Source organism: Prosopis cineraria, unplaced genomic scaffold (assembly GCF_029017545.1).
Source record: "Prosopis cineraria cultivar Desert tree isolate PC_DT_omini unplaced genomic scaffold, ASM2901754v1 PC3, whole genome shotgun sequence".
Classification (NCBI taxonomy): Eukaryota; Viridiplantae; Streptophyta; class Magnoliopsida; order Fabales; family Fabaceae; genus Prosopis; species Prosopis cineraria.
The window spans coordinates 11,102,845-11,239,435 of NW_026555334.1; the positions used below are offsets into that span (position 1 = coordinate 11,102,845).

A 136,591-nucleotide genomic window follows, 5' to 3' on the forward strand; every position below is an offset into this window, starting at 1 on the left:
ATAATTTGGGTTTATAAATTAATTTGTAAATTATAAACATAAAAATAGTAAATTCAGAAGTGAATTTGTGAGTTTAGTCAAATTTATATCTAATCTAAATTTATAAATGAATTAATACGATTTTATAAATTAAAAATATAAAAATATTAAACTTAAAAAATTAATTTAAAAGTTTAACAATTATAACTGAGAGCGTGAAATATTATGGTGAAATTCTTGTTGTTGTTATTTGTAACCGCCTGTGTTTGACTATCAAATATAAATATCACTTCCAACATATTTTTTTCCCCACCAATTAAGATTAGCAAAACTCAAAAACTCGTGCACTGAAAAATGTGGTCAAATCAACAGATATTATTTCTTTATATAAATATTTAATTACAAATGGGTTTTTTATTAGGAAAAATTAATTACATTTTATAATTAAATTAAATTTATTAACAACATAATATATTATAATTTTTAATTTAATTATTAATTAATCTCACAATAATTAATTCTTTTATACAAAATCTTATCATGATTCTCCTTTTTTATTATAGGAGAAATCGTAAGTTGATTGATGAGAAACTACTTTTTCTCATCCTACTTACATAAAAGTGAGGTAGAAAAATTTTTAGTTATATTTATAAAAGGTATTATTAAATTTTTATTATAAATTTTTTTATTTTTATTAAAAATATATATTATTAAAGTATGTATATTTAATAAAAATAAAATTAAAAAATAATTATAATTTAAAAAAAAGTTTATACCAAATGAGTTTAAACAAACATTTTAAGAACAAAAAGGAAAAAAAACGTAAGCAAACATTTGGATCTTTGGGTTTAGTGATTAATTAAGGCAAGGATATAATACAAGTATACCACGTTAATCAAAGCCAGGACAAACAAACGCCACAGAAACTTCACAATATCCCAAAATCTCCATTCTCCCTCTTCACTCCCCCCAAGAACCATAATATGTACTCATCTATCACCGTCTCACGTCCAGAAGATCTTTAGCTAAGGCCAAAAAAAAAAAAAAGCTTTTATTAATCTCACACTAATTACCACTAATCTATCCGGCAATGGCCTCGTTGATGCCGGAAAACTTATCGTGTCTCGACGGAGAAATATCAATTTCAATTAGATTATCTTCCTCAAACTGGAACTCCATAGCTATCTTCTTCCCACCGTCTAAAGCTATCTCAATCAACCCTTCCCTGTCTTCTTCGTCCCACCCAAAGCTAGTGTTCGCCGGTATCGGGGGAAACCCACTGTCCGACGAGCTATCCGACTCCGATTCGGATTCGGATTCCGGATAATACCGTGACAAAGAAGCGTATTTTCCGGTGTCTTCTTTCTCATTCGGATCCTCTGCTTCCTCGCCTTCACACTCCTCGTATATGACTTCCAACGGCGCTTTCACGTCCCATGATTCCACGAAACACTCCGAAGCGAAACCCATCTGGGATTTGAGTTCTGTTTCGGAATGAGTGGTGATCCATTGCTGAACTTTCTCGAGGCAATTCGTATCCTCTGTTTCAATGCCAAGATTCTCATTCTCCTCTTTCTCCTCTGCAACTGCTCTGTTTTCTTGGTTCAAACCAGGTTCGGGTGTGCCGGGGATTCCTGGTTGTTCGTTTTGAGATCTCTGATTTGCTCCGAATCGAAGTATGGTGAGCAGTAGAATTACAGTGAGAATCAGAACAGGGGAAAGAACAAGCTTCCAGAAAAGGTGAGGAAGATAAAGGAGAATGAGCGTGCATAAGGTGACAGTAAATGAAAACAGAGGATGCGAAGAAATTCCAAAGGGAGAGAAAAGTGTCTCCGTGCATATGAAATTGATGAACTTCAATTCCAAGGAAAACTCGCTTTCCTCCATGGAGGACAATTTTTGCTTACCCTGATAACTACGATTACAACACAACCAGCTGTAAGAGAATCACACCCATGAACAGGGAAAGCAGGGTTCTGGATGAGGAAAACAAATAAAGGTAAAGATTTTGATAGGGATTGATAGAAAAAAAAGAGAGAAGAATACAGTGCACGAGGGCTTTAGGACGAGTTCAATATGGGGTTTATAATATAGGCTTTTGGCGTCAGAAGAAGGCATAGAATAAGGTAAAGTTAAGGTGGTCCTGTAATATGCAATAACCAAGACGATCTTGGAAGCGTAGATTTCCAGATTTAATCCCAAATCAAGCACTGATGTACGTTTTTGTTCAGAGAATGGGCTTTTAATTTTGTGTTGATGGAGAAATCCAAGGCATTGACTCCAAAAGACGTTAGGCTTCTTTGCAAAATGGGTAAATGTGAGTCAGTCGATTTGATGAACAGGGACAGTGAGTTCAGGGTTATTTTGCTGCTAAGTTTGCCAGTTTCAATATTTACTGGTTTTGTCATTTCCGCCACGTGTAACAGATGTTGGTGATTGTGCTATTTTGTTTAATTAATTAGAATTAGAAGGTGGGCACCGTACTTTTCTTAGAGTTAAGATGCGACTTACCTAATTATTATTTTTTTATCCGGTAGACGATTTACTTTGTGTACTTTCACCCTCTCTAAATATAAATTATAATTTTCGTCTTCTTGTCTTTAAATACTCTCTCTCTCTCAACCTATGTATAATTTATTTTTAATATATTTTGTTAAAATTAAAAAAATTTAAACTTTATTAAATTTTAAGATAAATTTAATAAATTTTTAACTTTACTCTTAATAAATATTCTTAAATCTCATTATTAATATTTTTACTTAAAGCATTTAATAAGAGTAAAAATATAAAGAGTAGCTTTGAAAGTTGACAAATATTTTATAAATAAAATTAAATTTTTTCTTCTCTATCTACCTTATAAATAGGATTAGAAGAGTACAAATTATAATATAAGTGAAAATATGGAGTTCTTAGTATAACTAATAAGTACTTGCTTCTAAAGATACCCCTAATTAAAATGGTGAATGCATAGTTGAGACTTAAAATATTGAGCTCATTTGTCTTAATTTATAGGCTATTTTCTATTATAACAAGTTGTTGAATTCTTCTTTTGATTTAAAAGTTAATAACTTAAAAAATATTACATCAATTAAAGGTTTAGGATACAAATTACTCATTCAATCAAACTTATATGATAAAATTATCTTTCAACACTCAAAATAATGATTGTTGGTCAAACATTATTATAAGGTGACATTGTGCCATTTTTAAAAAAGAGAATCACACCTAGGACTCTCAAAGGAGAAAAAATTGCACTTAAAGCTCAATACAATATGAAATTTCTCTACAAGTTTGATAACCTTAAATGAAAATATATTTTAATGGGAAAAAACTCGCTTGCCCCCTCCTAAAACCAACTAATATTTGACGATTTGATCTTTTCTTCCTCCTCTCCTCTTCCTCTTCATCTTCCCTTCCCTTCTCTCCCTTCTCTCATCACCTTTCTTCTCTCCCTCCTCTTCCTTAGATCTCATTCTAGAGGCAAGCAATGAGATTAGTGACAAGGTAACAAGAAGCGGGCTAAAACCATAAAAGAGGGACAATATTCATCAATTAGGTGGCAGCATGGTTCATGACTCTTTGATCTATTAGTTGCCTTTATTTTTTTTAACATCCTTGATCTTGATATGTTTCCAAGAGCAGAGAAAGCCATATACTCAACTTAGATTTATAAAGAAGGCCTTGAAAGGGATTTATTTATCTTTCATTTGGATACATATTTTTGGAATTTCTAGGAACTATAATGAGATTTTTAGAAACTACTACAGATGTTGTAAAAATTAGAACTTTGCTATCATTAGGTTATGAATATTTGAAGTTAAAAGTTTTAAATTTTAAATTGTGAATATCTAAACTTAGATTTGTAAATATCCGAACATATAATTGTAAATCTGTGAACTTTGACAACACGTCAACTTCGAACCTATGCTTCTCAAGATATATACCTTTCCTTGTAAATATTTAAATATGTATTTGTAAATATTAAGACTTTTATTTGTAAATTTTTGGACTTTACTTATTTGTGTAGGAGTATAAAATGGTTCACATATGGCATTTTGTACTAACTAGTGAAGCATCTCAATAATGTCAAAGCTTAAAGTGCCCTTGTATTCACAGGAAAAATCAAAATAATAGAATTGAGTATCAAAATGAAATAAGTATTCATCTAGGATTATGTTTGTGTTATCTTAAGTTAGTTTTTTTATAAATGAATGTACGGCATATACTATGGTGTATATTTGAGGAACACTTGCTTTAATATAAATGAAATTATTTACAATGATCACTTGTACAATTTTCCTAAAATTATGAACAATAAAAAGTCCATATATAATATGTAAAGATTCATTTATTAATAATACAATGTCAATCTATTTCATATGATCCATGTAGTTAAACATTTATAATGTATCTGTAACCTGAAGAACATAAAATCCATAGATATAATATGATAAGGTCTATTTATTAATAATACAATGTCTATATATTTTACATGGTCTATATAGTTAAGTTAAACATTAATAAAAGTTTGTCAAGTTTGTGAACAATAGAAATCATGTATATAACATAAAAATGTTCATTTATTAACAATAGAAAGTTTGATTATTAAATATTATATTATTTTATTTTTAAAGTATGTATATTTAATATGAATAAAGTTAAAAATTTATTAAATTTTTAGGTAGAGTTAATAAATTTTAATACTTTCATTGATTTTAATGAATGCTACAAATGACTTATAAATATAACTAGGGGGTAAATATTACTACATGATTAAATCAGATCAAGTGAACGATTAAATGAACAGAAAATTATATATATATATATATATATTAAATATGGAAATATATTAAGAGCATCCATTTTCGCGATTAGATTAGAGTGTCAAATTTGTTAAAGTGATGGATGTCCCACATTATGTTTGTCAGATTTAATTTTCCAGCAAAGCCTTTATCGTACCCATCATTTCAAAGTCTAAGTGGGTTCAGTTACTTCCTTTCAAGCAGGCACAAGGACATTGTCGAATTCATAAAGCCTTGTTAGGTTCTCAATATTATTAATTCATTCATTTCAATTGAAATTATCAAAGAACTTCGCAAAGAGTACAATAGGTTTAATTTGGTACGTAAGCAGTAGGCCTTTTGAGGTGGCCACTAATTAATCAATTACATTGTGAGGTGTGAGAAAGAAGCTTTCAGTAATAGTACTGGTTCCTTTTCAATTCCAAGTCTCCATTATTAATAGGGTCTGGTCCACAACAAACTAAATCCTTCATTACAGTAGCAAACCATGCATGCATGGGCTGATTAGCAATAATTTGGTAGTGATGAATTAATGATCCTGCTTTAACACATTTTAGAGTAGTTAACTGTTAAAAGTTAGCTATACATCACAATCAACTCGAGTCTTTTTTCATCCGCCATGTTCAATCCAATGAAAAAAAATATCTACAAAGTTATAATTAATAGAATGATGATTGCTATTTTTTTTTATTATGAATTTTTGAAGTCTAGCTAGCTGTATATATATTGTTGGGCAAATTAACCTCAAGTTTCTTTTTTCTTTTTCTTTTTTCTTTTTTTGTGTGTGGCTAGAATTAACCTAAGTAGAGGCTAGAACCATATAATCCTAGAAAAATTGGACTTGGTTGATAATTAATTTTATAATCCTCATATGTAAAATAATTTAAACAGAACTGGGGAAAGTTTTCGCCCCTCCCAATCACTATATATAAAATAATTAACATCATAAATATTTTATCCTCATTATTCCCAGGAGAGTATACAGCAGCAATAACTCTTCATGGATTGTAAGATGTTATTGTATCTTGTTAACAACAAACCCTTCAAATATATACTCCTTCGGTCTCTTTTTTAAATCATTTCTATCAACCTTATTAATATCAATACAAAAAAAAACAAGAAATAAAAGTATACAAAATTTTATATATGCCTTTATATAACAAATTGAAAAAGTGATACTATGTTACTTTTTCTCTCTCATAAAAAATAATTTAAAAATATATTTCAAATATTATTTAAAAAGTCGCATCATAATTTATAAATAAGATCAAATAGACATTTTAAAATATAACTTATAAATGAACTAGATGGAGTATCATTTATGGAAAGATCTTATTTAATAATTTCCATGAGTATATGATATATCTTCAATTTTGTATACACAATATCTTATATCTGGCACTCTTAAGTTATATTTAAGTATTATTGAGCTTAAATAAAATAACTCCTTTAAAGATTTTTTTTTTTTGTATTTACATAAACTCAAACTCAAAATTTTATGCTTAAAAAGATCCGATATATCTTATTCCATTGGGACCAATGACTATTTGTTATGACATTCAATGCAAAACCAAAGAGAAGAAAAAGTCCACATGGTGGTTCCATTTCTTGAAAGGATGAGATGATGATATCTGAAAATTTCCCTCTCACTCTTCAATCGTAAAGCCGATCGAACGCAAGTAGTTGTAGGCACAAGCATATGTTCCACATCAGCTTCTTAACTTGGAAGAAAATAGGGCATGATTGGACGTTAAATTCAAGCCAGAGACTTCCCACCAATGGGTTCTAATAATTATAATAATTGGACCATGATCTGGAGAACTGAATTATTAGGGAAAAAAAAAGGTAACAAAAATGAGAATGTACGCACGTAATACAGAGTTCAATGTCATGGCTTTAATTAATCATCTTTAATTTGTTTCTTTATTTGTCTGCATAATAGGGGAAAGAGCAGGGAATGGATTAAGAAGAGATGTGGGTGGCAGACAAATAACCTAATTATGGATAGCTTGGTTCCATCAAATATGAATGAATCGAAAGCTTTGGAACTTCACTTTTTTTGAAGCTTTTCACATGCTTTGGGCCCTTTTGCGTGCCAGGTTCAGTTCATCACATCCTTCTCTTATTCCTTTTAACACCAATTGAGCTAGCTTTTCCCCATATATATATATACACACACACACACATATGTATGCATGAACATTAAGTATCTATTTACATGTATAGGTCGGTGTCTTGCGTAGATTTTCATATTCATCATTCTAAAGTTCTCAGGAAGCTGATCTGATGATGGCTCCATGCAAACAAAGAGTTTATGTATTCTTAGGTTGATGATCAGCCTGATTGATCCCAAGGGATATAATAATTGAATTGGAGGAGAGCAAACCATTTTGCCTTAGAAATTGGCAACATTAATTATATCGAGAGGAAAAAAGATGATGTATATTATCGCAAGTGGAGTACTGGAACTGTGGAAGTGAATCGATTAATAAATAATCTTGATCCGCAGAATTGTAGATGTGGCATTTAACTTTTCACAATTACTTGCAGGCCTCATCAGAATTAGAACAATATCGGGGCATATATAAAAGATGCCTTTTTGATTATAACCTTTATACTTTACACTTATATTCCAAGGGAGAATAACAAAAAATATGATGCTCTATCTGTATTTTAAAAAAAACTTTTCTTTAAATTTCCATTTAAATCAATATCAAGATACATCAATATAGCATGTAAAGTGATTTATATGAATATATTTCAGCTCCATCTTAGATTCCATGTAATTTTCAATCTTTCATTCATTCATTTTGATTTTAAGCTATTATCCACTTCATCCAGAGGTGTATTTTGTTTCCTACAGTATTCGGAACATGTCCCTTTAATGTAGTCTGAAAGGGTCAATTTACACGCACATGCCCCCACCCCCCCCCCCCCCCAAAGAAAAAAGAAAAAGAAAATAAAAAACGTCTAAGCACATGTTCGGCTCGTTACTTTTTGATTTTTCAATTGCTTGTGTACTCGGTATTGCTTCATATTGAGTTGGGAGGACTTAAATGGGCTTGGATTAATTTGAGTCGAGCGTTGACATAATTGTAACATTGTGAAATTTACAGGGATCAAACTCAAAATTATTGGTTAAATTGGAACAGCGTGTTACCAATTGATTTAGGAGCTTGTCAGTCACAAATCCAAAAATTTTAAACCATAGGGGCATCATATATTTACACATATAAAGATACACTTGTAATGCAAAAAAATGCATCATAATATTACAAAAAATTGAATATACATCTTAAGTTTTTCCTCTGAAATTTTTTTGTAATAATCTTTCCTATGATGTTTCATATTTTGGTAATGTTCAATAATTTTTTCATTTTCAATACTATAAAAGATTTCTTTCTTCATCTAAGTAACTAAATAATCCTTCAACAATTTATCTTTTATGTGGTTTCACTTTTCATTCTTGATGATATTTAGGGATTTAGTTTTTTTAAACTAAAGCAAGAAGGAACAGAAAAAAATAGAAGAGGTAAACTCTGTTTCAATGACAAAAATTAAATGGCCACAAATAAAATAATGAATATAAAGTGTGTGATATTTTTTTATGCAGGCCATGAACATTATGAATATCAAAGGTAATCAAAAAATTAAATGGCATAAAAATATATTATTAATAATTAGGAGTAATTAATATATATGAAATTTAGGCATAAAATACCCATATTACATACATGTAGTAAATAAATTGTAAAAAGTTTGAGAGGCAATTACCCCCTCTATGTCACAACTAGGGTGTTCATGGAATGGGATGGGATCGGGACACCCTTGTCCCATGTCCTGTCTCGTATCGAAAGTCATTTTATCCTGCTAGAAATTGAGATGGGATTGGGACAAAATCAGAATGTCCTGTTGTCCTAATAAATTGAACAATGTTGAAGAAAAATTTAAATAATAACATTTATTATAATTTTAATTCACATAATTTATTAAGTTTAGAATCAAAATAACACAAGTACATAAATCACAATAATTTAAAATTAATTATTGAATTACATTGATTACAACTACACATTATAATAACAATTATAAGTGATCTTTGGATTGTAATTAGAGTTGGAAATATGGGTGGACTTGGCCTTAAGGGCTTGAGCCCTAGAGCCCGATTCTTTATTTTTAATCTCATTTCTCAAGCCCAACCCTTATGTGAAGGACTTAAGGTCGGGCCCACAAGTCCTTTTATAAAAATAAAAAAATTAAAATAAAATTAAATATTATAAATTAATTAAAATATATTGAAATTAAAAAAAATTAAAATTTTCATAATTTTTTAAAAATTAAACAACAAACATTTAGAAGTTTAGTAATAAAATTTAAATCTTGGTTAAAAATAGTTCATTTTTTTATAAATACAAAAATATAATAATTATAGAAAAATAAAAAATATCAAAAATTTTATACTATACACTGATATTTATTAAATTATATTACATCAATTTTAAAATAAATTAAAATTAATAATAATATACTACATGTAGGATCAGGTGAGCAGGTCATTGGCTTCAAACATGTATTCTATCAAAGAAAATAATAATAATATAACAGGGCTTGAAGGGCCGCCCAGGCCCCGGCCCTTTTTTACAGGGCCTATTAGGACCAAACCCTTAAGCTCGATTACTTTAAAAAAAATTCATTTTCAAAGCTCAAATTCTTATTTAAATATAGCCTTTAAGCTCGGCCCTTCAAGTCTAGCTCTTATTCTTGGTTTAGCTATAATAGCAGCAATAATAGGTTAGTTAACTATAATATCAAATCATTGTTCTTCTACTTTAGTTGAGATGTGCTAAGCTAATTACTTTTTTAAAAATAAAATAAGAAATATGATATAAATAAAAGATTAAATAGATATATATAAGAATAAATAACATTAATATAATTAATATATCATAAAGAAAGATATCACCCTATTTGCTTTATATCATCATAATTATCAATATAAAAAATTTTAATTTTAAATAAATATTACACGTATTGAAATTATAATTGATATAATTAATATAAGTATAAATTATATTAATATATTTAATGTATATTTCTAAAATAAAAAATTATATATATATATATAATATTCGGGATGGAATGAGACATTCCGATGGTAATCTCGTGTCCTGTCCTGTCTCAAATCTCTTTCCTATCTCATCTTATAAAGTCTTATCTTGATTGTTTTTGAATCGAGATAAGACCCGTTCCAATATAATAAGGACAATATCAAGCCAATCGAGATGAATAAAAATTGAACACCCCTAGCCACAACACAAGCAAGCTCCTCAAAGTGCAAGGTGATCCTTGTGTGTGTGTGTGTGTGTTTTTTTTTTTTTTTGGGATAAAGGTGGTCCTTGTCCTTGGCATGCCACCTTAATTGTGAAATATTAAAATGGGCTATTATTATTATTAGTAGTAGTAGAAAAAATGATAATAAAATCTCTTTAAACTATATAAATGACATTTTAGTATTTTAAAATGCCATAATTTTCTTGAAATTCCTAAAACTTTTCTATTATTAAGAAATTAATATAAATAATTAAATTATTTTAATTTAAATATCAATTATCATTCATAAGTTTTGTTTGAAGATTCAAATTTTTTTTAAAATCACAAAAATTCAATAGTAATTCATAAATTCACATTTAAAATTTTAATACTTTTTAAGTGTTGCAAATATCAATTGTCATTTATAAATTTTATTTTAAATTCAAAACTTTCTTTTTAAAGTCGTAAGAATTCAACAGTAATTTACAAGTTTGAATTAAGAGCAATTTGATCTTTTTATTAATTTTTTAATGATAAAAAAGTCTTTAGAGACTTTAAAAAAATTATTACATTTTGAGGGATGAAAATATTATTTATATAATTTAAAGAGATTTTATTCTCATTTTTATTTCTTCACATTAAACTTCAAATACTTTGGATGAAGTTGGGCTTGGCTCAAGATAGACAGTTACACTTTCAAAAAATTGTGTTCCAAAAATTTATATGGACTTGAACTTGAATTATCTTGCCTAAGTATAGGGTATGTCCTTTTGCTAGGACCAATAAGTCTGGTTTATATTCCGACTTTAAATAGGAGTAAACCTTATTGGTTAAATGTTAATCTAAGTTTTTTTTAAATGCATTTTAAGTAAAGTGTGTGTGTGTGTGTATATATATATAGAGAGAGAGAGAGAGAGAGATGAGGCCCACTTCTAATTATTTAATTCAAAAAAAAAATTGCGGTCCATCGTTCATTCTACACGTCCACATACCTGACATTGTTGCTTGTCCAAACGAAGCTGCCTTTCTGACCCTTGTGAGTTGAGATCAATAGCCTGCGAGTTCAAGTTGACTTCGTTCATGGGCTCACTTTCCTGTTCGTTTAAATTGCCTCTTTTTTGCCACAGTTATTATTTGGGCCTAAGACAAGTTAGATTCTCTTTTATTGGACCTGAACTTCATTTAAGCTTTTCAAATAGCTTTGAAAATTTCAGATTCTTTCTAATTAACCCCAAAAAACAGTTTTCTTTGTTAGAAATTGGGTTCACCTATACAATATAAATGAAAAAAAAAAATCTGTTCACAGTTGAATCAAATCAATTTCAAATTTATTCCATATATCAATAATCACATAAAAATAACAAAAAATAATTATAACATAAGAAATATTTATTCTAATATTATGATGAATGTTTTTAGCAGCCAAGATGGCAAAAGGTTTTGCCATTGTGTACAATTATTTATTGAATCTCAAAATTTTAGAGGGAACAACATGTGTGGGAAGTGTTTTGGTGGTGAGAATTGTTTTGAATTTTTGAAGGAACATATATCTTTATAAGTTTCAAGTATTAATAAAATTCAATATGGTAATTGAAATATTCATTGAGTAAGCACACTTAGACTGTGTTTGGTTGGGGGGGAGGGCAAGGGAAGGGATTGAGACTGGTTTGGATTTCAAGCAAGAAAATCGCAAAGGGATAAATTTGAAGTCGCCTATAAATCTAACACACAGCAATAATAGGGTGAGAAGGTACGAAACATATATTTGCTTATACACTTATGATTGTACCAAATATATGACAATATTGTACAAATAAACTATTGAGAGCTGCAATATTTATAAAATATTAAGCTATTTGGTGCTTCTGATTACATGGGATCTGGTAAGATCTTGTTAACACATTTAAATTGAGGATAGGCTAAAAAAACAAACTGGTTGAGAATTCAGTCGGCCCTTTTAATGCTTCATAAAATTAAAACCATACAATATCTATATGCATACATATCTGTAACTCTTAATGATCGATCCAAATAAATGGATGGACATACACATTTATTATTTATTCATAAAATAAGAAAAAAAAATGCCGTCATTTATTATTGCAACTATAAGCGCTGAGGTGGTATGCTCTGTTCATGATTGAAGAAATTGGCTGGATCAACCTTGGTTTTCACTTGAACCAATCTTTTAAAATTGTCCTTGAAATATTTTCTCCCATAAATGTTAGCAACTTCTATACTTGTCGCGTTACTAGGATTAGCCCCAATATCAAGGTCTCTATATTTAAGGAAAGTCTCCCTCGGAGATTTCGAGACATATGGAGCCATAAATTCGTAAACCAACCTTGAAAAGTTCACATAACGATTAATTTCCTCAGATCCTTCTTTCTCCCAGTGCGTATAATATTGAATCAGAAACAAGTTTCCAACTCTCTGAGGAAATGAAGTTTCTGATGGTGAAATCTCCCACATCTTTCCCCCATATGGATTCCATTCCATCCTCATGTTCTCACCTTTAATCATCAACCTCCATATGGATTTTATTGCAGTCTTTGGAATAGGCTTCTTCACATAATCTGATTTGCTTTTGAAGAACTGTATTGGATTTGTGTGCTTTACTAGTAACTCATCAATTGGGGTTATTCCAATAGGGTAATCAGCCCAGAAAAGAGTTAATTCACCCAAGGCATTTCCATGCAATCACTTTTAGACCTACTTCTGGGAAGCTCTTTTTCATCAAAGCTATTAACCTATCAATTTTCCCCAAGAATTGGCCAATAAAAGAAACTTGTATTGTCTTCTTACCATGTTGATGAGTTCCATTGATGACTAAAGACTTGGCCCTTATGAACAAGTCCTTGTGTAATTTACTCGCAACTAGTTGCCACTTGTAAACAAGATCTGTCGCACCTTCTTCTTGAGTCTTCTTCACTGAGAACACAGTCACTCGTGGAGGCACAGAAACCAACTTGATCTTCCATGAAATTAAAGAACAACTCCAAAACTAGCTGCCCCACCTCCTCGGATGGCCCAAAACAGATCTTCTCCCATGGTCTTCCTGTTCAAGATTCTTCCATTGACGTCAACTAGCTCAGCGTCGATGATATTATCAATGGAAAGACCATATTTTCTCATCAAGTTTCCATATCCTCCACCAGAAATGTATCCACCTGCTCCTAAAGTGAAGCCAACACCAGCTGGGAAGGCATGGACGTCACTTTCTTTGGCGATGTTGTAGTAAAGTTCACCCATTGTTGCACCTGCTTGAACCAGTGCAGTCTCGTTTCTGATGTCAACCTGAACAGAACTAAGATTGAACATGTTAAGTACAACGAAGGGAACTCGTGAGACGTAAGAAAGGCCTTCATAGTCGTGGCCTCCATTTCGAATCCGAATCTGCATGCCATGAGACTTGGCACATATTACTGTGGCCTGAACATGTGATGAGTTTTGAGCAGCTACGATGGCAAGAGGTTTTGATGTTGTGGGTGTTGCGTATCTACAGTGAGATGTACGATTGAGCAAAAGAGACGAGAACAAGGAATTGCTGGATGTGAAAATCGCTATAGAGATTGGAGTAGAGGATTTGGAAACATCGTTTGGTAGACAACTAAGAAAATTGTCAAAGGACGAGGAGTCTGAAGTTGAGTGAACAGCATGTACGAGTATTAGCAAAAGTGCAAGAATCGCTATAGGAAAAGGAAGATGGTTTCATTGAGAAGGACAAGGGAAATTCCTCAATTAGCTCTGAGTTTGAATGGATTCGAATTGTGGAAATGGAGCTATTTATTACTGAATATTGAAGGGCGCGTTTGGTCAATTGCTTGGATCAACGAGTTTTTTGGTCAATTGATAACGATCTATTTAGTCTCTTATGGGAGAGGCTTAAACGTTTAGGATTCCGTACGAGTCATAATTAATTAATTACAGAATAAATCCAATTGATGGCTTGGAAACAATGAATCTTATTATTATTTTTTGTCATTTGACTTTATTTCTATTTTATCAATGGTCCATTAATTTCTATGGGCTCTATGTTGTTTATTTGAAATTATCTTTCCTGATTAAGGTAAGTTTGAATTATAAATCAAGATTTTCTATAAAAATTGATTGATTGATGATGCATTGACTTTTGAGATGAAAAAGTAAGCCCTCTAAACTAAGTTGAATTATAAATGAAGATTTTCAATTTTTTTTTTGAATTAAGAATCAATCGATAATTTGTATCAAAGAAAGAATCAATCGATAATAATTAACACAAATTTAAAGAATTAAATTGACGATAAAAATTAAACGGCAAGATTTTATATACTTAATATACTTTCATTAAATCAAATCAAGACATGTGAATTTTAATATGTTAATAATATTAATAACATTTATTATAGAATAAATAATCTATACTTCTTTCGTTTAAAAATGTAGACATTTTTTGAGGAGTTGAGTATTAAAAAATGCAAGACATTTTTAGTCTTTTAGGGTATAATCATTGCTTTTTTTTTTAAAAGTGCCCCTATTGATAGTGACTTTATATTTATTATAGAGTGTTTAATAAGAGTAAATATGAAGAGATATGATTAGTTTGAAAGTAGGTAACTACTTTATTGGGGGTGAAATTCGGTTAAAAATATCTTACATTTTTAAATAGAGGGAGTAATAGTGTAACATCCTAAAACTTCAAATCTAAAAAAGTTAATTAATTAAGGAATAAATTAGTTAAAAATATGATTAATTTATTTAATTATATTTTTGGATGGCTAATTGAATTTTTAGGTCATATTTGGCTCTAAATTGAGTTAGAAATGTAAGTCGAGAGGCATCGGGGAGAGCAAAATCTACTTGTTGCTTACTACATCATGAGCCGCGGCTTGCGTGGCTTGCGCTGTGGCGCACGGCACATCATGCAACTTAAAATTTCAGAAATCATTAGAAATTGACAGATTTTAGGGTGAAAAATCTAGAACACGAAGGGGACAACTTTGGGCACTGCTAGGGCATCAATTTGAGAGGATTTTGAAGATAGCCTTCAAACTCTTGAGTAAGTTTTCTACCCTTCTCTCTATCTTTTCATCTCATTTTTCATGGGATTTGGAAGAGTGATAATTTGGTCTGATTGGATTAAGCCATGAGTTAATATTTTAAAGGTTTCTATTGACTCTAAAGATTTAATTTATGTTTATTAATCTTAGATATATAGTAATAGGAAGCTACTTTCTTGTTTGGTGAATTTTAGATCAAGCCCTAACTTGATCATAGGGTGTTGAAGTGTGATAAGTTGAGATATTAAATTTTATGTGGTGATAGAGTAGAAGGAGGCTTAAAGGGATTGTGTGAACAAATTGTAATCTTGACAAGCCTATTTGTTAAGAATTTGAGTGAGAAGTGGGAGAATTGGGAGGTTATTGATAGTTAATAGTGTTTGTGTTAATTGAAAATTAACATATAGTACTTGTTGATGTAGATTGCAGTGTGAAAAGACTTACCTTGACACAAGAAGAAATTTAATACCATGAGTAACCCTTTTTAGTAATAAAAAGGTTAAGATAACTAGATAATTTGTATTGTTTATTATCTTATATAAGTTATTTTCAAGTTGCTTTTCTATAATTTATTGAGTATATATGTATAAATTCTTTAAAAGTTAGCTATTTTAGATAATGAGTGAAGTATTAATTTGTGAAATTCTATATTTTTGAAGTAAATGGTAAGATTTGTTATATTTGTTTGGCAAGTTGTTTATGCATAGTCAAGTGGAGATATATAGTAAAATGTGACATATTAGAGGGCGGGAGGTCACCTAGTGGAGATAGTGAAGATTAAATTCATATGACATTGCTGGTACCTTGGGACGCTAAGTGCAGCACTTACTCTGTTTAATACCCAAAAGTGTGTGGAGTTGGAAATTATGCTCCTTAGCATCTATAGGATGTGGTGTTGGAGTAACGACATCCCAATTACTTGTAATAGGGGGAATCAGTAGTCCAGAAGTGGTTTAGGATACCTTGGCCAGGTAGTCCTACCATGGATAGTGAGCTTGGGAACCATACATGTGGTTTGGTTTTGTGAAATAGCCTATTAGTTTAGTCGGGAGTATTGGAAGACTGGATGGTTAGGGATCATGCATGCAATTTGTGGTGATCTTATATGATGTGATTATGTTACTTATTTTAATGCTTGTCTATAACTTGACATTTTAATCAATAATCTAGATTATTTTGGGTACTGAGATTTTTATATCACCCCATGATTATCATTTTACATGTTTTACCAGTGAGACTGAGCCAAGGAGGGAATCGGGCAAGGGCTAGTATACTTGTGCATTCTCATTGTAAAGCCTGATTTTGATTTGAGTCATGTACATAAACTTATTAGCTGATATTATATGTTGCCAACTAGAAATGCATATTATTTTGATTGGTTGCACTTGTTTTGATTGGTTTCATACTATATTATTTTGTATTTTAGCCCAATATTGTATATGATGTGAATATGTGGGAATTTTTGTGGTGATAGACTAAAATACTAATACAAGTACAAGGAATGTTTTATTTATGTGGTGATAATGTATTTGTAGTGTATTATATGGCAATAGAGGCCAAATAGTGCTTGTAGTGTTAGTTGTGTAGTTTGATCATTTTGGGCAAAAGGGCCATTGAGTGATTAAGTTTTATGTTTGTATATTTTTGTGTGTTTGATTGGTTACTCAAGTGTATTCTAGTCCATTAAACTTGGTTCAAGCCTTACTATATGTTAATAATATAAGTTATGAGTTTTGAGTATTTGAATGCTTGAAAATCTCTTTAAAAACTGACTTTTACATTTTAGTATTTAAAATTTTTATATGGTGTTGAATTGTAATGAAACTTATACCATTAGTTAGTTATTGAATAAGCTTCGCGTGGGCGCTTGAATCACTCCAATCGGACATTGGATGTGAAAATGGCGCGCGTTCGAAGTTCATCCAAAAAAGCTATTATGACAGCATTGCTGTCATGGACACGTGCGTTGTGGCGCACGTTACAGTGAGCAAACTTGACTTTCTATGTCACATGCCGCAGCGCATGCCCCACGAGCCACGACGCATAGACCAAAACACTCAAAAATGACATTTTTGACCTTGTTTTGAAGTGTTTTGCTTCCCAAAACTTTTCCATGCTTCCAATAACTTTATAAATCATTAAGTTTGAGCTCAAACTATCAATTAAAAAGGATTTTTATGGGATTCTAATTATTCCACAGTTATTTTTTTAAAAGATTATTAATTTTAACCCTTATATGAATAATGTGAGCTTAGGAGCAATCCTTACTCCTAATTATGATTATTTGTTGTGATTGTGTAGTAAATTTTGATAATATTAAAGTAGACATTACAAATAGATACACACATCTTGATTTAATTAAAAATAAACATTTAAGTATATAAGACTAAGTATATAATTTTTAAATTAAATTTCAAGAACCAGATCCATAATTGAGATAAATTTAAGAGATTACAAGTTTCATTATCTTTTTTAAAAATTTCAGAATTATTTAATCTTTAATTACATTTATATAATAAAAAATACACAGAAATATTGGCATTCAATATAATTAATCTAAAAATAATAATTGTAAGTCGTAACATTTTCAGGAATATATCCATTTGAAATATAAAATATTAAATTACTACAATAGATTTTTTTTAAAGATGTTAGAAATTCAAACCGTTTTTAAATAGTGCGTGATCTATCCAAGATTGAATTTTTTCATCCATATTTATTGAGGAATTAATTTTTTAACAACCATTCATTGTAATTAATATTATTAATGTATGTTGAGACTTGAGAGGTGCTAAACAGATAAAGAAAATAATAAGGTATACATTTTTCCACTGAATAAGATACATGTACTTTTTTTAAATTAAAATAAATATAAACATTCAAACCTTTTTTAAAAAATAAAAAGATCTATCCATACAGTTCTTTTATTTTAATCGGCATTGTAAATTGTTTGATGTAAATAAACAATCAATAACTAATAAATTACACTGAAAATAATAAGAAGCTAAGGGCGTATATCTTAAACCAACAGTAAAATCAAATCGAATCGAATCAATTTATAATAATATATTGATATTGATATATTGATTTATCCTCATCTTTCTTAACAGATAAATTTTTAACAATTTTTTTTTTTTAAAATCATACTGACCTTCCCTAATCCAAGTAAGAGTATGACCACCAATATATATATATATATATATGTATCTGTGCTAGTTAACCTCTCAATCCTTAATACAAAGCCCTTGTGAATTGACTCTCCGATTCGAATACATTTAAGATGGGAGGCGCAGGTGTACTTGCTACTGAGAAGAAAGCTTATCCCGGTAAGCTCACCTTTTCTGTTTTGAAAGCTTGCATTGTTGCCGCCATGGGTGGCCTCATCTTTGGCTACGACATCGGAATTTCCGGTAATCATCTTCGTCTTTCACTTTCTTCTTTCTCTTCTTCTTCTATAATATTATTGTTTTACGACTGACTAAATATTTGGGGTTAACTTTTGTAAACAGGTGGAGTCACCTCTATGGACTCTTTTCTACTTCGATTCTTTCCTTCCGTCTATCACCAGAAAAATTTGGACCAGTCCAACAATGAATATTGTCAATATGACAGTCAGATATTGACTACATTCACATCCTCTCTCTATATCGCCGCGCTCTTGTCCTCATTGGTGGCCTCCACCATGACACGTAAATTCGGACGCAGAAACTCCATGCTCTTCGGCGGCGCTCTCTTCTTCATCGGAGCTCTGTTGAATGGCTTCGCTCAAGCTATTTGGATGTTGATCTTGGGTCGCATGTTACTCGGTTTTGGCGTCGGATTCTGCAATCAGGTATAAATAATTCTTCTGTCAGTAGTTACTATCGTTATGGTTTATTTTCGTCAACTAATGAGTTTATTGTTACAGTCTGTGCCACTGTATCTCTCCGAGATGGCTCCGTATAAACACAGAGGAAGTCTCAACGTCATGTTTCAAATGTCCATCACGATCGGTATTTTGATCGCCAATGTGTTGAACTATTTCTTCGCTAAGCTGAGCGGTTTAGGGTGGCGTTTGAGCTTGGGTGGGGCCATGGTTCCGGCACTCATCATCACCGTCGGCAGCTTCTTCCTTCCCGACACTCCGAACTCCATGATCGACCGGGGAGATCACGAAGGAGCAAGGGCGAGTCTCGAGAAGATTCGGGGAATCCAAGATGTGGACGAGGAGTTCGATGATCTCGTCACGGCCAGCCTGGAGTCGAAGCTAGTAGAACACCCGTGGAAGAATCTGTTGCAGAGAAAGTACAGACCCCAGCTCATCATGTCCATCATGATCCCTTTCTTCCAGCAACTTACAGGCATCAACGTCATCATGTTCTACGCTCCGGTTCTCTTCAACTCCATTGGGTTCGAGAGCGACGCTTCTCTCATGTCCGCCGTCATCACCGGCTTGGTCAACGTGCTCGCCACCGTCGTCTCCATTTATGGCGTTGACAGGTGGGGAAGACGGGCCCTCTTCCTCGAGGGAGGATTCCAGATGCTCATTTGCCAGGTACATTATGCGCAACTCTGTCTATACACACACATAATTGCTTCTTTCTTTCAAATTCAAATTCAAATTTTCTGAGCTGACGGTGGTGTTGGTGCTTGTGGACGACGCAGATTGTAGTTGCAATCGCCATTGGAGCCAAGTTCGGGACCGACGGGAACCCGGGGGTGTTGCCGTTGTGGTATGCGGTCGTGGTGGTGGCTTTCATATGCATCTACGTGGCTGGTTTTGCTTGGTCGTGGGGTCCTCTGGGATGGTTGGTGCCAAGCGAGATTTTCCCGTTGGAGGTTCGGTCGGCGGCTCAGAGCGTAACGGTCGCCGTGAACATGTTGTTCACTTTCGTGGTCGCGCAGATATTCCTCACCATGCTATGCCACTTGAAGTTCGGGCTGTTCATCTTCTTCGCCGTCTTCGTGGTGGCCATGACCGTATTCGTCAAGTTCCTGCTCCCCGAGACGAAGGGCATTCCCATCGAGGAGATGACTAGGGTTTGGAGGGCACACTGGTTCTGGTCCCGATTCGTCGATCAAGATGAGAACGGTCCCATGCAGATCCCCGAATCCCCATACTTTGTAGATACTATCATTTAGTTTTGATCAGTTCAGTTTATTAGAAAATTTTAGGAGCCTATGACTCACTGTCATTTTTTGAGTTTCTTGTTTGACAATGGGATTTCTGATGCTTTTTTTTTTAATAAAATATTTTATATTGTATTTCTTCTAATTCTGATTGGCTATGCATATTGAATTGCTGATACACAAGTTTTTGAGCTGATTGGCTGAAAATGGAGTGAAGGAACCAGAACAAAACCATGCTACTCAAAGAGGGGGGAAAATAGAAGGGAAAAAAAATAAAATAAAATTGCAGACTCGATCAAAGAGAATTCATGGAAGCTATGCTAAACAGGATGAAAATAATTGAAGAAGCTTAGTCAATGGAGATGAAAGCCTGAATTAGAAGAGGAACACAATGAATATCTACATTAAAACACCCACAATCCACACTTACGACATTGCTCCCACCAATTAATTTTCAATAAAAGCTGCAGAGTGCAGAACATGCATCACCATGATGAGTTCTCATAATTTCTTACTGCCCATACCATGCAAAATATAATATTCGAAGTCAGTGTCTTGGATTTTGTTTTCCTTTCCCCATATTCCATTTGAATAAATACATTATTCTTGGTGTATAATGAATAACCCAGTCTGCAGAACCTAGCTTAATCACAATCTCTCCTTAATTAACCCATAATTATTTGACATTGAAGATGCTAATTACTGCAACTTTGGAACAAACAGATTTCTAACAAAAACAAAAACGTTATAAAACTGAGTGAAATAATATGATCTGAGATGAGCCTCAGATATATGACTTCTATTTATATAGATTCAGAACTATTTACACTCTAACGTATACATGCATGCCAGCTCATTGCTATAAACAACAATATGATACACAATAAATGATTCGGTTCTAACTAATTAACAATATCGCTAACAGACTTAACACCAGAACTCTTGAGTTTCTGTCTGGGTGGTTTGGGCTTAGCTTTGGACTTATCTTTGGGCTTAGTATCATCCTCAACATTCCCCCTCAAACGAGAGGGTGGTACTACCAGCCCGAGTTTGTCCCGAAGTGACAGAAACCGAGCTGAACACAATGGCTTAGTCAAACAGTTAGCTAGCTAATCAGAAGAAGGAACGTAACGCACAGCAATACGTCCACCAAGAACATGATCCCTGATAAAATGAGCATCAATTTCAACGTGCTTAGTTCGAGCATGAAATACAGGATTGGCAGCAAGGGAAGCAGCATTGGTGTTGTCGCACCAGATTACAGAAGGAAGCCAAGTTGGAAAACGTAGCTCATGAAGCAAGGAATGAAGCCAAAGAAGCTCAGCAGATGTGTTGGAGAGAGACCGATATTCAAGCTCGGTGCTAGAACGTGCAACAGCATGCTGCTTTTTGGACGACCAAGAAACAAGAGCATCTCCAAAATAGACAAGATAGGCTCCTGTAGAATGATGATCATCAGGGCAAGAAGCCCAATTTGCATCAGAATACGCCATGAGAGACAAGGGAGAAGAACGCTTGAGATGAATCCCCAGAGAAGGAGTGCCCTTGAGATATCTTAACAGGCGCTTAAGAGCTTGCCAATGAGCAGTTGTCGGGGCTTGCATAAACTGACTAAGCTTGTTAACAGAAAAGCTTAAGTCAGGATGAGTGTAGCACAAATATTGAAGGGCACCGATAGCTTGACGATAAGCAGAAGGAGTAGCAAGAGGAGTCCCACAAAAGGTTGAAAGACTCAAACTAGTACTCATGGGTATAGCTGCAGGATTAGAATATACCATATCAAACTTGTGCAATAGATCAGTGGCATATTTACTTTGAGTAAGATAAAACCTAGAAGAATCACGAAAAACCTTAAACCCAAGAAAATAATGAATGGGACCTATATGGCTATATCCTTAAGAGCATACAAGGAATGGAGACGAGCAATGAATTGAGTAACACTGCCAACATTATTGCCAGTCACAAGAATGTCATCAACATAAACTAAAACTAGAAGAATCTGATTTTTGTTGATAAAAATGAATAAAGAAGAATCATTTCGACTGCGTTGAAAACCCCATTCTAGTAATGTGTTTTTGAGACGATCATACCATGCGTGAGGTGCTTGTTTAAGACTGCAAAGAGCCTTAATGAGCTTGCAGACATGAGTGGGTCGACTGGGATCAACAAAACCCTCAGGCTGAGTCATATAGACAGTCTCATCAAGAACACCATTAAGAAAAGCATTATTAACATCAACTTGACATACTAGCCAGTCAAACGAAGCTGCCAAAGTGAGAACAATATGGATGGTTGACGGCTTAATAATTGGACTAAACGTCTCACCAAAGTCAACACCAAGTTCTTGATGAAAGCCTTTGGCTACCAGACAGACTTTATGAGTCTGAAGCGAACCATCTGGCTTATATTTTGTACGCCAAACCCACTTGCATCTAACCAAGTTATAATGAGACTTATAGGGCACTAAATCCCATATGTGATTATTTAATAAAGCTTCAAATTCACGTTGCATGGTAGCTTTCCAAGAAGGATGACTTAAGGCTTTTGAAACAGACCGAGGCTCCACATTATCAGAAGCTATAGCAACCCCCACAAAAGAATGTTTGGGTTTAATGATACCATTCTTAGCTCTTGTGATCATTAGATGAGAAGGTTGAATAGGAGGTCATGATAGAGCATGAGGTAGAGAAGATTTGACAAACATAGTGGATGACAAATCAGGTAATTCATCAGAAGGAGATACTGCATTATTGATTACAACCAAACTGGAACTATCAGAAGATGAGATAGAATCATTAGAAATAAAACAAGTAGGATCAAGATTATCAAATTCAGAGACTTCAAACCACTCAGAAGGATGACCACTGATCTGTACAACAAGAGAAGCCGGGGTCTCGTTATCAACAGGAGACAAGAATGGAAAAGAATTCTCATTGAAGATAACATGTCGTGAAATGTAAATACGACCCTAAGAATTCATGCACTTGAAACCCTTATGATTGTCGCTGTACCTAATAAACGTACATCGTTCACTTCAAAACTGAAATTTATTTTGATTACAAGGCCTAAGACATAGATAACAGAGACATCCAAAAACCTTTAGATTGCCATAGTCTGGAACTTTATGCCATAGCACCTCAAATAGAGATTTATTCTGAAGCACAGAAGTAGGTAACCGATTAATAATATGTACACTAGATGCAAAGGCATCCGACTAAAAACAAAGAGGCATATAAGCTTGAGCAAGTAACGACAAACCAACTTCAATAATATGGTGATGCTTGCGTTCTGCTCTACCATTCTGAGCATAGGTATAAGGACATGAAGCCTGAGCAATAATTCCTGCTTCATTAAACAATGACACAAAAGATTTATATTCACCTCCATTATCACTATGAAACTTCTTTATTTTCCTATCAAATTGATTCTCAACCATGTTTTTAAAATGTTTGAAGGCAGACAAGGCATCACTCTTAGCCTTAAGTGGATATAACCACGTGTAGCGACTAAAGTCATCAACAAAACAAATGTAATAACAAAAACCAGAAGAGGACAAAATCGGTGCAAGTCCCCACAAATCTAAGTGAATCAACTCTAATGGTACTGATGCTCGAGAATCAGATAAGGAAAAGGGAAGGGCATGAGATTTGCCAAGTTGACAGGCATGACAAAAATATAACTTCTCATTAATCTTGGACATAATATTACAAGCTTTCAATACATTTGTAAGTGTTTTAGTGGAGCAATGCCCAAGTCGCTTGTGCCAAGTTTGTAAAGTAGAAATAAAAGCTTGTGCATCAGTAAGGAACGATGCAGCAGGAGTAATAAATTGAGGTGTTTGATTAGCACGATAAAGTCCACCTTGACTAGGCTTCCCTGTGAGAACCACTTTGTCTGTTGCCTTGTCCTTAACATAACAACCAACAGCATCAAACATGATTAAAGCATTATTATCAACAGCTATTTTGTGAACACTCATGAGATTCTTCTGAATTTTAGGAACAACTAGAACATTATTCACCATCAATGGTCGAGAGCCAGAGTTAGAAAACTGAGCAGAAGCAACTGTATAAATAGGTAACTTGTGTTTACCTCCCACTTCAAGAGTATTTGACCCAGCTATAGCAGTATTGGAAGAACTAAGAACATCATGAGTAACATGATGAGTTGCACCGCTATCAAAGTACCATGTTGGATCATTGACTACTTCAAGTGTGTCAAAATATGCTGCCGGTTCAGTAGACCATGAATAATTTGGTTTTATGAACTGCTTATCATATCTGTAAAAACAGTCAAACACTGTGTGTTTTGGCTTGATGCAGACTTAACAGGTAGGTTTATTGCTTTGGCCATAACGACCTCGTCCTCGTCCATGATTATTTCTATTAAAACCACCATGAGGAGAACCCCTATTCTGAACACATAAAACAGAGTCAGACTAAATAGAGAGATTAGCAAAAGCATTGCTCAGATTTGCTGTAGAAGACCGATGCACATGATCTAGTCTAGACTCATATGATAGTAGTTTGGAATGTAGTCCAAGCCAAGTTAAATTCTCTTTATCAATAAGTTGTATAGCAATTGAAGTATAGTCAGAATCCAAACCAACAAGAGTTACGATGATCAGCTCTGACGTCAACAATGGACTACCAGCTAGTGCTAGATTGTCAGAGAGAACTTTCATTTTGTCTATATATTTTTCCATACTTAATCCACCTTTTTACGCTCGATGTAGCTCAGCTTTCAATAATAACACTCGAGCTTTTGATTGTGCTCCGATGAGTTATTGTGTAGCACTCCACAATTGGGCAAAAGTGACACAGTGAAGCATGTGTTAACTAATATCTGGACTAATCGATCCAAGTAACCATCCAAACAACAACTGGTCAGTGGCAATCCAGTCTTCATATTCAGAATTAATTTGTACCTCATCATTGATAACAATGTATTCAAGCGGACATGGCTTCATTTCGAGTAGATATCCATCCAGTCGATGTCCTCTTACAATCGACAGGACTTGAGAACTCCATAAAATGTAATTTGCACGTTCCAACTTGATCGTGCTAGCTTGATTCAAGCTACTGAGTAACGAAGTGACTTTTGTCGTCTCTGTTGGCACTTGAGGTTGAACAACAACCATCGGAGGATGTCCGCTGGAGGTTCCGATCAACGGTATGTGACTAGTGCCAGAAAGTTGAGCCTTAGACCCATCCATGATCGTCTGTGCTCTGATACCAAAATAGATTTCTAACAAAAACAAAGATGTTATAAAACTGAGTGAAATAATATGATCTGAGATGAGCCTCAGATATATGACTTCTATTTATATAGATTCAAAACTATTTACACTCTAACGTATACATGCATGCCAGCTCATTGCTATAAACAACAATATGATACATAATAAATGATTCGGTTCTAACTAATTAACAATATCGCTAACAGACTTAACACCAGAACTCTTGAGTTTCTGTCTGGGTGGTTTAGGCTTAGCTTTGGACTTATCTTTGGGCTTAGTATCATCCTCAACATGAACCACTGCAGCTTATAAGCTAATAACATAATTATTCATTTCCATTAATTCTCTGGCAGAAGAAAATGATATGAATATTTCGTTCTAATAATTTCATTATAATTAAACTTGAAACACAGTCCTGCAGTATGAACACGTATCATGAGTATGTGTCTTGGAAAGTCATTGGGTTTATCTAACGTTCAAACGGTTTAAATTTCTCAGTTTGCTAGGGTCTTTTGATCCTTCATGATTATCTTACCTTAAACATAATGTGTTAAACTTAACTAAAAAATTTCAAACTATAATATTATATGCACGTGATTATCTTACGTTCAAACGGTTTAACTTTCAATCGCACGTGACCTGGTAAGATCTTGTTGGCAAACTTGTTAAGCATGTAAAATATTATATGCAAACACAAGTTTAAATTCTTAATGATTGGTCCAAATTATACAAGGACAGCATAATACATATTATTTTGAGTTGGAAGCAGGGATAAATCGCCCCTTACATAAAGGGACTACTTTTCCTTTAAAGGCAATGCACCAAGTTGAGCGTAATACATATTATTTATTTATTCATGAAATAAGAAAAGATATACCATCAGTTTTGCAACTAAGAGAGATGAGGTGGTATGCTTTGTTCATGATTGAAGAAATTGTCTGGATCAACCTTGGATTTCATATGAACTAATCTTTCAAAGTTGTCCTTAAAATATTCTCTCCCATAACTGTAATTAGCAATGTTTATGCTTGTTGCATGACTAGGATTCGCCCCATTATCAAGATCTCTATAGTCAAGGAAAGCCTCCCTCGGAGATTTCGAAACATATGGGGCCATAAATTCGTGAAACGACCTCGACAAGTTCATATAATGATTAGTTTCCTCAGATCCTTCTTTCTCCCAATGAGCATAGTAATGAATCATAAACAAGTTTTCAGCTCTGTGAGGAAATGGAGTTTCTGATGCTGAAATCTCACGCATCTTTCCCCCATAAGGATTCCATTGCATCCACATGTTCTCACCTTCGATCATCAACTTCCACAAGGATTCTATAGCAGTCTTTGGAATAGGCTCCTTCACATAATCTGACTTAGCTTCATAGAATTCTGTTAGTTGTTCAAGCTTTTCTGGTAATTCATCGATTGAGGTTCCAATCGGATACTTAACCCAAGAAAAGAGTTGCATTCACCCAAGGCGTTTCAATGCAATCACTCTGTTTTAGATCCTTATTCTGGGAAGCTCTTGTTCATCAAAGCTATTAAAATATCAGTTTTCCCTAAGAACTGACGGATAAAAGAAACTTGTACTGTCTTCTTACCTAGTGGAATTCCATTGAAGACTACAAGATTCACCCCTAGGAACAGGTCTTTATCTAAGTCACTCGCAACTAGTTGCCATTTGTAAACAAGATCAGTCGCACCTTCTTCCAGGGTCTTCTTCACTTTGTACGTACAGTCACTTGTGGAGGCACAGAAACCAACTTGATCTTCCATGAAAGAACATCCCCCAAACTCTCAGCTCCATCTACTTGGATGGCCCAAAACATATCTTCTCCCATGGTCTTCCCGTTGAGGATTCTTCCATTGACATCAACTAGTTCAGCATCAATGATATTATCAATGAAAAGACCATATTTTCTTATCAAGTTTCCATACCTCCACCAGAAATTTGTCCACCACCTCTTAAAGTGAGACAAACACCACCTGGAAAGGCATGAACGTCACTTTCTTTGGCGACCTTGTAGTAAACTTCACTCATTGTTGCTCCAGCTTGAACCAGCGCCGTCTCGGTTCTTATGTCAACCTGAATAGAATGAAGATTGAACATGTCATGTACAACGAAGGGTACTTGTGAGACATACGAAAGGCCTTCGTAGTCGTGGCCTCCACTTCGAATCCGAATCTGGAGGCCATGAGACTTGGCACATATTACGGTGGCCTGAACATGTGATGGTTTTTCAGCAGCAATGATGGCTGGAGGTTTTGGCGTTATGCTTGTTGTGAAGTTACGGTTAGATGTACGGTTGAGCAAGAGAGAAGTGAACGAGGAATTGCTTTGTGCGTAAATCACAGTAGAGGATTGGGGAATGTGGTTTGTAAAAAATTGAAGAAAATTGTCAAGAGAAGATAAGGTAGGTTCATTGTTTTCGTACGTGGAGAGTCATTAGTTGACCATGAGTCTTTTAGTGTTCGAATTGTGGAAACCGAGTAATAATTTATTTTTGGATGTAATGTTGAAGTTTATGTTTGGATTAATTCAAAATGAGCATTCTTCTTCTATCAGCAGGAAGAGACGATTATTGAACATGTCTCCAATTTCACAAAAGCCATAATTAGGATATCAAGAATCTTATCTTATCTTAATTTGTATATATCGTATGTTTACTTTATATCAATCAATGGTCCATTAATGTCTATGGGCGCTCTTTTTTTTTTTTTAAATTATAAAACAAGGGAAATACATAAGGAGAAGCTCATTAAGGGTAAGGTCAACTAACCTAGGAGAACCAGTACCCACAAAAGCACTATTCCAAACCCCTAAGGACGATCTAAGGTAAAAGTTCAATAAGCACATTGCAAAAACAATACAAAAGCCTATTAACATCATAAAACATAACTTGAAAGGCAACATCCTTTGTGGCCATTTGCGTGAAGAACCTGCTTGCTTTTGGCGAGTGAACACCACTGTGATATCGGAGAAACTAAGGGCACCAAATTCCTACAAGTCAGTGATCCATTTGATGTAGCTTATGATAATCTCCATGAGACTTAACATTTGTCGGTACACTAAATTACAATCTCTTCGTTTGATAATCAACTTAAAGTCATGATATAGATGATAAGCTAAGCAAATTTTTGTCCATTTCTACTCTTTGTTACCCGAATATCAACAAACAGAAAGCATCATTTCCTGGCATGAGCATTTGGGATATCCCATTTCTTGGCCGCTTCATGTTCTGTATTGGAAGGAGAAATCTGCATTGACAAAGCCAAGTCACAAGTTGAAAGCGTCTAGCGAAATTTATGAAGCATTTGCATTGGAGAGCAACCTTTTTTTTATGTTTTAAAAGATTCCTACTGTTCCAGATAGCCTGCAGAGTAGCAAAAATTATCTTGATATCATATATCCAATCTTTGCATGAAATAGCCTTGTGACATTATGATAAAATAAAATCACTGCAATCCTGAATTCCATCAACTCTTAATGAAAGATCTAGGCCAAAGCAAATTGCCCTAGAAAAATGACAGTGAAGAAACGTGTGATTAATAAATTCCACCTCATCATTGCGGGGTGGACAAATGCCTGAGCTATTAATATGATGCTCATTTAAAACATCTGAAATAGGCAATGCACGATTCAGAACTTTCCACCCAAAGAGGATGACACGTTGAGGAAGCTAGAGTCTCCAAATGAAATCCCAAACTAGATGATTTTGATTAACACTCCCTGCAACATTGTTGAGCAATTGAAAACCTTTTTTAATCGAATACTCTCCAGAAGCACTGCTAGTCCAGATTAACTGATCATCCTTATCAAAGATAGAGAAGGGTGTAGAAAGAATCTCCTGAGCATGCTAAGGGTTGTAACAAGAATTAATAAGTGCACATCCACTTGCAATTGTCATGCAGCCTAAGATCAGAAACATCTAGACTTAAGTTTTTTTGATCATGCCAAACCAGGAACCATTTAACATGGTTAAAGGGAATTAGACTTCCCAGAAACAAACTCCCATTTCAGGTAGTTTGACATGACTAGAGAAGTTTTCACTACATCCTTCATCATCCAAGAGAAACTAGGCTTCAGTTTCTGGTCACCTTTCAACAGAGTTACAAAGTATTTTCTTTTTAAAGTTCTACCAACAAGAGAGTGATCATTTATTGATATGATTCTCCACGTTTGTTTTGCAACAAGCACCAGATTGAAGTTATAAAAGGATCTGAAACCCAGGCCATCCTCTTTTTTCAGGCTCGCAGATGCAATCTTTTTATCATTATCAGCAGCACCCAAAAAAATTAGCACATTTAGAATCAAGCTTGCTCGCAATTTCTCCCGTAAAAAGGAAACATGACATTTGATAAATACAGGGTGAAGACACAACTGATTTAATGAGAGTCATCCTTCCTGCTTGGGGTAATAACGTGCTTTTCCACAGACTAAACTTTCAGCAAATGAACTAAGCAAATGGTAATATATGAAAATTTTCGTAGCGGCAGAATCAACAAATATTCCCAAATAATTCCCAATTTTATCTGAGCACCTCACTCCTAGTATATCAATGAGTTCTTCTTTTTACATTGGAGGAGTGTATGGGCTTAATACAAGTTCATATTCAGACAAATTGATCTCTTGACCAGAAAAGTGATAGAAGACTTTCAGAACTTCTTTGACAGCCTAAGAGTTACTTTTACAGCCCTGGAAGAAAAGAATTGTATCATTTGCATATGACAAGTGTGATACTAGATCCGCTTTTCTAGAGATCTTGATGCCTTTCCATGAACCATTTTTTTTTTTTTTTTGGTTCTGAAATCATGCAAGTCAGAACATTAGAACTTAAGATAAATAAGAAGGGAGATAGTGGATCTCCTTTCCTAACTCCTCTCAATGGCTTGAAACTGGAAGACAACTTTCCATTAATCAAGATCTGATGAGACTGTAGACAAACATTGAAAGAATATCAAGATGCAATCTTGTGGAAAATTCATAATAGAGAGTGCTTGTTGCAGAAAATTCCAGTTCACTCTGTCAAATGCTTGGAGAAATCAATTTTTTGCCCGGCCCAACAAGTTTGAGTTCTCTTTGTGGTCTTCAAATAATGAATGATTTCAGCCGCCAAGATAATGTTATCCAAAATGAGCCTTCCTTTGACAAGGGCACTTTGATATGGGAGAATCAAATCCAGGAGGATGAATTTAATTCTGTTTGCAAGAAGTTTGAAAATAATTTTGTATGCCATCAGCAAAGGCTAATTGGTCGAAAGTCTTTGAAGGATTGATGGCATTCAGTTTCGGCAAGTAAATAAATAAGAGATTTATTCAAACTGTGAAGGATGTGCCCACTAATACGAAAAGAGAGAGTCATGTTAAACAGGTCTTCATGAACAAAAGTCTGGTACCTTTGGAAAAACCTTGCATGAAAGACATCTACACTAGGAGCACTGTCTGCAGGCAAGCTGAAAACTGCTTTTAACCCCTCCAAAGTAAAGTCATGAAGCAAAATTAGCATGTTGTCACAGGAGAGCTTGAGCAAATTCAAAGATGATAGAAAAGACAAAATTTCTGATGAGGAAGGCGTTGTTGTGTTGCAAAAAATGGAGGTGAAGTAGGAGATAGCTAACTCCTCAAAGTCACGCGGACCATCTTTCCATTGACCAGCTTCATCTTTTATTGCATGAAAGTATTTTGTATTTCTATCACCATTTCTATGCCATACTTGTTTTGCTCTTTGTGCCCAAAAAGTTTCTTCGCAATCATAGAGAAACTCCAAAAGGTGCCTGGTTTGCTTAGCATCATCAAAGGCTCGATTAGTTTGTTGCTCAGCTAATAATTTCTCAAGGGAATGAACGCGACCCTGCAAGTTACCAATCCTATTCTTGTTCCAGATCAACAGACCATGCATGGTTGAAGAGAGCTTGGAAAATTCTTGAAAACTAGGAGAGGATGACCAAGACCTCATGACAATATTATCATATTCATCAAAATTCGTCCAGAAAAATTCAAATCTACATAATGGCTTATTCTTGATTAACAGGGGCTTTAGTGTTAAAGCATATTGGTGCATGATCAGATGTTGCGACAGGAAAGGCAAAAAAGTAGATTTGGGAAATGCTTTCAACCAGCTATGGGCGCCATGTTGTTTCTAGGAATTATCTTTTAATATATAATCAGGAAATAAATCTTCATATTCCCTTTTAATTTGCTAATAATTAATTAAGTTGATATATAAATCAAGAATTTTGCCGTGACTTTTGATTAAGATTAAAAGAAAAGTATACAACAATGATGATATAAACTACTCTGCCATCATCCACATGCTTAAATTACACTCTGATGTAATACTTCCTCCGGCCCATTTGATGGAAAAAATTTTGAAATTATTTGGTATCTTAAAATATAAGATATTTTGACAAAAAATAGATTTCATTAATAATGATCATTTCAATATTGCCATTATTTCATGTTAAATAAATTCCTTTACCTAGCTCTCTCTCTTTCTCTCTCTAATCAATGAAGAGTATTATTAAGTTCATAGAAAAATTAAGATTTTAAATTATATTCAATAAACTTCATCGTTATGTCTAATTTTGTCAAAAAAAAAAAACATTATAAATTGGGATTGAGGAAGCATAATTTAGCAGATACATTGCTTATGCTTTATTTTGACCATTTAATTGGCTACACTTTAATAATTAAGACAATATCTCTTTGATATATTTAATCTCTATTTTATCAAAGGTGGTCTGACAGTATAGTCAATAAAATGTTGATTTAGTTAGTAAGAATTTAATTCATAATCTATAAGGTTATAAATTCAAGTCTCACTATTAATATAAAAACTTTATTTTTAGACAATCTGTGAGTGGTCTTTGAACCGAAAAACATACTTCAACTTTAATGATAAGTTCCCTAAAATCTAATTCACATAAATTTTTTGTTATAAAATATAGAAATAGTACACAATGAAAAACTACTATATATGTCATGTAATTCAGGAGATAATTTGGTCATTCTTGAGTCTTCATCATGGCTCGTCCGCTAAGCTTTAAGGCAGAGCTTGCTTTCAGTGTAATAAAATAATGACCTCTTTGAGATATTTAATTTCTGTTTTATCAATGGCCCGTTAATTTCTATGGGTGCTATGTTTCTTATAAATTATTTTTGATAATTAGGAAAGAAATCTTCGTATAGCAATTTGCTGATAAGTTGAAATATAAATCAAGAATTTATATAAAAATTGATTAATTGACTTTAGATTAAGATTAAAAGACTATATACAAAAATGAAAATTATTATGTCATCCTTCCTCCGTGAGCTTGATACATTAAACTTTTATTTATTATCTGAATTGTAATTTAGGGGATACAATACGTTGCTCAAGCTTCTGTTCTCTTTTCTCTGATTTTTTTTTTTTCTTTGGGGATAACTTGCTTAAGCTTTTTCTTGACCATGCGTCATTGGTTAGTGGACACACTTTAAGGCTTAAGTCAAGGCTTGCTTTTTTGTTGAAGCAAAAGTGGAAACAGCAAAAACAAAGCAGACAAAACAAGTAAATTAAATAAACATTGTATTGTATAATTCCTTGAACAGTGTTATGCTATATATAAATGATTACAACCAATGCATGAATGACATGTGTACAGTTGAGAAGCATCTAGAATAAAACTAAGTTTTGTGCCATTAAATCTATTATCACCATAGTTATGTTTATAATTGTCGTGAAAATTATGTCATTGAAATTTTGTACTAGTGTGACTTTTGAGGATGAGTTTTTCTCTAATTTATATGTTTCAACATTTCCCCACGAGTCAAGCTATGATGAAAGAACAATGAGACTTGACCTGAGAGTAGGAAAGTGTGATGGAGGAAGAGGCTTGAGTTGAAATAAGTAGCGACTGAGCGACGAAACTAGTGAAAGACAGAATGAACTTGATTTTGGTATCAATAGGATAAAGCCGCATAAATTTAGAATAATCATCAACAAAACAGACATAATAGTGAGATCCATTAATTGAAACAATTGGGAAAGGTCCTCATACATCACAAAATACTAATTCAAATGGAAAACTAAAATGATGAGAGTGACAGTGGAGAGGGTGATGACTTGGATGGTCATATTGAGAGTAGCTCAAAGGCTCTGATATCATGTTGAAGCAAAAGTAGAAGGAGCAAAAATAGGGCAAACAAAACAAAAAGTATAGGCACTGTGTTATCAATGGTCCATTAATTATATGTGAAAAAAATATAGGCAATGTATTATATATACGCTGCTTTTGGGAATTTTCTTTTGATAATTGGGAAAAGAAATATACATATTTCTTTTTAATTATTTTCTAATAAGTTGAAATACATAAATCTATATCTATAATTTCTATAAGACTTGATACTATTGTTTTAAAAATTGGACTGGATGTCGAACAAAAAAAGTTAGCGGGTTACAGTTTGCATGATTCAACTATTAACATAATAATTAAATAAAAATAATACCCATATATTTATATATAAACATATAAATTATAAATTAATATTTTTATATTTCACCTGTTACTAAACAATAAGAATAAAAAGAAAAACATAAAGAATAAATCTTAAATATTAATAACAAGTTTAAAAAATTAAAGAGATATAATATATTAGGGATCATATAGATTTTTAAATCTCTTTATTATTAAATCTTAACAAATATTATCATAATCACAATTTTAGCATTTATGATTCACATAAACTGGAGCAATTTTCTTTTTTTTTTAAATCTTTCCCTGCTTTTTATTTTTTCCAATTTTCAATGGTTAGCTTTGAAAGATGGGAAATTTTTTCTCTTTTCTCTCACCGTCAATTTCAAAAGTCCCCGAGGCTCAAACTATTTATCTTCTTCTCAAGATGAAATTTTAAGTTCAATGTGCATTCTTTTCTCAACATGTTACACCGACTCTATGTGCTTGTGGCCTATACCTCGTCTCCATCATTCTATTTTGTGCGTACTTTGTGGCTTGTGCATCATCTCCATCAAAGCACCTTTTCATTTTCTTACTGTGATCGAAATTTCAAGGAAAAAAGTTGTTTTCAAAAGTGAAAAAAAATCTAGATCTAAAGCATGTTAATGTTTTAGGTTTGATTATCTTCTTCTTTCTTCTTCATTTATAGGAGCATTGAATTGTATAATTTTTTTGGCATCAGACTTGTTTGACACGCTAACAAACCGTTCTAGGTTCCAGTCTAATTCCAATTCACTAAAACTTGCTCGATGCAAAGTGGTTCAATCTGGTCCAATTGCCTGAACGGTCCAAGGAGCTTAAACGAGCCGCTTTAATGGCTGGGTGATAATCAAACTGGTCTAACCATCTGGGTTGGCCTGAGTTTAAAAACACTGCTTGATACGTTGACTTTAAAAGGAACTTAAGCTTCCTCAAATAATTAATAATGTTTTTTCATGTAAGATATGACATGTTTAGTTAGTATACTATAATCATCTTGGTCCTATTATAATATGTTTATACAATTTAACAAGGTTTTCTTGGGCCGTTATAATAAAAAGGCATTTTTATGAGCCAACCACCATTAAACAATATCAGACTTGGGTGTCAGATATTTTTTTTCTTTTCCTTTTTTTAGATGAAAGGCATAAGTAATCTTTTTTGGTCAGATGATAGATGTGAAAATAATAGCTTTAGCTTTAATTTATTCAATTTTAAATTCAATCTATGACATTTAAAATCTTCAATTAAGTCCTTAAAATTTAAATACTTTTAATTTTGAAAAAAATATGTATAGGTCCCATGAAATAGACTTATTTATAAAGAAGTCCCACAAAATTTAAAAACCACAGCTAAATCCCTTGAAATTTGAATGTAATTTAAAATTAAAGTACAGAGATAATAATACTTTTATTAAAAATACATTACATCAATCAAATAATTTACAACTGTTTCATCAATAATTTACAATTATCATTTCAACTTTTTACAACTATAACTTCAACTTTTTACATCAAATATTCAAACTTTTTAACTACTAGACATGAAGTGTCAAACTTTTTAATAATGCATGTGCTATTAGATATGTGAAGTTATAGTTATAAAAAAATTAAAGTAAGAGTTGTAAATTACTGATAAGATAGTTATAAATTATTTAATTGATATAATGTATTTCTAACAAGGGTATTATTGTCTTTTGACCTCAATTTTGAAGTACACTTAAGTCCCAAAAGACTTGGCTATAATTTTGAATTTTATAGGATTTATTTATAAATAAGTCTGCTCCATGAGACTTATATGTAACTTTTCCTTTAATTTATTTTCTATTATTATATTTTTGTCAATATCTTATCTTAAATTTGAATTAATTTTATTTCATTATTTAAGGATCTTGTAATTGAAAAATTGTAAATTATAAGAATCAAATTAAAGTTTAATTCAAAATATATTATTAATACTTAATAGTAAAGTTTTTTTTTTTACCAAAATTAATAACTTGCCTCTATATTTTGCACTCAAAAGATTCGTCCATATTATAATTTCCAAAATATGTCTTCTCCCATTATCAACTAGAAAGTTGTGCCTTTTTTTTTTTTAAATACAAGCTGAGTATAAACCACACATAGATATGGGAACGGACCCTACATGCCCAATCATATATAATCACCCTCACTTTTTTTTAATTAATAAATGCTCATATTTGTACAAAACAATAAAATTGAAGGTTGCACCATAAATTATATAATTATTGTACCAAATATGATCATATTTCAAACGGAATATCAAACAATATAAATAAACAATTGAAGGTTGCACTAAAAATTATAAACAGTGTTGCTTCCATTTGCTCGGGACCTAATCATAATTTTCACACGTATTTAAGTTGAGGACTTGCTTTTACAAGAAAAAATATTAGAGAATTCAATCGACCCAATAACTATTGTTTGATTAAACATATGTAAAACGCTGCATACATGCATAACTCTGATGAACTCTTAATGATCGATTTAAATAAATAGAAGGACAACAAAATATATATTATTAATCAATTAGTAAAATAAGATAAAATACCACCATTGTAACTACAAGAGATTAGTTGGTATGCTTTGTTCATGTTTAAAGAAATTGTCTGGATCAACTACGGTCTTCACATGAACTAATCTTTCCAAGTTGTCCTTAAAATATTTTCTTCCATAACTGCTATCAGCAATGTCTATGCTTGTGCCATTACCAGGATTGACCCCAATATCAAAATCTCTATAGTTAAGGAAGGCCTCCCTCGGATATTTCGAAACGTACGGGGCCATGAATTCATGAAACGACCTTGAAAAGTTCATATAATGATTAGTTTCCTCATATCCTTGTTTCTCCCAATGCGTATAGTATTGAATCAGAAACAAGATTCCAGCTCTGTGAGGAAATGGAGTTTCTGATGATGAAATCTCACGCATCTTTCCTCCATAAGGATTCCATTGCATCCACATGTTCTCACCGTCGATCATCCACTTCCATATGGATTCTATTGCAGTCTTTGGAATAGGCTGTTTCACATAATCTGACTTGCTTTTGAAGAACTGTGTTGGTTGTTTGTGATTTACTAGCAACTCATCAATTGAGGTTCCAATCGGGTAATCAGCCCAGAAAAGAGTTGAATTCACCCAAGGCATTCCAATGCAATCACTCTCTTTTAGACCTAATTCTGGGAAGCTCTTGTTCATCAAAGAGATTAACCTATCAATGTTCCCTAAGAATTGACCGATGAAAGAAACTCGTATTGTCTTCTTACCCTCTTGAGTTCCATTGATGACTAAAGGCATCACCCTTATGAACAGGTCGTTATCTAAATCACTCGCAACCAGCTGCCATTTGTAAACAAGATCAGTCACTCCTTCTTCCAGAGTCTTCTTCACTCTGAACACAGTGACTTGTGAAGGCACAGAAACCAACTTGATCTTCCATGAAAGAACCACCCCAAAACTAGCGGCCCCACCTCCTCTGATAGCCCAAAATAGATCTTCTCCCATGGTCTTCCTGTTCAGGATTCTTCCATTGACGTCAACAAGTTCAGCGTCAATGATATTATCAATGGAAAGACCATATTTTCTCATCAAGTTTCCATACCCTCCACCAGAAATGTGTCCACCAGCTCCTAAAGTTACACAAACACCGGCTGGGAAGGCATGAACGTTACTTTCTTTGGCGATGTTGTAGTAAAGTTCACCCATTGTTGCACCTGCTTGAACCAGTGCAGTCTCTTTTCTTTTGTCAACCTGAACAGAATGAAGATTGAACATGTCAAGTACAATGAAGGGAACTTGTGATACATAAGAAAGGCCTTCATAGTCGTGGCCTCCACTTCGAATCCGAATCTGCAGGTCGTGAGACTTGGCACAGATTACTGTGACCTGAACATGCGATGGATTTTGAGCAGCTACGATGGCAAGAGGTTTCGGTGTCGTGGGTGTTGTGTATCTACGGTTAGATGTACGATTAAGCAAGAGAGATGCGAATGAAGAATTGCTGGGTGTAAAAATCACTGTAGAGAGTGGGGTAGAGGATTGGGAAATATGGTTTGCAAAACATTGAAGAAAATTTTCAAGGGACAACGAATCTGAAGATGAATGAACAACAAATAGCAAAATTGCTAGAATGGCTATGGGAAGAGAAGGGAGTTTCATTGTTTTTATGTAGGAAAAATCTGAGTGCATTCGAATTGTGGAAACTGAGCTATTTATTAGTGAATGAAGAAAGTCATGTTTGGGTCTTTTGATAACGACCGAATGGACTGTTATGGGAGAGGATTTAATGTTTCAGATTCTGCAGAAAGCCGTTACTAATTCTGGAATAAATCCCATTGATGATTATGATATCACAGATCTTATTTAGTTTTATTTTATATATGGCATATGAATTTCTATGAGTGCTTTATGTTTTTTATGGGAATTGTCTTCCTCTTTGATAGGGAAAAAAATCTTCATATTCCCTTTTTGCTAATTACTTGAATTATAAATCAAGATTTTCTATTAAAAAAAAATGAGACACATTTCCTTTTGAGATCAACACTTGGTTGTGGGAATAAGCATCCTCACATACTCAAAATAGGCCTTTCGAAATTGGGGCACGCCTATAATCTGTCTTGAGACTTTCAATATTCGCTTTTGCCCCCCCCCCTTGGGACCACAAGTATCCTTTGTTAAGAGGAGAGACTAATCTTTCTTAAAACGTGAATGATGAAAAAAAAATTAAAAATAAATAAGTGAAGATATTATAAAAATATTATAAATTTGAATATTGAAGATATTTTACTCTCATATTAATTATGTATATTTTTTTTAATTTGTATTATTATTATTATCTTTCAACATTTATTATTATCTTTTTATTTAATTTTAAAATTTTTAGAATTTTCATGCATTTATTTTTAGGGTTGAGTTGAAGCCTATAAATTACACCTCAACTCATTTGATTTGTACGCATATTTGACTGAATAAAAATTATTGTTATCTTACCTCTCCTTTGAGTTTTCTTTTCTCTCTATTATTTCTAATAATCCCTTTATCTCTTTTCTATATTTGCTCCCCCCTTCTTCCCTGTTCTACATCAATGGAAGATAAAAAAGTAGACCCTCTTAGCCATGTTTTCTTCACAAGGAAGAGTTAAAAATTAAATTTTCAACCATTTGCTTAAGTAACAAGAATTCTTATTATTTTCATCAACTTGAGTTGGTGAAAATTTTGATTTTTTTATTATGTGTAGATTTTTTTGTTGTTGAAGAATATCCTATTTAAGGCATGGTCATGTGCTAAATATTGGCATTTGTTAAAAGGATTCGAACATTTATTCATCACATTATGAGATACTAATATTTTTCCACTATAGCCAATCCTTATTGATAAATATTGTGTGTGTGTGTGTGTGTGTGTGTGTGTGTGTGTGTGTGTGTGTGTGTGCATGTGCTAAATATTGGCATTTGTTAAAAGGATTGTGTGTGTGTGTGCATGTGCTAAATATTGGCATTTGTTAAAAGGATTCGAACATTTATTCATCACATTATGAGATACTAATATTTTTCCACTATAGCCAATCCTTATTGATAAATAGTGTGTGTGTGTGTGTGTGTGTGTGTGTGTGTGTGTGTGTGTGTGTGTGTGTGTGTGTGTGTGTGTGTGTGTGTGTGTGTGTGTGTGTGTGTGTGTGTGTGTGTGTTACATTACACATTCTTGTAAGTCTTAGAATAAAAATTCATTCCATTTTAAAAATAATAATCAAATTATGTGAAAATTCTAACACTTTGATACTAATTGTCATAACAAAATTTTAACATTTTTGTAGAAATTTTAACAAAACCTTTCCTATAAATAAGATCTCAAAAATTTTATAATATAAACACAAAATTGTATCAATCAGGAGCTCTGCTCCTTGAGCTAATAAACAACATATTAGTCAAAATAAGCTTTAACTATAGCCTATGTGGAGCAACTAATCATACTTTTAAATTGAAATATGTGAGTCATAAATATTTACATCAATAGGGAACAATATTACACAAAATCTTCACCTAATATAGCTATATGCCTTTTAGAGGTCAGTGGTAGGATTAGTGTCAATTAATGAATATGAGATCAAAATGAATTTTCAATGAATAGCATTTTCAAAATAGAATTTAAAAGAATTAAAATAATAAACTCAAATAATCATGTAAAATAATTGAAAGGATGATAATTTAACATAATAACTTTAAAAAAATCTGTAAATCATAATAATAACCATAAAATGAGAGTGAATTGGAAGCACTTTATTCTATAATGCTTAAAGAAAATAAGTTACTCACACATAAATCAAAATAGTACACTTGTTAACTGAAACCATTGGAATTTCAAATGAGCAAGTTAATTAAAATTTAAAAATTTTGAGGACTTAATATAAGAGGTAACAAACGTGGACACATAGCTCATGTGGACACAATCTACAAAGACAATACTAACCAAACGTGACTTATGCCATGAAAATAAACGTGAACATATAATTCATGAGGGCAATACTAACCAAATGCAGTTTAAAACCATAAAATCAAATGCAGGTATGAGACCTAAGAATAACAAATGTGAGGACAATGCCCACAAGACAAACTAGCTTGTTAGTAACCACAACGCTACGGACTAACGGAACTGCCATTAGCAGTAATATTCTGTTTAGATTCTTCTTAAAAATTATGTTTCAAACATGTGAGAAAAATAATCATTTCTGAAATAAACTTTTCAATCTCCATACCAAACTCGCATTAATTATTTCAAATCTCAAAACTTGTCAAAATAATACTTCATAGCTAATGCACAAACTTGTATTAATTGAGAAAATTAGAAATTCCAGGAGTTCAATAAACAAGGATGTCTTCATCAATCTTGGAAGTATATTTTTAAAAATACATGCACATATCATAATTTAATGATCCTTCATCATTATTCCATAATTTTTAGAAATAAAATAATTTAATTAACAAAGTACACAATAGTGGGGTGCTATTTACTTACTCGTCGAAGTTCTAAATTCCTAAAGATATTCTTCTTTTAATTTTTGTCAGGGTTTTGTTCTTCCACACATTGATTTGTACCATAATATAGTAGTTCACAACAAGCATAGAACAGGGGAGAATGATGGGATCTTGGTGATGTCACAGTAGCAGCAAGTGAAGCTCCTACTCTCATTGACAGCATATTGAATGGCAGAAGTTTGAAGTGGCTAGATTGAGTATTTAGAATCTCTAAGCAACAAAAAATTTTTTCTTGCTCCTCCTAGCCTATACACGAGCCAAGATGAGGGAAGAAGAAGGAAGTCTTGGTCTACCAGAGCAGCGACGAACAAAGCAGTGACAACATCCACATCGGTGACGCTAGAAAATGAAAATAAAGAGTGTAAATCAGAGGAGTTTTGGATGCTGAGTCCAGAAGTTTTTGGTCCTCTCACTTTAATGAAAGAGAATTAAGGAAGAGAGGAAAAAAAATATCTAATGAAAGAGGGGCACAATGGTAATTTCTAAAAGGAAAAAGAAGTAAAATAGAATCCCACTTTTGCATCTAGGATTCGAACCGAAGACCTTGGAATTAAGGGCCATAACAATTACCACTAAGGTAACAATTCATCCTTGATAATTTCACTCTAGAAATATATAAAAAAATATCAATAAATTACTTTGTCATCAGTTTTAAATTTAACCTAAATTCTAGGTTATCACAAAATAAGTCCTATTTTATATGGTTGATGTCATAAACTAACATTTAATTAACAATAAAGTATTTAATAAACTCATTTCAACTAAAGATATGATTCTTGTGATAAGTAAGGCAATATCAAACCTATAATTTGAAGAAAGGGTTAAAGTTTATTTTTTTTCCCTTGAACTATACCTCAAGGAGCAACTGGTGTTCTATGTTCTTTTTGGATCCAATTGACTCCTTGCTGTTAAGTTAATGTATACTTAGCAGCCCATGTGTATTGAAAATTGCTGTTAAGTTAATGTATACTTAGCAGCCCATGTGTACCGAAATATTCTACCTCAACCCACATGTACACTTGTCACCTCATCTCCCCTTCACCATCCACTTCTCTTTCCCCTTTTTATCTTGCTCTCTCATGTTTTGGTTTGTATTTCGATCAAACACACACAAGGCATCTTGTATTCCTTCTTCGTCTTCTTCTTTAAATCATCTACCTTAACAGCCACCTTCACTGTAGCTCGTCCAAATTTGGATGATGTTGAAGATGATGCAACCCCAACAACCATCTTCAAGGAAGATTTTGATTTGGCAACTGAACTAAATGAGAGAGGTCTGGGACAAAGAGTAAACCCAGTTGTAGACCTAATCTCAACCTAATAGAAAATTAGCTTCCTCCTGTGTATGAATAATCAAAGTGTACATGCAAGTCTTTGATCTCCATCTTTCTACTGTTTACCAAGGTCGTAGTGCTAGAAGTGATAGTGGAATGATAGGTTTCTCCTGAGGTGTACATGCAAGTATTTGATCCTTTGCTTCATTTTTAAAAGTCTTATTTTCATGAGGGCTTCAAATGAAGCATCATCTCTTTCTTAGTCTACTTTCTCACATTAGATATCATTGCATTAAGCTCCTCTCTAGTCACTACACCACTTAATGAGCTGAGGTGTGTAAGTGCTTTAAAGTAATCTTTGATGACCACACCCTGTCAAACATCCCTCACACGACTTGCATACTTTGATTTTCCTATAGCAACTGCCAATATATCATTCCTACCCTTTAAAGTTAAGTTTTTTTAGGCTTATTGCTCCTTAAGAGCATCTTGTAACATAAAAAAATAATCATAATTAATACATATAGTTGTCTAGAAATTTAAAGGGATAATAAATAATAATATTTCTTTCAATCTTCTTAACAATCTCATAAGCCATCTCTCTTGTATAGCCTCCTTTCTTATATTGGTATCTATATCTCCATTTGTCCTCTCAAGAGATATGGGATGGTGGAGAGAGGAGTATATAAAAGGAGTATACAAGGATCGAACTTAGGTTCTTCTTCTCTCTTTTTCTATTTTTCTTCCATCAAGATATCATCAGCCCTAACATAACCCTCACGAGACAAGGTGTAAGGGCATTGATTCCTTCGAGCAATTTCTTAGACTTTAGCTCATTTTTCTTATTAATAAATTGAATTTTATATTTTATATTTGAAGTAAATCAAAACAAAACTTAAATTAATTAGAAATCAACTAACTAAAACAATTTTAGAAGTTTGAATCCTCACAAATTCTTTCCAAGTATCTTCATCTAAGAATTGCTATGTCTCGAGAGGATTAGTGTCACGTCCCAAACTTAGATATGACCGGCACAAGATATATACACAAGCATATATCCCTTAAGCCTTAATCAAGAAAATTTTAATTTAAAATCTTAATTCATTTAAAATAAGGTTGGGAATTGTAATAGCGTTTCCCATATAAACAAAAGGTTCCTAAAATTTTTGTAAAAATTTTAGCAAAACTTCCTCTATAATGAGACCTCCTGAAATTTCTACAACAACCATTTACATGCAAATCAATAGTATGGAGCACTACCCCTCCACAACAGACAATCGATATAAATTTACAGATCAGCATCCTACCTATGATTAATGTGGAGCACTTAAAATATAATCTCAAAATAGAACATATAATTGAATATTTACATCAAAAGAAAAGGCACCTTTTTTTTTTTTAAAAAAAAGTATTCACCCAGCATAGTGGTAAGCCTCTCAATGATTGGCAGGAGGTTCAGCATCAACTAATGAATCTGAGACCAAAACATTTTTTCAGTGAATAACGTCCCAACAATAAATAATTGAACATGAATAAAAAAATAAATTTAAAATAATTATGCAATTTAAAGAGGCAATGATCTTCATAACAATTTAGTAGACTTTTAAAATAAAAGAATTCTATAAAATTTTAAATAAAAATCTGGAACCATTAAAATATCGTATCAAATAATATTATCACTTGATTGCAAGAAAACAATAAAATAAATAAATAATTATAAATCATTTATTATCTAAAACCAATGGGATGTAAAATTTCAAACAATCAAATTCATATAATAGGGACTTATTAGAACAATAAACAAACGTGGACACACAGTCCACGAGAGTAAATAACCAAACGCGGCTTATGCCACGAAAACAAACGTGGACACACAATCCACGAGGGTAAGTAACCAAACGCGACTGAAGTCACGAAACAAACGTGGACACACAATCCACGAGGGTAATGATAACCAAACGCGGCTCAAAGCCACGAAATCAAACATGAGTACGATGCTCACGAGTAACCATCCCTCCGTTCCACGTGCGTTGGCCATCGCACGGGGCTAACACCTCCTATAAACACCCTACTAGCTAGGTGTACCATGACGTGCCAAGGGTTAACGGAACTACCGTTAGCAACCAGTGTTCTGTATAAAGTCCCTTTTTACAACCATTTTCAAACATGCGAGAAAATCATCACTTTCAAATACAGTTCTCATTCTCAAAATCAAACTCACATGAATACTTTTAAGCATTAAAACTTGCCAGAATAAAATTTCATATCCAATGCTCATGCTTGCATTTATTGAATAATAATAAAAAAAATTTTAAAGTCAAACTCGCATGAATCATTTTTCATAGCAATTCAATAATTTTTAGAATGAAAATTTCATAATTAGAATCCAAACTTGTATTTACTGATAAATTAAAATTATCAAATCTAGTAGAGATAATTTCACAAAAATAAAGTACTTTAATCAACAAAATATCCAATAATTACATTGTTGCTGTAAAAAGGATTTATAAAAAAATAATATTTCAGTAAAAGAAATATTATTGGAATATTAGTTGGGACGCTATCCACTTACCTGTAAAGTTTCCGAATGTATAACTTACTACTAACTAGTCCCTTTTGCCACAATGATTACTCTTTAATCCTAATACCAAGTCAATACCATAGTTAGTTTCTTCCATAGATTTTATTTTATTTATTATTTATTATTTATTATTTTTTTAACACTACCAATTCAAAATGATTAACGATGATGATGTAGACATTCTTAAATTCAACCTTTATCAACACTTATAGATATTTCAAAGACTAATATTTAAATAGCAAATTGGTCCTTGGATTACCAAGTAAAGAAACACTCTTTCAAAACATCTCTATCTCTAATTCTAACTTTCTTTATGGAGAATAGCTGCCTCCTATAATAATTTTAATTATCAATAATAAAATCATCATATATCTTCCACCATCCAATAAGATTCTTCCTTTCAAGCATTTTATCAAATATCTTATTATTATTAATTAATTTTTTTTTTGGTCATTACAATTAGGAGGAGCTTGATCCTCTTTAACAGTGACATGTATATATTTCCTACTAAGATTAGTCTTGAAATTTCTCTAACACTATCCACAATATTGAATCAACTTGTGTTGACATGCTAGATCAGAAGGAACTTCATAGGTGAGCTATAATTAAAACAATATAATAATTAGTAATTTAATGATAATATACAACTAAAGAAATTTATTAATTTACAGTGATCTTAACTGGATACTTTCCTAAATCTAGTCTTTCACATGGTCTAACACATCAAGCCAGACATCAAACAAGTTAGTGGCCTTGGTACATGGTAAGAGGCCAAGATAACTATGAAACTTGGCCTTGTGTTCTTCAATTGGATTCCATCTTTAGTTGAATTGGATCGATAATCTGCGTCTAGTACTCCTACTCAAAGTCAAACCTCTTAGTCGTGTGTCACGTCTACCCCTCTTCACAGACTAGCTCTAACTTGGCTAGTTCTAACTCGACTCCTCACTAGGGGCACTTTGAGTATCATTACCATATCTACTCTAGTTCTTCATGTTCTTATTAATTCACATAAATGAAATTAATTAAGAATAATCAAAGATAACAATGTTAGAAAAGAAATTAATTTAAACAATCAATTCATCAAATAAATTGAACTTTAAAAGCATACTTTAATTCAAAAACAAATTAAATTCATATAGGAGTATTCTCCTATATGCCTTCATTCAAAATGAGTTGCCAAATGAAAAGGTAGAGGTTTTGAAAAGATCAAAGTTTGATTCATTCTTATCATCATTGTCAATCACTTTTTTTCCTTAGAGAACTATTAACTAAGTTTTATTTTTTGGATCTATGATATAGAAAACTTGTTCACCTTAGTTTGCCATAATAAATGGCTCATATCCTCATAAGTTAGTTTTTTAAGATTAACCAATATAAATCCTAACTTATCCTTTTAAATACCATTAGTGCTAAACCACTTGCATTTAAAAATAGGAACTCTAAATTTTGTATAGTCAACTTTTCAGATCTCTTCAATAATTTCAAAATAAGTCCTGGCTACTAATTTAGGTTTCTTATCTTTTAAGTTAGAGAAGTGTATGGCTTTACCCACTATTATAACCATACTATTTTGCACAATACTCTTCTCATCCAAGGACTTTGTATAAAAGGAATAGCCATTAATATCATATGCACTCTAACATATCACATCAAAGGTCGAACTTTTAGCCAACCATTTAACCATATCAAAAATATTACCTTCGTTCAAAACTTTCTATTTGAACCAATCTACAAAAATTCTATTGTGCTTTTTCAACAACCTTTTTTCTATCATTCTCATTTGATAGTTTTTTGCCTTTAGAAGTTCTTTGTGATAAAAATATATAATCTTGAACTTCATTAATATTATTCAAGATACATAAATGTACTTTTTGCAATTTATCATGACTTATGCTCTTTATTGAAACCTCATGTATGCCTTGACCTAATTGCCTCTTTGTACGACGAGATTTAGGAAGCTCAATTGGTTCTATCCTTGACAAGTAATCAAAACAAACTCTATAATTTCTTTAGTAACATATTTTTCAATGATCGATGCTTTAGCTCAGTATGAATTATTGACATACCCTTTTAGTATTTTTATGTATCTCTTGGACACTCCATAGTAAATAAATAAAGCCACACAATTTTACCTCCCTTACTAGATGCACTATTAAGTGAACCATTATGTTAAAAAATGAAGGAAGAAAGTGCATCTCAAATTAACACAATATAGTACAAGCTTCTTATTCTAACTCTTCAAATTTACAAGGATTAATAACTTTACTACATATAGTATTAAAAAGAAGCAAAGTCTAGTTACTGCAAATCTTAAATCTTCTTTCAATATGCCTCGAATAGTCAAAAATAATAGTTGTTGCATCAAGACATGACAAGCATGAGACTTTAAGTCTACTAGTTTCAACTCTTTCATAAATACCAACCCCTAATATTTGAAGAATACCTTAAGGAAACTTTGATTTCAAGTACACACTTATAAAAATTTGTTTTCTTATACTTGGACAATGTATGACAGGCTGGGGAACAATAAGTCCACTTACCTTCTAGTCCGAGGTGTAAGTCCTCTCATATTTCTATTTCTTTCAAATCTAATCTTACTTTGCACCATCTTTAGTCTTACCTGGTATGTTTAGAAGTGTTCTAATAATACTATCACACACATTTTTTTACGTGCATGACATCAATACAATACCTCACTTTAAGATTACACCAATATGAAAGGTAAAAAAAGATAGATTTTTTTCCATATGTTTTTTGCACCAATATTGTTCTGAGTCTTACCCATTCTTATACTTGATCACCAGTCAAAGCATCTAAAGCATGATTGTACTTTTGATAGCTATGAAAAGCTTTCTTTAATTTATGATGAGGGTGATCTCATCTAAGAAATCTCCAATGGCCAAGGTAAACTATATTCCTTCCATGTGTTTGCTTAAATGCCTCTTCCCTAACATCACGGATCATGTCTTCCAATCGATCTTCATCCATATCTAGTTCATTATCAATATTATCAAATGCCACATATTGAGAAGTATTACTAGGATTTAATCATTCATCATGCCAAATTCATACCATATAATTCTTACAAATCCCATCACAAATCAATTGCTCTCTTATTTCAGCAACACCTAGTCTTCTCTTATTTAAGAAATTAACATAAGGACAATAAAGCCTTCCACTATTGTTAATATCATTTTTCGTAGCAAATTTCAAAAAGTCCTTAACCCCATTATTATACTCAACACTCATTCGTCTAGCATTCACCCAACTACAATCCACACGTCACTACCTAAAGAAGAATAGAACTAATGTGTATGTTACCACCTTCAAAATATTTCAAGTTAAATATATAAAATCCTAATTCACCTAAGATTTTAAGTAATTTAGGAAAAAGAATAAAGTTAAAAAAATTTCAACAAAGTCTCCCCTGAAAATTGAACCTCTTAAGACTCTTAAAAAAATTTATAAGAGAAAATTCATGACTTTATATCAAATAAATAATCACATGCAACAACCTAATTATATAAGGCCTAACAGCACTCCTAGCAACAATCAATATTGTTAACAAGTAAATTTTAAACAATTTAGAAGAAAGAATAAAAATGAAAATTTTTCAATAGAATCTCATTATAGTAAAAAAATTTCTAGGGTTTTGACCCTAAGATAGGGTTTTACCTTCATACCTATTCCCACTCTGATTTGAACTTGTTAGAATCATATTATAGTGTTTTAAAAATGTAAAAATTGGGGTCCTAAATCTCAAAAGAACTTGTAACTGGATTTTAAGATATGCCCATATTGTTTCAATCATGTCAACCATGATTGGATAATTCATTTAGGTTAGTCCCATGATTACCATGGATTGGTTAGTTAAGTGTGGATCACTAAGGATGACCTATTTTTAGTCATCGAAATTGATTTAACTGCTAAACTTAACTAAAATTAACAGCAAGAAACAGGATGATTCATTTTTAAAAGTTTAATGGCTGATTGGACAAAAAAAAAAGTATAGGACACTGAGGGCTTCTTATGGTGTACAGTTCAGAGGCAAAAAATGGATTTTAACCCTTAAAAGAATAGACCCCCCCTTTTCCCTTGTAAGCTTAGGCTTGGGCTCTATATTTTGCATGCAAAAGCTTGGCCTATATTACAATATTGAAAAATGACCTTGAAAGCTGAATTGGCCCATATTATATTTTAACTAGTTTCCTCTATCCTTTCTTTCTCCCTTGTGTTTAATAGATGATCAATTGAATTTCAATTGGGTGGTTAGCCTAAAACAGAATTGATTTGCCCCAACACATTTCTGTGCAATCACATTCTTTTTAGACTAATTCTCCGAAACCCTATGTCATCACTACAATCAGCTTATTAATTTTCTTTTTCCCTCACAATTGAAACTGAAGAGGAGTTAGCAACTAAACCATCCAATATGGTACTCCCTCCTGTCTTTAATTTTTCTTGAAAGTATAATAAATTTCCAATCTTACCTATATCTAAATGAAAAAATTTTAAATTTGTATTACATTCTCTCTTATAATTTAAATAGGGGTAATATTGAAAAAATGTAATTAATTCCTCACCCAATGCCTTATATTAAGGACCAAACTTCTTTTTTTTTTCTAGAAGGCACCCTATAATAGGGATTGGAGTAGTATTTGCTTTTTAATTGTTACCTATTATTTTAATTTTAGATGGGTTTAAATTTGTTTGATTTAAAGTATCGCTATAAGAGCTCTTTGAGTCTAGAGGTATACCATGACCTTAGTGAGCCCTAAGACCTAACTCACTTAAACTTCTAGTTATATATATATATATATAAAAGGGCATCATTGCTCAGTTTATAGTATTTGTCTTTACATTTCTTAATAGATTCAAAGACACAGTTAGTAGTAGCCAAGCATTATTATTTCTTAAACAATGGGAGAGATTTTATTTTTTGGCATGAGCACCTGGTATTTTGGGCCTACCCCACTTAAGCTGTAAGGACTTAACGATACTCAGAATAATTAGAATTGAGGTATGAAAAGCACCATAAGGGTGAGTGCTCCTGGCCATTAACACTAATACATTTCCAAGACTCGAACTCAAGACCTCTAGTAAAGATGAGCTTTTATTTACTTTAATTCATCTATGTGTTTAAGGCTTTGAGACATGGGCTTCTATTTATAGCCTTACAATTATTGAATATTAATGCATGAATACATGAATTAAGTACATTGTACCTGCAGTAACATTTATGATGTACATTTTTCAAAACAAAGAATCATGAATGTATTTGATACATATGAATGTTTCCATACTTAATAACTTGGAATCATGCATGCATAGGAGCTTAAGATATATAGATGATTCATAAGAGTTATAATCACTGTTTTTTAATCGGGGAAGTCATGAACATTCATAGATATATACGGTAGTTATTATACAACAACACTATTTTTTAATAAATTAATTATTACCTATTCTTTTAAGAAATGGTGGTAGACCATTTCCCTCAGCTTTGGCTCGAATGGGAAATGTTCCTGAAGCCATAAACAACAAATTAAATGATCGTTTAGATTTTATTTTAATTTTAAGATTGTTTTTTAAAGTTTAGTAGGAATGACACTTTGGGACCAATATTTTTATTTAATTTTAGTTTGAGACGAAAATATTTCAAAATTTCAAAAGAGAACCTTTGATCCTTAATTATCAAACAAAATTACATAATTACCTTTTCTTCTAAAATCTAACATAAATTTTTAAAAATCAGTTTAAAATTCACACACACACACACACACACATTTAGTAGTAAATTGTTAAAGATAAATGTCAAATCTTTACAAATCTTTTCAACACTTCCATGTTAAAAATTGAAACTTCAATAATAATTGCAAATATTTCATATATCAATGCCAAATTTTCAAAACTTTGTGAAAATTTCCGACACATATATTTGTTAGTTAAAGTTTTTTTGTTCCAGTTTTTCATTAAATGTTAAAAGGTGGAATATCAATTGCAATGTCATTTTCCCAAACGTTTATTTCTAAAAGAGTTTTGTTTATTAAAATATTAAAATAAAATTTGGGCAACTCAAATATGTCGGTTTTCATCAACAAAAAGAGACCGATTGTAGAACATGAATTTTACACTTCCTCGAAAAGTTGTAGATATACATTTCCTACTTAGAATGTGCTACCATGATTCAAGCTAGCATTATCAAAAAAAAAAAAAGTGAATATATGATGGGCTTCGCCAGCATGAAAGGAAATAAATAAAGGGAGAATTTAGCTTCAGCGCACTATTTCGATTTTCAAAACCACATATAAATAAAGAAACGATTGAAACTAAAGAATTGGCAACCGAATTTAAAAAACAAGTCGAATTATGCAACAAAATAAAAGATCTAGTACAGAAAATTGCGAACAAACAGAAAAAATATACATGTCTGCAATACAAGTTTCAGTCTGCAAGAACTCCAATAGAAAGCAAAGAATGTACTTTTTATCAGAAAAGAACCATAATGAGTCTCAATCCTCAGGACCAAGCCAAGTTTATTTGATTGCCCCCATCATTTTTACACTGGCTTGCTATCTAGCTCCTGCAATTATATAAAATGAGAGAAACTTCAACACACAACAAGGAGAAGAGACTATGTGTGAAAATTTCATAACCAACATACATAGTATTTTTTTTTGGGGGGGGGGGGGAGAAGGTTGTTACTTAATTAGCGAGTTTTACTGGATTTGGCTTCTTGGTGATGATCAGGAGTGATATATATGTATATATAGGGGGTTTCTCTCTCCCTCTCTCCCAAAGTTTCTAAACTTCAAATACTTCCTTTCCTTAATTTCTATAAGCAGCAAAACAATTTGTGCAGCAGAGAATAGCAGACGAGTTATGCAGTACATAGAAAAGGAAGAGTCAGTGTTATCTGTTTGTAAGAGCAAATAATGCAATTGTGTATTTTCTTATTGTTGAGATTCCCAAAATTCCAATTTTAATTCTCACACTTTGTAATTCTTGCTTGGAGGGTAAAAGTACTCTACAGAGAGCTAGCTGGAAGTGAGCTAGATGAATTGTAATCATCATTGAACATGAAGACTAGTGAAAACCTAAGATGGTGGTGAGCATGGAAAAGCCATGCTTCTTTCTTGTACATGTTCAATTCAACAATGGTTCGACATAAATTTTTTTGTTAGCAAAGTGAGAAAAATGCATGTAGAACACATCAAATCATGATAAATTCTTCGTGTTGTTAATTAATTTCCTCTTCCTCATGTACTACTTCATATTATAAACTATCATATTAGCATCTTTAATAGATGTAGTTGGCATATAAGTTTCAAGATAATATATATATATATAGTTACAATGCTGTAACTTATCTATAAAGAACTTTCAATAGCACACGAGTCAACTCTATATCTTACTCTTCCCCTTGATGTCTATAGTTTCCAGATATCTGATCTCTTTCTCTTTATAATTTCTCTATCCCTTCTACCATTACTACATAAAATATCTTACTAATAATTCAGGAATAAAACAACCATAAAAACCTGGAACACTGATAAAATAATTTGGGTTAGGGGAAAAACTAAAAATTTGGCAATAATAGATCACTGCGAGCCAAAATACTTACACCCTACTCTGTTATGCAGCTCGGGCCTCATTGATGATCACCTGCAGGCATTTGAAAACGACAGAGAGGGCAAGTGTTGCGATTCTTTAACCAATTAATGATGCAGATTTTGTGAAACAAGTGTAAGCATGGCATGCGAAGAGCTTCTGAATCAATTGAAAAATCTTCAAAGCAAATTGCGCAGTTACAAAGTTTTCTTCCCACCACAGTACTCTCTTCCTTTTGTTCAACTTTCAGCCCTACCAATCCCTCAACGGCTGACTTGCTTGCCGGCATCGATCTCAGATGATCTTCATGTTCATTCACTTCATTCACAGCCCTACGAAGAAGATATTCATAATGATAAAGCTGAGTGGTATTCGATATAGCAACACGCATACCCAGAATCTTGTGGTTCTTGTGCGTCACATTCGCCATGTGTTCTGCGCAGGCCAAGATTTTTGCTGCCATGAGAGGTTGAGCATTCCCAGGAACATTAAAATGAGGCAACATCGTATGGATGAACAGTTCTATGTCTTGCTTTGGGATATTAGAGAAGCCACACTCATTCGTAGTAGTAAAATGGTCTAAAACGACGCCGTCCATGAGATAGTAGCTTTTGGATTCGACCTCGATCTTGAAGTACTGTTCGCTTGAAGAAGATGAGATGAAATGATCGGCAGAAATAGGGGTGTTGGTGTCTGCTGGGAATACATCACACAAATGTTCAGAATCCATGGAATTATGGAGCGAGCGAGAGATTTGGAGCAGTAAAGCAAAGGAGAGATCTCAGTGAAAGAACAATTTAAAAGAAAATGGGTTGGCTTAGTTGTGTGTTGATATAAAATTATAAAAGTATGAAAGAAAGGCATGAGTCTAATTTCTGTATATATATGGGCCCCACATGGCGGTGCATATGCACAGAATGCATGTTGTGAGCCCCAACATCATGCAAGACATCATTAGGTAATGAAGAGAATTATACAAGTCTTAAGAATATTAATTAATTTAAAATAAATTTTCAAATATTAAATTTAAAAAAATTATAAATTTAACTTTTAATTTTATCATAATATAACTTATTTTTTAAATTTTAAAAGAAAAAATAAATTTGTTCATGCTTTAACTATGTTAAAATTTAAAAAATAAATTGTAATTTCATCACAATAAAATTATAAAATTAAGAGTTAAATTTATAAATTCTTAAAATTTAATCTTTTGAGACTTACTTTAAATTAATTAATCCCTTAGAACCTATTTGTTATTCTCCATGAGTGAATTAAATTTTTGTCCCTCAATATAAGTCAGACACTTTCTTTATTTTTTAAATATAAGCAAATTTTAACTAGTTTCATAAAGTTGTTTAATTCTAATAATGTGCAAGTCTTAAATATTTAGTCTTACATATTTAATGTATTTTCATGTAGTTAAATAAAAACAAGTGAATTTTAATGTATTAATGATAAGAATTTGATATAGAATAAATAATATATAAAAGATCGACATGTCTTTTAATTTAATTAAAATAAGCACTTTAAATAGATAAAGGTAAATATATAATAATTTTTTCCATTTAATGATACTATTTTTGAGACTTTTTGCATAATGTGATTTAATTTGGAAAAATAGTTGATATTATTTTTTTAAAAAAAATGAAACAAGTAAAAAATAAGAGATGCAAAGGTGAATATGAGAATAAAATATAAAATTTATAATAAAATTAAAATCTATAATTTTAAATAATGCAACTCGTTCATCAATTTGTGTACATTAATTATACAAGCCTATGTATATAGTCATGCCATATAATAATATAGAGGTTAAATATCCAAATAAATGTATTTTATAAAAAAGGCAAAGCATTAGTGTGAATTTTCTTTTTACTTCATTTTTATATTTCTTACAATTAATTTTATTTTTATTCATTAAAACCTTTAAGATAACTTAATGTAATCCATTTTTTACTTTTGTTTCTTTATATTATGGCCCATTCTGATAATCACTCTTCCTATTCAGTACATGATACCATGATCTCCCCCTCCCCTTAATTTCTTTAAGGAAAAAAATGAGTTTTTGTAAAAAAAAATTATAAAAAATTTGCATTATATATATATATATATATATTTTAATCCACTCCCTCTTATTACTAAATCCTGACTCAACCCCTAATTAAGTATATGATCAATCATCATTCTAAATGTGCGCTTGAGTGATAAATTGACATAATGACAAACCAACCCCCGAGGGCGCGCACAAGTAGAATCTTGTGCTTGTTGTGAGTAATTAACAAACTAGCAATACAAGATCACCACACACACGTTTTTCTATTTGAGAAAACATGCTCATCGTAGTCGTAAAAGCATCGAAAGCGCACCATTCAAACTGAAAACAATGGTGTTGGTGTTTGTTGAAAAGCCCATTAGAGTCTTCAGGATCCATGGTAATTGATCACATGAAACAAGAGGAGCTAGAGATGTCAAACGTAATACTAAAGAAATTAAAAGACAAAGCTACAAGGAAAGATCTTGAAGGAGAGGAATCTTCCAGACAAAAATGAGTTGTCGTGTACACATGCATAGAATGTATGTTGTTGTGAACTTATAGAAAGTAATGAAGATATATATTCACATGAATCACATTCATGGGTTAAACAAATTAAGGAGCACAAATGTATATGAATTCCACCGTTTAATGTAATGTATTTGTATTTCTTCACGTAGTCACATATAACATCTATTGTGGGCCCCAACTACCCTATGTTCTTCGTGGATCCATGTACCATCCTTGATCCTACGACTACCAAAAAAAACATTTTTCAATGAAAATAAAAAGTCGCCACTAAAGATTTTTAACGGTGATTTTTCACTGTCAAAAAGTTACACCAAAAGTCTCGTTGTTAATGATTCTTGGTGACAACGAACATAATCACCGTCAAAAGTATATCTTTAGTAGTGACAATTATTGTCGCCAATAGTATTTCACCTCTAAAAGTTTACCTTTGATGATGATAAGACAATTGTCACCACTAAATGTGTACTTTTAGTAGCGACTATATTTATCACTGTCAAAAATCATTAGTAACTAAACTTTTGGTGATGACTCTTTGACGATGAAAAGTCACTATTAAAAAATTTTAGCAATGACTTTTGTCATCATCAAAAGTTATTTTTTTAATAAAAAAAAGTAAATAAACAAGACATCTCATGTCACGTCAATACTTCCTCATACCACATCACTCACCACATGTGCACCTCCTCATGCCACAACATGTGCCAAGTGACCTAGCAATGTGTGCGCTACATCATGCCACATCATCTAACAACTTGTGTCATGTAGATATATATTATTTAACTATATACACATATATCAATTAATATATTATTAAAAATATATACATAAATATTATATTTTATTTTCATTTATTAATGTGATAAAATAATTTATATGAGTTGTGTATTATATTTTTAATAAAATATTATTTTTGTTAGAAAAATGAACTTAAATAAAATAATTTTTAAATATTAAATAATTTTCTTATAAACATTTTAATCAATTTTTAAATTTTTTTTTATTTTTAAAGGAAAATAATTAAGTATATAATTTATTTATAACTATGTATTATATTAGTTTACGTTAAATATATATCTTTTACTTTTTTTCATATATTTCTCAAAAATTAATAAATAAATGATTAAAATTTTATCTTTCCCAAGTTAAATGCTTCTCCTTCTTTTATTAAAAATAAATTTTATCTTTAATTTTTCAATTATCTTAAAAAATATTTGAATAAAAAATTATTTTAATCATATAAATTTTGTTAATAGTCACTTTGAACAAATATTCTTTATTATCTTTGAGATAGAAAGTGAGTGAATATGTGATAAATTAAAAGTAAATGCTAAATAAAAAATCTAAATTAAAAATCTAAGTGGATATTTTATAATCAAAATAGAAAGAATCTTGTCTTGACTTAAACTAGATTAGTTTGAACTTTCATTAAAGTCTCTTTAACAAAGTCAATCTTAAGATAATAGAATATACTTTCTAATAAATTTACAATTTAAAATAAATAAACTCTAATAAATTTATACATAATTTCATCCATAATTCAAATATTAACATAAATTAAACAATGAAGTTTACAATTCTCATCTAATAATAATCCCAACAAATTTAACATTAACAAATTAAACAATTTGAGTAATTTGAAGAACAAGAACCAAATGAGGAAACACTACCACAGAATACCCCCATACTTGATGCTTATTTTTGTTAATACTTGACGGTTTTTAACGATCAAATAACAATGTGATGTCTATTATAACCAACTTTACTTGACGATTAAAAACTATCAAGTATTCTTCACCTATTTTATTTGTTTCTTATTTTAAATAATCATCAAATATGGAGCATCTTATTTAAATAATTCTGTGGCAGTGAAAAATGGAGCTCAGCAGACAAAGTAGACACCATGCATACACAATATCGTCGCCAACGGTCACTGCCAAAAGTAGGCTTTTAGTGGTGACTATTTTTATCATCGCTTAAAGTCTCTATCAAAAGTATTTTTTTGTTGTAACGTGCTGAGCTTTGAATTTCCTTTTAGCGTGAAATTGAAAAACTTCTACTATTCACAGAGTTTATTCAAAGTATACAATGTTAAGTGATAAATTTTTTTCACGAGAAATAAAGAGATTGTCCATTTTTCACCTAATCTATCTTTTTCTTTGCACAATAATTTATCTATTTGTGTCACCAATATAACTCAAATAATTGGTGGGGTTAGCCGTGACGGTAGATACAGAACTTAACTCATAGGAGGCCAAATCTGAAAAAATTCTTTTTTTCTTTTGTGGAGGGGGGGGTGTTGGGGGTTCATTTGTTTCAAGTGAAACGAAAAAAATCATCAAAAAGTTTGCAACATATTATGAGGGCAGGCAAGGGTGCTTGCCCCCATCCACCCCACATCCGTAGTAGGGGTAAGATTAAATATTTTGTATCAAATTGTTAACAAATAGCAATTGGAATTGAGATGTGGATCTTTTGCATAATTTATACTTAGTTTGGAAAAATATCTATATATGAAAATTTTAAAATGAAACAAGTAAAAAAGTAGTGGGAGAGTATGACAAAAATTTTAAAATTTATAGTAAGCCACACTAATTTATTAGGAAAAACTACCTACAATGAGGTTCTAAATAAAAAAGAACTATTTTTTTAGCTTATTTACATGTCAAATTACAGTATTTATAAGTGATTGGGATCTACAAGTAATTAATTTTTATATGGGACTTGTATGTATAATTCTTATTAGGTACGAATACTGTGGCTCATTTTTTTTATTGTATCTAATTTGAACAATGCATTAATAGATATATTTTATCTGATGTATTCTTTTACTTTCTATTTCATATTTTCTTCATTGTATATAATTTTTATAGAATTAAAATATTTAAGATACTTTAATTCCATCTATTTTTAACTTTTTGTTTATTTTTGGGGATTTTAATTCAGATCATGATATCGATTCTTATGCAATTGCCAATGTATCTTCCCGAACTCCTTTTCAATAGTTTCATGCAGCGTATTAAATTATTGAAAATTAATGATAACTTTCCTTTTGAATTTAAATATCATAAGAGCTATTTTTATTTTCTATTTAATGTTATATATATTATTCTATTTCTGTCTCTTATTCCTTTTCTATTGTATTCTTTTATGCTTGACCTTGTTTGCAGTAATTGTAGCATTATGATTAAGTTTTTATAGAATTAGTAATTTTCTCATAGAAAAATTCAAAATCTAATTTAATCATAATTTAAAATTACATCATATAATGTATATAAAAAATTTAACTAAAATACTGGCAAACCAATTGTATCACAATGATTACATGAATAGCGAATGAATTTTTAAAGAATTGATAAGAAAGGCTAATGCCTTCTAATTTAAAATAAAAATTTATGAGATGGGGTGATTTATATAAAAGTATAAGTACTTTTACTTTATGGTTATTTTTTATTTATTAATATGACTGTTTATTTAATCGTTTATATACTTATTTCTTTCAATTTTTTAACAAATATTTTTACGAAAATAAAATGTCATTGCTACAATGATGTACTACCATGTTTATTGTATGTATGTATGTTTGTTTATCCGTTAGTATTACATTGAAGACTAAACTATAAATATAACCAACCATGATTGTGGTGATATAAGGATTAAGATTTAAATTCTCAATCACATGATTAAGTGATAACTGACAAGAGTTCCTACTATTGGCACCAATTTTAATTAGTTTTGTTTTTATTGATAACTCCTAACATGGAACTAAACACTCATATTGCACTCTCCAAGGCTAGTATACGAAAGAACTTCATTTTTACAAATTAAATTTTTACCAATTCATTTTAGCAATTCATATGTTTCTCTAAACCCAGCTCACACAATTGATATAAGATGTGATTAAGTTTGTATTAGAGTTTAATCCCAATGTCTCATTCGCATCAGCCCAATGTGATACATCCATTAATTCTCGACCACAGTATTAATCAATATATCTTAATTGCCTTCAATTTCTATTATCAGTCTAAGAAATTTTCTTTGCTCTTAGTCAACTTTATCGGTTGATTTCGTCCCTCCGCACAACATTCAAGCTAGTTGCAAAAGATCTTTAAATTTAAAAGCACGCGCTAGTCACAAAGTGTGTTCCAAACGTTTGAAGTTTTATCTCTCTCTCTCTCTATTCTAACCATTGCATAGCACTGCGCATAATATCTGTCCAATACAATTTGGCTATGGCTATTTGATCTAATCGATGTGTACCGAAGTAATTCCTTACTTACCGAGGTTAATTTGTTCTGCTTAAGATATACCAACTACATTTGTCATTGTAAAATGTCAGTCTTCATTGCTTTAATTAATTCTGCTCCGTTTTCTTTTCCACGTAAATATGCTTATCTTGCTCTTATTATTATTCTTGTACTTAGCACAATGATTTCATAACGAAAATGAATTCTCTAATAATATATAAATGGTGACAAAATTAAGAAAGGAAACTGATAAAAAGAGATAAAATATGGTAATTGAAAAGATCAAATTCAATTATCTTCAAATGATATCCTCAAAAAAGAAGTAACAAAATATTTTAGAATCTAGAACTCTAAACATATATAGAATTTGGATTATTAAGAAAATCTTAAAAATAAAGACAAAGGATTCATTAACCCAGCTTACCACCTCTCAGAGTTCACAACAGCCAGCTTTGTCTTCATTCATTCATCATCATCACCATCATGATCATCATCATTTTCTGTAGGCATTTGAAATCGACAGAGAGGACAAGTATTGCGATGATGCAGCCGTCTAGTGATGCATGTTCTGTGAAATAAATGAAAGCAAGGCATACGAACAGCTTCAGAATCAATTGAAAAATCTTCAAAACAAATTGCACAATCACACCTTCCTTTTGCACTTCCTTCTTTCTGCTCATCCACATTCACCTTCTCCAATCCCTCGATGGATGACTTGCTTGCGGGTACAAGTCTCATATCTTCACTATCAGTTATGGATTCATCCACAAGCCCAATATCATTATAGTTTTGAATTTGGCTAATATGAGCTAGAACAATATACAAATCCAGAATCTTCTTATTCTTTGGCGACTCATTCACAATTTCTTCTGTACATGCCAAGATTTTTGCAGCCATGCGAGGTTGAGCATTCTCTGGAACATCAAAATAAGAAAAAAGCATGTATATAAATCGTTCTATATCCTCTTTTGGGACAATAGTGATACCACACTGAATGGTATCGGTGAGACCATCTACAAGGACACCATTCAAAGCAGAAAAGATTTTGCATTCAACATCAATGCTAAAGAATTGATGATCACTTGAAGGTGATGAGTTCAAATCATCGGTAGAAACAGCGGCATTGGTGTTTGTTGAATAAGCTTCATTGGGGTCTACAGGATCCATGGCAATATGGAACGGGAGGAGAGGTTTGAACACTTAATCGAGAGAAAAAGAGAGTTATAACGAGAGATCGGTAGAGGAGTAGTCCTTCAAGAAAATGAGTCGGCATACATTCACAAATCAATGTATGTTATAAACTAATAGAAAGTAATAAAGATAGGCATTAGTGTTATTTCTTTATACATGGGTCCCACCGAGACACTGGGATGTTCATAAATCCCACCGTTTGAGGTATTCGTCTTACTTGACATGGCCGTATAAAACATGTGTTGTAGGCCCCTCCTGCTGTCTATATTTTACTCCTTCCAAACCACAAATATGAAACGTCTTCTGAAAACTTTGTTTGGCTCAAAATATGAGTGTGGGTAACTTTTAGAATTATTTTGTTAATTATATCCCTATTTCATTTTTCATTCTTTTTAAAAAATAATATATTAAAATTTTAATTATTATTATCATTAAGTACTCTATTTCACTTATATAGTGAACTTAATAAGGGTAAAATAGAAAGATGTGATATTTTTAAGAAATTAAGATTTCAACTAATATTTTTCATAAATCATGAATTAATTACTAATATGTACTCTATATTTTAATTCAGAGCAAGTAAGAGAGAGGAGTGTCACCACCCACCCTCTATCTCTTTCTTACAGAACATGTTGCAGTAATTGTGTGAGTGTCAAAAGAAGAATTCACATATTGCCTAATTGAAGAGAGTTCTTAATGTATAAATATTAAGGTGTGAAATGAGTTAGTAAAATAAATTTGGATGAGAGGTAAGCTAGCATGCATAAAACAGGGCAATCACAATTGTAAACAACCCATTTGCCTCCCTGTGCGTGAGTTAAATAGGTATTGGTTCTTTTTACCAAATTATTTTTGCAAAAAAAATAATTAATTAATTAAATGAGCTTACCAAAAAAAACCTTGTTTTTGGACTGATTCAAATTTAAATTTGAACCTCAATCATTTTTAGCCTTTAAGCAAATTTTTAAACAGATTTTTTAATTAAGCTTCATCACTATATTGTCCCCCCAACGGCTTAATGCTTAATGGAAATAAAATGCTTGTAATTGAGGTTTAATAGTGCTTAATCCAATGTATGAGTCCAATGTTCATGTTTAGGATTTCGACATATATATAGGAATGCATGTTGTGAATACTCCATTTTTCCTGGGCCCCCACAAAAAAATAAATGAATTAATAAAAAATTGGAAAGCCATTTTTTAAATAAAATAATAAAAAATGAATTAATAAATAAAAAATCAAATGAAAAAAACTCAAAATTTGTGCCTTAATATGAGTCTTCAATTAGGGAAATGAAATAAAGATCCAATCTCCAAAAATGTGCCTTAATTTAAAATAGTAAAAGTCAAATAAAATTAATCACAAATTGTAATTTAATGGGATTTAACCATTAAAAATGGAAGTCCTAATTCTCATCTATAAAAGGGTGGAGATCAAGGTGAAGAAGGGGAGGGGGCAAAAGGAAGAGGCAACAAATAAAGGAGCTTAAGAGAGTTTATCAAAAAGGTAGAGAATGATCATTTGTTCTATTACATCATTTTCACTTATCATAATATGGGGTTAGGAACGGGGTAGATGTGCCTTGGATAGGATAATATTAATTGCTCATTATTCTATAATATTCTAAGAAAAGCCAACCCTCTCATTTTGGGATTACATGTATCATCTTTAAAAATTTGAAGACTAAAGGGTATAGGATGAATAATGATTTAGATGATCCTTTTAATTTTCATTTTGTCCCCTTCAAAAGTTCCCGTGTGCGTGTGTGTTGATATACATTCCTTGGGTGTCTTGGGTCAGATTTCATTTCTCCTCTTATTCAATTTTTTTTATTTTCTTTTTCTTTCCTTCCCCACCTCATTTTGAATTTGATTTCATAAAATATATATTTTTTCCTTTCATTCTGTGGGTCCTGGACGTGCATGCCTCCCTTTCCATATGTACATATTTGTGGGTGCTTTCCATTCCTCTCTCTTTTTGATTTTAATTCAATATTACGTTCTTAAATTTTATTTTCTTTATTTATTTATTTATTTCCCCTCTTGTTTCCTTTTCTTTGTTTTCTTTCTTCTTTTGCCTCTCAATCACTTTAACCACAATATCAGTTTTTTTTTATCTTCTTTTTCCATCCCAAGTATGGCTTTTCACTCGTGTAGGTAAGAGAAAATATGTGTGTGTGATTTTGTTCTAATGAGCATATACGAACATATACACTCAAGCACATATGTTGATTGGTTATTTCTTTTGCTTATGAGATGGAGATGATTGGAATAATCATCCAAGTTGTAACAAGTGATAAAGCTTTAAAGGTTTGATTTTTTTTTTCTTATATTATTAAACTCTTTTCTAGCATACTACACCATATAATTTGAGACTTTTGTTTGTGTACTTTTTCTCATTTTTTTAGCCATACCGTGTGAGATTTTTAGAGTCTTTACAAGAAACTAGTCAATTGATATGCTGTGTGTGGCAATGGGCCTCTGCAAGCACACCAATCATGATGTTTAATTAATTTGTTTTATCCTTTTTTTCAAAAAAAAAGAGAGCCTTTTTTTCTATAAATATAAATAGGTTGGGAACTAATTTTTATTCAATGTGAAATTTTAGAATCTCCACAAGCATAAAATAAATTAATTACCGTGTGAGATCTTGTGAATCTCCACAGGAATTTCAATCTAATTTAAAAAAAAACAAATCCTTTATCAAATAAGAAAATAAGTCCTTTTTTTTAATTAAAAGAGACCAATCCAATTCAAACTATTTTTTTAAATGAAAATTTTTTTTCTAAAAAATACTAACAAACCGACAAGCATTGTTACCCTCGAAATTACATGGGCTTTGATCCCTCTAAAGGATACGTATGTCTTAAGGTTTTATCCTAAGTCAAGTCTAACGTGTAAATAAATAATATTTCTCTTGATTTAATATTAATTTCTTCTTATTTCCTTTTTTATTTTATTAATTAAGGGTAATTAAATTTCATTTAAGGCCATATTAATTTTGTTTAGTCAATTTAGGGTAATTGTTCTCACGGATGAGTGATATGAGGTGTCTAACATTTTCTCCACGCACAATTGACTCCCAAGCCCTATTATAGTTATTATAGACCATTTTTTGAAAGATTTCCAAAATTATTCTATTAAAATTCTGGTGGCAACTCCTATATTTATTGATTTTATTTTCTTGGAAGATCACAATATGGGTGCGACACACGAACAGAACAAAGTGCCTGGCTCTTGAGTTTTCAAGTCACTTCTTTCCTCCTCTGACTTGATTGTGCTGTGTTTGTCTATCTAAGTTTCTTCCTATTAGTACTGCTGTTCTGTTGCCTTACTTGTGCAGGATGTACTTGTTTAATCCTGGAGAACTGCTAGTTTATCGTGGTCTGTCGGAATAATTCTTGAAAACAATATCTTTTGGCACGACTCAAGCAGCTTCTGCTCTCCTGTCTATCGCCAACACAACAAACAATGCATTTGTTGAAGAGAGTACAAGGACTGTTCGTGTCACCAAGATAATTCAAATAGTTAATGGGGCAACATTATTTTGTTTTGGATTCAACAATTAACAAATAGCCATTGATAGTGAAATGAAAGTCGTCTTGCAAAAAGTCAAAAGGTATTGGGCAACAAACATATGATATTTATTTCGACAAAAATAATTAAAAAAACAAGTAAAAACGAGGAGATACAATGGAGAGAGTATATAAATTAAAGGTAAGACTTATGAATTCATGTTAGGAGAGGTGCCTAAATTTAATGCTTGACTGTGTTTCGAACATAATTGCTTCCAATAAAATGATACATATTATAAAAAAATATAAGGCCAGTTAATTATAGGTCTAGAGGCAATTTAAATTCTAAATTTTTAAAAGGTACATTCTAAACTCTAAATAATTGAAGTTGGGGTAATTTCAATTATAAATTAACTTTCCCATATCTTACTTCCCTTTCCTGCAACATGTACCATTTCATCTTCTCCAATCCCTCAATGCATGGATGACACAGTTGCAGAAACAAAAAATCTTCATTATTGTCGTTCATCATCAATAGCATGGTCATCATATATAGCTAGTGATGAAGTTGACTAGCTAGTTGGCGCCAAAATAACATACATATCCAGAATCTTGTGGTTCTTAGGTGTCATCCACGATGTTTTCTGCATATTTCAAGATTATTTGCCGCCATGCAAGCGAGCTTGACCATTCTCAGAAACATTAAAAAAAAAAACATGTGTATATATATATGTATATATAAATCGTTCTCTCTCTCTATAAATATATATATATCCTCCTTTGAGCAATTGAGACACCACACTCAATGGTGCCTGTAAGAGCATTTAAACTGACACCATTTGAAGCACAAAGGATTTTGCATTCAACCTCAATTCTGAAGTATTGGTCACTTGACGATGATGAGATGAAATGATCAGCAGAAATTAAACAACAGCATGTGTTGTTTGAATAAGCTTCGTTGTAGAATTCAGGATCCCTAGCAATATGGAACAGGAGGAGATTTGGAACACTTAAGAAAAGACAGCTTACAAAGAGTGTTCTTGGCAAAGGAGTCTAGGCCTCCAAAGGAAAACTGTTTTAGTGTACATGCACAAAGTAAGTTTACATTGCTATCAACTTATAAAAAGTAACGAAGATAGGCATTAGTGTCATTTCTATACATGTGTTCCAGACATATAGAGGCACTGATATAATGGCGCCTCCTGCCCATTATTTTTCTTGGATGCACCATCCCATGAGACAGAGGAGGTGTCTAGCCACCCTCTATGATATCTTTTTAACACAATGTTCCATTTGTTGTGACTACTTTTTAAGATAAGAGGGAGAGATTTGGAACTTAAAAAGAGTGGGTCATGGTAAAGCAGTCCTCCAGAAGAAAATGAGTTGGTGTACATGCACAAAATTAACATATATATGTTGCTATATATAAACTTGAAGAAAACAACGAAGATAGGTACAAGTGCTATTTTTGTTCATGTGGGCCCCACACAAGCATCGAGATGTGTATAAATCACACTGTTCTATATATTTGGCATTCTGGGCATAACAGTGTATAAAACGTGTGTTGTGGGCTCTTCACACCCTTTATTCTTCATTGATGCACCATCCTACAAGAGAGAGGAGCTGTCTAGCCACCCTCTATTTCTTTTTTTACAAAATAATGCATTTTTTGTAACTGCTTTTCAATATGAAATAGGATGAGAAATTTAGAATTTACAAAGAGAGATCTTGGCAAAGGAATCTTCCTAAAGAAAATGAGTTGGTGTACACGCACAAAATGAACCTATATTGCTCTAAACTTATAGAAAGTAACGAAGATAGGTATGAGTGCCATTTCTGTGTACATGGGTCCCATAGAGATACTAAGATTCATATGAATCCCACTGTTCTCTGTATTTGTTATTCTTGGCATAGGAGTGCATAAAATGTGCGTTGTGGGTCCATCCCGCCCTCTGTTTTTCATGAATTTACCATCTTACAAAGAGAGAGGAGGTATTCACTCACCCTCTACCTTTCTTACAATATGGTGCATTAGCTGCAGCTACTTTTCATGTATATATACAACGTATTGAATTCTTAAAAATTAAGGGACAACTTTCCTTTTAAATTTGAACTTTGTAAATGCCATATATAGATCATTCCATTTCTGCCTCTCTTTTAACATTCTTTTGTATTCTTTTATGCCCGTTCCTGTTTAATGCAGTATTATATGATTATGATTTAATAGGGAAAAAATTAGAATATGAGGAGCATAACATGGCCCTTCTTCTTCATCACCAGCAGGTATCGAAAATGAGAACAAAGAACAAGTGTTGTGATTCTGCAACCTATTAGTAATACAAGTTTTATGAAAGAATTGTAGGCAGAACAAATGGCGTGGTTGTACTTCTGTCATATGCCCTTCTTTTATTTCGTTCAACATATATATATATATATATGTTTAACCTCTCCAATTTATTGATTGATGATTTATTTGCAAGAACCAGTTCATAACATTCGTGTTAGTTTAATAATTTGTTCATGGCCAGCCCCATCTTCATCATATATATAGTTATTAGCACAGTGATATTGACCATGTTTCCTACTCAAGCCAAGATTTTCAACTAACTGAGATGTCTTATTAATAATGCAGTAACAAGACACAACATTTAGAACCTAGAACTCTTAAACCTGAAATTTGCATTAAGAAAATCTTACAATTCTGACAATAGATTCATTTTCATTTTTCATTTTTTAATTAATCTGTAGGCATTTGAAAGCGACAGAGAGGACAAGCATTGCGAGTACGCAGCCAATCAGTGATGCATTTTTTGTGAAACAAATGAGAGCAAGGCATACGAGCAGCTTCTGGGTCGTTCAAAAAATCTTCAAAACAAATAGAACAGTCATACTTATTTCCCTCTGTGCTTCCTTCAGCTTCATTTTGTTCAACAGTCACCTTCTCCAATCCCTCAATGGATTCTTCAGTTGCTGGAACCAGTCTGACAGCTTCACTATTTCCGATGATGTTCCTCATCATTTCGTCATGCTCGTTCCTCATCATCTCGTCCGCAAACACACTAACATCTTCCTCATCTTCAATCACAAGATCTTCACGATCATGGCCGCCTATGATCATCAGTTCCTCTATTAACCCATCAAGAGCGCGATTAACATGTCCATCAGGGCGATCATCATGCTGAGTGATGGTGTTTGATAACGAAGCAAACATATCCACAAGGCTTTCCAAGTCGTTACCTAAAGATGGCTCTGAGGTGAAATTATTAGCAGTGTTATTGTTGTTTGTTGAATTACCTTCATTGGAGTCACCAGCAGGATTATCCATGGCAATATGGAGCAAGAAGGAGAGATTTGGAACACCAATGACAATACAGAGTTATACATATATATAGATCTATCAGCATTAAAGGAGCCTTCCAGCGATAAATGAGTTGGCATACATGCATTGAATAATGTATGTTATTATAATGAAAAAGGATGTGGAAGTATCATTTCTGTATTATGTGGGTCCCACAAAAACAGTAAGACGCATATGAATCTCACGATTCTGTATGTATTTGGCCAAAATATTTATGAAAATTAATAAATGAAAAGTCAACGAAATAAGAGATACAAAGGAGAAAGCATGAAAATAAAACGTAAACAATTTTATTTTTACCAGAAAATTAAAAATTTATAGCTAGTTATAATATTAATGATATCAATAATATAGTTCATTCATCAAACTTTGTGTCCTACATAGCACTAGGTAAACGGATTACAAGTTAGCTCATGCTGGTTGGCATTTTTGTGAGTTGGGTTGGGCCAACTCGTCAGATAAAATAAATTAAAAAATCTAACCCAACTTATTTTCTAGATGGTTAGCCAACCCGCAGGTTGGCCTGCAAAAATTTATCAAATTTTTTTTAACAATTTAAAATTTATATAATATATATATATATATATATATATTTTACATTTTAAAGTAAATTAGCAATTAAAGAACTTGTACATAAATAAAATAAACATAAAATTCAAAAAAAAATTATTTTGCTAGATTTTTTACTATCAATCATCTTCTCGTTTAGATGTGTTATCTTTCTCAATAAAAAAAATTAAATATAAATCTATATTATTTTTTAATGAATTTATATTTATGATTTCAATTAATAGATCTTATAAGATTAATAAATAATATATATTTAAAATATTTCTATAAAAACTAATAAATTATTAATTTACAAACTATAATAAAAATTTTATTTGCAAATTGTAAAAAAAATTTACACTATATTTTAAATGTAAAGAATATATTTGAGAGTCATAAATTATATATTTGAGAAATATTATCATTATTATAGATTTATAAAAAGATATAATGTGATTAAAAATAAAAATATTTTAAAAAAATATGTTAGTCTGTGGGCCAATTCGTTTAGCCAGAGGCTAGCCTGTTTTAACCTGCTAGTTTTGCGAGTTAGGTATTTATTCAACCCAACCCGTCAAATTTTGCAAGTTAAACGAGCTAGCCTGCGGGTTCAACCTGTTTTTTCGGCTCTAGTCCTATGACCCCATGTTGTTAAAGAACTATAAAGGTTATCTTAATAAATTTATTTTATCTGGAAAAAAGGAGTTAAAGCATTCATGTCTTCTTTTAACTCTATGTTTAATATTCTTTTAATTTACTCTACTTATCTTATTTATAGGGCTAAAGACGTTATTAAATGATGGGGTATTTTATTTTAAAGTATATATACTTAATAAAGATAAAATTGATAACATATTCAATTTTTAGACAAATTTAATTAGGGTTTTCTTGATTCCCATTAAATGACTTATAAAAAAGATTGGAGTATTTCATTTTTATTATTAAAACATTTAAGAAAATTTAATACCATCTATTTTAAACTCACCTTGATTGTTTTTGGACTTTTAATTCAAGACATGACATCAATGTTTATGTAATTGCCAATGTCTCTACCGCTGCTCTTTCTTAGTGTGTGTAATGACATCAATTTGTATTTAATAAAAGTTTATTTGTTAAAAGTTTATTTGACAAAAATTAATTTAGTAAAAGTAGATTGTTATAATAAAATTTATATTTAAATATATTTTTTTTAAAATTCAGTTTAGTAAACTGAAAGTTATTTAGATTAATGATAACTTGTGCTTTTAAAATATACTTTTGAATATGCAATGATAAAAAAGAATATTAATTTATGATAATTGGTAATTTTTGTTATACAAATATAATATATTAAAAAATTTTTAAAAAATGTGAAAAAAATTAAAATAACATAAAATGTAAGATGTTAAATAATAAGAATAATATATATATATATATATATATTATAATATTGGAAAAAATTATGTAATAAATAGTTTAACATTCATTAATATTAAATAGTTATATGATTAATGATTCAATCTATAATGTACAATCAAATTTCTAATACAATCACAAACTTTATGCATCTCTCTATCAAAAACAACGCTTAAAATTATACTTGAAATTGATGATAAAAATGCATGCTTGTTATTATCATCATAAATGTTAATCATATTTTCATGCTCGTTATTAATATTCACATGCTGTGGATTGACTTATATTCTTGAAAATTAATTAATGACAACCTTCCCTTCGAATTTAAATTTTTCATAAGTGATGTTTGCCAAAAATATATAAGTGTTGTTTTATATTTTATTTAGTGTTATCGATATTATTCAAACAATATTATCCCTATCAAGATTTATCAGACAGCATTACACCGTACCATTTTTTACCCAATACCTTATCACGATCCACATATACGTGCGATGATTAGTTTGGTCATATAATTTTATTCAGGATTTGTGATTTATTAGACATGGAGGTCATCTTCAAGGTCTCCAAGATTATTTGTTTCGCGTATTTGGGCACTAAAGTCCCTACTTTCACAATTAATTAGGGCCAATCTCCTTTGGACTCAAACATTGAGTATACACAAGTTCTTACTACTACTATGATAACTGATTACTCAAAAACGAAAGAGATAACATATGAATGACAAACAGAGAATGAGATCATATCTTAATTCAAAAGATGATTTTAGCCAAGTTTCATTATGTTACTGAGACTTCAAGTTTGCAAGCATTTTAACTAAAATTGCCACTTGAAATTCTAAAACCGTAAAAATTCTACTATTTGAAATGCGAGTTTGATAAAAAAAAAAATGCATATGTAAAAGTAAGGAACATGCAACTTCTTTGATTTATAACTAAAATTAAACTTTCCAACCATGTAACATTTTGTTTCATATAAGTATTCATCAAGGGGTCCAATCATCTTCATAATGTATATAAAAGATTTGATCTTTTTGCGTAAATTTTGGTTTTGAATTCAAGTGCTTAGATCTATAAACAGCTCATTGAAAAGGAAAAAATATTACCTCCACCCAATTTATAAAACATTTTTTAAAAATTTAATGTTTTAAAATATAAGTCACTTTAATAAAATTTTTATTAATAATATTTTTTTAGTAGTATCATTTTTATTATATTTTTTCTTTAATATTATTTCAAAAATCAAATATTAAATCACTCGTTTTGTCATTTTATTATTTTGTTTCTTCTTATTAGTGTGGTGTGGTGAGCGCAAACAAAGGCGGCATCCCAAGGAATGGGGTTAGAACGTTAATTCCAAATTACGGAGTTGTTGGGTTAAAATGACTCCTTGAAAATGACATTTACTTTATTATTTTTTTTTCCTTTATGAATGATGGACTCAATGAAGGATACATGCATATAATGATTCATGAAGCTTTAAATTACATATATTATAAACTTCTATGGCTTAAAATGACAAGTTGAAAAAGACATTTATTTGCTTTTTTAACGGGTGAACCATGGACTCAATTTTTAGATGGGAAAAAAGAAGATGAGTTTGAAGGTGGTGGATTGAGTCAATTGAGCGTTGAACTTGAGCTTGGTCTCTTTGTCTTCGGAGACATGACACACATGAATCCCTTGATAAGAAAGACATCTCAAATGAAACTGAAGGGGAAAAACAGTGAAACCTCCCAGAATGGGCCCCCACCCATATCTCATTTGAGCGGGTCCACATATTCTTCCCTGGGCCCTGGGGATGCACTTGCTCTCATTGTTAAAGAAACCAAATGTATTGGATTTCCACTAATGTATCATAAATTCATAAACCAAGTTGAGAGAATTAATGGGTATCAAAAGGGTTATGCTTGTGGGTTCGATTACTCACTCATATGAATGAAAAGCATTCTATGATCAACCATTTACCTCTTTGTAAAAAACCTCACAGTGAAGGGATTAGTCACTTCTACCAGCGGTGGATACATTAAGCAACAAAAAAAAAAAGGTTATGATTGATAAAATACCATATATAGAATTTGATTCTCTATCAATGGGGAGAAGACTTTTGGAAGAGCCTCTTCCAATGGAGCTTTATAATACTCATCCATAGTCATATCAAGAAAAATAGAAAGAAATTTTAGTGGGCTGTAAGATATTTCCATTCCTTTTTTATCTAGACTCCCCATTGACATAACAAAAACCTTATTTAGTGTGCAAATTAACCATTTAGTGCCTTTATAGTTTTGAGTTGATTATAATTTAATCTTAAAAACTACAAAAACTAAATTATTATTTTTCCATTCCTTTCTTTTATTTCTTGTTTTTGGAAAAAAAAAATTTACATGACCAAAGCCCACATCTGTTACTCTTAAAGAAATTAAGAAAATACAAACTACCTACAATTGGACCAATTGGACCAATCATTGAAACGCTAAATAAGGGAAAAATACTCAAAATTGTAGTTAACCTGTAGTGACCCAGAATTTAATTGATATTAAAGTTTAAGGTAATTCAAATGTATTTTTATTAATCTTGTAGCAAACATGATAAGGAAGGTGGTGCTAGCTTAGTGGAAACTTGCTTGGTGGCTACCTCTTTAGTTTTGGGTTTGAATCCTGGAGAAAGAGTTGGCTTTTATTTTTGTCTTAACTTATATGAAATTACAGAAGTGCCCTCTACTTAACCATCAGATATTTTTCTTCTCTCTTCTTTTCCAACTAGTCTTGCATTTTATCCAAGGGAGAGGCAGAGCATGTATTCGAGAAGCTTCAAGTCTGGTTCACCATCTTCCTCTGTCTGCTGTCATCAATATCGAAGTGGGTGTGCCGGTGGTTGCTGTTTGTTCCCTCTGTCCAACATCGATCCTCATCTTCCCTCTATCCACCGTGTCTCCTCAGCTGTTGTTCGTCTGCTATGATAGTTGCTGTAAGATCTCCTTCGAGCAGCAACGTTGCCTGTTCCTGGGTGGTCTGGTGACATCGCCGTTTTGGTGGCCATGGGATGCTCTACCCTTTCCTTTTCTTCTCATGCTTCGCGTGATTTCTTCTCCTTCTTGCTCACTCTCCATCTCTGTCTGTCTTCCTCGGTAGCTGCTCTATCTTCAGCGTTCATGTTCGGGTTACGGATGGGTGAGAAACACAGTTGTCGGAGCCATTGGCAGTGCTGTCGCGAGCTTCAACCGGTGCTATTGATCCGGTTTCTTTCCTTTATTGTGAGCTGCATTCAGTTTTGCTTCTCCCCTGCTCAACCATCTAAATCATCTCCTTCTCATTGCTCTGTGCTATGGAGATCTAAGGGTATTTGGAAAATGAGTTTGATTGAAGTTGCGGTGAAATTTAATCTCTCGAGAATTTGAAGTAAGTGTACAGCGTTTCAACTGATTTTTTTTTCAATCAACAATTTTTTTACTAAAATACTATTTTTTTTATTAAAATACTATGTTTTTTTTTAAAATTATTTTAATAGTATTAATACTGAAGATTTGTTGATTAATATTTTTTTATTTTAAAAAATTAACTTTATCAAATTTAAAATATTATTTGATCAATTAAGTCAAGTTTGATCTTTAATTATAAAATTTTTATTTTATCAAATATTGAATTGATACAGAGAATGATTCATGCAAGTTTGACGTTGAAATTTTTTTTATTTAAAAAAATACAAGCATGAGCACCGAATATAAAATTTGATTCTGGCAAATTTTAATGCTTAAAAGTATTCATGCGAGTTTGATTTTGAGAATAAGAACTGTCTCTTAAAAGTGATGATTTTCTCATATGTTTAAAAATGGTTAAAAAGGGACTTTATATAGAACACTGATTGCTAACGGCAATTCCGTTAGCCCTTGACGCGTCATGGTATGCCTAGCTAACAGGGTGTTTATAAGAGGTGCTAACTCCATGCGATGGCCAACGCACGTGGAACGAAGGGATGATTATTCGTGAGCATCGTACTTATGTTTGTTTCGTGGTTTCAAGCTGCATTTGATTAGCATTCCCTCGTGGGCTATATGTCCATGTTTGTTTCGTGACTTCAACCGCGTTTGTTTACTTACCCTCATGGACTGAGTATTCACGTTTGTTTTCGTGACATAAACCACGTTTGGTTAGTTACCATCATGGATTGTGTGTCCACGTTTGTTAATTATTCTGATAAGTCCCTATAATTATGAATCTAATTATTTGGTGATTTTATATCCCATTAATTTTTGTTTAGTAATTTATTTACAAGTATTTAATTCATTTATATGACTTCTTAAAAATTAAGTGATATTATCATTTACTATAGTAGTTTAATGGTTCAAGATTTTATTCAAAATTTTATAGAGCCATTTTATTCTAAAGTTTATACATTTTCTTTTGATAGAAATTGTTGTCTCTTTAAATTACATGGTTATTTCAAACTTTTTTTATTCATGTTAAATTATTTATTGTTGAAACGTTATTTACTGAAAAATTATTTTTGTCTCAGATGCCTTAGTTGACGTTGATCCTACTACCGACCTTAAGTACTTATAGACAGGTGGAGGATTGATTAAAATTTTTCTTTTGATGTAATTATTAATATTTATGTACCTTATTTTTATTTTATTTTTAAAAAGTATAGTTAGGTGCTCCACATAAGTTATAATTAAGATTTTTATTTTTCTATATATGCTATCTATCAACTGAAAGGAGCTAAGCTCTTGATTTATTTGACATTTTAACTGCGTTAATGTATTGTAAAAATTTTGAGAGATCACATTTATAAGGAAAGGTTCCGTCAAAATTTCTACGAACATGTTGAAAATTTGTTATAATTATTAGTGTCAAAAGTGTTATAATTTTAAAATAAATTTGATTTCATTTTCAAATAGAGTGAACTTATAATTTAAGGATTATGGAGAGGTGTGAAACAGTTCACCTCTTATGCCGGTCACTCTCTAAATTTTGGAGCGTGACATAAACTATGATTAAACTAATAAAAAAGATTTAACCAAACCAGTTCAAAGATTAATACGGTTAAACCAGTCAAAGTCAACCCTAATTTTCATACTAAACACCATTTGGCTCACTTGCTAGTTGCTACAATGCTGCACTAATTTTTCAAGGAGGAACATGAAAATTTTTTAAATTTAATATCCATGTATGCACAAGTATTAGCCATGGAATCAGGACAAAAATGGCCGGTCCTATGTACGTACAAAGAATTATATAAAAAAAAATCAAAAAGCTATTTTTTTATGTCACGCAGAAAAAAACAAAAAACGATCACTTTGCCTTGGATTCTCTGAACCAAGGAGCCCATTTGTAATTTTTGTTTTGGCGTCAGAAAATAAAATTATAAACTGTAAGAATTAAATAAATAATGGTTTGAAGAATTCTGATTTCAAAAAAGATAAATTAGCCATTAACATAAACATCGGAAGTCAACTCAAATGTGTATCATACAAAGAAGCGATTCAAAATCCCCAAACAGTATACCCTAAAACTAGGGGCATTTGTACCGGTAATTGACCGTCATATCTTTTCCCGAGTTTTTCGCATAGAATTTGCATAATTATACATGAGATATGTCCGTACTGTCTCAAGAAAATAACAGCAATTTTCTTTTTGCAAGACTAAAAAAGAATGACACCACTTCCATAGGAAAATCCCGAGCATTCCAGAACAATGACGATATATATTTTAAATTTTTTTGTGACTATAGACTTACACAATTGACAAGGCACCACATTTATCTTTTCCATTGTAAATAAATAAATGAACTTTAACAGGAATTTAAGTGCTGGAAAGTCACTTGACAGATAGGCAATAGTTGGGTCAAATAAATAACAGCTATTTTTCTCAACCTATAATTTTTTTTTCTCAAACTAAAAAAAAAATTACAACTTATATTCAGTTTTTTATAGTATTAGGCAGATAGATATTACGAACTGTTAGCACAATAATAGCGATTTCTCTTATGAAACTCCATCGAAATACTATCTTCGGCTCTCAATGACATATCCAGAAAAAATGCTTCCAAAAAAAAAAAAATGTATCCAGGAACAAGTTCAACCATAAAAGTCGGAAACTAGAATTGTTTATTAGGTACAAAGAGCATGCAGAATCAACCGTACACTCCCCAATTTATCAGACAAGAAGGGCCTTCGTATTGGATTGCCCTCCAACAAAATCCCCACAATCTTTCTTTCTCTCTGCCTGTACACTGAAACATTAAGACAAGCCAAAGTAACTCAATCTTCAAATGAAGGGTTTGAAGATATGGCTGGCTTGTGAAAGATTTCTTTTAAGTGTAAAATCAGCTAAGATCTGATCCAGGAGATCTTATCCTCTCTAATATATGACTATTTAATCTACAACCAACATATTCAACCTACCTATTTACATACACAAAATCTGAACTCCCTGACCTGATACCTCAGTGCTCTAAGCAAATAAGGCAACTGAGATGTCAGACAACTTCCTCCCACTTAGCCTTGACTTAGATTTCCTCATTGGAGCATTTGGAGCTTCAATTTCAGGGATCTCATTTTCATCATCCACCGCAATCGAAGTTCGAAGAACGAATGTTTTCTTCTTCGGAGTGCTATATTCAAAATGCCATTGCTTTGCAATAAGAGCCTAAAGTAGCGAGAAACATAAGTTACAAATTAGAACCATTAATTAACAATTAAATCAATCACATTGACAGTACAGTGTTATTGATACTCACTGCTTCTTTTATTGTCTTAGATACTTGGAAAAGCTGCTTCAAATCCTCATGATCTACCCCGCACAAAACCCTTATCTGAGATTTAACGAGGAAACAGAGAAATGTCAGACGACCCGTGATATAAATTAGATATATACAATCAAACACGAGCTTGAGTTGTTCATTGTACTCACCAGAATGTCCTGAGGCAGGGCTTCGAAACGAGACCTTTCAGAGTTGAGAATGAATGTCCCGCTACGCATTCTCTTCAATGGGGTCACTGAACTCGAATCGAGTGGAGAAGCTTCTACATCGGTTGAAACCACAATCCTCTTCCTGCTAAGTGATCGAGTATAACTCCCAAACCCTAGAGCCATTTTACCAAATGCCAATTTCACTCAAATAGAATCAGAAGCAGAACACTCAAATTTCACCGAGTGAAAGTTAGTCGTTCCAATCTGCAATACGAAATCAACAAGAGTATTAATTATCAGAGACTTAATGCACAAACCTAGAGCATAAATTCAAACTCAGTAAGGAGACCGTGAAATCCAATTTGGGGAAACAATTAACTAATTTCCTCAAACGATTTTATTCTTCCGGAGAAAAAATGGAAAGAAAATCGCGCAATAAATAAGACAGGATACGAACCTGTTTTGGATTAGAGGTGCTAGATACAAGAGAGATAGCTTCGACTTCTTCGGCTTGCTTCGAGAGGGGAAACTGGAACCGCCTTCTTTAACTGCGCAAGTTGCGTCAAAAAGGAAGAAGAAGAACCTTTTATATTTCAATTCCAGCCAACAAGGGACAGCATTTTGTTTATTTCTTTTTAATTTTAATCAATTGTAAAAACGCGTGAGGAAACTGCGGGAACTTTCCAAGAAAAAATCTAGGCCGTGTTTGTTTTACTGTTAAGCGTTTATGTTAATCCTAATGGGCAATGGCTTTGGCGGTTAAAAAATTGGACAGAGGGAAAAAAAACTAGCCGTTGTAATGGGACACGTGGCGAGGAATGAGGGGGCGTAGTGGGCAAGTGGAGCTGACGTGGTCTTTTGGTCGGTCCGAGTCGGCTTTGTCGGTAGCTTCTGGATCACGTCCCGTGTACGTGGATGTGTTCTGGGAGAAGATATCGTGACGGTGAAAGCACGCCTGACAGCAGGGAGATGCAATTTAGTTCCGACACGTGTAAAGTCAATGGCGAATGGCTAAAGTGGGTGAACGAAGATTTGAAGGGCCGAGCCGCCCGGTGGTAGTTTTAATGGGCAGGGTGGATCCAACCCAACCATGCTTTGACGGAGAATTCTAAATAGACGGCTGGCGGCTATTATGGAGTACTCTTGTACAGCTTTTACACGGTCCATAGTTCGAATCCTAGGCCTATTTTTGTCTTTTTATTCACCTTTTCTTTTCCTTCGTGTAAAGCAAAATGGGTCAATTTTTTTTTTTGGGCTGCCAAGCAGTAAAATGGGTCAACTTACGTCAAAAGTAGCAAGTACAGAAGAATATTTCTGTGATGGAACCGCACGAACGGCATATATTTTTCATACTTAGGAAAAGTGGGTCTATGGTCAAAGTGAGGGAGCATTAAGATATCTCTGTTATGGTAGGGATCAAACAGAGAAACTTGAAGAAAAAATGTAGATTATAATTTAAGTAGTTTATTTTTCCTTCATTATTCGGGATTTAGATTATGCAGGTTAGATTGATATTGATATGCTCCAAAAATTTATTTGTTAACATATTATATTTAAATTTGATTTTAATTAGGTTTCACTAATTAGACAGCTGTTTTATGGACCACGGAAATAACAGCTTCTGCTCAATCAAACCAACTCCAAAAGAATATGATATATGGCGGAAAATGATATTGAAAAAAGCTATAACATAGACAAATTAAATTCAATCATAGAAAATAGGAAAGTTGAATCAGCTATTAGGTACAAAGAGCACACAGAATGAAACTGCATATACTTTCAAATTTATCAGGCTAGAAGGGTCTCTTAATAGATTGCCCTCCAAACAAAATCTCCATGATCTCTCTCTCTCTCTCTCTCTACATATACAAGCAGAGGCAAAAGCAGCGCGATCTTCAAATGAAGGATTTGAAGATATGGCTGGCTAAAATAACAGAGAAGATTTGCGAAAGATCTCAAATCCTCGCCAATATATTCCTACGTAATCTAAAAACAAGAGATTCAATCTATCCATTTATCTGCACATAGATCCACAACCCTAAACTTTCTGATCAATGGACTGCTGTTTTCTGGGCCACTTCTCTTCGGCCGGGGAAGCAAATAAGGCAACGGTTATGTGAGCTAGGTTCCTCCCACTAAGTCTTGACTCACATTTCCTCAATGGTGCTAAGAAATATTCATCTTCCATCTCAAACGGAGTTGAAAAAATAGCAAAAGTGTTCTTCTTTGGGGTGACAAACTCAAAATGAGATTGCTTCGCAATAAGGGCCTGAAATTGCAGTAACCAAAAGTTACCAATCAGACGCTTTAAATAATTCAATCGCAATTAACATGAACCGAACAGCGTTGTTGATACTCACTGCTTCTTTTATTGTTTTGGATACGTGATAAAGCTTCTCCAAGTCTTCATGATCGACCCCACACAAAATCTTTACCTGCGATTTCAGAATCAAAGCAAAAAGAAATTTAAAACTATCCATGGCAGGCTCGCAACAATGCAAAACACAATCAAACCTGAACTTGATTTGTTCATTACTATTACCAGAATGTGATGAGGCAGAGCTTCGAGACGAGACATTTCGCAGTTGAGAGAGGGTGTGTCGTTAGGCATTCTCTTCAACGGAGTCATTGAACTCGAATCGGGCGGAGAAGCTTCTACATTGTCTGGAATCGCAATCCTCTTCCTGCTAAGCCTCAAACCCTTGAGTCACATAATCAAAGGCCAATTCACTCACAAGAATCAAAACCAGAACACTCATTTTTCTGTAAATTCTAGTTGTTCCAAGCTAAGATACAACATAATACAGTACTATTAATTATCAGAGATGTATTCAGAGCAAAAACTCAAACCGCATAACGAGACTGGAATAAAGTTTTTCCCGAGAAAGAATGAAAAGGAAATTGCAATCAATGAGACAGGATCCGAACTCGTTTTGGAATAGAGCTCATCGTCTCCTGGGTTCAATAGAGACTGGAGAGATTCAATTTCTGCTTGCTGCGAGAAGGGAAACCAGAATTGCCTTATAAGCTACGCGACTCGATTTGAAGGCGCAATTTGCTTTGCGCGCTATTTTTAAATCTGAAAATAGCATTTAGAATGAAGAATGAAATTTTAATTTTAAAATGAAAAGGAAAATAAGTTTTTAGTGAAATATAATAATTATATTTTGTAATTTATGAAATTTCATTTTGAATCTTGACTCTGATTATTTTATGAGCCAACCTGAATTAATTAGTTGGAAATAAAATATTTATATTTACTTTATATTATCGACGCATGTAATATTATATTATAACTGTAATTTTCTTTAAAACTTGAAGGTACGCGGCCTCCCCAATTTTTTATTTGCCTCCAAAATTTCAAAGTCTTTTTAATTCTAGTACTTTTGAAATTATGTTTCTTTGTATATAAAAATAAACGTTGTTTCCCTGTGCGTTACTTATAAAGCAGAAATTTTTTTTCCCAAAATATAAAGAAATTAATCCACAAATCTTTATAATTTTTTTAATTTTGAATTAAATTCTATAATTTATTTATTTTTTGATCAAATTATTATAGTTATATATATATATATATAGGCACTCCAGGAACACTTTCTCCTTGAAGCAATTTTTCATATAAGCATTTTGATAAGGATGTTCTTGTAGTTCTCTTCATAGTAGTAAAACTGAGAGAGGCCGAGGATGATATAACTCCAATTATTATATTATCTTCAACCTTTTTGAGTAGCAAAATCACCGCTTGATGTTTTTAATAAAAGAAATTTGGAAAACATGACTGATTATTCATATAGGTTTGATGTATTTTAATATGAGTTTCTATATATTTTATTATTATTTTAGGCTCTATAACTTTTTCATTTGCAATGTTTCTGCATTTTACATGGTGAAAGGAATAGTAAGGAAAAACATATCTTTAAATTCATATACTTTACTTGCATTTTATTATTGATCCTTATATTTTTATTTTGATGTTTTTTGTTCCTATATTTTTATTTTTTATTGTTTTATATCCTTTTATAAACAAAATATAGAGATCCTAAAGAGACTTAAAATAATAAAAAATAAAAATATGGGGATCAAAAACACCAAAATAGTAGAAAGACCAATAGCAAAATGTGAGCAAAGTATAAAAAACTAAAGTTATATTTTTACAAATAATAATGCGGTGTTAATAGTGTTAAGTACATTGATACTCCTGTATTAAAAAATATAAGATATTTTTTGAGAAGTTACATATTTAAAAATATAAGGGATTTTTAGTCTTTCGAAATGTAATCATTATTTTTTTCAAAAATACCTCTATTGATGAATAACTTTATATTTATTGTAGGGTGTTTAATGAGAATAAATATAGAAAGATAGGGTTAATTTGAAAGTAAATAATTACTTTATTAGGTGATGAAATTTAGTTTAAAATGTTTTATATTTTTGAATGAAGGGTGTATATTACTAATGGAGTCAAGGAGGATATTGAAATGTTAAAACCTTGATGAGGTGGCATGCTGATTCGGCATATTGAAATAGAAAAACAAGAAGGATTAATTAAACGTTATAAGTAACTTGCAGATGAGAACCATTTGACATGAACTAAGAACTCGTCAAAATGATCTTCGTCTGAAATTGATCGTCAACCACAGGTTTCAATGTGCCTTTCATTTTGTCATTTCAGTGCTTGTCGAATAGATGTTATGTTTTTGTCATAATGACCAATACCAAAACTTATTACAACTATAGGGTCCGATATGTGTGTTTTTCTTAAAAAAAAAAAATATAACATTTACACTTTCAACTGATAATATGTCTGTTTCATCCAATATATTTTGTAATATAGTTGACTCACACTTGTACAAAGTTTTAATGATTTTTTTTTCAAATAAAAAATCAAGAATAGTTTTCATACTCTAAAAACTGTTTAAATTGAATATCAATAATATTAAAATATAGATTAATCTAATATGTATTAAAAAAATTCAACGCAAAACAGAAGCCTACTTGAACACATCTTTTGTTACAAACCTGCTACATATTGATTAATGAATAATGATGATGCTGTGAACCTTGCATACTGATGATATTTATACATACTTGGCGTCTTGCACAAAATGGGACCTAAGCAGCTGCCTATTAGGCCGTAAAGGCCAGGCGGCCTGCGCGTTATGAACGTGAATATTCAAATAAAAAATTATTTTTTAAAAAATATATAACATATAATAAATATTAATTAATTTTTATGTTTTATATCATTTTATATTAAAATATTACATATTTGGACGTATTAGTATAGGTATTTCATAAAACTTAAAATATTTATATTATAATATTTTTATTATTTTTAATCTATGAAATATTTCAAAATACTTAATATTTAAAGTATATTTTGACATTAATTTTTACATTTTAAGACCTCATATTTATTATTAAATCCAGACTGTCCAAAATATGACTGAATAGTTAATTTATAAAATTATAAAAAATTAATATTAAATTAAATTATATAGATTAAATTTGTATTATTCAGATTGATAATAAGATAGATTTATTAAAATTCTATAATTTTTCATTATAAATATAAAATAAAAATAAAATCTTAAAATTTGGACTGTTCAGGTTTTTCATATGCTCATCAAATGATGAGCATTATGGTGCTGAAACCACACTCAAACCAAATACTTTAGATAATTCAATCATCAAGATCGACACACAGAGCATCACCCCGCTGCAAGAACTATGTGATTTTGTTAGCTTATAATAATATTATTTTGTCAGCAACACACTGGAAGATCTGCTTCTTTGGCATGCCGATGCACTTGAAGTGACTCAGCTATTTCACGCCAACACTTTACTTATATTAGAAAAGAATTGCTTTTATTTTATATTTATAATTTAATATAAAATTTGTACGAACAATAATCACAAAATTTAAAGCCCATTAACTAAATAAATGAACTTGAGCCAATTGGAAAAATATGGAAACCAATTAAAATGTATCATAGATTTTCCTTGCATATAATTTTTCTATTATTAAATTATAATATATATATATATATATATATCTATATAAGGTAAGTGTGTTAAATTAAATTTATCCTCCACATCGTTTGAATACATTTAATCAAAATTGACCCAAAAAAAGGCTGAAAAAATCAACTAATTAAAGCACGTGTTTTAAAATGGATTGAGTGTGGAATGAGCAAAATTGTGAAGTCCTGTTCTTATGAACTAGAAAGGATGGGAATCAAATGGATTAAAAAATTAAAATAAAAATAAACGAAATTATTTCTCTCCTTTAATGATGATATGCATTAAATCGGAAAAGTCGAATGTATACGATCCATTGGAAAAGGAAGTAACTAATCCAATTCGACATCCAGACGATTTGATTTAAAAAAATGAATATATCCAAATAACTAATTAAATCCTTTACCTTTTTTTTTTTTTTTTTAGGGGCGCATTGCCTTTATCCCTCGAGGCAGTCTAGATTGGTCGGGCCAGAATTTTGTGCATCTATCGCTCACTCACTCTCACACACACACGCACACACAAACACTTGTGTCTGCTTGAGAGAGAGAGAGAGAGAGAGAGAGAGAGAGAGAGAGGCATTAATTTTCAAGAAGACAAGATAGACCTGTGTGAATGTGTGAGATACAGAGAAAGAGCCATCAATACTCGTCGAGAAGACAAGAATGACTTGTGTGTGTGTGTGTGAGAGAGAGAGAGAGAGAGAGAGAGAGAGAGAGAGAGAGAGATGAGGGGGGAAAAACGTGGGGTTATTACTTATTACTGAAGAAGACAAGATAGACTTTTTTGTGTGTGTATGTGTTCGTGTTAGTGCTGATTTGGGATTTGTTTCAAATAGAACAAACGCCAACAATTATTATAATTTACAAAACGCCTTGAATTGTTAGACCTTTTCTTTTTTTTTTTCCCCGATACAAACGAGTAGATTCTCTAACAACAGAGGTTTTTTTTTTTTCCCCAAGGATATTAAGGACATCTTCAAACTAAATTGCTATATATATATATATATATATAAAGACTAAAATTTGATCCCAATTACTTGCCAAAGTTATGAGAGTAATACTCATTTCAATTTAAATTGGTACTTTGAATTGTACTCCCTTCCTTTTCAAATATAAATTGGTTATATAATAAGGGAAAATTTTACTGCAAATTCTTGGACCAGAGATAATTAAAAAAAAAAAAACCTTTGAATCTATGAAACTGCACTGCAAGTTCAAGGTACTGAATTGAAATTGAAATTATCTAAAGAATGGCTAGATTGTTCTTATTAAAATTCTCTAGCATGATTTGTTTGTGTTCCTACTATATGTTATTCATTTTCTCTTAAACTATTATTTATTATCATACTTTATTTATTCATTATAATATTTTCACTTGAATTAATTTCAAGTATTGCTTTCATGTTAGTGCAATTTATTTGTGTCCCTACTGTATGTGGTTTAATATCCTTCAAACTATTATTCATTGTTCTACTTTACTTATTCATTTCAATACTTTCACTTGAATTAATTTCAAGTACTGTTGCTTTGATATTAGCATGACTTGCTCATGTCTCTATTATATGTTGTTAATTAATTACCCTTTAAATTATTTTTTATTGCCTTATTTTACTTGTTTATAATCCTACATGTTTATAGTTCTTTTTTTCCTGTTAAATTTTTTTCTCTTACAATAGAATTTTGTCACTTCCTACAGAATTTTTATTTTAATTTAGGACTATACACTTGCAATGAAGTTTCAGAAATTTGGATATTCTCTTTTGTATTATCTTTTGTCTAGTGGTTTTCAATGAAATTTTCCTTCGTAATAATTATGTCTGAAATTAAAAAAATTGAACTAAATTATCCTTGTAATTAATAAAACAAATATTGACTTTATGAAAGATTATTTAAAAAATATGATAAATATTTTTTAAAATTTATAGTTTTGCTTATAAATAAAAATAGAGAAACACAGGGTGACAAGGTATTCTCTTGTATATTTATATTCAAAAGCGGATGGAGTAAGTTTTTAAAAGCATTAATGTGATCAAAATTTGAAGAAGTAAATCACTCGTCTCTCTCATATCATATCCTTCTCCATGATCCAAATATCCACAACACATAAACAAGAAATTACAAGCACTTTAGATGACACTCGGATTTAAAATTGTGATCTTGAAGCTAAATTTTAGTTTTTCTGTTGATAGCTCCAGAAAATTAAAGGCCAAGTCATGTTCACAACAGAGATGACACACACACACACACATTTAGAACAGTACCATCAACGCTCAACACACGACACAGTTGATCATAACAACATCAGTACAAAACCAGAACAAGAACACAGTCGAAGCCTTTCATTAATATAATTAATGTATTTATTATATTATATTATCATTCCTTATTGAGGCATAAAGATGGAATGAAGAAATCCCCACAAGAAGCAGCCCAGTTGAATGCATTTCTTCATCAGCAATCAGTACTAAAACTTTGAATGGGATGGAGACATGCTTCGATCATTATGAGATTCGTACAGAAACATTTTGGCTTTCTTTGACACAGTCCAGGATCGAAATTGCTTGTTATAAGATTTTGCATCTGTGGCACGACCCAACCTCGTACGGTGGTTCCTGGGCAGCACGAACACCATAGCCTCCAGATTCTGAGACTTCTGAAGCAGCACCTTCACCAATTCTATTTCATACTGTGCAAACGTAAATCCTATCAACTTTACGAACCTCAGCCGATTGAACCCATATTTGAACTTGTCCAGCAAAGGTTTTTCATTCAGTTTCCAGTACAATCCACATTCAAAATTGTAACCATTCAGCTACAACCACAGTGATTATCATGACATGAATAATTATTAACACAGTTACATACCCACTAACAATAATAAAAATAAAATAAAATATTATATGGATTGATGGCGATATATAATAAGACTCACATCGATGAACAACGTCTCCAAACATGGACAGCTTTTCAGAAACACAGCAATATCATATGGATTGCAAAACAGTCCTCCCTCCATGATTATCTGAAGCTCCTTCAGCAATGCTAAGCAAAAATACGCTTCTCTATATTCTCCATCTCTAACTCTCGGGGCCAATGGCTGTTTACAAACAATCAAAATTTAAAATACCCAACCAAATTGAAAAATGTGAAAGTAAAATAGATGGATCATATATATATATATATACCTCAATGAAATTACTGGAGGTTGTGAGGACAGTGACGTAAAAGAGGTCGTGGACCAGACGATCGACCTTGTGAGACAGCAAGTATCCCCTGGAAGGATAAAATTTGAAGAATGCGTCCTTCAATGGTAAAGCCCTTTCAAATTGAATTCTAATCACAGCCCCACGATAAAATATGGACTTCAGGCTTGGGACATTGATGTTGATCTCTTCCAGGCTAGGGCAATAAGCGATTTTTAAGGTTTTTAAGTTGCTATTGTCCCTCGCACAGATATCCATAACACTTATTCCCAGGCATTCTGATATATCTAAGGTGTTGAGAAGCTTACAGTTAGATAACAAAGTTTTGAGATGGTTTTCAGTGAGTTGGATTCTTGCCAGAACAATAATGTTTAAGAATTTCAGGCCAGGTAAGGATTGTGGCAGTTGGATTTCACAGTTGTTGAGTTTCAGGGTTTCAAGTGTTCGGATGTCGAGAAAATTAGAGTTTAGAAGAAAAGGCTGGGAAAATTCGAGTTCCAGTTCTTTGATTCGTTTAAGAATACATATCCCAAGCCATTTCTCTATCAAAGCTTCTATTCCCTGTGGATCAATGTGCAAGACGAAAGCTTGGATCTCTGGAGCCTTGTGGAATTCGAAGACTCGTTCAACCAAATCCACGAGCTCTTGTTGATTAAATCTTGCTGCAAAGTCTGAGCCAAACAGCAACTTTCGATTCATTTGCCAGGCCTCCTTGAATCTGGTCGACACAGTACCAACCTGTACTGCATCTTTGATCGGTAGGAATGAAAATAAGTACTCAAGAAGATCCCCATGAAGCTGAGAATCAACAGATGATTGCGGTGGTGGTGGTGGTGGTGGTGGAGGACCATACACAATTTCATCACTCTCACTTGTGATTTTCTTTTGAGGTTGACGACTCATTTTCGATTTTTCTCACTTCACAATGAAAGGGACGGAAAGAATAGTGATGAGGAAGAAGAGATGAGATGAGAAGTTATATATACACCCTGTGAGGAAAGGTGGTGGCGTTGGATTATTTTCTCTTTTGAGAAAAATAAAACCTGGATTTGTTTGTGTGTATAGAAACAATATTAATTACGGGCTTTTGCAGATTCATTGATCCTCCCTAGGGGTTGGTGAGATAAAAAAAGCCAGTAGTAACGTACCTTAATTATCTGTCATTTCTGTGGACCAACGATAAATTACTGAATACCTGGTGTTCATATCAAACACGTTTTTGCGTGCATTGTACACAATCAGAGAAATGAATTATTTCATATTGTACATAATTCGTGAATAATGTATCTTATTATAGATTTTATTATGTATATTGATATTAATATATATTGTTTAGTATAGAAGGAATATAAAAAAGTTTTGTATTTTTGAAGCTGACTTGGAGTTTTTGCATGCGCCAAAATTGAATTTGCTACAGAGCGGATAATATATTGTTTGTTTGTTTGTTTGTGGCAAGCTTTTTCTGGTGGGGTGATTTTGAAATTTCATCGGTGGCTTCCTTTTACTATTGTATTAAATGCTTTAGAACTGATGCAGAATCTGAAAAATTTATTGTCAATGAATTTTTTATTTTTGGTCAAAAATATTTACTCAATGAGTGAAGCTGGTGAGATGCAAACATAGTAGCATAATTACTTGACGATGTTTTTTTTTTCTTTTTTGGTAACCTTGTTTTCTTGTACGAGACATTGAATTATTGTCTCTTGGGGGACGAAAAGCTGAATCATGTAAATGTATATCCAAATTCTAGATTTAGCCCCTTTACTTGGATTTTATTTATATTCCTATTCTAGAAATACCCACTTTACTTATATTTCTTCACCCCCCCCCCCCCGGGCAATTCCGTAGTTTGATAACTTGGCATGAGATATTATCACTTCCTACATGCCCAAATTAATCTAAAACCTCAATATGTGAAACCATTATTATCAATTATGTTTTCATAATTATTTCAAAAGATGACTTTTACATATTTATTTAAGACAAATGCATATATCAAGATTCGAACTCAAAATTCAAGGATAAGCTAATTGATTCCAACTCTTTCAACTAGTTAACTAAGCGTCCCTTGGTATTTTTTTTACCACTGTTCAAACTTTCAAATCAAAATTTTAACAATATAAATAATTTAATACTTTTAAAAAAACTAATAAACTTATAAAGCTGTCTTATAATTTGATAATCCAAGAAAGGTTAGTGTCTGTTTCTCTACTTATTTCAAATGTAGAATATTGCTTTTAGCACCCTTTTTAAAACAATTTAAATTTAAATAATTTAAATTTGGATTTGTTGTTTTTTCCTTAAAATTGTTTAACTTTAAATTTAAAAGACATAATACATATTCTTTTTGTTAAAAAATATAAGATATTTTTAACCGAATCTTATTACCTAATAAAGTAGTTACTTGTCTTAAGACTAACTAATTTTTTTTTTATATTTACCATTCTTTAACAGGGTGTTTCACCCAAAAATAAATATAAAATAATTTATTTAACAGAGATATTTTTTTAAAAAAGATAACAATTATACATTAAAAGATTAAAAATGCTTTATATTTTTTAATGTATAACTCCTCAAAAAAATTTTTATATTTTTTAATGGAGGAAGTAACAAAATACTCTCTCCATCAAAAAATATAATGCATTTCCTGCAATATGTTAGTTAATTATTTTTAAATTGACACAATCCTTTTGTATTTGCCAAGTAAGAAAATCAAATGGGCCTAATTTTTAAACCCAAAAATCCTTTCATAAACCTAAACAAGCCCTCCTAAATTGGAAACGTAGATTTAGTGCCATGACAAAATATAGTGCCCAAAACAAAATATAGAGCCAAGCTTTGTACCCAAAAATTAGTCAGAACATTCTCTCCAAGGCATTTTTTTTTGGTAGAACCCAACAACATACTTGCAAAAGGCTATCCAATTGCAAAACTACTTTTGAAAATTGGAGTCAAACATCTCAAAAGCAAATTTTCTTGAAACTACTTTTATCGGAAAAGAGGTGGTGACAATGGGCTACATCGTCTTTTATCAAAGCAATGATATTTTATCAATCAATAAAAATTCATTAAAATAAGTTTAACAATAGACAAAATCTAATTCAACCTTTAATTATTGATTTTAAAGAATAAACTTTTTCCTCTAGCTGGCATTCTAGGGAATTTGCACAGCATACCGATAGAATAGCTGAAATAGCTTGTAAATGATTTTTTTTTTTAGTCTTATGACTTTGGTCAACCTCCATATTATCTCATGGGGGTGGAAGTTCTCTTTTATTCTTCTTTTTTTTTTAAAAAAAAAATAGTCCTTCACATTATTTCTTACACTCAATTTTGCCAAGAGCTGATTTAAAATATCCCAACAGGTAAAACCAGCACCCATAAGAAAGTCAAATCATGGAAGCCAAATCAAGTGATTTTTTATTTATTTCTGGGCATATATGCATGTTTCACACATCATATTGCAATTTAATGAGCATGACATACCAACAGTTTGATATGATTTAGTTTAGAGAGCAGAAGAAACAAATTTTAAAACTAAGAATAAATCAACATTATATCCCAAATAAGAATAAATATTGTATCCCAAATATCAGGCTTTCTGGGGCAATAAAATCTGAGAGCTCAAAGGATTCTGGCCCAGAGATTTAACAGAATTAATCTCGTGAATCCCGTGAAGGCATGAATGATCCCCACCATATCAGCTATGTACTTCTCAAATACGGATCATTCTTGTGACTTGAATACAAGGGAAGATCAAGGGCTCTTTCAGCAATTCTACCATCTTCATGAATCTTAGCTACCAGGCTCTCAAGGGATGGAAAATTGGCCTATCATTCATCATACCTGAAGTTCAGTGAAACCATGAAAGAATGACTAGGACAAGCATGACAAGAACACTTAAAGTACCTCAGGACGTATATAACCAACAATAACAAGCCGCAGTTCTTCCCCGTAGAAATCCTCATTGAAGTCATGAAGTAACCAGGGTTCCTACATCACAAACGCATCATAAGAAAAATCTTAGGAAAAAAGGTAAAGATACAGGTGGTGGTGTGTCGGTCACAAGGCACTTACTATAGTTTTTTCCTTGTTGTTGAAATATGGATTCCAGCCTATGCTCATGACCATTTTATAAACACCTCTAGCAGATAATCCAGCCCAACCAAAATAAACACCCGCAGGATGTTCCATAAGGAGATCTGAATAGCCCTCAGTTGACAAATTAGCTGGAAAAGCAGTGTGCCAAATACTATAGTACGTTAATAAACAAAATCAAGATAGTATAGTCCAAATACTTCACAGGGCAAATGGGGGAAAAAAAATTCATGGTCTCTCCAAGCACCCACAGAACAGAATGGCCACAAGCATAAAACCTATCAGTAGGTTAGATTTGGTCTCAACAAGCACCCACAAAACAGAATGGCCACAAGCATAAAACTTCTCAGTATGTTAGATTTAATCGATTTGTGATTTGCCACTTTTAAGTTTTATGTCATAATATCATTTACAATAGTAAAGATGTATAGCTCAATTTCAATCCAGAAACACCAAGAAGACACAGACACTTCTAGAACAAAAATTTTTCAAGTGTTTTACAAACCTGTAGGGATCCCCAGTACCTTTGAGCCACGACCAAATCCCTTGATAACAGGACCACCAATACACCAAGGATCTATTGGCAAAGTACCTTCCACCCCTGCAAAAATTCAGAATACTAGCTCAAATGTGAATGACATACCCAATTTTTTTTTTTTTTTGGGGAGGGGGGGGGTGTGAGGGATCTTTCTCGTCCCCAATGTTTAGTGTCAACTGGCACCAAAACTCTTCAGTGTCTTCCAGAATGCTAATAACATCCAATGTTGTAGGCAAGTACGGTAGGAAGGGCGCCAGAGAAGAGGATGATGACTCTTTTCTAGATACAGGTTGTATGTAGACTTTGTAAGGAGCTGAGGAGGTCAAACCTCTGGATAAGAAAGGTACTTTTGCCAAAAAAAGGACAGGGCAAAAATAAAAATAATGCATATAAAAAGGACAATGTAAGGTCTTTGGTGCTTACAGTCTTCGAATGGAGGCAGACCCCACTTTTCAAGGTGTAAATCAAGTAGGGAATTGATCACCTCATCTGCAGCAGTGTAGAGATGGGACTGTTTAGGAAGTGACGGTACAGCAATTACTTCCATTCCAGCAGCTTTACCTGCAGCGACACCAGGTCTGAAGTAGCCAAATATACACGTGCTTAGAAAGAGATATGAAGAATAACAACAGTCTCCACAGAAACAACTTTAGCATGAAAATTCCTTTATGAAAACCTTGCAAAAAATAATCAAGCTCTCTTCAATAATCCCAGAGTGAAAGCCTTAAATATGCAAAACACAACCATAATAGATCACAGTAGAAAGGCTTCACCCAAACATAATCAGAATTTAACAGTTAAAATACTCGTATGTCATGTTAACAGCAAAGATATGCCACAGACAAGTGCTGGAATAATTCTTTGTGACAGACTAAGTTTTGGAGACAAATATTAGTCCAATTATCATATGAAGCGTTTTATCATATTGATTTGGCGACAGACAACACATACATGTATCTATAGAGGTGGAGCCACAGAAAACAGCCACTCAAGACAAACCGGCAAGAAAATCAGGAAAATAGATGAGCACTAAGGATGAATGAAACAGGAAATAAAATGCCGACAATTGTACAGAAAAAGCATATAGAGAAAATATTGGGGCATAAATCATGGGACTCTTTGGATGAAATTTGTGCACTTGCTGTTACAAGAAGCCATGATCATAATTGATTGATAAACAAGGAGTTATCAGGGGAAAGAGCAAATCATAATATAAATAATAGAACATGGTAATTCAGGTTTGACCATTTTTCCCTGGTTGAGATTATGAAAAAATTTTGTAATGCAAAAAGAATATAATGTTTCTCAAAATTCAATCACAAGCCCAAAATTTTGTTGCACCCAGGTTACCATTTTTCCCTCCTACCCCCAACTTTTTCATGCACAAGATGCAAGTACGGAATCAGAAACCTAAAAAAAAAAAAAAAAACATTATTTGACAGTCATGTCATTTTGGCTGGCCAAGCCATGAACACAAAAGTATCCCTCAGCCAATAGGAGTTTATTTGACAGCCAAACATCTCACCTAAGCAGATCATCAACTTGAAGTTGTGATGACTAGGCTACAAAATCCCAACCAGAACTACTAGGGGGCGAGTGATTCATAAACTCTTTTTTTTTTTTTTTTAACCAGGGACCGGGAGGGAGAGGAGAGGTCACCTTTATATTATCAACATCTTTCTTAAATTTTGTGTTATTATTATTTTGGTATAGACAACTGTCTTTAAAGTTTAAACTATTAGGAAGTGCAAGTAACAAAAGAGAGAAAAGAAAAGAAGGGGGGTGACCTCTATTCCAATCAATAGGGTACCTTGAAGAAAAGGAGAGGAAGCAAGAACAGGAAATCATCTGTGGAAATTCGTACTAGGAAAAAACCAAGAATAAAGCAACTTACAGAGAGTCCTCAATGACAAGACAGCTGGAATGGTCAACATTTAACCTCTTAGCAGCTTCAAGGAATCTGACACAATTAAGCAAAATATTTGAAAGTTTATAAGGAAAATAATCAGAGACAAATAACCCTAAATCAAATGCACAAGTATGAAAAAGACTTCATTGTATCTCACATTTCAGGAAAAGGTTTCCCAGTTCTGACTTCATCGCCACCAAGTATAACAGAGAAAGAATTTTTCCATCCTACATATAAAGAAAGGAAAAAAAGACTATGAACACCCACTGAAAAAACAGAGCATAATAAGATAAAGGTTTCTAAATACAAATCAACCATCATGGTAAGATATTTTGGCTTCTATGCTTTCCCTTGGAGAGTTTGATGCCAAGGCCATTGGAACACCATGATTCCTCAAATGTTTAATCAGCCGATTGGCACCAGGCAGTGCTTTGATATTGCACCACCTAAAATAAGAATAGAAGAAACTTAAGAAAAGTACCCAATAGTCGAGAAACAAGTTTATGAACCATGTAAATGGATCTACCAGTTGAACTGCAATATCTTACATCTAGAAGTTAATGACAGATATAGCATAGTCCTTGAGAGCCCCTTTAATAGAAAGCTACAAATTATTTTCTAAAAAAATACTAACATGATTGAAGGAAAAGGTCATAAACCAGGCATATTCAAGACTAAGAACATCAGAGCAAAAAAGCAAGTATATTTTTTGAGTGGTATCTTTTCATTTTAGCTCAAGGTCCATCTCCAGTTTTAAGAAACAGTAACATTTTCACAGCAAGAACATCTGAAGCTAACAACAACAACAAAAAATTTTATCCCACTAGATGAGTTCTGCTACATCTGAAGGTAAAGAAGTGCAAATTACAACCAAAGAGAAGAAAGGAATTTTAATGAAAACAAAGGTAGAATTGACCATTCACAGGTTATCAACATGCAGAGCAGGACAAAACTTAGGTTGCCTATCAAGGAAATTATGCTTTATTTGAATCATGCATAATGAAGTTTAGGAAGATATTCTAGCTTGTTCCCGAACATTTACTTCGCTTGTCTTCTATGCTAGCAAGTACAAAAGTAAATCAACCCTGGATAATGGGGGCCAATTACACTCATATCTCAAACTATTCCTAGTGCAGAGAGTTAATAAAGAGAGAAAAATATGGGCAACAATAATCTGATACACACACATGGCAGCAAAGTTTCCAGCCCAACAAAGATTTAGAAAATTGTTTAGAGACTTTGATACCATAGGTATTACGAAGTTTTCTAAGGTGATGAGATATGGTGAACTTAAAGTGAATTTCAGAAATTTATGGAGTAGTAGGGCATCCTCACTTACATCAAATATTCACATAAATGAACTGCCCATGGGAGGCATCAGAAAGGTAAGGATTAAAATCTGGCAGAGTGAAGTCCTTTTATTTTGAAGTCAGTAATCAAGATGAAAGCTGATAAAGAAAACACTATACATTTTAATCTTACAAGCCTGTCTTAACATACGCAACAACAGAATTTTAACTTCAATCCCTTACATTGTTCTTAAAGGATAAGTAAAACTTTTTAACACAATGTTAACTGGCAGCATCAAGCACCACAAATTTAAATTACAAATTGTATGGTATCATATATTTGGTCGATGAAATGTATATAAACAGTGGAAAAATAGCTACATACTGATCAGAAAAAAATGGTGAAATTCCAGAAAGAAATTCACTTGTTGAGGAAGACCGTAATCTTCCACTATTGCAGAAGCAGCTTCAAATGGTGTCTTTCCTACTATTTTAGGACCTTCCCTTCCATCCCATTGCTTTCCATACTTACCTAGGAAAACTTTTAAGACTTCACCTATGACGCCATCTGTCATCAAATCACAATAATGAATCATTTGTGTTCTTTAACAAATAACAGAACACCAACAAGAAAAAAAAAAGCACCAATTTACTTGATTCTATGTCAACGTCAATGGTGCAAAGAAAAATGTAATCAACAGAAGTCCTTATGAATTGTATGCTAATGTTAAGCCTCAGTGTAGAGAATAGAAGGACTTGTGAGACTTTCTGCGAAATAAATTGTTTTAAGAACTTCAAATCAATAATTGCTTCTGAAGACAGGAACCAGTAAACTGAAAGGATACCTCTTCAACACCCCTCCCCAAATGAAAAATAGGAAGAGGACGAAGCTACCAAATCCAAGCACTGATCATACAATGTAAGAATAATATAACGACTTGTTTACAGTTATAATTAAAATTAGCAAGCAGCAACTGACCTGTGTTAAGCAAGGTGCCATCCAAATCAAGGATAACACATCTTACTAATTTCTTTAAAGACTCGGTTATAGACATTTTCTCAGCCATAGGACTATCTAATGCTGAGAGACAATGCTCCTATTGGAGGATCCTGAAACAGAAAAGAATTTAGATTAACCAATGGCAGTGGTATAATGACACTTATAAATTCCAAACACAGTCCAATAATTCATATACAGGAAATTGGCTCCCTTTACTGCCAACATTAGCTGTTACGAATTTCCTTGCTGATCAGTGTCACCAAAATAGCATTATCAAGAGCTACCCATTAATATTGATAATGGTTCCTGCAGTCACATGATCGTCTTTCACAATTACATCACAAGATTTTCACCCACTGAACCCTATAGATGTAAAAGAAAAAAAAAATTAAACAATTTATTTCTAAAAAAATCCACGCTATTCCACCATGAAAGATAATCTTGCAGCTAAGTTTACACAGGTTAATTGGGTTGCAATACAATCAGGGAAAGAAAACGTAGCCAAATTATCAAATAGGACTTCTAACCCAAGTAAAAAAGCTACATTATGATTACAGAACTGAATTCCAATACACTGCACAACCAAATTGCGAATATCCTACATCCTAAAAACCATTCAGAGATACGCAAAATTTTTACAAATAAAACCGCCCGTAGACAGAAACATCGACTACACTTGAACCTTAAAATTGGATGCGGAACACGGAAGTATCGTCCAGAAACAACAAACAATATCGAAAGTGAAAGCACTCACTGTAGGAACATCAGGAAGTGCTGGAGGCCAGATTTCTATCAATCACGAGATTCCAATGCTGCGAACTTTGTTCAGAATTATGACTGAGACAGAATATCATCTACTACCAACTTTCTGGTTGAGACCTGAGAGAACCCGAGTGCAACAAATCCCATGGACGCGTCCGGAAGCCCTCTCCAAATCTGAAGCACGCCATCAGGCAAAGAGAATGTCCTATTCTCATTTTAAAAAAAGAATTAAAAAAAAAAAAAAAAAAAAACCCCCCACATTACCCCCTCCAACATTTTTTTAACCAGTTGCATACAATTCCTAACCTTTAAAAGTTAGGAAAAATTGTTCAACGACAAAAAGAAGAAAAATGATAGCGAAAAACCAGGAAGCAATTACCACTAGAACATGGTTTGGAAAAGCGTTTACAGTTTGAATATCCGTGGGAGACAATTGATTATAAAAAAATTAATTAATATAACTGATTTTAAATATAATTAATTATATTATATTATAACATGATTATATTTAGATGTTATTTTCTAAACTTATATATGTGAAAATTGAAGATGTTTGAATAATTTTAATTAAAATTAATTTCAAATCTGTAAATTATAAAAAAACAAAAGTTTTATAATTTAAATATTTTTAAAAAAGAAAGGAAAACAATAATTATTTAAATATTGATATTGATGAAGTTACTCATCATATTATTAATTTTGTTTTGATCTATTTAATAAACAAAATATATATAGCATCGATCCATTTAATATTTATATAATTATTTAACACACACATATACACAAATTAAAATGTAATATTTGTAATATAAATAAAATATATATAATAGTAATCCATTTAATATGCTTGATAGAGATGGGAGGCGGGAGGTGAATTTTACGGCCCTCCAATGTTGTTCCGTTAAGGAATAGTGAAATTTGAACCATCAAAGTTCAACATCTTTTTTCATTTTTTATGTATTAAACAAAAATTATTAAAAATAATAAATATGTTTGATCACTAACCTAAACAGTCTAAATTTAATTTAAATGGTGATCAAGAAAATTTATTAAAATTTTTTATAGTTATTTATAATTCTTATTTTTTAACAACTATAATGATAGACTATGGCGATAATATCTTTTAAAAGTATTGAGAATAATGAATAAATTTTTCTTAATTAAATTGTTACATATACCAAGATTTAAATTCAAAGTTTGAACCTCTAATTTATAACTTTTATTAATAAATACAAATAAAAAATAAAAATTTTTAAATTAAATTTGAATGATCCAAAATTCATTATCGCTCAGCAGAATGACCATGGAGGGAATCCGACTCTGAATTTAACATACACAAACACAATACATGAGAGAGATGAGAGACGTGCACACTAGCTGGAGATCGAAGGATTTGATTCACGAGACACATAATACAGGGATACGTTTGGCAGGTGAAAATTTTGACACATAGTAAATAGAATATAGTAAAAAATGAAATTAATAAGCTAGCTCAAGTAGCATAAAGTATATAACGGAGTTTGGGTACACATAATTGATAATGAGAAAATGGGGGTGTTTAGAGATTTTTATCAAAACCATGGTTTGGTTCACATTATGAGAAAAGTCGGATTATACAACTCCAAATCCCGGATAAAATTTGGATCAGTTAAACAGACTCACCAACTAGGCTAGACAACTTTCCAAACCTTCTCAAAGTTTGTCAACTAGCCTATCTGAGATCGTGAAGAAAAGAGAGCAGAGTAAGAGACGAGACGCTAAGAGCAAAGGCATGAGGAAGTCGAGTATGAAAAGATAGGTTTGAGAAACTGAAGAAAAGAAAACATAACATGAGATAAGAGGTTGAGAGCAACGCTTCTGCCAAGAACACCAAAGACCTCTTGGATCTAGTGGCACAAAACACTTCGCCTTCATGAGGTCACTGGTTTGAACATGTGCTGGGGTGTGTGTTTGCCTGTTCGGACATACGTAGGGGTTTAAATTGTTGAGTTAAAAAAAAAAAAAAACAGAGAGAATACAAGAAAAAATTTGAAATGAATATTCTATTAACTGTTCATGTGCAGATTGATTTATTTATTTTCCCTGCCTTCTCATTTTCTTTATAACTAATTTTTAAAGGCAGTATCCATTACATCTCACTAGGGGTGAAAATAAATAGTTAATTTAGATTTTGACCAAATAAACCTTAAGCTGTGTGATTGTGTGATAAGTTAAAAGTCCTAAGTTAAGCCTTAAACCTATATAAAGACATTTTTTATGACTTAAGCTTGAGTCTATCTAAAATCTAACATAACCTAATCTAACCTAAAAATCTATTTCAAAATTTATTTAAATATAAACCTTTTAAATAAACTTACATATTAGTTTTAAACATTTTAAATATGTTTTAGAACGATTAAATTCTATATTTACACAACATGATTTATCAATTTCAATATATGAAAATTAAGATAACTTGTTAACTACAAAACAACAATGAAATAACAATACTAAAATTAATATTATCATGCCCACAATACCAAGTGTGACCAGTAATACAAGGGTAACCTTACTTCATAAGTCTAATCATTATGTGTGTGTACTCCTTATTGCAATTTGGGGGGGGGGGGTTTATACCTTCATGGTATAACATCAAATGACATTATAATTCTCATTGATTTTTGAAAGATTTTCATTAAATCTCCTTCAGGAGTTAGATAAAACTATTTAAAACAATTAAACAATAAAAATAAAAAGGTGTATATCTTGCCCGGTATTTGGAGCAACTATTAGAAACAACAAAACAATAATTTAAGTTTATCATAACAAGAAATACAAATTTCCAACAAGTAGAGGGTCCCTTCTGTAATGCGAACAAAGGAGATCAACGTTCCTACTTTCTGGCATACGAATAATTAAATGATGTTCCATAGTAAGGCTCTTACTGAAATGATTACAATACAAATATATTCATGTTTACTTTCTCAAGATGAGAGGATAATACCTTAATAATATAGATTATCTAAAGCACTTCAAATACATAAACACAAACATGGATAAATGTTTACCGACACAATACCACAACATAAATTGCAGAAATAATATAATCAACAAGTGTGTGGAACATTTTTGAGCTCATTATAGTAATAAAATAGACTTTGTAATAGAAATCCTAGGATCAACTCATCCAAGATTTAGAATAAGAATTTCTCTTCAAAAATGAGAATTTTGAGAAGAAAAAACACATTTCTTATAAAAAAAGTGCCTTTAGGGGAATCCATACAACACAAGTTATTTATCATGGACACACAATCCATATGGGTAAATCACCAATTCGGTGTAGCTCGGAGACCATAAGGAACAAGCATAGACGCATGGTCAATAAGGTAAAGTAATAGATCCGGTGTAACTTAAAGCCACGAATATCAGGCACAGCTCAAAACCATGAATAACAGACGCAGCTCGAAGGCTATAAATGATAGGCACAACTCGAAGGCTATAGACAATGTAAGTAAATCAACATACTTGAAACTATAATACAATAACGTAACACAACTTATAATCGCATTTCCACTCGAGGCATATCCTCGTCTATGCATAAATATTTCACTAACACATTTCAACACTCACTTCGTTAAGTTCGAGTCAAGACAGATGTAAGCAGGCTGTACTAATAAAATTAATTGCTCCAAATTTTAGAATCTGAGAGCATCATGGTGTATTATCTCTAGGCATAAAGTTCTATATCAAACTATTGTCGCAAATTTCCATGAAATCAGCAATATGATTGATTTGCTTGTTTCATACTGCAAAGTAAAACAGATAAGCCACCATTTCACCAACCAAAAAGTACAACTCTAATTGTGAGAAATGCGCATTATTTTGTCTATCCAGCCTTCTCAAACTAAGAAATCTAAAAGCTTGCCAAGGGAAGAAACATCTAATAAACTACTAACTTTCTATAAAAATAGAGGTAAATCGTCGCAATGCACACAACAATGATTCATGAAGAAAGCAAGGTATTTGGTTTCAACGCCATCAACAAACAGAGCTTTCAATATTAATGATTTCATTGCTTATTTATTTTTCATCTCAAAGAGAGATTAGTGATAATTTTTATCAGCCAACAGAAATGTCAAGAACACATAACAGGATGAATTGTATCTCAAAACAATACAAAACTAGATCATAATTGTTCTTTGTTCCCCACTCATCCGTAAGACCAAGAACAACAACAACAATAAGCCTTTATTCCACTAGGTGGGGTCGGCTACATGGATTGCAAGATGCCATTGTGCTCTATCATTTATCAAGCTTTTAGGAATATTATTAATTAAGAGATCGCGTTCAATAACTTTTAAGAGTGTTCTCTTAGGCCTTCCTCTACCTCTCTTAATCGAACTCAAAGTTATATGTTCCACTCTTCTCACTGGTGCCTCTCTTAGTCTTCTTTGTACATGCCCAAACCATCTCAACCGATTTTCTACCATTTTTTCCTCAATAGGTGCCACCCTCACTTTTTCACGTACGTGCTCATTTCGAATTTTATCTTTACGTGTATGTCCACACATCCATCGTAACATTCTCATCTCTGCTACTCTAACTTTATGCTCTTGCTGTCCCGTTAGAGCCCAGCATTCACTACTATATAACATTGCCGATCTGATAGCAGTGCGATAAAACTTTCCTTTAAGTTTATTAGGCACCTTACGGTCGTAAATAATTCCTTTAGCTTTTCTCCAATTAAACCACCCAGCTTGAATTCTATGTAAAATATCTCCACTGATTTCGCCATCATTTTGAATAATGGCTCCCAAATATCTAAACTTTTCCACTTGAGGTATAATTTAATCTCCCAATTTCACTTCCAAATTATTATCGAATAGTCCTTTACCAAATTTACAATATAAATATTCCGTCTTACTTCTACTCAGACGAAAACCTTTTGACTCCAATGTCCTTCTCCATTACTCAAGTTTGCAATTAACCTCTTCTATTATCTCTGCTATAAGAACTATATCATCCGCGAAAAGCATACATTTCAAAATTTCCCCTTGAATATGTTCCGTCAAAACATTTAAGATTAAGTTGAACAAATAAGGACTCAGAGATGATCCCTGATGATGGTGATGATCCCCAAGTCCTTTCTCCACTGCTTTAGTCGAGTATTCTAGCTTGAAGAGTGTTGACTCTTAATTTATATATGTCATGTGTAATATCAACATCTAGTAGCAAGATATTGTGTATGTGTGTCTGTGTGTGTGTGTGATGATTTCAGTCTTCAGGAAAATAAAAGGAGTTTAGTCTCAGAATGCCATGCAAGTAAAGAAACATATATGAGATGGTATGTATAATTCACATTAGATAAAATAGCCTATAAAGTATAGCTCTAACTTCTTAAACTTACAAATTTGCATTCGCTCAAGTAAATTCCTTACCAACAAGCATAATTCCCCTGAAATGAAACAGGATACAGCTCAAAGTGATGATAACAATTATGATGACAATCCACTCGACCAAGAAAAGGACCTTGGCTGTTGGTATAGCTTTGATTGATTTAAAATCCACTTTTTCTTTCACATTTAAAAGAATCATAACCAATATGTAGAACTTTAGAAAACGATGGTTTCCTATGCAACAAATGCCTGCAAATTAAAAAGCTATCATGATTGACAATACTATACTCAACTAGTTATTCAAAATAAATATCAAGCATTTAGAGATTGCATTGTATTTCTAATTAACATCCGTACACATTTCATCAAACATGTGTGCACAAAAAAATTAAAACATAAAACAAGCATTTTAATTCATAAACTACATACCATATACTTCCAAGCAGCACCTTTGTCGCTCAAATTTCCTTCAATTTATCTTCTTCAACAAATTCATCTTAAAATCACAAATAAACAGCATCCAAACTTCCTTATACTTCTTGTAGCATTCAAGAGAAAGAACTATAAGAATACCTATTTAAGTTTCTCCTCTCCAATGCATTAATAAGAGAAATTCCCCAATTTTTCTTTCCATCTAAACACCCAGTTATAGAAAGGAGGGGAAATTTTTGATTCATCACTTCCAAACATCACAGTGAACAGAAAAGAAAAGAAGGAAATAAAACCCCTTAACCATATGCACAGGAAAGCCATAAAAGAGGGAGAAATTCTAGCTTTCTCGCAATATAACAGAGTAGAATGATAACATGATCCCTTCTTATGAAGAAATGCCTCCCTAAGAGGTAGTGGCACTATTTTTATACTGCAAGAACTAATGCTAGGAGTTGACGATCATAAGTTAACTTGTACCAGTTAGAGACAGAAAAACCTTTACTATAATAAGCAATAGGATGGTTGTTTTACAAAAAGATAACTCCAATCCCTTTCATCGATGCATCACATTCAATTGTAAATTCCTCTTCAAAGTTGGGTAGTTGTAAGACTAGGGGCATCATCAATGCGAGCTTAAGGCAATTAAAGGCCTTTTGAGCTTGCTCAAACTATAAGAAGACATCCTTCTTAGTCAATTCAGTGAGTAGTCATCTAATGATCCTGAAATTCTTCACAAAACGCTGGTAATACCTTGCAAGGCCCAAGAAACCACACAATTCCTTCACATTTTTAGGAACATGCCATTCACGTACTGCCTTCACCTTTTCAGCCTTAACTTCAACACCTTGTGCAGAGATTTTGTGCCCTAAAAAGGGAACTCATGGCCTCCCAATAAAGCAATTTCTTAAGTTGGCACAGAACACATTTTCCTACAAGCCCCTCAAAACTATGCGTAAGTTATGCTAGAGCTGTTGAAAAGAGGAGCTATACACCAGGATGTCATCAAAAATTCTAAGAAAAATTTCCTTAAATAAGGACGAAACATATTGTTCATAGTAGCTTGAAAAGTAGCTAGAGCGTTAATTAAGCCAAAAGACATAACTGTAAATTCATAGTGCCTGGAATGAGTACAAAACACGCTTTTATGAATAGCCTCGAGCCATCAAGTAACATTTGGATTTGGTGGTATCCAGAACGAAGATCAAGTTTGGAAAAATAGATAGCTTCATGTAATTCATCTAATAACTCATTAATGTTAGGAATTGAATACTTGTATGGGATTGTAATGCAATTAACCTTTTGGTAGTCAACACAGAAATAAAAACAAGGTAAACTTTTTAAACAGTGGTTCCAAATTGAAATATTGGAATGGGTCAAAGTCAGTAGAAGCATCTATTCGATTACAACGCATAATACTACTATCATCGATTTGAACTCCAAAGGTAGAAATAGACTGGGTAGGGAGATGAAGTTCCTAGACTAACACAATAGAAATTAAATTATGTGTGGATACACTATCCACTAACAATAACAATTGTTGAGAGCCTAACTTGCTATTGAGTTTCATCGTTAAACCTAAATTACTACCTAAAATGGCATTAAGTAAAATTTTGGCCCCTTTGGTTGTGTTTCTTTGAGTTCAACATCTTCCAAAGGAGGGATAATCTCCTCACCATCCTTTGTGACTTCCATTATGAGAAAGAGCCCTTACATCAATGCCCATGCCTAAAATTTTCTCCACAGTGTAAGCAAGGCCCTTCTCCCTCCTTCTCTGGTGCTCAGCGTCTATAAAAGATGGTCCGGCCGAGATCGACGTTATTGGTTTGGGTGAAGAAGACAACACTGTTGGAGGTCTGTTCGCGTTGGAAGACACGTTTGGGAATCTCTAGGTCTGATCACGTGCCAAGGTAGAGGATGAATTAGTAAACCAGGTCTGGGTTTGAACTGTGTTAGGCTTAGGTCCATGAGAACTTATTTTTCCTTCAAATTCTAAGGCTAGGCTAAGTGCATGGTACACGTTCCTTGGCTTGTGAATTTGAACATTAGCACGCAACTCTTCCTTTATTCAACTAAGGAAAACATCGAGAAAACAGTGTTCAGGCCAATTTTGCGGAATCTTGTCGATATTCTTACACGGTGCCTATTTGTCTAATGCTGCAAAGATGTTCATCTGAATTTTGGTATTCAGGTGGCCCATACTTCTCTTGCAAAGCCTTCGCCAACTCTTCCCAATACATCAAGGAACGCTTTGAATTTAGCCATAAGAATAAGTCCAAAGCATCTACCTCTAAAGACATTGAAGCTATATTTACCTTTGATTCTTCCTGTGTATTGTAGTACCGAAAGTATTTTTAGCCTTAAGAATTCATCAACGAGGGTCCCCTCATTGAATTTGGGAAATTCAATTTTGCTTTAAGGCGGATGAGGACCCCTTTTGTAGTAATAATCTAACTCTTCTTTGCTTTCTTCATCCAAGTAACAGCGTCTATGTAGGCCTTCTAGAGTTCTTCTATTTTTATGTATTGCAGAGGCTTCTAGGGCCTCGATATTTTCTTGCAATAAATTGAGCTTCTCAAGTTTTGAAGCTATGAAGGCCGGGCAAGCGGATTATTATTTTCTTGGGGGATCGTTAGATGAACTGTCAGGGTGTTGGTTTCTTGACCTGTACATGTGAAAACCATGCTCTGATGTCAAATTGATATGTGCTCAAGTTTAACAAAAATAAGACAAATAAATTTACGAAGGTAATATAAAATAAAAATTTCATTCTATATTTCTTAATAACTAAACTTAAAAAAACTTTTAAAGAATTTAAGAAAATATTTTATTGACGAGGATAAATTAACTTTTGAATTATCAGTCATATTTATAATACAATCTAAAATACTAATTAAAATCTAGATAAATAGATAAGTAAATAAATATTGAATAAAATCTCTTCAAATTTATATGTGAATAACATACTAAATAGAATATAAATAACTAAATCTATCCTAAAATATTTCAAATCAATCAAATAATAATAATGAAATCAAACTTAATTTATCTTTTAATGCTTGCATTTTGAATAAGTTTGAGAATTGTATCTAGAATCTCACTGGTACTAGAACAACAACCACACGAGCAAGGGAGGAGAACAAAGATATGATGATGCCAAAAATGGAGAAGGAAGGCACAATTGCGAACTTTGATGGAACTTATGCAACAGTGAACGCACAGCAACCCTTACGTGTACACACCGGTGAATGGAAAGAGAGAAGAAAAGGAAGGATGAAGGAAGAGGGTTTTCAGTTCTCTCTCCGGTACAGACGTCTCTCCTGAAAGAAAATGGAAGAGGAAGCGTGTAGAAAAATGCGATATGTGTATTTTTTTTAATACAAGAACACGGAAAGACCGTGTGAAAGAGTACAGAAATTAGGTCATGCTAAATTCTATAAGAGATTTGCAATCTGAAAGCGGATGATCAAAGATAACAATATCAAAATTTTCTCGAGAGGCTTGGCAAGCAAGTATGTCAGTGCATTTGTACGCTTCTCTAAACATGTGATTAAAAGTAACTATTCAATCTTTCATGACAAACTGTCTAACTCTCTTGATAGTATCAGATAAAGGATGATTGCCAGGAGTATTATGCTGAATAAGTGAAAGGGCGTCAATAGATCAGAATGGATATTGATTTTAGTAAAACCTGCGTTCCAACAAAACTGAAGACCTTCTAAGATTCCCAAGACCTTCATGTCAGTAAAACCCTTTATATGTGAATTTTCAACCAAACTTAAAATTCAAAAATTTTACTGCATACTTGTGGGCATTGATATGAAATTAAAGAGTTAATTAAATAATCTTATTATTTTTGATAAGCTAGGTGTAAAGGGTGTCCTAAATTAGGACTTAATCATCAGACTAACTATAGTAAATCAAGGACTAACCCAAAAGGATTATCTTATAAGAGATTAACCTAAATAAATTTTTAATATGTATTTTCACAAACGATTTAATATAAAAGGATCCCAAATCTTTAAATATTTCAAGAACTCATATCATTCAATTAAACATATGCAGAAGCATGATAAAGGAAACACATCGACATGGGAGAAAAACTTCCTCCTTTTATTTTCTTTTTATGCCTTACTCCATGATACATATATACATATTTACAACATAACACTTGGCCACTCAAACCCTTTCATAACTGGCAGCGAGGGGCCAAGGTCTCAATCACATTTATCACAATGACTATTACCTAATCATCATAATCTATATATCATTTATTTATCAATAGCCCATCATATGCATGAATTTTCCTTTTCATTCACATATAATTAATATTAACTGCTCACCCTTAGACATAAAACACAAGGGAAGATTATAACAACATTCAAGTTCTCAAATTAAGTAAATATTAACTATTTCTACTTGATCAAATATTTTAGCCCATTAATATAGCACAAACATCAAACCACATTTCCCAAGGCCCAAAATACATTCCCACCAAACACAAAATCCATAATGCAAGTGGATCAAGAATATATTATCCTAGTTGGTAATATCATAAACTAAATACACATATCAAAATAAAAAAAGAAAGGCCTACAGAAGTGATTACTATCACTTGGCCTAATACTCCTTTCCTCTGCTCTTCTAAGATGAGCTAACTCCTGTAATATGTTAAAAGAGAGGGGCGAGTACAACCACTCAGTAACCAAAGTACATTTAAGTTATACAAATGCATGAGAATTAATTACGAATGCAAGTGGCTAATAAATTTATCAAGGTGACCATGTAAACAATCACATTAATAACATGTTAATCACATTACCATTTAACTCATATGAATAATCTCAAGAATAAAGTCAAGTACAAAGTTTACACAAATGCCACATATACATTATTCGCATAATTACTACATGTTCTCATTTCTACATTATAATCATATCCTTAACATAGCCATCAATCACTCAAATGGCATGATAATAATAATATGCATGATCAATCTCTTCCTTATATCCCCCTTTATTTTCTCTAACATGAAATTCGTGAGCCAACAACCGGAAGGGATCGTCCATGTGGTGAGACTACCCAAGGCCTTAATCATATCATGAGGGGCTACCGGGTCAGGGTTACCTCACTCACTTATAAACATAGTTTTCCCCAAATCACACACTATGGGGTGTCATATCAAAAACTAGCTCTACCCAAAACTCCAGGTAGGCTAGTAGGGTCAAGTCCCTTAATAGAAACAATGCTACAATACCTTACAAGGTAAGTAATGGCTATAACCCCTAGGATTATTGGTTAATAGCCAAGTACCATATGGATTTTGCATAACCGCTAACTCTTTCACTAAAGCAAACTCCCCTATATGATCATGCTCATGAGAAAATGCATTTCAAAAACTCATATATATAATTCACAATTATCCCATATGCTCGTCAACTTTCTTGCTTAACAAACATAAAAAATCATCATATTTCAATCATGCCTATTGCATCAATTTTTATATTATCATATAAAATCACATTAGCATCATATAACACTCAACATACTCATATACAATTCATCACTATACATAATCCGCAATTTATAATCAAAAATGTATACATCCTCATCAACCATCAATCTCATTACTCACACCAAGTAACAATTAACTTGGTCATAAATCATAAAGTCTTAACCAAGCCACATGCATTACAAATAACTATTTCAAAATTTAGATATATATATTCTTTTGTTTCACCAACATAATTAATTAATTAATATACAAATGCATAAAATAGATTTTTCCGATTACCTCAACTTTTGAGAGGTCAAAGTTACTCCTCAAGTTACAACACTTCAAAACTTTCCAAAGTTTGAATGGTGTCAAAAGAAATTAATCTATAATTGATTATATCTCAATATGTCAATAATATTATTAACATAATTTTTACTCATACTCTAACACCTAAGTATTTATTTTATTTTATTTCATTTTTTAAAATCTTAGTCTTAGCCTCTTGAGTTATAAAATTTAATTTCATGTATTTGAATCTATCTATTTGGTTCAATAGTCTCCTTCACAATAATTTTATTCAAATAATTTTTTAATATCAAAATTTTCCTTTTTATTCCAAAAATTCGCCATAAAAATACCCAAAAATTATAAAACTTGATTTTAAGCCTAGAATCATTATTCTGTAGCCATAATAATTTATTTCTCATCTCAAATAATCATCTAAATATCAACAAATCAATTTATATTTTTAAATTTAACCAAAAATCTACCCATAGGAATCTAGGGATAAACTCAAATGTCTCAAATTATAATTCTATCAACAAAATAATACTCTAAAATATTTATTACACTACCAACAACCTCAATAACCAGATTTACTCATCAAAAATTTATCCCTCTTTCAAATTCTAGATTTTCTAAAATCTCAGAATCTGCAACTCAAAGGGAAAAACGACTAAGAAAAAAATATTTAAAACACTTATCTAGTCTTAAAATACTTAAAATCTTATCTGAAGTATTCTATTGTGGAGCTTCACTTTCTAAATCAGCTCTTACAGCCACAGTGTCGCTCGCTCTTTCGCTTGCTCTCTATTCGCACCCGAGGCAAATGAAGAAAGAAGGAAGAGAAATAAAGATGAAATACGGGAATAAGTTGTTTTAAAAACAAGTGTAGGTCCTGCATGCTAATCCACGCCTCTCTCTCTTTCTTTTGTCTTTTTATTAATTTACACAGTACAAAGCCGAATTGTTTGCCCCATCTCTTCATTTCACATTTCTTTTTTTTTTGCATTATTTACACCTCAATACCCACACAAAAGCAAAAATTACTTTCTCTCCCCTTCAATTTTTTTAATGTTCCTTTTCCTTCTTCTTTCTTTCTTTTTTTTAATAATATTATCATTACTATTTTTATTTACTATAAAATCATAACTTAAGATTTTAACCTAAATTAAATTCAATAATAATTTTCTAATTAAAATTATTTATATCTAAATATTCCCCCAAAATTACTCATTTGCTCTAAATTAACTTAATTAACCTTAGGTTAATTTTGAGATGTTACACTAAGCATATGAACAATTTATATAGGAAACATAAATCATTGATATATAAAAAATGAACAATTAATGTAAATAAAATTTACAACTTTCATTGTGCCTACATTAGTTGTTCATTTTTCATATATCAGTTATCTATTTTCTCTACATGAATTATTTATGCACCTAACTTCACTGGTTTATGTTTATAATGGTGTTATGATATTACCTATTTTTCAATTTTTCTATTTTATATTATTTATTATTAACAATTTAAATAACTTTTAATTAAAATAAAATATGCATCTTTAAAAATAAGACATTCTTTAAATTTATTTTTATTTTGTTAAATAAATCAAAGAAAAAAATATTATAATATCATATGTATCGTCATTAGTGTTACCTTTTAAAAGTCATGTTCTTTCTAGTAATTTACACATTTTAAGTGCTTTTAATTTAAATTATCTAAGCATCTCCATTTGATTAAAATTAGTTTTGAAAAACAATATCCAAACATAAATCAATGGCATAACAAAATCAATTTTGCGCAAATACCATTTTAATAATTTAGAAGAACCAAATATCAAAATGAAAATTCAAAAATATCAAGAAAAAATTACTCACAAGGACCCAATTTAAAAACTATTTATTCCTGAAAACCTCAAGTATTAAATACTTTAAGAGACACTAAAGTTTCATAATTTGAGTGTTAAATACTTGAACTTATCATCTGAAATAAATAATTTCTAAATTTTATGAATAATTTCCCCAACTATTAAATTACCCTTGGTCAGATCAGATTCCAGCATTGTCCTCCAGATGTCACGTTTGTATAGAAAGTAACAGGCGAATGGGTACGGAACTGGATACGTATGGAACTTGCGTCTTGCATGGTGAAGACTGGAGAGTAGATAAGGAAGAAGAATAATAAGAGAGCTAGACGTAAATAAATCAACATAACATTACTAAATATTTTGTTTGTTTTTTAACGTGTAATTATAGTGCAAGACAAAAATAAATCAACATAACATTGCTAAATATTTTTTGTTTTTTTAACGTGTAATTATAGTACAAGACGAAAAAAATCATGAGAATGGATGAAAAATTGCACAAACCTCACATCCCACTTTTGAACTTTGGTGTTGCAGAGTAGGAATTTGGAGATCTGCTGTATGTCTTGAAGCATTCTCTCATAATTTAGTCATAATCAACTGTTCCTTTTTAACTTTGGTTTTATAAAATTATTGTAAAATGTTTCATGAGAGAATGCAGGAAAAATGTACCAAAATTTTATTCTTTAAAATTTCCCTGATATATTGCCAGGTAAGTCCATGAAGAGTAGGAAACAGGGCGCTATCACAAGAAACAAAACATTAAAGGATATTAAACATGAGTATAAGCAGCCTGAGATCTGCAAAATGAGAACTATTTGATCAGCTTCTAGTTAAAATAAAGATTCTTCAGTTAAAAAAAGGGCAAAAAAAGGACCAATTGAGCAATCAACTATCTCCATCGTTAATAACAGATGTATTGAAATTACATTCGCCGGATCGAAGCAAGATGAATGCAGAGAAAATTTATCACATTTCCATATTCAGGCTTGACTATTGCTGAAACCGCCATCATCCATCGCACCATTATCCATCATTGAACCACAAGTGAACCTCCACACAGAAGCACAGTTTTCACTCCCTACATTAAACAAGCAGATTGATTGGTAGGTGCCGATAAGACTTGTGAAACAGCTTTGACAACCATAAAGTGAATCATGGTTAGCTTAGAACTGTCGTCATATCTAACGTCACAACATCGAACCAGGAAAACGAAGGAAAGAATAATGATGGATGAAAGAACCCGACAGTGAAAACAGTCTCGAATTGTATCCAAAAAGAAAAAGGGGGAAACTCATAAACATCGGTCAATAGAGGTACCACTCAAACACAAATCCTCGTTGTCCTCATCATCAGGGATTACAAATCTTCGGTGACCGGAGGAGGATACTGCAAGTGGCAGAAATGGATGGAAAGAGAAGCCATTTACAGTGTCTGCAAAAGAAACAAAATCAAAAAAGCTCATTAATTTGGAAAACTTCCAAACGGCTGATAAAGTAGATATTTAACGCACATTAGCAAAGCTGTAAATATGATTATATTTTGCACAGTTCATTTAAAATACCATAGTTCGCTGTATGCCCACTATTTTACTAGACTATAAAAATAAGAAATTCAAAAAATGAGAGTAACAAGAGAACAACATGATGAATCAGAGTTAAAAATGGGGTTATCATCAGAACTGAGCTAAGCTGAAAGATTAGACGGACAGGCAATCGAGATGGTTTTAGAGATAGGAAAGCATCACTATAAGAGAGAAATGTTGTGCAATTAGTTAATGGAGATTGTTAGTAACTTATTTGGCTGTCAATTCTGTTAGGAAATCTTAATTGTATCCCTGTCAGTATAAATAAGAGATATATGGATGTAAATCTTGAGAGTGATTTAAATAAGAGGTAGATGAATGTAACTAATAGAGTGCGTTTGTGCATTTTTTATTTGGGTGAAGTCAGTGTGTGCATTTTACTATGCAACAATAAGTATCAGAGCCCAATTCACACACCCATCATAAAAATGCACGACCATGTCATGAAGATATGAACAGACATCACTGAATGCTGAAACTCAAACATCAAAAGAATTGCCATACTGGAGTAAAATTTGAGAATTAGACAGACTATCCTCTATCAAAGCCCTGCACCCAAAAAAGTTCAAGAGAAAGTCCTTTGATCATGGCAGTCGAAGAAAATGCAAAAAACGTCCAGAAGATAATGAATCCAAAGATTGACAAGACGACATAGAAGTCCAGTAATCAAGCCAACGAAGTAGAAGACTGAGGACAATGAAGATGACTGCAGCCAAGAATGTTGCCTCTGAGAAATTTCAACTACCACTGGACTCTGATTGATCAATTGACACAAGAAGATGCCAATCTTAATAATAATCCAACATCAAAGAACCATAAAGGAGAAGAAGATGAAAGAGATGATGAAGACAACATCAAACAGAAAGATTCTGCAATTTTGGAGAATAATATTTTTTTGGATAAAACTTCTTGTGAATTGAGCATTGAAATTTTTACCATCCTTCAAGACAAGGACCATTTTCCCAGCCCAGCTTCTTATGTGGCTAGTAAGTCAGTAATCTGATAGGCTGTTAGTGCTATTAAAACATATATATATATATAGGGATAGAAGCATGTAAAGTGCGTGAAAGATTTGAATACTACTGCGTTTACATTGTAAATGTATCATTTGGAGTGAGATAAAAGCGCATGAAGAGAGACGAATTGATTAGGGATCCAAACCAAATTTTGCACTCCTCTTTACTCCTCGGTCTCTAGATCATCTAGATCAAATTTGTAAAGTTAATAGTCTATTTTGATATGAACCATCCCGAGAAGGAGTGAAGAGGTGAGTAGAGAAACAAATTTAATACGGGATCATTGAACAAGCCACAAATTTGAGATCAAGACCAAGTTTAGGAAGACATAAAAGCATATAAAGAGTATAGCCACTAGCATTATTTAAGTATAGTACCTGATGCAGCTTGGAAGCATGAAACCCATTGCCCAGTTCGAAGATCATATATATGAACTAAGCCATCCTGACACCAAAACATGCAAAAATTATTAAGAACACCTAAATGGATTTTAAGGCAACATTGTTTCTAGATAATAGGAACAAATAACATGCATAAGATACCTGACCACCAGTACCAAGATGCTGTCCGGAAGGCTCAATATCAAACAGTATCCGCTGATTGGTGTTTTCTGATGATCTGTATAACCTAACAAAGAGGTCCACACGTGCAGCCATCTCAGATTTCAACAACCATAATAACAAAATAAATGACAAATTTTTCTAATACAAAAATACTACAATGTCAAAGGAAAACCAATGCACATTGACATAAGAAACCAAATAAGGGATATTAAATTTTATTGTGTGTGTGTAAGTCCTCACATCCTAAAATTTTAAAACTTGTCATATCTTACGTATCATATCCAATACAAATACCTGTATCGGTGTTACATAGCAAATAGCAAACAGAAACTTGAAAATGAGCCCCAAAAAATGCCATCTGGAGTTGACTTTAGTATGATAACGCCTCTGCTTTTTACAAAACCAGGCTTAAAAGAACACATCATTGCTAGAAGGTAATTGATAGAAAATATGGCAGATATTATTCTAGAAAGAAATAATTGTTTTTGCATTATTTAGTATTTTGTAGGTTTCCTTCTAAGGAAGGAAATCTGACTTGCTCTTGCTTTTTGCTCTTTATATATTTTAATCTACAAGTTGAGCTTTCTTAAGGGGAAGGAAAGCTTAGTCTATAAATAGACTAAGTTACCATTTGTACTGGACGTCTTGGATGATGAATGAATATTAGAAATGATATTTTGATTGTTCTCTCTCTCCCTACGTTCTGATTCATTCTCTCTTTCTCCCCCTCTCTGTTCTCGATTTCCATCTCTGTTTCTGCTGTATCTCCCTCTTCCAGCTCTGTTCAAATCAATACGAGCTTGTGCGTGTGTTTTGCATCATAATGTGAAACTTCAGCTTTCAGTTTCACATATCTAAATGGACAACAACAGTATTTGAATCTAATTAACAAGCATATCATATGTTCCCAGTTTAAAAAAGACGGTAAGTCTAGATTGTGGTTCAATTTTATCAAGAAGTTTGACATAAGTTTTATACATTCCCAATTATCCTGCATGTGATCATGTAAACCCGATAATCCTATATATACACCTCAATTTTCTAGCATTCATGAAAAACATACATAGATAAACCACATTAGATGAGTTAGAGAATAGTACTTGTAGACACAATCAACGGTTTTGCGCACATCCCAGCAGAGTATGTAAGGGTCCTTCAAGAAATGTGAATGTTAAAATATGTTGACAGGATACAAGAAGCAAAATAATGCTAACATACAAAAGCTATATTTGTCAGAGAAGTATGGCCAAAGGGCCAATTATCTGTAACAAGAATACGATCCAACATAGCTGCATAACAATTTAGGTTGTGAGAGTTTACAAATGGAAGTAAAAGCAAACAGCAATCAGATAAAACTGGCAATCAAAATTCAAACTGTTTGTGAACCAGGATTACATACATTTGAAATCCACGCAACTAATAATAAGAAAATATGTATTCATTTTCCACCTTTGTAAGCAATGTCTTTAGCACCATGGTCACAGACCGCAATCATCATATTTACTTAAGGAAATGCTAGCTTATGAGAGGATACTTCCTCATTTGTCCAAAATGGAGGTGTGAATTCAGGCAACAATCTGCTAAAAACTAAAGCAGATGTATTCGATTCTCACACCCTAAATTATATAGTCAACTGAAGCAGGCACCAACTCGAAAATTTCTGGTGATGATGGGAATTTACTTTTTTAAGGTTTAGTTATAAGCCTGAGTAACAGGATTGTTCTCAGGGCAAATGCCTGTTAGAAACACGTTAACAAACACTCTAAGCAGTATTTCTCTGTAGCATTCAATTATCCTTAGTCTAGATAAACTGAGAAAAGAAAAACAATTAAATATTACCTTCCGGCCTCCAGTGTATAAATAGTTTCCATCTCTAGAGAACTGGACCTGTAGAAGGGAAAAGTTTTTGCTTACTTCGTAATTTTATCAAGAGAACAAGTTCTTGACAAGGAAACCAGACTTACATGTGTAATCCCACCTTCTTGCCCATGCAAAACATACAAGAGTTCCATATTATCTTCCCTGTATATAGCAGTAATTTGATTGTATGAACCCATAGCTAGCATCCCCGTATGAGATGGAGAGAAAGCCATTGCAGATATAATGCCTGAGTTAATAAAAACTGAATTATATCTTATACTTTTAGCATATCTTCAGAAAATTTGTGCCCTAAAATATTTGCCAAAATAGTACTTCAGAGCTACAATTAGAAAACTTACCCAGTTGGCCTTCTTTGTTATCTTTCACAGTAGAATGCAATTCAAAATCTCTACCAGGCCGATGTAAATCAAACACCCTAATAGATTTGTTGTATCCAGCAAATATCCTGCATGATGAAGCAAGAGCATTAATTTATCATTCATCTAGGGACAATGATGCACACGTTTATCTACCAAGTCTGAACATAGATGTGCACGTGCACCCATTGAGAGAGAGAGCATGACCAAATGTTGTCAAAAACTTGAAAAATTAGATGACAACTCAGACAATTACAAGACAATTTTAAATGGAAAAATCCATGATGTTAATATTGTCATCTAATTGGAATAAGGTATTTATCTTTTGCTAGCAGCATTAATAATTGATATAGTAACCTAAGAATTAGTATGGTTTAAACTTTTAATTTTCTAAGGAAGCACGTAAAACCAAATGGTCAGGAAAAAATATTACATATGTAGTAACTCCTTAAAAACTATTAATCCTTGAAAAGTATCTTGCATACTTAGTCCCAGCTGGGTTGAATGCAATTGAAAAGGCAGCAGTGATTTCATCCATAGCATCATAGGCTCGGTATGTACAACGCAGCTGCAAATTTCAGTGAAAACAGTTGTCAGAAATCATAATACCAATAGCAATACAAAAACCAGTGTGACCTCAAATTTTGCGTGTAACATCATTGAGGCCTTGTACTTTCAATTTTGGGGAAAATAATAAAATTCCAATATTCAACATTTATTGAACACCGTCAAGATAGACATGATTTACGCTGCCTGTTTGATTTTGCTGAGTGTCCTTGTGTATGTATACATTTTCACATGGTATGCTTGTTATGCAGTAAAACAACATGATCATAATACTAATTGGCAAATTGCAAGATTTGCTGTAATGTATTACAATGACTCTCTCATTAAGTGAGTTTGCTGCATGGCCTCTGTGCTACACGGATAAACTTAAAATAAAATAAAATAAAACAATGCATCATAATAGTACCTGGCCTGAAGTAGCATCCCATAGATGTATTGGATGGTCTCGGGTGGTAGTTGCAAAAACATTAGTCACTGGATCTGAAACATGGCCAAGCTTACCAGAAATGTCAATTGAAGCCTGGAGAATGTATTTTAGAGTCCAGTAGAGACTAGAGTATGCATATTCTCACATTAAAAGCATTCAATTGAAGCACCTGAGGCAGACATGTAAGGATACCAACAATAATCATATACAGACTCTCCTTCAACCATGACTATATTTGCAGCAAACGAATCTGTAGAGAAACAGTAATCATTACACAAAGTCATAATCCTCTTCATAATGTTCAAAGTTTAATGAAATTTGAAATTAAAATTTTAGGAAGGCTTACTTACCATCTTCTGTAGCTACAGAACAAAGATCAAGAGGAAAACCGTTTTCATTCTCTGGTCTGTCAGAATAAATCACTAAGTTATCACATGGTAATATTGAAACAATCCGATGCTACAAATAATAAATGCAAACGAAAAAACACAACTCTGGTTCAAAAAATCCAGGCATTAAATGTTACAGGCAATAGAAGTATCTGAGCCATGACGAAGCATTGATAGTGCTAACTGCTAACATAACAAATATCTCCAGTCATTACATTCCAATTTTCTTTAAGATGATACACACGAGCATAGTAGCGTCTAAGTGCATCCATTCCTAGCAGCCAAAAATAAAAATGTAAAATGTAAAAAAGATGAAGATAGCCAAACAGACTTACAGTACGAAAAGTCGGAGAGTGTTATCGTCGGAACTCGTAAGAAAGCAGGAACCATCAGGTGACCTGAGAGCAGAAAGGAAAAAGTAAAACAACGAAGGCGCGTTTGTTTTCGCTCACGCAACAGATGGCGATAGCAAAGAGCGAAAAGATTGAATAGGGTAGTACCATTTAACGCCCTTGAGAAAATTGTTAGGGTTTGAAGGAGTTGTGAACTGTTGGTGGAAATGGTAGATTCTCTGCGCAGGGATATTGAAGTTAAGCACAGGCCAGGAGCATTCTTCCTTGCTAGCTTCGGTAGCTTCGTCGGCCAAACTGTGCTGATGGTTCTCTTCTTCTATCATAGTTCTCTCCTGAAGGAACCGAAAAGCCGATGCACAGACAAGCCGATACTCCAACAGTGAAAACCCAGTATGGCTGCCTAACGTTCGGCTTCAAATGGAGTTCCCCGCTCAGCCTCCTTCCGCATCTTCCAGTCCAGCTCTGACCACACGGCAGAAGTGACACTCGCTCCGCTTGGTTTTCTTTTGGATGAAAATATTGGATATTAATTATTGTATTTTAAAAAAATAATAATAATTTTTTTAAATTATATAAATCATAATTTAATATCTTAAAATATTAGTATTTTATTAAAAATTTTAAAAAAAATTATTAATAAATTAATTTATATTATTAAAATATCCTTAATTTTGTCTTAAGTTTTATTTAAAAGGTCACAATTTTTATTTTTAAAATAATAAAAATTTAATAACAAATTACAAATTCATAAAATTCTTAATATTATTAAAGTGTTGGGAATAATAAGTGTCAATTACAATTTTATTTAAAAAATCACATATTTTTTTTAAATTACAAAAATGTAATAATAAATTATAAGTTCACATGTTAAATTACTGATATTATTAGCATAAAAAATAATAAGTGCCAATTACAAGTTTTATTTAAAAAATCACAATTTTTTTTTTTAAATTATAAAAATACAACAGCAAATTACAAGTTTACATGTAAATTTCTTGATATTACTAACGTTGTAAATGACAAGTGCTAATTACAAATTTTATTTAAAAAATCACAACTTTTTTTTTAAAATTGCAAAAATGCAATAACAAATCACAAGTTTGCATGTCAAATTTTTAATATCATCAGAATTAGAAATAACAAGTGACAATTACAAATTTTATCTAATGAATCATAATTTTTCTTCTTAAAATCATAAAAATGTAACAGCAAATCACAAATTCATATGTCAAATTCCTAATCTTGCCAGGGCAATTTGTCAATTTGAATCAAGGACAATTTGATTGTTTATATTAATTTATTAAAGACAAAAAAGTCTCTAAAGACTTTAGTAAAATTATGACATTTTGAGAGATCAAATTATCATTTATATAATTTAGAAGGATTTTATTGTCATTTTTCCTTTTTAAGTCATACCTTTATTTTAAATAATATAATATAATTAAAATATATCTATAGTTTTTTATAAAAAAAATTAATTATTTGATCCTTGTAATTTTGACCAAATTGTAACTTAATCCCTAAATTTTGAATCGTTATAATCAGTCTTTGAAATTTTAACTCTGTTATAAAATAGTCACTAAACTTTGCCTCTTACCATTTAGTCCCTAAAATTTTAACTTCTTAAATATTAATCTCTATATTTTAAAAAATAAAATTATACAGATTAAAAATATTTTAAACTTTTAATATTTATAATGTTTATAAAGATTAGAATGGTTTAATAATTTAAAATATTAGTAATAAATTTTAAATATTTTTAATCTTTATAATTTTATTTTTTAAAATATAGGGACCAATATTTAAGAGATTGAAACTTTAGAGACTAAATTATAAGAGGCAAAGTTCAGAGACTGATTTACAACTGAGTTAAAACTTTAAAATTAAGTTATAACGAGTCAAATTTTAATGACTGAGTTATAATTAAATTAAAATTATAAAGGATTAAATGATTAATTTTTTTTATAATCATGAAAAAATTACTACTGCTAATATCATACGCCATCGCACTATGACATGAGTATATTATTGCATATAATAATTTTTTAAAAATTCCACAATCTGAACCTAAATACGATCCATGCATGTTTCATCTCTAAACAATAAATTCATGGGCATTTGAGATTTTAAGCTCCTCTTCCTGTGCAATGTCACCTTAACTTTTAAAAATTGTATAATATTATTTCTATCATCAACAAATATTAACTATGACCGTTAATTTTCTTAGTCATTTGTTGTAAAATTTTATTGTCGTTATCTCTAATTTTGGGATTTTTTTGTAATTTTTTGTTTTATTTTGTAATTGTTGAAATCTTTTCTATAATTTTTTTAGTCAACTAACAATTAAAGTTAACTTTTTTAATATTAAAAATGCTATACTATTTTAAAAAGTTGAAGAAAACATTGCAACAAAAATAATTTTTAAATGTTAAATGTAGGAGTGTTCAGCTTGTACCATCATATCTAGACAGGTTTCATCCCATCCCAAAGACAATTAGGATAGAACTTTACAAGATAGGACAAAAAAGGAGTTCAGAATGAGACGGGACACAAAATTACGATTGGGACGTCCCATCCCATCCCGTCCCAAATATTATATATAATTTTTTATTTTAAAAATATATATTAAATATATTAATTATAATAATATCATTTATACTTATATCAATTATAATTTTAATACTTGCAATTTTTATATAAAATTAAAGTTTTTATATTAATAATTTTAATGACATAAAGTAACAAGGTGATACCTTTCTTTATAATATATTAATTATATTAATATAATTTAGTCTTATATCTATCTATTCAATAACTTTTATTTATATCATATTTCTTATTTTATTTTTAACAAAGTAATTAACTTAACACATTTCAACTAAAGTAGAAGAAAAATGATTTAATGTTATGCCTTGACTTGCCTGTTATTGCTACTCCTATAGCCTATAAATTACTTGTAATTACTATCATAATGTGTAGTAATTAATGTAATTCAATAATTGACTTAAAATTGATATGATTTATGTACTTGTGTTGTTTTGATTTAAAACTTAATAAATTATATGATTTAAAATTTTAATGAATGTTATTATCTAGATCTTTATTCGACATTGTCTGATTTATTGAGACAATGGGACATCCCAATCTCATTTTGGTCCAGTCCCAATTCCTAACGGGACAGGACAATTTTTAGGACAGGATAGGACATGGACAAAAATTTAGTTCTGATCTTTTATTCTGGACGGGAGACAGGATAGGGGTGTCTTAATCCCGTCCAGTCTCATGAACACCCTTAGTTAGATGTATAATTTAAAGATGAAATTGCCCTTTAACCCAATATAAAACTTAGAGTTAGGCAAATAAAATATGGGCCAACCTACACAAGCTAACGTTTTGGCAAGTTGGGTTTGGGCTAGCCGGGCAAGTAAACGGGTTAGGAAAACCCAATTTGCGCATCAGCAAGTTGGTTGGCCAAACTACAAAATATACCTTGAACCTTTTCTTTGGATGATTTAAAATTTTCTAACAGCACATGCATACTTGTTAAATAAGTTCAAAAACCACTTAGAGTATGTTTGATTCAAAAGGAAGGGAGGAGAGGGATTTTAAGGAGAGGGGCTATATGGAGGGAGGTGATGGGAGAGATTTTAATAATATATTGTTTGGTTTAGAAAGAAAGGGAAGCTAATAATAAGTTGATCATTATATCCCTAGTAAGTTTAAATTGTTTTTTTAATGAAAAGTAGTTATATTAAAATTTAATTATTACAGTTTTAAAATTGTCAAAACTTGCACTTTAAAAATTTCAAACCTTGCACCTTCGAATTTGATTACAAACTTATAATGTATATTCATGAGTTATGCAAATTGTTTGAAAAAAAAATGAGAGATTTGCAAAATTAAAAGGTAATGTTTTTGACTTGTGACCCAGGCTTTAAATACCATCATTATTTATTCAGTGTTTTGTCCCTGCTATTTCAAAGTAGATTTTCTATTTTAAAAAGAGAATAAAACATATATTTGATGAATGATCATTAAAAAATCTAGAAAAAATATTAAAAAAAGAGTAATAATAATTAAAAAGAAACCAACACACAAACATAAAACTGTATAGCAAGGAAGGTAGATATTAAAAAAAAGCACAAGAATTACATTTGAATTAAAAAATACTGACAAAGATAATTTGGTCATAATAAAATAATTTACAACTGTCTCCCTAATTTGGGAGGGGAGGGGCTCCCCTTTGTATACTCAAATCAAAGTATTCCCTCCAATCCTATTTATAAATTATTTTTACTTATCTCATCAATACCAATACAATAATAGAATATCATTTTCTAGTATTTCTCTCTCCCTCAAATTATAATTGAAATTTCAAAAATAACCCTCAATGAAAAAGGCAAAAAGTGCAGTCAATATAATATCATTTTTCAGTATTTTTCTCTCATTTACTTTACAGATATAGGACCAAAAAAGTTGCTCAATTTTCTAGCGGGAGTTGAAAAACACTGGTGGGTGAATTTTAGAAAAGTTAGCTCCCTTTGAGAGGGAGTCAAACTGCGGAATCAAAAAAGAAAAAAAAAGCACTGAATATTCAGTCTTCACAATGGAAAAGTGCTCCCTCTCCTTTAATTTAAATGCTCCAGCCAACGAAGAAGATAGTAAGGATAGTAACACCTTTTACTTAGACTTAAATACTCCTCCCATATGTGAGAATGTCCAACTAGACAACAATAAAATGAAGGTCAACATATTACAGTCAATGAAGAAAGAAATAGTAAGGACATCTCTCTTTATGAAATCCATGAGTATCCTTATGTAAAATTTACATTGTGAAAACCTATTAAAAAAGTTGAATAATAAAAATATAAAACTTAATACCTTTAAAATCATCAACAAAGAAATTTTTTAACTCAGGCAACAGAAAGTAAGAAACCATTATATGTTTAAATTAGTATTTTGACTTCAACTTTAAAATATCTTGTATAAGACGTTTATAATTCACATAGAGCTAGATTTGGGTATGTTAAGAGTCTCTTAGCCACATACAAACAAGCAAGTTATTTGACATATAGAATTGTTTATCACATTCGAATACGGTGTGACTAAAAAAATTGAAAGATATACTCAAACATTTGAATTATAGTAATAAAGATATATTGATGCAGATGTAGAAGATATATTTTTTAATGTCATTAATTTTTTTTATCAAACAAATTTTAGCCTCCTTAATCATTCTAGATATATTTACTTGTCTAGTTGGATAATATTAAGTATAATTTAGCACCATAATTCTCTTTAGAAAAGTAGTGGACATGACATGGATCAAGCAAAGCTAACCTAACAAATTTAGACTTATTTTGAACAAGCCCTGGCTTATATTTTATTCTCATGAGTTAAGATAAGGCATTGCTTTAACACCTAAACTAGTTCTATGTATGCTTGTGCTTTCCATTGAAAACGTTGATTTTTTAAATTCCAACTAAGACACTGCCCATCCCATATCCTACCAGGCATCTCAACTCTAATTCAAAAAGTTTTGCAAAAAAATATGGTGAATTTTAGCTTAGGTTAGAATGGTCACTTTGGTTAGATGTCAAATATGCATAGTACTTAAAGTTATAAAAATTTCTTTTTGGGTAAAATACAAAGAGAAAATACTATTAGAAAGTAAATAGTAGTGGTAGAAAATAAATTATTCTAAAGGTGCAAAAGGAACCAAATAGAACCAAGCAGAGAGAAAATATTACATCCATGCATAAAATTAACTCAACCCTTTTAAAACAAAACAATTGGAAGCTTTCCAAAAGATTCATGAGCCTTGACCACAATCCCATACAGATTAGATACATAAAACAAAACTCTATCATTGAGAAAACCACACTAAAAGCACTGATAAAAATCCTTGCCTCATGCTCCAATTATAAATCCCTAATTTCGTAACACTCTATTTAAGAATCTTAATAAGTTTTCATAGTTTATTTAAATCAAGTGAGATCCCACTATACCTACATAGCACTATATTAGTAACAATTGACAATATGAATGTGTAATTAAATTTAATAACTTAACAAGTAGAGTACTTTGTTGTGGCTTGCATCTTTTTCATCTCTTATAAGGTTGCTTAATTTGAAATGTAGCCCAACCTCCCTTGAGCATTTTTTCTACATAAAAAAATTCATTGGATTATATGGTCTGCCAAGAAATCTAACATCTATAAACTTTTGAAACAGAGACAGATATGGGGGGCAATACAATTAAATCACCAAGTCAACCACCATGTAAAAGAAAAAGGTTCTTATCAAATGAAGAATGTATATCCATTTATAATATGTTGTTAAACTCAAGCTATCAAGGTAAATTGAATAGCATTATAACAAGAGAGATAGCTTCAATATATTCAATTTCATGAGAGTCATTTAATGCATTTGGCGTCAAGTTAAGGAAATAAGGGATGCAAGTCATAGAAAGACAAATAGGTGTGGAAGAAAGGGACCTAATGTGAACATGCAACAACTCATGGCAATTCTTGTATATCGATGAACTACTTATAGGTCTCTTGCAAATGCATTGGTGGTTAACAAGACATCACTTATAAGGCTTTAAAAAAGGAGTTATATGGCGCCATACAAGTGTAATCAAACTATATTTGAAGGAGCAAAACATGCTTGTTCGATTGAGGTGGTGCTTGTCCATGCTAGAACAAGAAAGTATACCAAATGACCTAACTTTTTAGTCTATGCACAACATAATCCATATTGATGAAAAATGATTTTACATGACCAAGAAATCCCAAACCTACTACTTGACAGTAGGGGTCAAGGGAGGAGCCACTACATCGAACATGTAAAAATAAAAACTATATTAGTAAGGTTATATTCCTAGTTGCTATAACTAGACCTAGATTTGATGCATAAGGAAATGAAAATTTCTCTAGGAAGATTGGGTTTTTTCCATTTGTTAGAAAAGAGGCAGTAAGGAGAAAGAGTGTGAATGGGAGTAGAAGCACGATGAAAACAAAACTAATCACTTCAATTACAAAAGAAGTTATGAATTCTTTCCTTATTGACAAAGTATTGCCAAAAATCAAAGTCAAATGGCCAACAAGTCATGCAAATGAAATCATTTTTGTTCAATAAGATAATGCTCCTTGTCATATTAATGACAATGATGATGATTTTTGTATGGTAGCATGGGTTGATATTTGCTTGATTTCTTAACCTCCAAGCTCCCCTAATTTAAACATTTTAGATCTTAGGTACTTTAGAGCAATTCAAGAACTACAACACCAAGAGGCACTTAAAACTATAGATGACCTTGTCAAGGCTGTAAGGAAGTCATTTGAAATTTACACGTCTAAGCAATTGAATAGAATCTTCCTAACACGACAAGCTACTATGATTTACATTATAATGGACAAAGGTTCAAACTATACGTAAAGTCATTTGAAGAAGGATGTTATGGAAAGAAGAGGTGAATTGCCTAATCAACTTAAATGTGATTCCTACCTAATCCAAAAAATGTTAGAGCACTTAGAAGAGGTGGATGGATGATTTAGATTAAGGGGTAGATATTTATATGAACCCTCAACATTTTGGTCATTAATATTCTGTGTTACAATTTTTTATGTAAATTGCAACACATAATATTAATCGTCTATGAGATGCTTAATTAAAGTATTTAAAGATCCTTGCATTCTAAATTATTCATATCATTACCTTCCAATATGATACCTAATAAATTAACTTGTATGAAAATTTGTCACGCAACATATGACTAATTAAGGCAGCAAATTAAATTTTTAGAATATTTAGTAACTTATAGAATATAACTAATCGTGTGTGTGTGTGTGTGTGTGTGTGTGTGTGTGTAACAACAAAAGCTTGCTTCTCATGATATTAAAAATTGAAAACTGATTCTTTATCTATGAGGAACTGACTTTTCTTCTTAAGAAAATAATGGGATAAAATCATAGAAGCTTATCTATGAGAAAAAGAAAAAAGAGAAAAAATCTTTACGGATTCAAAATAACTCCACAATTATGAAAGGATTCATTTTGAATTCTTATGGTGAATTGATTCCTATAGATTTCAGATTCAAAACAATTATATTCAAAATCTTTAATGGAATACTAATTCTTAAAGTCATATGCTTGTTTGAAGGGTTATTTTTTAGAGAACATACAAAATACCAAAATTGTCAATGAAGAGACTTAAACTGTTGTAAAATGGACTGGACTTGTAAAAGGGAATCCCAAGTGCAACAACAAAAGCCATGCAATCATAATGCATCTATAAACATCATGATGGATAAGTGATAACAAAACAAAGTGCAAACCACTCCAGAAAACAAAAATGGCAAATTAGTTTTTTCTCTTTAACTCATAATCTTATCTCACATCTCTCAATTTGTCCCCTAATAGAATATATCATTTAAGCACTATAAAAAAATGATTCAAACTGCTGTGTTTCAAGCTTGCAATAAAAACAAGTTGAAAATAGGCACACACAATATCCCAAGTTCTTCTAATCAATCACAGAATCATTAAAGATGGTGTTGGTGACACAATACTAAGCAAGGTGTATGTAACGTTAAATCCAGATCACAACATATTTATCATTAATTTAAATATCATCATCCATCAAACTAACAGAACAGAGATGCAGAAATGGCTAAAATATTAATACAATCATCTGTCAAACTAAACTATCATTCATCAGAATAAGCTTAACATCCCTCATTGATCAGTATAAGCTTAAATTCTAGACTAACCAAAATTACACAAAAGGCATAGAAATGTGAGACTAATCAAAGCATATAATGCGAAGTGTCATACATAAATTGCTTACAGTCTTTATCTTCCTCCGTCAGATGTGCATAGTCTTTCTTTAGGAATGGAAAGTTATTCAGATCAAGTGGATGGAATCTTCTTCTTTTTACTTGCTTTCTCAAACCTTAAAACTATGTTCTTATTGCCATTGTCATTGCTCACTTCTTCTCCGTCCTCGATTGCCTCTTCATTCAAATTAAAGGAATGGATTTTTTTTGCCAGACCACCTTAACCTTGACAAAGTTTGAAAACCTAATAGAAAAATCCTTCAAATAAAGTGCTCTTAAAATCTTTCAATTCAAAGAGGTTACCTCTCTAAAGAAGTTAAACTGGTGTAAATCTTCTTCTCCATCAAGAGCATTATTGACTATACAACCCATTAGCTCATCCCATAACAAATCCTCAAAACCCTTTTCTATTAAGCTTGAACGGTGAAAATTTATCAATATTTCAACCCACAACTTTAACAATAAATCTTGAGCAAACGACAATAGAAGAAGAATAGCAAGAGAGGAAAAATGATTAACAATTAGGTGAGATTCAAGTGAAAGACTGGCAGGGTAATTGACGGCAGAGACTAAAGATGATGAGAGATAAAGCCTGACTTAAAGAGAGAAGGAGAGAAGCCAAAATGAATTAAGGAAGAGAGTCAGTGAAGTCAAAAAAGTAAGGGTATTTTGGGAATTTTGTTTTAAAATGCAGAGTCACCATCATTCAGTGACTTATGCGTCTAATAAAACGGACCGAAGGGAGTACCAATTACCAAACAAGGAGCTCCCTTTCCCTCCCCTCCAATTTTTATATACCAAACAACTTCTCTCCCTTTCCCTCCCCTCCTATCTCTCCAAAATGTTCAAACCAATCACACCTTAAGAAACTTAAAATCATACTTACTCCCTTCGGATGATAATATAAATTATAATTAACTAATTTATGGTCTATGAATAATATTAATTGAAACCTTAAATTATTAAAAATATCTATATCTTTCCATTTATACCCTATACAAGAACCTTAATAATAGTAATTAAAATTTTGATGCATCATTTTTTTTCAAAGAGAGTAATAAATGAACTAAAACTATAATTAGAAAAATGAATATAAAAGTTATCTAATATTTTATATTTTAGACCAGACAAGGTTTCTACAAAATGCTTTATATTGTGAACGAAGTGAGTAGATTAGATAGATACATTCCATATTTCCATTCAATCAAATTAGTTTTTAGAGCACATTTTTTTAAAAAAACTATATCCATAGCTCAAGTTCTCAACTACATTCCACAATCTATTGTCCAAGTCTAGCACAATGGCACTTATAACCAATACAAATAATTAAATTAACCACAAAATAACCAAACTTGAGTCCACAATAATCAATATGCATCTCCAAACCAGAAATTAGTCGAAGACCAAAGGGAATGATCTACTTGATTCGCTCATTGAAGAAAAAAATCCAAAAAAAACATAGAGAAATGAGATACCCATAAGGAGTAAGGCAAAAATTAGTCAAATACTAGAGGGCCTTGATAGGGGTGGTGACACTCGCAAGGGTATAAAGACTAACATAAAGACAACTTCGACGGCAAGTAGGGACTGGAAAGCAACAACTTTCATAGCCTAGCTAGTTTGAATCTCTAATTTGGAAAGAGAAAGGACGTGAGGATGAAAATTGAATAAGCACATGTTAGGGATGGGAAGAGATCAAGTCATCAAGGATTGTTAAATGAGAGAGAGAAGTAAGGAACAAAGACAATGAGAAAGTTGAGACTTAAGAGTAGTCGCGAATTTGATTTCAGAGGTTAAGGGAGGGAGATGAGAGTAACTACTAATATGCTATTGTGATTTGAGATTTGAGAAGACGACAAGGTTAAAGAAACTAAGGCTTACTTTTAGGATTTAGATCCTCTTAGCCTCTCACATCCACACCATTCAATTCATGCAATGTCCATGCGTGATTGTGTCCCCTCTCATCCATGTTTAAATAATTAAATTTAAAAAAAATTAATGGCAAAATAAAAAAAATCTCACTAAAATATATAAATGACAATAATTTTTTTCAAAATATCATAATTCCTCTCAAGTCCTTGAGGACTTTTTTGTCAATAAATTGTAAAGTAAAAAGACCCTTTTACTCTTATAGAAAATAAAAGTCCCTAACCTTTAAAACACACTTGTGTGTGTTCTCTTCTTCTTCTTCTTAATGGCAACAATCAAAGAAGGCCAGAAATGCATTGCCTATGGAAGACCAGATTTGGGTTATCTTTCTTGAAGATGGAAACTCACTTAGTACAATCTCCCCAAGTTTGAGCCTCTAACTTCTCTGCAACTTCTCAAGTACAAAACACTTAGTTTTGTTCAGGATTCCCTGGCCAAAAATCAACTTGAGTCGCTTTTATGCCTTCTTACTACTACTTCAACCTCCAACCTTGTATACAAAAAATACAAGGATAGTAAATTTTGTAGGTGGGTCTTCACTTCTCACAACATGAGTTTCTTAGTTTATTAGTCTCCATTTCTTGTAAAAGGCATTGAAAAATCAAGCATAAGTCAGAATCATAACAAGTTGTATTTGGATATTGTTGATGAAAGATGGGCCATTGAAATAGGTCAAATGGATGTGGTTGTGTTGTCTATAGGCACTGGTTATTTTATTTAATGGAATTTGTTATTTTTTGAATTAAAATTATAATTCATTTATGTTAATTTAATCAATTTTGCAGGGTTACTATACTAATAAACTACAATTTCTTGTTCAGTTTTAGCAATTTTTAAAATAAAATTTGTCATCGATTGAACAAAATTTGTTACCGATACTTTTCACAACTTGGACTTCATTGACAAAAGTTATCAGCGACAACTTTCGTTCAAACATTGACAACTTTTATTCTGGGAATTATTAAAATGAAATAACAAATTACAACTCCCCATATCAAAATTTTTTTATTATTAAAGTCCACCTATGAAAATAATTAGTATAACTTTCATTGAAATAATGACAACTTTTATTCTGTGATTTGCTAAAATAAAACAACAAATTGCAACTTCTCGTGTCAAAATTGTTTTATCATTGAAATTTAAGTTATGAAAATAATTAATGAAAACTTTCATTCAAGTAATGGCAACTTTTATTGTGTGAATCACTAAAACCAAACAACAAATTGCAACTCCCTATATCAAAATTCTTTTATCATTAAAGTCATGTTATGAAAATAATCAGTGATAACTTTCACTCAAGCAATAGCAACTTTTATTTCGTGAATCGCTAAAACATAACAAGAAATTCCAACTCCCCTTGTCAAAATTCTTTTATCATTGAAGTCCAAGTTATGAAAGTAATCAGTGACAACTTTCGTTCAAGTAATGGCAACTTTTATTATGTAAATTGCTAAAATGGAACAACAAATTACAACTCCTTAAATCAAAATTTTTTTATCATTGAAGTCCAAGTTATGAAAATAATCAATGAAAACTTTCCTTCAAGTAAGACAGCTTTTATTTTGTGAATTGCTAAAATGGAACAACAAATTATGACTCCCCATGTCAAAATTCTTTTATCATTGAAGTCCAATATATGAAAATAATAAATGGCAGTTTTAATTCAAGCAACGATAACTTTTATTTGTGAATCGCTGAAATGAAACAAGAAATTATAATTTATCAATATAGTAACACTACAAAATTGATTAAATTAGCATAAATGAATTGCAACTTTAATTCAAGAAATAATAACTTCTATTACATGATATGATAAGAAAACCTACGAAGTGACAACTACCTAAAATTTTGTTACTAGTTAGATAACTTTAACATCAATTGGTTCCCTTTTTGCTGATATCTTCTGAATTGTGCTATCAAGGGAAATTCTCAAGGCCTTTCTCAACAATATCCAGGTACAACTTGTTCTGATTTGAATTCGTGCTTGATTTTTCAATGCCTTTCACAAGAAATGAAGACTAATAACCTAAGAGACTCTGGTGAGAAGCAAAGAGCCACTTGCAAAATTTGTTGTCCTCGTCGTTTCTATATACAAGGTTAGGGGTTGAAGCAGTGACAAGAATGTAGAGAAGGGACTCGAGTTGATTTTTGTCCATGGAATCCTTAACAAAATCCAAGTATTGCTTGAGAAGTTGCAGAAAAGCTAGAGGCCCAAACCTAAGGAGATTGCACTAAGCAGGCTTCCATCTCCAATAAAAGTAACCAAAATCTAGTCTTTCATGGGCGATACAATTCTAGTCTTCTTTGCAAGAAGAAGAGAACACGTGCGAATGTGTTTTGGAGGCCAGGGACTTTTATTTTCTATAAAGGTAAAAAGGTATTTTTACAATATCTTCCTGCTAAATTTCCTTACTCTTCAGTCCTATACGTACTTTTAAATACTATTACAAACTTACATATTAAAAAGGAATATACTGTTAAATTGTCTTGTGACAATAAGCAAGCTAGCGTCAATTCATTCCTCCATATATATTAAAAGCGTAAAAATATTACCATTCACATAATCTATCATTAGTTAGAAGAAAGTGATGAAGAATCGCGGATGACAGATTAAGAAGAGCATATTCATATTACAAGTGAGCCCACACACACATGTATATATCACGCTTGAAATTATATAAGATAACAAGCAACGATGATACAACGTTACGAAAATTAAGAACTTAAATTAAATAGGGTGCTCCTTAGAGTATTATATTATTGGCATATTTATTATTTGGTGATAACATAAATGCAACGACTTTTATGGGAGCCCAAACCATTTTGCCAGCAACACAAACCCATTGACCCACGAAGATACGTTCACAGTTGATGTTGGGATTGATCTCAAGGAAATGACCTACGTCCAAGCTGAACCTTTGGGCGATGGAGATACAAGTTTCATCTTGCTCCACTCCATGGATGCTCGTACATGTTGGGTCTGCAGCTGCAAAATAATTCATGTAAGTTTAGACCTCCAGTTTGTATAGTAGAGAAATAATAAGGGCATGTTCGGTTTCTGTTTTCAAAAATAATTTTTTGCTTTTAAAGGCACAAAAATTTAAAAAATTTATTTGGATGAGTGTTTTGAATTTAATTGTTTTGAAAGATTTTTCATTTTTTTAAAAAAATAAAAAATAGAAACATCTTAAAGCTGTTTTTATTTTATTTATTTTTTATTTTTTAAAATACATTATATTTGATTATTAAAAATTAAAATTATTTAACTAATAATTATTATAAATCATCACCATTGATTACCTAGTACTATCATCATCAACCAATTTTTCAATTCTTATATTGCTTTTAAATTAACACAACCAAATAATTTTTTTTGTTTTTAAAAACAATTTTAAAAACTATATTACAAAACAACAACTTTTGAAAACAAAAAGTGAGAACAGAAACTAAACAAGCCCTAAATCTCAAAACTTGAAATGTGTATATTAAAAGGACTTAAACTATTTCGATGAAATAGACAATCCTTAAACATAATCAGGCATTACTAAATATAACAAGAATTGTGATGGAAATATGAAGAAGAAGGTTAAAAAATATTAATTTTGAAACATATTGTTCAATCATAAGTAAGAGTGTCATAAAATTTTTTAGATGGAAATTGCAAATCTATCACAAAAGTTCTCGATTCAATGTTCAGCATCCTAGAAAACCTAAAAGTATTATTGCCAATTGTCCAAACTAATCTGAATTCTCACCTTGTGAGATTGTTGTTGATTATATTCTAAGATTCAAACTCAAGAATTTAATAGGTTAAGCTAATTCAACTCGTTTGACCAATTGAACTATGTGCTTCTTAGTATCTACCTATCACAAAATTTCTATTTTGTTGTCCTATGGATTTATTGCATAGTGGTAACTTGCCATTTGGTTTTGGTCTACTCTCAGCAATGAAAACTGTGGCAAGAAGGAAAGAGAGAAGCAAAGCAAGGCCAATATATATGAGCAGACCTGGACATTCTGATTCCTTCACCAAACTTTCTCGTCAATATATCTTTTGTAAGCCAAGTTAGGATGGTTTGTAGTATTGGAGGCATGGTTTATATATAGGAGAGAGGACCGGCTTTACTTTAACTAAATTAATTAATTTAATTGCCTTGGTATTATTGATTAATAGTAGGAATACTATTATATTTCATGACATTAATTAATTATTTAAGGGCAACGTTGTGGCAATTGCAGGCTACCCGCGCACAATGACAAGATATCTCACCTTGCAGATTCGATCAACTTGAATATAATAATTAGTAACGTTCCTAATTAACTAGCAATATAATAATGAGTAGTGTTCCTAATTAACTAGCTCGCTTTAATTATTGAATTTCATCTGTGCTTTATATGGCTTCTTTTTTGTTTCTAAGAGTATTAAGATAAGATGAAACTATTAAGCCCTTTTATATATGACATGAATCAATTCATCGCTAAAATATAACCCAAATAATATCTAAGTGATAGGCTTAGATGGAGTTGCATTTATATATTTTGAAATGTATGTGCTGATTGACATTGGGTCTCAAATCTTAAATTTGATCCAGTATATACAATAAAGAAAAGGTAACATAACATTTTAACTAAAAAAAATTTAATATTTAAATTTGTGGATTCTTCCACTTTATTAATAGTATATTACTTATTAATTAAGTTCAACGGTATTATATGTCAAACTCTCCGCACTAGCTTAAGTCCATTTATATGTATGCATGCTAACACATACGAAACAGTGATATTGAAAAATCATATGGAAAAAAGCCACTTATTTCTAAGTAAAATGCAAATTAACCCAGATTTATTTTTTTTTTGTGAAAAAAATTAACCCAGATTTATGTACAGTGTGTAAAAACACCATATATATATATATATTATATGAGAAAAATTATAATTGCCTTTGCTAGAGAAATTGATTCTTTATAATAAATCATTAATAATATTAATTTACTTATATAAGATTCTCTAGTTTTCAGATCCTGTTTATTTTAAAGTTATTTTAAATATTTTAAAATATGAAAAATTTGAAAGCTCTGATCCCTCTGAAACAAAATGTGTCTTTAACAGTTCTATTTTAAAAGAAAGATAAAAATAGAGAATAAGTGGACATAAAAAATAAAAGCTCAAATTGACACACACATATATTCGACCGCTTTTTCGCCACTCTATAAGCATTTAATGGATTCTTCGCTTTAAATTATTCAGAATAAGAGATAGAGAGGACGAAGAATAAAATAACGGTGCATATTATGCATGGTTATTTGCTCCAAACTAATTTTTTTTAAACCATCATTTTTTTTTGTGAAATTATCAAGGTCAACATTTTTAAACCCAAGCTGCGTCATGCAACATTTTTTCTGGATAGGCTCTTTTCTTTCTGACCTTCCATTGTTTCTGTTGCATTTCTCTGTAGTTTAATGCTGTAACTAGCTAGCTAGATTCAGTCATTAGTATTAAAGGTACCATGATCCAATCATGGATGACTAATAATTAAGAAGCTCATATATCCATACATGTATTGATGAATTCATTATTTCATACAAGCATGTGTAGCGCGCTAGCAATTATATATTAGTAACGGTGATACAAGCACTGAGAAATTAACTTGAATGCTCCTTAGATTGTTATTGGCATCTTTATTCCATCACAACATGAACGTACATAGCTAGTTTTGTTGGGTACTCTCAAATCACTTTGCCATCAACACAAACCCATTGACCCACAAAGATTCGTTCACAGTTGATGTTGGGATTGATCTCAAGGAAGTGACTTACGTCCAGCTTGAAACTTTGGGCAATGGAGGAGCAGGTCTCACCTTGTTCCACTCCATGAATGCTCGTACATATTGGATCTGCAACTGCAAAATTCATAAAAATTTAGAGTTTAAATTTATACCATCGTCCTCTTAAATTCTTGCCCACTATAACTTAATAATGACAAAGGATTTTTTGAGCTAACTATTGCTTGAAACCTTCCTCCTTCTTTTTTAAGGTAGTGTTTTGATTGATAGATTTGGATTTTAAATTTGAAATTTTACTTTTCAAATGTCACATTTAAAATTCATGTATTTAAAATTTTTTTATTTGAGCAGTTTAAAAGATATTTCAAATAAAAAAGATAGATAAATTGAAATTCAAAATGAAAATAAAAAATTAGAATTGATGAATTTATTTCTATTTGTTAATTAATAATAGATGAGAAAAGATACAAGAAATATAAAAATATCAATAATGAAAACATGAAGAGAACAAAATGTTTAAAATAATTAAAATTTCACACGAATAGACCTGACAAGCCTTGTTGGGTTGGGGAGCATCTCAGAAGTAAGGGGAACAAAGCTAGGTTAGGTCACTTAACGGTTTCAAAAGGAAACATATAAATGAATATAATATACATATTAACTCAAAACTTTAAGGTATTAAGTTTATAGATTTTTTTCACTTATATATCTTCACTTGTTGGGCTTGGGAAACATCTCAAAAAGGAAGGAGAACACAAATGTGCCACCTAACGATTTCAAGAGGACATATATGATAAGATATACATAACATTTTAATCCAAAATTTTAGAATATTAAATTTGTGAGTCTTGTTCACTTATATACCTCTTCTTCAAACCAATGCCATCCCATATGGAACTTTTTTCCATGTTAAGTCAAGTCAACTAATATTTAACATCCCAACAAGTCTAACCTTTCGTAGATATAAATTAATGTTTACTTACCATTTGGTGTTGGTCTGCCTTCTGCAATAAAAACCGTAGCAAGGAGGAATGAGAGAAGCAAAGCAAGGCTAATACGAGCAAACTTAGCCATTGTGATTTCTTCACCCAAACTCCCTCTTCAAAATATTTTTTGCAAGCCAAGTTAGGATGGTTAGCAATATTGGAGATATGGCTTATATGGGAGAGAGGACCGGCTTTACCTTGGTTAATTTAATTACCTCGTCATTGTTAATTGTTATTTAATTAAATACAGCACATACTTGCTAGGTTCTTTAGTGAATATAATTGACATTGATTCAAGGGTTCGTCATAACATTAGGGCAATTGCAGGCTTGCCGAATACGATGATTCTGCCTCCATTTTTTTTTTTTAATATTCTCCTTTTTCTCTGCAAGCCCTTGATCGACTTCCACTACACTTTGCTTATGTATATGCGTGTCACTTAAATATAATATTAACTGCAAGCTAGCATGTAGATCTTATCCAGCGAGGTTTAGTTTTAATTTAAATTTAAATTTAAATTTAAACTAGAATTAAATCATGTGCGTTGCACGGAATTGATCTGACATAATTGAGTTATCATTTGACAATTACATATTTTGCTTTTTAAAAGTTCATTACAGATATCATTTCCTTAAGTGAGTGGATTGGATGACACCTCAAAATCTAGAACTGAAAATTTTAGTTAATAATGTAATCATATTAGTTCTCATTGTCAAAATTTTTTTGGTTAAACCAAATTTCCGAGAGACGGAAATAATATACTTGTATATTTTCAATTTTATTTTCTCTTTTTCATCAATAACCATAATAAATTACTCCCACTGCCACTAAACTATTATTTGTGTAAGAATTTATTTATTTATTAATTTTGAAATATGTCATCAATAAATGTTTAAGTTGGCTATTTCATCACTATGTGATAATTTCCAATAATAAAGAAAATATAACAATGTGTGAGTAAATGTTGTTTGTGAATGAAAAAAAATTGTTAGAATAATCACTTTCAATTGGAATTATTAATACTTGAATATGTTTCCATAACACTAGATCACAGATAAATGCATAAAAAATAAATAATTTCAAACTCCCTCGATAATTAGGCTGATTACTAATTTCTAAATCTATAATTAGACTCATATTTTTAGAGACAACTCTTATGATGCTAATGAGGTTGTGGTCGACCTTATTACTAAAGATAGTAGTTGGGATACTAGCAGGATGGAGAGGGTGATTGCCTAATCGAATTGTTTAAAAGATTGCTTGCACCCCCATTTCGAGAGTTAGGAGAGGAGATGATTTATTTATTTAGAGGCCATCTAATGATAGCAATTTTAATGTTCATTTTGCATATGATCTTTCAAGTAACCATAATGCACTTGGAGGGATTTGGAGTTAGACTTGGAGATGGAAGGGACCATAAAAGACCAAGTCTTCTTTTAGCTTATGGCAAACAATTGAGTACATACAAGGCTTTGGGCTATAAGGGGATTGTTAAGCTTTGATGAATGCCCCCCTAGGTGTAGCGCCAAAGAAGATGTCCTTCACCTCACTAAGATTGTAAGCATGCAAAAGAACGTTGGAGATGCATAGTGAAACCGGACCAGTGGAGTCGGTTTAGGAACTTGACAAGGGAAGAATGATCTCATGGAACCTTAAAAGTGAAATTGGCAAAGATTTTACTAGATAGGTACCTTGGGCTACTCTCTTTGACTATATTTGTTGGGATATCTAGTGTGCGAGATGCAAGATCCTCTTTGGCAATGATGATATTGATCAGACTACGTCAGGTCTTACTACTCTCCAAAAAGTCAAATTTGATTTTAGTTTGTTGAATATGTCTACTATTTAAGTAAAAATTTTAGTGTTTCTTATGAAAAATGGTACCAGCCCAAAGAGGGAAAAGTTAGATGAGATGTTCATGGATTTATCTAAGGATGGGCTCAGTAAATGTGGTGGAGTTGTTAAAAATAGCTTGGCTGGTTGGTTCGTGGGTTTTCATGCTGCTATTGGATTACTTCTAGTGGCGATGACTGAATTGTATGGCATTATTTTTGGTTTACATCTTTGCTAGAATGGAGGGTTTCAAAGAGTCAAAGTTTTCACTGATTGTATTGAAGCCATCAACTTTCTTTATCGTAGCAATGTGGATCAACATCCTTTTAAAGATATTGTAGAACAAGTTAATTGATCTTACATAGAGAATGACATGTGACTGTTAACTTTATGTTTAGGGAAGAAAATTTTTGCGTTCATTACTTAGGTAGAAATGCTTTTATTTGCTTAGATAGTTGGCATGTATTTGATCACCCACCCCTCACTGTATTAAGGTAGTGCATGAGGAGAGAAATTCCTTTCTTGTGAACCCTTGATGTACTTTGTTGCTTAGTTTTTTCCTAGTTGTAATAATAATAAAAAAAACTCCACCGGTTTCGTTTCTTCCATGTTTTGGATACAGGGGAAATTTTTTCTCACATAACTACATGAGTCAATGCTTATAATGATAAATCATAAATACACACACACATATATATATATATATATATATATTGGGTTATCAACCCTTAATAGATTCAAGTTCAAAATTAGAGTTGTGACTCTATTAAAACATTTAGGTAGTATAGACCCTTGTTTATGATAAAATTGGGACCATGAGTGCAATATTCTCATTGTTCGTTTTTTATAAGCATATGCACGCTTCTCCATGTAACTACTTTGTGGGTAATTTATAGGAGTGGGCAAAGAGAAAATAAAGACACTTTCCATTTCTATAAAACTTTCTCCCTTATCTTTTCTTTCTTTTCTCTGTATTCTTCTTGTGTTTTCAAACTGAGTTCTTATAATGATCTGTTTTCACATACGTTCTATTTGCTACAACTTATATCATTTAAGTATGCTATTCTCTTGCAAAAACTTACAATATTTGTCTGGAAGTTGGCTGGAAAAAAGTGAAACAACTAAAAATTTGACTATTATGCTTCGGCTGGAAAAATTACAAAATAACCCCCAAGGCAAATCAAAAGCTTCTCTTATGCTATTATGTAAGATACAAGGCCCAACTCATATCTTATGAACTCTCACTCCTTAATTCATTTGAGCCTTCAATCATTGTACATTGTGACACCAATAGTGTGACGTTGCCAAACAATCTAACTTCAGTTCCACTTTGCTTCCACTTCCCCAAGGGCAAATGTGCATATTGGATTGATTTTGATTCATATTCGCTCTATGATGCAATATATGTTCAAGCAATAGTTGAATTTTTTTTTTTTGGCCTTCTTTATATATGATTGATAGATGATTTTAATTTTATCGTTTGAATATAGTGGCATTTTGAAAGCAGCGGCAATGGTGGACTTTGTAATAAAGTTCCATTAGTTTGGCTTATAATATTAGGAAAATGGAGAAAACTTATATATTTAACCTCATATATTTAATATGCTTGTATTTAATTAAATTAA

At 31.9% G+C, this 136,591-nt stretch overlaps 11 protein-coding genes and 2 pseudogenes across 16 annotated transcripts; 1 reads left to right on the forward strand and 12 right to left on the reverse strand.

Annotated features, from left to right (window-relative positions):
* Positions 1-826: 826 nt before the first annotated feature.
* On the reverse strand, positions 827-2,073 carry LOC129307240 (uncharacterized). Its single transcript, XM_054948139.1, has one exon. The coding sequence runs from the start codon at positions 1,864-1,866 to the stop codon at positions 1,060-1,062; it is 807 nt and encodes a 268-aa protein (XP_054804114.1). The 5' UTR covers positions 1,867-2,073; the 3' UTR covers positions 827-1,059.
* A 10,124-nt stretch (positions 2,074-12,197) lies between these two features.
* Positions 12,198-14,005, reverse strand: LOC129305388 (berberine bridge enzyme-like 4; annotated as a pseudogene).
* A 4,410-nt stretch (positions 14,006-18,415) lies between these two features.
* LOC129307251 (sugar carrier protein C-like) lies at positions 18,416-20,321 on the forward strand. Its single transcript, XM_054948152.1, has 4 exons — positions 18,416-18,540; positions 18,640-18,962; positions 19,038-19,664; positions 19,775-20,321. The coding sequence occupies exons 1-4, from the start codon at positions 18,501-18,503 to the stop codon at positions 20,249-20,251; spliced, it is 1,467 nt and encodes a 488-aa protein (XP_054804127.1). The 5' UTR covers positions 18,416-18,500; the 3' UTR covers positions 20,252-20,321.
* A 6,048-nt stretch (positions 20,322-26,369) lies between these two features.
* On the reverse strand, positions 26,370-31,373 carry LOC129305389 (berberine bridge enzyme-like 17; annotated as a pseudogene).
* Positions 31,374-36,527: 5,154 nt separating this feature from the next.
* On the reverse strand, positions 36,528-38,123 carry LOC129305390 (berberine bridge enzyme-like 4). The gene has a single exon (XM_054945425.1). The coding sequence runs from the start codon at positions 38,121-38,123 to the stop codon at positions 36,528-36,530; it is 1,596 nt and encodes a 531-aa protein (XP_054801400.1).
* A 14,382-nt stretch (positions 38,124-52,505) lies between these two features.
* Positions 52,506-53,195, reverse strand: LOC129305391 (uncharacterized). Its single transcript, XM_054945426.1, has one exon. The coding sequence runs from the start codon at positions 53,193-53,195 to the stop codon at positions 52,506-52,508; it is 690 nt and encodes a 229-aa protein (XP_054801401.1).
* Positions 53,196-59,734: 6,539 nt separating this feature from the next.
* On the reverse strand, positions 59,735-60,439 carry LOC129305392 (uncharacterized). Its single transcript, XM_054945428.1, has one exon. The coding sequence runs from the start codon at positions 60,437-60,439 to the stop codon at positions 59,735-59,737; it is 705 nt and encodes a 234-aa protein (XP_054801403.1).
* A 6,275-nt stretch (positions 60,440-66,714) lies between these two features.
* Positions 66,715-67,302, reverse strand: LOC129305393 (E3 ubiquitin ligase BIG BROTHER-related-like). Its single transcript, XM_054945429.1, has one exon. The coding sequence runs from the start codon at positions 67,300-67,302 to the stop codon at positions 66,715-66,717; it is 588 nt and encodes a 195-aa protein (XP_054801404.1).
* Positions 67,303-75,363: 8,061 nt separating this feature from the next.
* LOC129307165 (F-box protein SKIP27-like) lies at positions 75,364-76,789 on the reverse strand. The gene is made up of 4 exons (XM_054948047.1): positions 76,647-76,789; positions 76,190-76,453; positions 76,017-76,091; positions 75,364-75,925 (listed from the first exon to the last, which is right to left on the reverse strand). The coding sequence occupies exons 2-4, from the start codon at positions 76,370-76,372 to the stop codon at positions 75,731-75,733; spliced, it is 453 nt and encodes a 150-aa protein (XP_054804022.1). The 5' UTR covers positions 76,373-76,453; positions 76,647-76,789; the 3' UTR covers positions 75,364-75,730.
* Positions 76,790-77,926: 1,137 nt separating this feature from the next.
* LOC129304544 (F-box protein At1g61340-like) lies at positions 77,927-79,210 on the reverse strand. 4 transcript variants are annotated; one of them, XM_054944228.1, is made up of 4 exons: positions 79,040-79,210; positions 78,732-78,873; positions 78,550-78,624; positions 77,927-78,458 (listed from the first exon to the last, which is right to left on the reverse strand). In XM_054944228.1, the coding sequence occupies exons 1-4, from the start codon at positions 79,042-79,044 to the stop codon at positions 78,228-78,230; spliced, it is 453 nt and encodes a 150-aa protein (XP_054800203.1). In that variant the 5' UTR covers positions 79,045-79,210; the 3' UTR covers positions 77,927-78,227. The 4 variants fall into 4 exon arrangements, with proteins under 4 accessions (XP_054800203.1, XP_054800204.1, XP_054800202.1 ...); XM_054944229.1 differs by having other exon boundaries at positions 78,732-78,890; XM_054944227.1 differs by having other exon boundaries at positions 78,732-78,890; positions 79,118-79,180.
* A 5,466-nt stretch (positions 79,211-84,676) lies between these two features.
* LOC129305394 (putative FBD-associated F-box protein At1g61330) lies at positions 84,677-86,318 on the reverse strand. Its single transcript, XM_054945430.1, has 3 exons — positions 85,398-86,318; positions 85,145-85,309; positions 84,677-85,024 (listed from the first exon to the last, which is right to left on the reverse strand). The coding sequence occupies exons 1-3, from the start codon at positions 86,316-86,318 to the stop codon at positions 84,677-84,679; spliced, it is 1,434 nt and encodes a 477-aa protein (XP_054801405.1).
* Positions 86,319-88,814: 2,496 nt separating this feature from the next.
* Positions 88,815-95,227, reverse strand: LOC129304882 (bifunctional riboflavin kinase/FMN phosphatase-like). Of its 2 annotated transcripts, XM_054944717.1 has the most exons (11): positions 95,004-95,227; positions 94,229-94,359; positions 93,631-93,817; positions 92,276-92,406; positions 92,118-92,187; positions 91,946-92,011; positions 90,475-90,629; positions 90,019-90,114; positions 89,493-89,644; positions 89,325-89,408; positions 88,815-89,245 (listed from the first exon to the last, which is right to left on the reverse strand). In XM_054944717.1, the coding sequence occupies exons 2-11, from the start codon at positions 94,314-94,316 to the stop codon at positions 89,120-89,122; spliced, it is 1,155 nt and encodes a 384-aa protein (XP_054800692.1). In that variant the 5' UTR covers positions 94,317-94,359; positions 95,004-95,227; the 3' UTR covers positions 88,815-89,119. The 2 variants fall into 2 exon arrangements, with proteins under 2 accessions (XP_054800692.1, XP_054800691.1); XM_054944716.1 differs by lacking the exons at positions 94,229-94,359; positions 95,004-95,227 and having other exon boundaries at positions 93,635-93,735.
* Positions 95,228-109,248: 14,021 nt separating this feature from the next.
* On the reverse strand, positions 109,249-116,072 carry LOC129306408 (uncharacterized). Of its 2 annotated transcripts, none has more exons than XM_054947011.1 (14): positions 115,746-116,072; positions 115,581-115,643; positions 115,207-115,262; positions 115,026-115,106; positions 114,836-114,909; positions 114,348-114,430; positions 113,845-113,951; positions 113,590-113,732; positions 113,465-113,512; positions 112,726-112,778; positions 111,605-111,689; positions 111,440-111,506; positions 109,782-109,895; positions 109,249-109,542 (listed from the first exon to the last, which is right to left on the reverse strand). In XM_054947011.1, exons 1-14 carry the CDS (start codon positions 115,919-115,921, stop codon positions 109,445-109,447), a joined length of 1,248 nt encoding a protein of 415 aa, XP_054802986.1. In that variant the 5' UTR covers positions 115,922-116,072; the 3' UTR covers positions 109,249-109,444. The 2 variants fall into 2 exon arrangements, 1 of the variants encoding a protein (XP_054802986.1); XR_008592208.1 differs by lacking the exon at positions 109,249-109,542 and adding an exon at positions 110,464-110,595.
* Between the last annotated feature and the right edge of the window lie 20,519 nt (positions 116,073-136,591).

What these genes read in the sequence shown, in the direction of transcription:
- LOC129307240 (XM_054948139.1), bottom strand. Translation starts at nt 1,866, where the DNA reads ATGGAGGAAAGCGAGTTTTCCTTGGAATTGAAGTTCATCAATTTCATA.
- LOC129307251 (XM_054948152.1), top strand. Translation starts at nt 18,501, where the DNA reads ATGGGTGGCCTCATCTTTGGCTACGACATCGGAATTTCCG. An exon ending in CTACGACATCGGAATTTCCG is followed by an intron (nt 18,541 to 18,639) that starts GTAATCATCTTC and finishes TTTTGTAAACAG; the next exon opens with GTGGAGTCACCTCTATGGAC. An exon ending in GCGTCGGATTCTGCAATCAG is followed by an intron (nt 18,963 to 19,037) that starts GTATAAATAATT and finishes TTATTGTTACAG; the next exon opens with TCTGTGCCACTGTATCTCTC.
- LOC129305390 (XM_054945425.1), bottom strand. Translation starts at nt 38,123, where the DNA reads ATGAAACTCCCTTCTCTTCCCATAGCCATTCTAGCAATTTTGCTATTT.
- LOC129305391 (XM_054945426.1), bottom strand. Translation starts at nt 53,195, where the DNA reads ATGGATTCTGAACATTTGTGTGATGTATTCCCAGCAGACACCAACACC.
- LOC129305392 (XM_054945428.1), bottom strand. Translation starts at nt 60,439, where the DNA reads ATGGATCCTGTAGACCCCAATGAAGCTTATTCAACAAACACCAATGCC.
- LOC129305393 (XM_054945429.1), bottom strand. Translation starts at nt 67,302, where the DNA reads ATGGATAATCCTGCTGGTGACTCCAATGAAGGTAATTCAACAAACAAC.
- LOC129307165 (XM_054948047.1), bottom strand. Translation starts at nt 76,372, where the DNA reads ATGGCTCTAGGGTTTGGGAGTTATACTCGATCACTTAGCAGGAAGAGG. An exon ending in CCCTGCCTCAGGACATTCTG is followed by an intron (nt 76,092 to 76,189) that starts GTGAGTACAATG and finishes GTTAAATCTCAG; the next exon opens with ATAAGGGTTTTGTGCGGGGT. An exon ending in CTAAGACAATAAAAGAAGCA is followed by an intron (nt 75,926 to 76,016) that starts GTGAGTATCAAT and finishes TCGCTACTTTAG; the next exon opens with GCTCTTATTGCAAAGCAATG.
- LOC129304544 (XM_054944227.1), bottom strand. Translation starts at nt 79,138, where the DNA reads ATGAGCTCTATTCCAAAACGA. An exon ending in TGAGCTCTATTCCAAAACGA is followed by an intron (nt 78,891 to 79,117) that starts GTTCGGATCCTG and finishes ATGTGACTCAAG; the next exon opens with GGTTTGAGGCTTAGCAGGAA. An exon ending in CTCTGCCTCATCACATTCTG is followed by an intron (nt 78,625 to 78,731) that starts GTAATAGTAATG and finishes CTGAAATCGCAG; the next exon opens with GTAAAGATTTTGTGTGGGGT.
- LOC129305394 (XM_054945430.1), bottom strand. Translation starts at nt 86,318, where the DNA reads ATGAGTCGTCAACCTCAAAAGAAAATCACAAGTGAGAGTGATGAAATT. An exon ending in CCTCCAGTAATTTCATTGAG is followed by an intron (nt 85,310 to 85,397) that starts GTATATATATAT and finishes GTTTGTAAACAG; the next exon opens with CCATTGGCCCCGAGAGTTAG. An exon ending in TGGAGACGTTGTTCATCGAT is followed by an intron (nt 85,025 to 85,144) that starts GTGAGTCTTATT and finishes CTGTGGTTGTAG; the next exon opens with CTGAATGGTTACAATTTTGA.
- LOC129304882 (XM_054944717.1), bottom strand. Translation starts at nt 94,316, where the DNA reads ATGGCTGAGAAAATGTCTATAACCGAGTCTTTAAAGAAATTAGTAAGA. An exon ending in TGGCACCTTGCTTAACACAG is followed by an intron (nt 93,818 to 94,228) that starts GTCAGTTGCTGC and finishes ATTTGATGACAG; the next exon opens with ATGGCGTCATAGGTGAAGTC. An exon ending in ACAACAAGGAAAAAACTATA is followed by an intron (nt 89,409 to 89,492) that starts GTAAGTGCCTTG and finishes TTTGTGATGTAG; the next exon opens with GAACCCTGGTTACTTCATGA.
- LOC129306408 (XM_054947011.1), bottom strand. Translation starts at nt 115,921, where the DNA reads ATGATAGAAGAAGAGAACCATCAGCACAGTTTGGCCGACGAAGCTACC. An exon ending in ACTCTCCGACTTTTCGTACT is followed by an intron (nt 115,263 to 115,580) that starts GTAAGTCTGTTT and finishes TTATTCTGACAG; the next exon opens with ACCAGAGAATGAAAACGGTT. An exon ending in ACCGTTGATTGTGTCTACAA is followed by an intron (nt 111,690 to 112,725) that starts GTACTATTCTCT and finishes CCTCTTTGTTAG; the next exon opens with GTTATACAGATCATCAGAAA.